At 47.3% G+C, this 121,896-nt stretch overlaps 2 protein-coding genes and 1 pseudogene across 6 annotated transcripts; 1 reads left to right on the top strand and 2 right to left on the bottom strand.

Moving 5' to 3' along the window:
* The first annotated feature begins 593 nt into the window (after positions 1-593).
* Positions 594-49,889, top strand: LOC128399923 (transcription initiation factor TFIID subunit 1). 4 transcript variants are annotated; one of them, XM_053361799.1, is made up of 40 exons: positions 594-809; positions 2,656-2,773; positions 3,756-3,872; positions 4,858-4,977; positions 6,380-6,621; positions 8,485-8,703; positions 9,440-9,652; positions 10,437-10,632; positions 12,110-12,226; positions 14,234-14,401; positions 15,931-16,058; positions 16,152-16,259; positions 17,511-17,684; positions 17,845-18,018; positions 18,109-18,213; positions 19,672-19,872; positions 20,730-20,871; positions 21,189-21,319; positions 23,150-23,230; positions 23,382-23,531; positions 24,417-24,536; positions 24,616-24,791; positions 25,984-26,225; positions 27,711-27,924; positions 28,525-28,690; positions 29,558-29,769; positions 31,543-31,651; positions 31,897-31,995; positions 32,635-32,812; positions 34,904-34,971; positions 35,215-35,337; positions 37,687-37,779; positions 38,800-38,884; positions 40,630-40,697; positions 40,792-40,908; positions 42,993-43,118; positions 44,297-44,395; positions 44,663-44,810; positions 47,090-47,267; positions 49,486-49,889. In XM_053361799.1, the coding sequence occupies exons 1-40, from the start codon at positions 681-683 to the stop codon at positions 49,703-49,705; spliced, it is 5,874 nt and encodes a 1,957-aa protein (XP_053217774.1). In that variant the 5' UTR covers positions 594-680; the 3' UTR covers positions 49,706-49,889. The 4 variants fall into 4 exon arrangements, with proteins under 4 accessions (XP_053217774.1, XP_053217776.1, XP_053217775.1 ...); XM_053361798.1 differs by having other exon boundaries at positions 595-809; positions 24,414-24,536; XM_053361801.1 differs by lacking the exon at positions 44,297-44,395.
* LOC128399941 (regulatory factor X-associated protein-like) lies at positions 34,261-36,378 on the bottom strand (annotated as a pseudogene).
* A 1,764-nt stretch (positions 49,890-51,653) lies between the features above and the next one.
* Positions 51,654-77,702, bottom strand: LOC128399931 (zinc finger matrin-type protein 1-like). 2 transcript variants are annotated; one of them, XM_053361815.1, is made up of 7 exons: positions 77,500-77,702; positions 63,578-63,684; positions 59,598-59,702; positions 58,388-58,556; positions 56,605-56,871; positions 56,184-56,283; positions 51,654-53,510 (listed from the first exon to the last, which is right to left on the bottom strand). In XM_053361815.1, the coding sequence occupies exons 1-7, from the start codon at positions 77,612-77,614 to the stop codon at positions 52,691-52,693; spliced, it is 1,683 nt and encodes a 560-aa protein (XP_053217790.1). In that variant the 5' UTR covers positions 77,615-77,702; the 3' UTR covers positions 51,654-52,690. The 2 variants fall into 2 exon arrangements, with proteins under 2 accessions (XP_053217790.1, XP_053217791.1); XM_053361816.1 differs by lacking the exon at positions 77,500-77,702 and adding an exon at positions 76,142-76,373.
* Positions 77,703-121,896: the final 44,194 nt, after the last annotated feature.

Here is a 121,896-nt window from a genome sequence, read left to right as displayed (position 1 = left end):
GCGGAGCAAGGACAATTGCCAGAAACTGCATTGGCCCTTGAACTCTTGTTTTGCTATACATATTTCATATGCTATACATATGAAATATGCTGTACATACTTCATACTTCAGCCTAGATTGTTCGTTTATATCCAGTGCATTTTTTTCTAAAAAAAATGTTTAGGGGGTACTCTCATTTTGATTCAAGAAAACCACCATTTTATAGTTCAAATCGGGGAAAATAAATATAATAATTGTACAAAAGTACAAAGATTCACAAAATGTTAGAGGTAAAAAGAACACAGTTTATATTCATGCTGCGTTTGCAAAATGGTTAATTTTTGCCGGGTTGTGTGTTGTTGTTGTTTTGGAACTTCATCTTCTGCATGTTGATATATTTCCAACGTATTCCAATGTTTTCGGGGCCGTAAGCCGCTGTGGCACAGCCGATCGCGGGGAAAGCGGCGGATAAGTCAAGCGACCCATCGACAGAGAAGCCGACTCATGGAATCCTAGAGGCGCCGCTGTAGCGGATGATGCGGAACTCGCCCAGGGGGCCTCCTAGCGCCGCTCTACCCTTCCGGCATGCTTTTTATGGTCGCGGCGGCTTCCGCTTCCGGCGTAAACACTTAAAGGCAGGCGGCTGAGGCGGCGGAGCTCTCAGGAACGGAGTCGGCTGCTGCTGCTGCTGCGTCGTGGAGATGTCGGACTCGGACAGTGAGGAGGACGAGGGCGGCGAGAGCCGGGCGGCGCCCTTCTCCCTGGCCGGCTTCCTCTTCGGCAACATCAACGAGCAGGGCCAGCTCGAGGGCGAGGGGCTCCTCGACCAGGTGGGCGCTTCTCCGGGGTGGGGGCTTACTGGTGGGGGGGGCAGGGACGAAGGGGGGGGGGCTGGCTAGCTAGCCGTGTCAAGGTAACGGGGGAGTGGGGCGGGGCACAGTGGGAGGGGCCGAGTTGAAAGGGGGAGGGGGACACCTGTCAAGCTGGGTCGAATTGGAATGGGGACGGGACAAGGGGGGCACTGGGGAAAGGTAGGGGCGGGGTACTGGCTAGTCGGGCTGAACGGGGGAGGGGGGCTGGGAACGGTGGGGGCTGCCCAGCCGGGTGGAGGTGGGGGGGGTGCAGGACAGCACTCGGGAGGAGAGGCGGGGGGGCTGCCAAGCCATGGGGACGGGGGGGGGGCGAAGGGCTGCCCAGACGGGGGAGCAGGGGGCTGCCAAGCCATGGGGGGGGGCTAGGGCTGTGCAGACGGGGGGGGCAGGGGTTGCCCAGCCATGGTGAGGGGGGAGGGCTGTGTAGAGAGGGGGCGGGGGGCTGTTGCCCAGCCATGGGGAGGGTGGTGAGGGCTGTACAGACGGGGAGTGAGGGGCTGCCCAGCCATGGGGACGGGGGCCCGGGGGCTGCCAAGCCATGGGGGGGGGCGCTAGGGTTGTGCAGGCGGGGGGCGGCTTGCCCAGCCATGGGGAGGGGTGTGAGGGCTGTCCAGACGGGGAGCGAGGGGCTGCCCAGCCATGGGGAGAGGGGTGAGAGCTTTACAGACGGGGAGTGAGGGGCTGCCCAGACGGTGGAGCAGGGGGCTGCCAAGCCATTGAGGGCAGGGCTAGGGCTGTGCAGGTGGGGGGGGGGGCGGGGGGTTGCCCAGCCATGGGGAGGGGGGCGAGGGCTGTACAGACGGGGAGTGAGGGGCTTCCCAGCCATGGGGATGGGGGCCCGAGGGCTGTGCAGATGGGGGGGGCGGGGGGTTGCCCAGCCATGGGGAGGGGTGCGAGGGCTGCCCAGACGGGGTGGGGGCTGCCCAGCCATGGGGACGGGGGGGGGGCATGGGCTGCCCAGATAGGGGAGCAGGAGGCTGCCAAGCCATGGCGGGGGCTAGGGCTGTGCAGATGGGGGGGGGCGGGGGTTGCCCAGCCATGGGGAGGGGGGGGGCGAGGGCTGCCCAGACAGGGGAGCAGGGGGCTGCCAAACCATGGGGGAGGGCTAGGGCTGTGCAGACGGGTGTGTGTGTGGGGGGGGGTTGCCTAGCCATGGGGAAGGGGGGTGAGGGCTGCCCAGACGGGGAGCGAGGGGCTGCCCAGCAGCCACTGGGGTTGGGGCGAGGGCTGCCCAGCTGGGTTGGGGGCTGCCCAGCCATGGGGATGGGGGAGGCAGGGCTGCCCAGCTGTCGGGACGGAGGAGGGTTCTGGGTCAAGCTGGAGCAGGGAAGAGAAGATGGAGGGAGGGAGGAGGAGAAGGGAGGCATCCAGCAGGGAAGGGATGGGGGAGTCAGCACACGTGGGGCAGGGTGACCTTTAGATAAACTGGCCTCAAACTATTCAGGGCTTTATATGCCAACACTTTGAACCTGTTGGGATGCTTCCAAGGGAACGGGGGCAACTTGCAAGCCCCCAGCTGGCTCCAGCCCACCGGCCAGTAGCCAGGTGATCTCCTGTCCTTGGCTCAGCATGAAACAGGGATCCACAGCTTCAGAAGCCTTCAGAAGTTGGAGCACGCTCTAATCAGCAGTATCATAACAGAACCTGGCCTGGTAGCAAATGGGCAACTAGTGCAGATCTCTGAGCAAGGCACAGTGGTTTGAGTTAGGGCATCTACTTTGTATGAGGAAGATCACAGTATGGTCTTAAGGTCCTTTCCCTCCGCTTCCAGCCAAATCCTGTTTTCATTCTGTCCCCTCCCCAGGAGTCAAAAAAACATTTGGCTGGACTTGGGGCATTGGGTCTGGGGAGCCTCATAACAGAAATCACAGCCAGCGAAGATGATGCTTCTGAGTCAGATGGAGCCCAGTTGGATGAGGAAGGTAGGAGAACGTTTATGTCTTACGACTGGGACAGAATAGCTTTCTCCAGGCTGGTGCCTTTCATATGTTGTTGGGAGCCTGATCAGCTCCAGCTGATGGCCAGTGGTCAAGGATGATGGTACTTGTGGTGCAACAACTTACTGAGGGCACTAGGTTGGGAAAGGCTAGGATAAAAGGGCTTTGCTCTCTCAGGGATCAAGGCTGACTCCTGTTTCTGCATTTAAAAAGAGGTGCAGCTGGTTAATTCAGTGTTCTGGCATTGCTTACTCAGGGTTTGCAAGTAATGGCTGAACTTAGTAGCAAAGCAGTAGCCTCTACAAGCCGCCTGTAAAGTCCAGCACCACCATGATAGCACAATATTTTATTTTAATTTGGATTAAAATAGATCTCAGGGGGTTTAAACATAAAAATACAAAATAAAAACACAAAATACATAATAAAACAAGAACAAAAAACCACAATCCAATACCCTCTCCCACAACCCTGTGTAAAAGTTGTATAAGATGTTAATCTGCCAAAGGCCTGGTTGAAGAAGAACGCTTTCACGTGGTGCATAATGAAGGCACCAGGTAAGTCTCCCTGGGGAGAGCATTCTACAGGCAGAGACCCACTGCAGAAAAAAGGCTTGTTCTTGTGTTGCTACCCTCCTGACCTCGTGTGGAGGAGGCATACCTAGAAGGGCCTCCCACAGTTGTCTCAAGATCTGGGTAGGTTCATATGGATAGAGGTGGTCCTTGAGGTATTGTGGTCCTGAGCCATTTAAGGCTTTATAGATCAAAACCAGCACTTTGAATTGGGCCCAGAAACTAACTGGCAGTCAGTGCAGTGGGGCCAGAATTGGCATTATATGCTGAAACCCATATTGCCCTGGTGAGCAATATTATTCTTGAACGTGGGTGCGGAAGCTGGGATAGAAAAATGGTGTGGCCTGTTGGGTCTGTAATTTTTCTGTGTTCTTCCCTGTTCCTCTCCCTGCCGCCAGGCTGGGTTAAGAGCACCGAGGATGCTGTCGATTATTCTGACATCACCGAAGTGGCCGAAGATGAGAGCCGCAGGTACCGGCAGGCAATGGGCAACCTTCAGCCAGTTCAGAGGGCAGGTAGGTGGTGGCAACAGCTGCTTTCCTTTGTCACAACTGATCTTTCACCTCTTCAACTGGTCCTTGCTAACCTGACACTCGCCCTGGCTTCCCGTTGCTCTTCTTGTTTAGCATCCTGTGTATGGGGCGTTAGAGGAAGGGTAACTTCACCTCTCTACAGCATGTGCAGAAACTATTGGGCCCATATTGTTCTTGTCCTCTCAATCCGCCGGAGCCTGTTTTCGCATGCATGGGAAGTCCCTAACTAACCAGGGGTTTGAGACCTGTCGACTACCCTCGCCTGGTTTAGCTGGCCAGTTGAAGCCAATTCTGGGGTGTGGCTGCTGTCACGTGCTGTCACATTCCCTTTGTTTTAAAATTTACTGTACACCCATTTGGGCGTTTTATATTAAAAGAACATAGGAAGCCGCCTTATATTGATTCAGATCCTTGGTACATCTGGTTCAAATGGGACGCGGGTGGCACTGTGATCTAAACCACCAAGCCTCTTGGGCTTGCTGATCTTAAGGTCAGCAGTTCGAATCCACATGTCGGGGTGAGCGCCTGTCACTTTGTCCCAGCTCCTGCCAGCCTAGCAGTTCGAAAGCATACCAGTGCAAGTATATAAATAGGTACCTGCTGCGGTGGGAAGGTAAATGGCATTTCCATGCACTTGTCACGGTGTCCCGTTGCACCACAAGCGGTTTAGTCATGCTGGCCACATGATCCAGAAAAACTGCGGACAAATGCTGGCTCCCTTGGCTTGAAAGCAGAGATGAGTACTGCACCCCATAGTTGAATTTGACTGGACTTAACCATCCAGGGTAAACCTTTACCTTTTTTACCATCTAGTTCAGATGGTGGGAATAGAATATCTGTTTTGGATGATGGAGGGTGCCTGGATTTTCTTGGAATGTTTAATCCTGGTGGTTTTTAACAGGGACGATAAACCGAAGTTGTGATGTGATGGAAGGGCTGCCCACCACTCTGTTCTTCTCTTCCTTAGATGATGACGATGACGATTATGATGCTGACTGCGAAGATATTGACTCCAAGCTGATGCCTCCCCCGCCGCCACCTCCAGGGCCGATGAGAAAAGAGGACGAAAAGGATGCGACTGCTTCTGGTGAGAATGTACTCCTGGGAAGTGCCTGTGAGCCCTGCGGGGCCGAGGGGTGAGCAGTATCATAGGCTTGTAGAGTTGGAAGGGAACCGAGGGTCATCTAGTCCAAACCCCTGCAATGCAGAAATCTTTGGCCCAACTTAGGCTCGAACCCACAACCCCAAGATTAAGACCCTCATGCTCTACCCACTGACCTATCCCAGGTCTGAAACAAACACAATGAAAAATTATTATTATTATTATTATTATTATTATTATTATTATTATTTATTTATTTATACCCCGCCCTCCCCAGCCAAGGCCAGGCTCAGGGCGGCTAACAAGCAATAATAAAAACAAGTTGAATTAATGCAACTTAAAAACAAGATTAAAATACAACATTAAAATATTGAAACATTAAAATATTAAAATGCAGCCTCATCACAGGAGGAGAAAGGAAAAAGAAAAAAGAAAGAGGGGGAGGGAATCCAATTGAATCCAAGCCAAAGGCCAGGCGGAACAACTCTGTCTTACAGGCCCTGCAGAAAGAAATCAGATCCCGCAGGGCCCTGGTCTCATGAGGCAGAGTGTTCCACCAGTGTTGAAAAGGCCCTGGCTCTGGTTGAAGCTAATCTAACTTCCTTAGGGCCCGGGACCACTAGGGTGTTGCTATTTATGGACCTTGAGGCTCTCTGTGGGGCATACCAGGAGAGGCAATCCCGTAGGTACAAGGGTCCTAGGCTGACCTAGTGGGTGGAATCCAGTGTAGCAGTACCTCTTGTTCTATTAGCATAAGGATGTTAGCCATGTAACTCCCCCCATGTGCACCCCACACACCCAGTCTGTTCCAGAGGGGCTACATCAGAGGAGGAGAGGGGTAGGATCTTCCGTTGCACAAGCAGAAATCCTTGCGCTGGCAGAACATTCACACAGCGCCACTTTGGATACAACCCTAATCTGGGATTTCCCTTTTACGTTGCTGCCTCAGCTGAAACATGGTTTTATTTTGATGTACTTTTTCTGGCTTGCAGTTTTTCACTTTAAAGTGCTTTCAGCTTTGTGATAAGGCAGTATGCAAATTTGCTTCATTTATTCAATAACCGTAGAATCTACCGGAAGCAGGAGAGTTGGATCTGAGAATTTAAAACTCCCTGAGTGCGGAGTCCATGCAGTTTTTGATGTGTCCAGGAGGATTCTCTTGGCGTCTCTTCCCCTCCCACTCACTTGACCCTTTTTAAAATGCAAGTTGAAAATTTCAAGAAATACTGCACTTTTGTCTTTGATGCCTGGAATAAGGCATGTGACCCAGGGTTAGCTTTCTGTCATGTTGAGGTTAGGAAGTAGAGTCTTTCTTTCTTTCTTTCTCTTTCTTTCTTTCTTTCTTTCTTTCTTTCTTTCTTTCTTTCTGAGAGGTACTCTCTTCCAGGGTCTGAAGACAACGATGGTATCATCCTTCCATCCATCATTGCACCTTCATCCGCTGCCTTGGAGAAGAATGACTTCAGCAGCTCTTCGGATTCTGAATCGGAGTCGGGGTCCCAGGACTCACGGAAGGCAGAGTCCAGCGACAGCAGACTTACGCTGCCACTTGCAGGGATAATGCAGCAGGATACCACCAAGCAGCTGCCAAGTGTCACGGATCTGTTCCCCGAGTTCAGACCAGGCAAGGTAGGGCTTGAAGGTTGACACTCTGCAGAAAGGGGGGCGGGAAGGACTGAGTGAAAGGCCATGCTTTGTGCTAAAAGGATGGAGGGCTCCCCCTGTGCTTGATTTCCTTTATGTCATATAAGTTAGCAGTACAGATGGGCTACCTTCTCAGGTTGCTGAGCCCCATGTAGGAGAAAGAAAAGTCTGATCCTAAACCTCCACTGCCCTACACAAATCTGGGGTGGATTTGCTAACATGGTTGGATGGAACGTTGTACGCCTCCTTCCAGCAACTGCTGCAGCCAAACTGGTGCCAAATGTATTGCTCTGCATTCCTTTGGCCCACATCAGCGAGGCTTGTTGTCTGGGCAAAAAGGTAAAACAACCAAATTGAGGGGAAAAATCACAGCCATACTTAAAAGCATAAAAGGTAAAGGGACCCCTGACCATTAGGTCCAGTTGTGACCGACTCTGGGGTTGCGGCACTCATCTTGCTTTATTGGCCGAGGTTGCCAGCATGACTAAGCCGCTTTTGGCGAACCAGAGCAGCGCAGGGAAACGCCGTTTACCTTCCTGCCAGAGCAGTACCTATTTATCTACTTGCACTTTGATGTGCTTTCGAACTGCTAGGTTGGCAGGAGCAGGGACCGAGCAACAGGAGCTCACCCTGTCGCGGGGATTCGAACCGCCGACCTTCTCATCGGCAAGTCCGAGGCTCTGTGGTTTAACCCACCGCGCCACTTGCGTCCCTACTTAAAAACATACAGAGGATAAAATGCTAAAACAAATGAATTGTGATGTTTCATACAGCTTCACTAGGTGAGGACAACATTGGTTGCTGGGAACCCACAAAAGCGGAGTTCACAGGCATATGTTACCCAGGCTTCTGTCGAGGCATAGCCGTGTCTGAGATTTTCACATGTGTAGGAATCAAGTCTTATAGTAAGCAGGATTGCAATCTGGAAACCAAGCAATGGCCTTATCAGAAGAGCAAATGTAACATCATAGGAACAGGCTTGAATAGCAAATTCAAATATTTATCTGTCTGTTTCAGCAGATTCCTTCACACCTCATTACAGACATTTCTGCTCTTTTACAACACCCTTTCACTCAATATTCTCTTCGTGCTTGCTTTTACTGCCAGTAAGCTATCTTTCAGAAGGTGCATCAATGTATTTATCCACCACAGGGGCACTTTTTTGTTGAGGGGATTGCAGCTCTTCCCACCCCACCAAAAAACTGCCCTTCCCTGCTACTGAAAATGCTGCCCCACTGCAGTTAGGCTTGGAAAAAGCCTCCTATTTTATAGCGGTTTTTCATGCCTGGTTGTGACAGGGGCAAAGGTTACATTGACAGAATGGATGTTTGTGTCCGTGAGTGTAGTTATCTGAATAAATAACTCTGCGTGTGTCCCCCAAGCTGAGGAGGCTCCCCCACTCGTCCTCCTGGTCCAGCACCTCCATCTGCAGAGGGCTGCCTCTCCAGTGAGCCAGAGATGTGAACTTGCCTTTGACACAGCTGAGTGACCAGAGGCCAGTCGCTTGCGCCTCCCAACCTTTCCTCCACTCTCTGCCAGTGTGGTGTAGTGGTTAAGAGCGGTAGACTCGTAATCTGGTGAACCGGGTTCGCGTCTCCGCTCCTCCACATGCAGCTGCTGGGTGACCTTGGGCTAGTCACACTTCTTTGAAGTCTCTCAGCTCCACTCACCTCACAGAGTGTTTGTTGTGGGGGAGGAAGGAAAAGGAGAATGTTAGCCGCTTTGAGACTCCTTTGGGTAGTGATAAAGCGGGATAGCAAATCCAAACTCCTCCTCCTCCTCCTCCTCCTCCTCCTCCTCCTCCTCCTCTTCTTCTTCTTCTTCTTCTTCTTCTTCGTCTCCCCTTAGGTGCTGCGCTTCCTGCGCCTCTTTGGCCCTGGGAAAAACATCCCATCGGTCTGGCGCAGCGCCCGCAGGAAGCGCAAGAAGAAGCACCGGGAAGTCACTCCGGAAGTGCAGATCCTGGATGGAGAAGCTGCGGTAGAGACAATTGTGGAAGAGAAATCTCCCTGGGAGTACGAATATGCCCCGCCTCCTCCTCCGGAGCAGTGCCTTTCAGACGACGAGGTTAGTCTTCAGGAGCAGAGAGGATGATAGAAGTGGGGTGGGGTGTCACGTCACATGGCTTTGTTCCTACTCCAAGAGAGAGGGCGGGGCTTCCGCTCTGCCTTGCAGTAGGACTGTCCCCCTGCCGACAACAGCTGGATATAGTAACAAGGCAGGGTAGTGGTGGTGGGAAGACAGTGAGTGGTCAGAGGGAGCAGATTGGTAGGAGGAGATGTTGGCAGCTGAAGCGGCAACAGGGTTTAGTGAGCAGGAAGAGTCTGTGGCAGAGAGCAGCCCAGAATCGGAGGCAGAGGTGGAGGCTGGAGAGGATAAGGCTAAGAGGCAGAGATGAGGCAGGCTGCTGAAGAAGCTATGGGGGGGGGAGTCTTCCCCTCCTGGTGTGACCAGCCCCCTCCCCTGGTCTCCCAGAACCCAGAGAACTATGAATAAGGTGAAGCAGAGATAAGCTGGAGAAGTATCAGGTTGCTTGGAAAGGACCCGGGGTAGGAGGGGCCTTAGAGAGCAGTGGGAAGGCTGGAACCTTCAGTCTTCACAACTGCCTCATGGGGGCGAGACCTACTGGGAAGAGTTGCTGTGCTCACTGGGTCTGAGCTGCTTAGTTTCTTTGAATAAAGAGCTAACTTCACGGGCACCTTCTTAGTTATTTCTGACCTGCACCTGACACCTGCCTTGACATCATCTCAGGATGATCCCAGTTCCGTCTCCCTTGACCCTCCAACACCCTCTTGTCCTCCAGATCACCATGATGGCACCGGTGGAGTCCAAGTTCTCCCAGTCTACAGGAGATGCGGACAAGGTGGCCGACACCAGGCCCAAGGTGGCTGAATGGCGCTATGGGCCTGCCCAGCTCTGGTATGACATGTTGGGCGTTCCTGAGGATGGCAGCGGCTTCGACTATGGCTTCAAGATGAAAGAGCGCAAAGAGGAGGAGGAGGAGGAGGAGGAGGTAGTGAGTTGGGGGAAAGGCTTGAATTTGTCTCTCCTGAGGCAGGAGGACGGTGCCTTCCTGCCAGTGCATTGGCAGTTTTTTAAATTTCTTTCTGTAAAGTTTTATTATCATCATTTAATGTTATAACGCATATAAAACAGAGAACAATTATAACCATGAAAAATATTTAAAAGATGGAAAAACAGAACTACAAAACAAACTTACAATGACCACATGAGTTAAAACAACAAAGTTCAAGTAAAGACTTATCAGCGTTCTCAGATAATGAAGTAAAGTTTTGTCAGGCTTATGATAAGGGTCGGCTTGAAAATGACAGTTCCGCTCAATGCTATTTTTCTGTAAAAAGAGGTGCTGGAACTCTTCATTTATACCTCCCTCGTTCTCTTAGAATGGCGATGGCACCCACCTGAGAGGTGCTGGAATTGAGTTGAAAAAAAGGTCTGGTTCTGCTCTGTATGTCATAAAAGAACGCCAAATATATTAAAAGTGCCTGGAGGTTCTAGTCCTTGTGGAAATCTCAAATTATGCACAGTTTTCTCCACTACTGCTGTATTCCAGAGTGAGTGGTACCAGATGTCCAGTGCAAGGTTTGGGGCTGTTTCCCATTGAGTTGCAATTTGTGCTGCCAGGATCGTATACAAGATCAATTCTTTTGCCAATAAATCTGCATTGGCGTCGTCTAAAATACTCAGCGACATTCATTTTGGGCAGCAGGTGGTAGTTTCCATAGTAGTAATCATCGTTTCTGTCGAACCCTTGACGCTTTTCTGTTCTGCCCTTGCAGAGCGCTGTGGTGGAGAAGGATGCGCTGCTGGCAGACGAGCACTTCCTCATGGTGACCCAGCTGCAGTGGGAGGACGACGTGATCTGGAATGGGGAGGACATCAAGCACAAGGGGACCAAGACGCAGCGGGCCAGTCTGGCTGGCTGGCTGCCCTCCAGCATGACCAGGAATGCTACTGCTTACAACGCCCAACAAGGTGAGCTCAGCAGGCAGCTGGGCCAACACGGGCCATGGTTCAGTGTCAGAGCACTTGCCTTGCATGCAAAAGGTCCCAGGTTCTGTCCCTGGGCAGGTGTGAAGGACTCCCTGGTCCTGAATGGGGCAACTGTGCCCCTGAAGAACCAGGTGCGCAGCCTGGGAGTCATTCCAGACTCAGCTGTCCATGGAAGTGCAGGTCAGTTCTGTGTCCAGGGCAGCTGTCTACCAGCTCCACCTGGTACGCAGGCTGAGACCCTACCTGCCCGCAGACTGGCCAGAGTGGTGCATGCTCTGCTTATCTCCTGCCTGGACTACTGCAAGGTGCTCTACGTGGGGCAACCTTTGAAGGTGACCCAGAAACTACAACTAATCCAGAATGTGGCAGCTTGACTGGTGGCTGGGAGTGGCCGCCGAGACCATATAACACTGGTCCTGAAAGACCTACCATTGGTTCCCAGTACTCCATCCCCATCGTTCAGCCCGGACACTGAGGTCCAGGTTTGAGGACCTACTGGCAGTTCCCTCACTGCAAGGTGAAGTTACAGGGAACCAGGAAGAGGGCCTTCTCGGTAGTGGCACCCTCCCTTTGGAATGCCCTCCCATCAGAAATAAACAGCTATCTGATTTTTAGAAGACATCTGAAGGCAACACTGTTTAGGAAAGTTTTAAATGTTTGATGTTAAATTGTGTTTTTAATATTATGTTGCGAGCCGCCCAGAGTGGCTGGGGAAACCCGGCCAGGTGGGTGGGGTATAAATATTTTTTATTATCCCTGGCATCTTCAGGTATGGTCAGGAAATGCTGCCGGAAAGCCCAGAAGCTGCTTCCAGTCAGTGTACTCCATACTGAGCTTGATGGACCAATGGTCAGACTCAAGGATATGGCAGCTTCCAGATAATTATGTCTCTTCAAAGCTGCTGACTTTCTTTGTTACCCTCTTGAAAATGGAATTTTTATTATTACCGTTACTCCTTTTACATACGCCTCAAGGTGATGTGCAGGCATACAATAAGAATGGCTAAAAATGGTTTTAAAAATTCTACAGCTTTAAAACCAATGCTAAATGAATACAGCAGAGACCCTTCATCTCAGTGTGGTGTAGTGGTTAAGAGCGGTAGACTCGTAATCTGGTGAACTGGGTTCGATTTCCTGCTCCTCCACATGCAGCTGGTGCTAGTCACACTTCTCTCTGAAGTCTCTCAGCCCCACTCACCTCGCAGAGTGTTTGTTGTGGGGGAGGAAGGGAAACGAGAATGTTAGCCGCTTTGAGACTCCTTAGGGTAGTGATAAAGTGGGATATCAAATCCAAACTCCTCTTCTTGCTGCAAAAGTTTATTGAAACAAAAATGTCAACCCTTTGTTTTTAATGCCTGGTTTTATTGGTATATCGCCCTGGAACCTTTCTTAGCCAGCTGGCACTTGGTTTCAGCAGAGGCTCCCTGACATTTCCAACGCCCTCTTGCTTCTGTCTCCAGGGCTGAACCGCAGTGGGTCCCTGCTCAATTTGCCTGTCCCTATGATGCAGAAGCCCAGCATGTCCGGAGTCATGGGCCTTGCCAAGTGCAAAGAGAAGCAGCTCCCTGAGCAGCAAGGTAAGGCTTGTGGCTCACAGTGAGGAGATGGTATGTGTTGGTCAGCGAAAAGGAAACTGGTGATAATTACCTGGCAGGCTCTGGGTCTGATGTATCGGCTGCAGCCCTGCCCAAACGTTAAACTTAAGGTTTCTTCAGAGGGGAAGCAGCACCCCACCACAGATCTCTACACCACCCGTGACCCTGAAGAGTTGTTGAATCTTGGCATCCCTGCCCCAGGACCAGAGATCCCCACACCTGGGTTCCTAGCTGGCTTTCTGGTTCCATCCCCGCCCATCTCTTCCAGCAGTATGGGAGAGTAGTGAACCAGGCAGGAGCTTCAGAGCACACAAGACTACTCAGATGGCTTTAAAAAGGGATGATGATGATGATGAATTTTGTATACTGCCCTTCATATGTCTCAGGGTGGTTCACAATTTAAAACATAAACACAAAGGGTGCGAAACATTCTCCGGCCAAATTCAGGAACTTGCTTCTGCTTTCGCTCAGAGCGTGCAAGTCTTTCTTAAGTAGCCCCAGAGAAGGCGGGGATGTGACGACCCCGATTCTTAAGAGAGATCAGTGAAATCCCAAATAATACTGGGAGCCAAGGAACATGCGTTGCAGCAGCATAATCCTATGTATGTCTAATTAGCAGCATGTTCTGTTAAATTCTGTGGGACTTAACTCCAAGGTAAGAATGTACAGAATCGTAACCTCAATCTCTCTAGTTACTGTGTTCACCCACTAGTGGCTGCATGACCCACTTTCATCAATTAGTTGGTTAAGTATAATAATTTTATTGACCATTAAGGTCAATGTGCACAGGATTCGACAAATCTATGAAGGGTTAGATTGTCAAAGGCTCCTAACCCGGATGGCTATGTTCACCATTGGAGGCTGTATTCTTCTGAATATCCGTTGCTGGAAACAGCAGCAGAGGGGCTTGCCGCTGTGCTCATGTCCTGCTTGTGGACTTCTGGTTGGCCACTGTGAGAATACATTGTAGGACTAAATGTGGCGTTGGCCTGGTCTAGAAGGGCTTTTCTTATGAGGCCTTCCTTGAGAGAGCAGCACCTTGGCATTGAGTGGCTTAAAGTCCAGCGTGCCTTAAGTTAGCAGGTATCACAGTTGGTGTAAATGGGAGCACTTGAGCCCTATGGTTTTCCAGGAACAAGACGGCAAGGATGTGCTGTGGTGAGGAACAAGCAGAAGTAGGGAATTCTACTCATATATGGAATTCTATTCATATATTGATCCAGAGTTGAATCCCAATGTATAGTTAGCAGAGTAAAAACTTTAACACGTTGCAGGATTCCCCAAAAATAGACCAGAGGCAATTGTATTTCATCCAGCAGAGCTTTACTGCTACTGAATGGGGAGGCGTATACAAGGGTTAAGGAGGGACGCGGGTGGCGCTGTGGGTTAAACCACAGAGCCTAGGACTTGCCGATCAGAAGGTTGGCGGTTCGAATCCCTGCAACAGGGTGAGCTCCTGTTGCTTGGTCCCTGCTCCTGCCAACCTAGCAGTTCGAAAGCACGTCAAAGTGCAAGTAGATAAATAGGTACTGCTCTGGCAGGAAGGTAAGCAGCGTTTCCGTGCGCTGCTCTGGTTCGCCAGAAGTGGCTTAGTCATGCTGGCCACGTGACCCGGAAGCTGTACGCTGGCTCCCTCGGCCAGTAAAGCGAGATGAGTGCCGCAACCCCAGAATCGTCCGCGACTGGACCTAACGGTCAGGGGTCCCTTTACCTTTACTTATATCTTGTTGACGGTGCAAAAACCTTGTGTTCAACGAGCAGCATTGATTCCACACAATATCTCCACCTGGAGCCATTCTCCATTGACAATGTTCTCTTCCTCCTTGTCTCATAATGGCAGAGTCTGGAGTTGGTCTCTTCTGGTGGTACTCTGTGGGGTAGGGTCTGCCTTTTGCAGAGGGTGGCAGGCCTCGTTTGGGGGAAGAGGAACTTGACGGTATCCTAGTACTCCAGAAATAGAGAGATGTGTCGTATGTTGTGTTGTTGCAGCATCTCTGGATGAAGACAAGCCGTGGTATTCTATTTTCCCCATTGACAACGAAGAGCTGGTTTATGGCCGCTGGGAGGACAACATCATCTGGGATGACGAGGCGATGGAGAAAGTCTTGACCCCACCCGTTCTGACCCTTGACCCAAATGATGAAAATATAATCTTGGGTATGTCCACAGAACCACTGTGCTTTCCCTTTGGACCTACTAGTGGTTGACGAGAAAAGATCTCTGGCTTTCTGAAGCATGGTGATTTTGTAACTGGGCTTCAAGGTGAAAAATTTAGGTGGGCTAAGGGAAATTTTTTTCTCAGCAACCACCTGTCCAGGGGCGGTGAAGCTCATGCTTTTTCTATCTCCCAGGAAACTACCTCTCCTAATGAATTCTGGGAATTCTAGTTAATATGAGGAGCCTGAGGATCTCTTACAGAACTTTCAGTAAACTGTAATTGCCAAGGTTCTTTTGCAGCAACCATGACAGTTAACTGCCTCCCGCCCCCCCTTATTTAAATTTGCACTGTAGCTATTTCTATACTGTAATGAGCAGTGGGGCTTAAATTGCAGAAGTAGGGAGTTAGGTAACCTGTTATATAAAAGATCCCATAGGGAGGAACCGTTGCCTCAGGCTTAAAAATCCCCATAATCTCTGATAGTTTTAAGTTTAATGGCTATTTTTAAAAAATCAGGCCATTTAAAAAATAATAATTTTGCAAATGTAACAGAATAAAAATACTGTTAAATGGTATTAAAAGAAAGAATATTCCATCAATCCCGGCTTAAAATCATAGGTTACTATAAATAGTTTCATGTCCAAATAGGTACCTAAATGAGATTGATGATTATAAGCCCTGCATTCAAATGGGCTTCTTTTATGTATTCCCCCCCCCCCCCGAAATGGAAATATCCTTTTAAATTACATTTGTGGCTAAAAACTCGTTTGCTTTATAAAAACAGGTGCAATACATTCGTTTGACTGTGTTGACATTTATGTCAAAGTGTTACTTAAGAGAAAAATAAGAGAAAAATTCAAGCCATTGCATGTTGACCATTTGTGTAAGCTTCTAGTCTAGCACTGAGCAGGATATTGACTGCCTAGCACACTCTCAAAGAAGCACAATACTGTCCCCCACTGGTATCAGCTGCCTCCAGAACAGAGGAGCTGACAGACAGCTAAAATGGACAGTACTTATATCTTCCGTTCAGCCCGGACACTGAGATCCAGCGCCAAGGGCCTTCTGGCGGTTCCCTCATTGCGAGAAGTGAGGCTACAGGGAACCAGACAGAGGGCCTTCTCGGTAGTGGCACCTGCCCTGTGGAACGCCCTCCCACCAGATGTCAAAGAGATAAATAATTACCTGACATTCAGAAGACATCTTAAGGCAGCCCTGTTCAGGGAAGTTTTTAATATGTAACGCTGTACTGTTTTTAACACTGATTGGGAGCCGCCCAGAGTGGCTGGGGAAACTCAGCCAGATGGGCGGGGTATAAATAATAAATAATAATAATAATAATAATAATAATAATTATTATTATTATTATTATTATTATTATTATTATTCTAGCAGTGAACACTGTCACAGACGTGGAGATGACAAAGACACCTGACCACCACTGGAGTTCTTTTATGTATTTGAAGTGGTGCTGCGGATATCTGCAGGCAAGCATTCAGAATCCATTCTCTTGTATGTTCCTTCCTAGAAATTCCTGATGAGAAGGAAGAGATGACGTTGAACTCTCCTTCCAAAGAGAGCAAGAAAGAGTCTTCTCTAAAGAAGAGCCGGATTCTCCTGGGCAAGACAGGAGTCATTAAGGAAGAGACTCAGCAGGTTTGTGGGAATGGCTCAGGTCCCCCGTCCCCCCATAAGAATGATGAACAGAAGAAAAATTCTGACTCTTGCTTCCCTGTGTTGCAACTCTAGAATATGTCTCAGCCGGAGGTGAAGGATCCCTGGAACCTCTCAAATGACGAATTTTACTATCCAAAGCAGCAGGGGCTTCGTGGAACCTTTGGAGGCAACATCATCCAGGTTAGAACCAGTAGGGGCAACTCTCTCCAGCTCTGTGTGTGCATTTAAGTATGCAAAATGCAATTCTCCTGTAGAATTCCATCATTCTGAGAACCATGTGCCATTGAATGGTGTTCCCTGCCTTCATCATAGGGCAAGGCGCCCTGTGCAGGTATAACTGGTGACCCAGCTTTCGGTTGGAAGTTTGCAGGGTCTCTTCCCAAAGCTCTGCATGTTATAGAAAGCAGCAGGTCCGTGGTACCTAACACCAAGAAAACTAGCGCTAATACGCCCAGGAACCTCACCAAAATGCTGGAGAGGGTGCACCTCCACAGGCACATACCTCCACATGTGGTGGGAGTGCCCCAAAACCCAACTATTCTGGACAACAACCATACAAGAAATAAGTAAAATAACCAAGCAAGTACTAGAAATCACCCCAGAATTGACCTTACTAAACATCTTCCAAGACAATAATGCCCACTTACACCACAAAGAACTCATAACCCACCTACTTTCAGCAGCCAGAAGCATCATAGCCAGACACTGGACAGACCTGTCAGGAGTAAGCATGGACCAATGGTACCAAATAGTATGGGAAACAGCTTTACTAGAAAAATTAAACAATAAACTGAAACTGACACGGGGAGAAATAGAAGAAGACGACTTCACCCCGGTATGGCTCACTTTTATCACATACACAGCCCAACAAGACAACGACAAAAATCCACCAACAGCATACAAATCAATATGGCTAACCTGATCCAAAACACCCACCCACCCCACTCACACACGAAAACAAAGACCACCACAGCCAACCACAAATGAATAACCACACTATAGGCCAACCCCAACCTCTCTCACCACCAAAGGAACACAAGCGAACAGCAGAGAACCTGCACAATCAACGCTGACACCAAACCCTACATATAGTAAGTAAAATAGAAACATTGCCACCCGACCCCACTCCCCCTCCACCTCTTTCCCCCTTTTCTTCCTAATGTCTCGACAAATGAAACTGATTTGTTAAAATGTTACATGGGAAAAAAATACGAGAGAGAGAGACATTGCAAACACTTTTGTAAATCAAGAAAATCTTTAAGAATAATAATAATAAAAAAGATAGCAGCAGGTCCTTTGGGCGGACACATCCTTCAGCCCCTTCTCTTCCTGTGACCCAGGATTTCTCTGTTCTGGGATGGGGAGGTGTCCCTGTGGCCTGATTTTTGTGCCCCTTGAGTGACGGCGCACATGTGCTTTTTTTTGGTGCAGCACTCCATCCCTGCGGTGGAGCTCCGGCAGCCCTTCTTCCCCACCCACATGGGCCCCATGAAGTTGCGCCAGGCTCACCGGCCTCCCCTGAAGAAATACTCCTTTGGGACCCTTTCCCAGCCCGGCCCTCATCCGGTGCAGCCGCTGCTGAAGCACATAAAGAAGAAAGCCAAGGTGAGGCCCTCCCACTTCCTGGTTCTGCGTTGACAGCTGCCACCTTGGCTGCTCTTCACTTTGAGGGGCTTCCCTTCTCTTCCTGGGATCCGCCGCTTGGCGTGTGGGTTTCCGTTGTCTTTTGCTCTCTTGACAAACCTCCTCCTTGCTCCGTGCCCAGATGAGAGAACAAGAGCGGCAAGCCTCTGGCGGCGGGGAGATGTTCTTCATGCGCACCCCAGCCGACCTCACTGGCAAGGACGGCGACCTCATCCTGGCCGAGTACAGTGAGGAGAACGCCCCCTTGATGATGCAGGTCGGCATGGCAACCAAGATCAAGAACTACTACAAGCGGGTGAGTGCGCTGGGGTTTGGCTGCCGGGGTTTTGAGCTTCTGCAGTCTGAACCTGCCCTTCTGACTTAACCCTGTCTTCCTTCCTGGCAGAAACCGGGCAAGGATCCTGGTGCCCCAGACTGTAAATACGGAGAGACGGTGTACTGCCACACCTCCCCGTTCTTGGGCTCTCTTCATCCGGGCCAGCTGCTCCAGGTGAGAGATTTGACTTTTACAGGGGGCGCGTGGATGGAGTTGGTGTGTGCTTCGAATTACCACCAGCTGCAATTGCTTGAGCAGGTGGCCTTTCTAAGGTCTGCCCATCTCTTTCTCAATGCAGGTATTTCGTGTGCAGCAGCAATATTAATTCATAGAATCATAGGACTGTAGAGTTGGAAGGGACCATGAGGGTTGTCTAGTCCAAACTCCTGCAATGCAGGAATATAATAATAATAATAATAATAATAATAATAATAATAATAATAATAATAATATATTTATACCCCACCTATCTGGCTGGGTTTTCCCAGCCACTCTGGGCAGCTCCCAACAGAATATTAAAAACCCGATAAAACATCAAACATTGAAAACTTCCCTAAACAGGGCTGCCTTCAGATTTCTTCTAAAAGTCAGATAGTTGTTCATTTCCTTGACATCTGATGGGAGGGCATTACACAGGGTGGGTGCCACTGCTGCAAAGGCCCTCTGCCTGGTTTCCTGTAGCTTCACTTCTTGCAGGGAGAGAATCGCCAAAAGGCCCTCGGAGCTGGACCTCGGTTGAACGATGGGGGTGGAGATGCTCCTTCAGGTATACTGGGCCGAGGCCGTTTTGCCCAGTGTGGGGCTTAAACCCACAACCCTGCGATTTAAGAGCCTCATGCGGTACCAACGAAGCTATCCAAAATTCATTTGCTTATTTATTGCAATATTAATAATCCACATTTCCTGAAAGTATAACAAGAGCGGTATGCAAAATAAAATCAGGAAAAGTGTCGGGCAAAAACTTCTTTTTAAACAAACAAAAAAAAAGCAAATACTGTTAGGTTAAAAATAAATAAATGTAAAGTCCTATCTAAACAATGCAGCTTTCGGAAGACCCCTAAAGGAGGCAGGAGTGTTTACTGCCAGATCGCTCAGATGCTTACATGAAGCCTCGGTCCTGGCAAGTAAAGTTGTGATGGACAACTCTGTCACGGCTAGGGAGTTTGTGTCTTGAGCGTGGGTGCTTCTTACCCAAGCTACCAGCAGAGGCCAGAGGCTGGGGGTGGCAAAACAACTTGATTAAGGCATTCCAGTTCATGGCAGACTCTTCCATGGGCTGTATCCAGTACTCCACCTGGTCCGTAGTAGCTTCAGGGAGTATACTTAAAACATATGCAGGCAAGCAACCAGTTCTTTCGCTTTCATTTTTTTTTTTGCACATCAGTCACCTTTGAGGAATGGAAAATGACTTGCTGTGTGTGTTGCAAGCTTCAGACTCTGGCGTATAAATATTTTTGTGGTGCTTGCCCATCTTTGAGCCTGCTGTGTTATCTCGACTGTCTCTTGGGTTTGGTGGATAATCCCAGTGCATCTCAAGGACTAAAACTGGCCTGTAAGGTTATGCCAGATTCCTTTTCTTCCTCTGACTGCTTTTGCAGTTGACCAAAAGGTGGCCCCTTTTTCTTTCGTCAGGCATTTGAAAACAATCTCTTCCGGGCTCCGATCTACCTTCACAAGATGCCTGAAACGGACTTCTTAGTTATCCGGACGCGACAAGCTTATTACATCCGGGAGCTGGTGGATATATTTGTGGTTGGACAAGAATGTCCTCTCTTTGAAGTTCCTGGACCCAACTCTAAACGGGCCAATACTCACATCCGAGACTTTCTACAGGTTTGTTTTTTGTGGTTTGTGTAAATTATCTCTGCGGCAAGCTCAGGGAAGAGGAAAAAATATTTTTAGCAAGTTGCTTAGCACATACAACTGGTGTTGTCTCAGCTGTGACACACGGGCCTGTGCAAGAGGGCACCTTAAAAAAAGGTCTTCATATTTGAGATCAGAAAGGGATCAGCTCAGGTTGGCTAGTAACCTCAGAGTTCTTGTCCTCTCTTGCAGTTCGGCTCACTTGTTAGAGACTACTGTTGTTGTCTTAAAAAAGTCATTAGGTAAAGGTAAAGGGACCCCGATCATTAGGTCCAGTTGTGACCGACTCTGGGGTTGTGGTGCTCATCTCGTTTTACTGGCAGAGGGAGCCGGCATACAGCTTCTGGGTCATGTGGTCAGCATGACTAAGCTACTTCTGGCGAACCAGAGCAGCGCACGGAAACGCCGTTTACCTTCCCGCCAGAGCGGTACCTATTTATCTACTTGCACTTTGACGTGCTTTCGAACTGCGAGGTTGGCAGGAGCAGGGACTGAGCAATGGGAGCTCACCCCGTCACGGGGATTCAAACCGCCAACCTTCTGATCGGCAAGTCCTAGGCTCTGTGGTTTAACCCACAGCGCCACCCGGGTCTCTAAAAAAGAAGAGGGAAAAAAAGTTAGTACTTTCCAAAAAAGGAAAACAATAAAATTGAGCAAATCAAATCAAAAGGTCATGCACAACATAGAGAAACCCCAGCTGCCAGTGTAGCTCTTGGTGGGCAGAGAGGAGCAGTGGGCTGGGCTGCCTGGTCCACGCCCCCTACTGGCACCCCCTCACACTACGCCCCTGCTTGTAACTCATACTGTTCCTTGGGCTTCCTTGCTAGGTCTTCATCTATCGCCTGTTCTGGAAGAGCAGAGACCGGCCCCGAAGGATCCGCATGGAGGATATTAAGAAGGCCTTTCCTTCCCACTCGGAGAGCAGCATCCGCAAGCGGCTGAAGCTCTGCGCCGACTTCAAGCGCACAGGTAGGCTTTGCTCACTTCGCGGCGTCATGCAGGTGCCCGGTTCTGCCGAGGTGGCCAGTCGCTGAGTGTAGCATCATTTTTCTGAGAAGGGGCCACAGCTTGGCGTTAGAGCACCTTCGTTGCCAGCAGAGGGTCCTGTGTTTTGTCTCTGCCATCTCCAGTTAAAAGGATCGGGCCATGAGTGCTGTAACTGCAATGCCTTCCGACACTTCCCACGTCTGAAATGTTGTCTGCTTGTTGGTCCTGCTCTTGGGACTATGAGAGGAGGGAGGGAATATTTCCTAGCCTGGCTTATTGGGGACCCCTGCTTGTTTCAGGGATGGACTCGAACTGGTGGGTTCTAAAGCCAGATTTCCGACTCCCCACCGAAGAGGAGATCAGAGCCATGGTGTCTCCGGAGCAGTGCTGTGCCTATTACAGCATGATCTCTGCTGAGCAGCGCTTGAAGGTGAGCCTATGCCTTTTGTGAATTTCCCCAGTCCTTGTTGGTTGGTTGCTTTTGCGCTTTGCAAGGTATTTTGAGAACTGCAAGGCCATCTTCCTCCTGGAAATCTCCACCAGTGGGAGAATCATAAAGGCAAAGAACCATACTTTTCTGTGTATAAGACTAGGTTTTTTCCCTTTTAAAAACTGCTTAAAAGTGGGGGTCGTCTTATACATGGATAGCGCATAGGGTTGATGTTTGGTTGCTGCGTCAAGGGCTGGTGTTGATTGGGTGACGCTGTGGCAATTGGGTGATTGACAGCTTCTGTTGGCAAGGGGACAGATGAGAGGCGGATTTTGCGCCACATGCGAGTGAGCGATTTTTGGCAATCCCCCCTAAAAAAAGCTCAACAACTCAGAGCCATCTCCTCCCATTTTCTTAAATTTGATTCCCTCAAAATAGGGATGTCTTATTCATGGGGGTGTCTTATACACAGAAAAGTACAGTATATGTTGCAGAACCAGTATATGTTGCAGTGGTGGTGCATTGGTCAGAATGTCAGACTAGGACCTGGGAGACGGGGGTTCAAATCCCCATCTCAGCCATGCAGCTCGCTAAGGTGACCTTGGGCCGGTCACTGCCTCTCAGCCTAACCTACCTCACAGGGCTGTTGTGAGCTCTTTGGAGAAAAAAAGTGGGATATAATTGCAGTAAACAAATAAACCTTAAATGCATCCTAAATAAACAATACCGTATTGGCCTGAATATAAGCTGCACCCGTAAATAAACCACACCTTTAAAATTTAGAGGCTTGGGAGTGGCGGGTGGGTGGGCTGGGCGCCGTTGCCTTATGCTCCTGGGCTGCTTCCTGAGGGGTGGGAGTCGCGCCGCTTTGCCGGTGGCTTAAGGTCGCAAATATAAGTTGCAATTTTAACTTTTCATGATTGGAATTTGGGAAAAAAAAGTGTGGCTTATATTCAGGCCAATACGGTAAATAATTTTTTTTGTTAGCAAGTAGACTAGCCTAAGGGAATAGATGATCCTGTGTCCTCAACTGTCCGCCCTGGAGTGTCGTGGACTGACTGGATGCAAGGGGGGGGGTGGCACTAGTTTGTGAGCCCCCAAGGGTAAAGAAGGGTCAGAACCAGGGGAATGGTGGTGGGGCGACAGGGAGTGGTCAGGGAGGGGGAGGTGTTGGAAACTTGAAGAGGCAAGCGAGTTTAGTGAGGAGGAAGGTGGGGCAGAGAGCAGGTCAGAGACAGTTTGTTGAGGAGCGGGACGAGAAGCATTGTAGAGGCAGGCTGCTGAAGAAGCCAGGGCGTCTCCCCCTCCTCCTGCAACCAGCTCCTCTTCCCCCAGTCTCCAAAACATGCAGAGAAATGAAAAGAACAGAGCAGAAATTGGTTGTACGCAGAGGCAGTTTGGGAAAGATGCTGGAGAGGTGGAGCCTTATAGAGTGGTGGGAAGGCGGGGACTTTTAAGTCCTTGCGACTGCCTCATTGGTTAAGACCTGGGATTCAGCTAGACTGGCAAAGAAAAAGTGTTTTATATGCATTGTATATGCGATATAACACTGTGACACCAGATGGTGTTGTGGAGTCCCGTCTTTCCCTCCCAGATTTCCCTGTATGAGTCTACAATGCATTTAACCGAATAGCTTCTTTGATGTGCCTAGATCCAGTCTTACTGGGACCACGAGGCCTGTGCTGTTTTGGTTTCTTTGAAGAGTTAACTGCACAGACAGAGTGGTGTTTTTTTTAAATTGCTGACCTACACTTGACTCCAACTCCTGACATTCATCTGGTATGTCCCACGTGACTCAGAAAATTGCTTCCTAACCCTCTCTTTCCTCAGGACGCAGGTTATGGAGAGAAATCCTTCTTTGCCCCAGAAGAGGAAAACGAGGAGGACTTCCAGATGAAGATAGATGATGAGGTACAACTGGCGGTATCCAGGGTGCAATAGGGGCCTGCGGGTGCTAGGCCACTGGGGAAGTCGTAAATGTTCTCAGGTGGAGATAATATCTTCTCACGGCCTCGGCTGCCCAGGCCTGGAGTGACATGGCTTCCCCCCCTCTTCCTCTCAGGTCCGCACAGCTCCCTGGAACACCACACGGGCCTTCATTGCAGCCATGAAGGGGAAGTGTCTCTTGGAAGTGACGGGAGTGGCAGACCCTACGGGATGCGGAGAAGGCTTCTCCTATGTGAAGATCCCAAACAAGCCGACGCAGCAGAAAGTAAGTGGAAGGGCCAGGTTAGAAAAGTGTGGAGCAAGGCCCCATGGTTGTGAGGCAGGTGCTTAGGAGCCGCCTCTTTCTGTTGCTTCCTCCTCTTACTTGCTGACGAGGAAGGGAGAAGAAGATGAGCTTTCCTATTCTGCCCCCTGAGGTAGTTAGGGGTTAGATAAGGTTATAAGGTGGCGCTGTGGCGCTGTGGGTTAAACCACAGAGCCTAGGACTTGCCGATCAGAAGGTTGGCGGTTCGAATCCCCACGACGGGGTGAGCTCCCGTTGCTCGGTCCCTCCTCCTGCCAACCTAGCAGTTCGAAAGCATGTCAAAGTGCAAATAGATAAATAGGTACCGCTCCGGCAGGAAGGTAAATGGCGTTTCCGTGCGCTGCTCTGGTTCGCCAGAAGCGGCTTAGTCCTGCTGGCCACATGACCCGGAAGCTGTACGCCGGCTCCCTCAGCCAATAAAGCGAGATGAGCGCCGCAACCCCAGAGTCGGCCACGACTGGACTAATGGTCAGGGGTCCCTTTACCTTTAAGGTTAAGGAGGTGGCTAGTTTCCATTGAAGGTGGCTGAGTTTCCATTGAAATGAGGCTGCATTTTAATTTTAATGTTTTAATGTTGTATTTTAATCTTGTTTTTAAGTTGTATTTCAATCAATTCGTTTTTATATGGGTTGTTAGCCACCCTGAGCCCAGTCTTGGCTGGGTATAAATAAAATTTATTATTATTATTATTATTATTATTATTATTATTATTATTATTATTATTATTTATTATTAGGCCTGAAGCACGTTTCCTTCCCCAAGCTCTTTGCCCAGGCCTGGGAAGTGGGAGGGTAACTGGATGGGACTCTGACAGGAAGAATCCTGCTCTCCTTCTTCTTCAAGCAGGACGACAAGGAGCCCCAGCCGGTGAAGAAGACGGTGACCGGGACGGACGCGGACCTGCGGCGCCTGTCGCTCAAAAACGCCAAGCAGCTTCTGCGCAAGTTTGGCGTTCCCGAGGAGGAGGTGAGTAGGCGCTGTCTCAGGCTTGTGCCCGGAGCCTCCGCTCGGCGTCCTCTTGCACTCAGCCAATCTCTCCTTGCAGATCAAGAAGCTCTCCCGCTGGGAGGTGATTGACGTCGTGCGCACCATGTCCACGGAGCAGGCTCGCTCGGGTGAAACCCCCATGAGCAAATTTGCCCGCGGGTCTCGCTTCTCCGTGGCGGAGCACCAGGAGAGGTACAAGGAGGAGTGCCAGCGCATCTTTGACCTGCAGAACAAGTGAGTTTCTTTGGCCTGTACCACCGGCATGTGACCTTTTCTGCCATGCTTCCCCCGCCCATCCTTCTACCAGTCAGTGTTGTTAGTTCTGAGATAGATGGACCAGTGTCCTGACTATGAACCAGAAAAAGTTTTATTTGCACCAGCCACTTCCCACAGCAATAAAATGAAATGTACTGAAGACAGAGGTAAAAACTTAACTATCCACAATACATTTGGGAGGTTTACATCAATAATCCAATAATAGATCTTATTTCAATTGCCGCCACTAAAAACCTTGCCGTTTTTGCTGACACCTGATCATCGTCATCATTTTTATTTTATTTGTATGCCGCCTCTCCACAGTTAAAAACAACGCTCAAGGCGGCTTACAACATGACAAGATTTACTTAATTACAAAAGTCATAATAAATAAACCACATTAAAAAAAAATACACAACCAAATGGAAAACAATTTCCACACAAATAAAAATCTAAAACTAAGAATACAGCATTAATAATGACATAGGTAAAAAATAACAGCAATTTAAAACCAAAAAACCAAAAGTATCACAGTTTAAAATGACATAGGTAAAAAATAACAGCAATTTAAAACCAAAAAACCAAAAACGGAGCCCTCCCTGTCCAGCAGCAGTGGCAGCAGTCCTTTATGGAGCCCGTCAGGCCCCGCCCTAGGCCAGGTGGTGAGTGGCAGGACTGGGGCCCCGCTGAGCAGGGTCTTGGTCTTTTAAAAGAAAGGACGCAGTAGCAATGGTTGAATGACCCGGCATGGACAATAATAGAGGGGTGATAACCTCACTCCTCAAATCTTTACAAAGAGTGCCGACCAGAAGCAGGTGAGCCACTGACTCAGTCAGTGTCCACATGGACATAACTGTTTTTCCAGTGGAAGTTTTTGAAATCGACCCTCAAGTACAGCTGAAGGCAGTATATTCATTCTTGCAAAAGTGAAGGCACATCTGTATTTTGGAATTGTCAAATTTTGCAAATAGGGTGCCAAGGTGCCTGTCCTGGCTATGCTTTAAGCAGCTTTCCGTGTCCTAGTGTGTGTAGGAGAGTCACCAGGGCCCTGTGGTTGTGACTCCTTGAAAGCCGCTGCGATGTTTGTGTTTCCGCCCCCCTGTTTGCGGCCCAGCGCCTTACATGCTACAAACCCAAAGAGGTTGACCCCGGTGGTGGTTTTCTGCTTCAGGGTCCTAGAGTCTACGGAGATCTTATCCACGGACACCGACAGCAGCTCTGCGGAGGACAGCGACTTTGAGGAGATGGGGAAGAACATTGAGAACATGCTCCAGAACAAGAAGACCAGCTCCCAGCTGTCGCGGGAGAGGGAGGAGCAGGAGCGGAAGGAACTGCAGAGGATGCTGATGGGGGAGGACAGCATCAACGAGAAGGAGAGGGGCAAGAAAGACAGGAAGGACAAGAAAGGGCTCTGTGAGTGCCTGGCAGGGGCAGGAAGGTCCCCAGATAGGGGGCAGCTCTGGGATCCAGCTATAGTCTTAATGCAGCAGCAGCTGTGGCATTCCTGGTGTTCTTGGACTCCAGCTCCCAGCATCCTTTGCCAGTATGGCCCAATGCTCAGGGATGATGGGAGTTGTGGTCCAGATATAAAGTAAAGGTAAAGGACCCCTGACAGTTAAGTCCAGCCGCGGACGACTCTGGGCTTGCGGTGCTCATCTCGCTTTATTGGCTGAGGAAGCCGACGTTTGTCCGCAGACAGTTTTTCTAGGTCATGTGGCCAGCATGACAAAGCTGCTTCTGCCGAAATGGAGATGCCATTTACCTTCCCGTCGCAATGGCACCTATTTATCTACTTGCACTAGTGTGCTTTTGAACTGCTGGGTTGGCAGGAGCTGGGACCGAGCAACAGGAGCCCACCCCGTTGCGGGGATTCGAACCACCAACCTTCTGATCGGCAACCCCTAGGTTCAGTGGTTTAGACCACAGGGCCACCAACGTCCAGATATAGCTATAGCTATATATAGCGGTACCTCGGGTTAAGTACTTAATTTGTTCCGGAGGTCCGTTCTTAACCTGAAACTGTTCTTAACCTGAAGCACCACTTTAGCTAATGGGGCCTCCTGCTGCCGCTGCGCTGCCGGAGCACGATTTGTGTTCTCATCCTGAAGCAAAGTTCTTAACCCGAGGTACTATTTCTGGGTTAGCGGAGTCTGTAACCTGAAGTGTATGTAACCTGAAGCGTATGTAACCCGAGGTAAAGGTAAAGGGACCCCTGACCATTAGGTCCAGTCGTGACCGACCGACCTGAAGTGTATGTACTGTATTTTTCGCCATATAGGACGCACTTTTCCCCCTCCAGAAATGAAGGGGAAATGTGTGTGCGTCCTACGGGGCAAATGCAGGCTTTCGCTGAAGCCTGGAGATTGAGAGGGGTCGGTGCGCACCGACCCCTCTCGCTCTTCAGGCTTCAGGAAGCTATCCGCAAGCCTTGCAAGCCAGGCGGGAGTTCCCGCGGGCTCGCAAGGCTTGCGGGCAGCAGCCTGCAGCCCGAAGCACGGGGCACCCTCCGTGCTTCGCGCAGGTGTCCGCAAGCCTTGCGAGCCCGGTGGGAGTTCCCGAGTTCCTGCGGGCTCGCAAGGCTTGCGGGCAGCAGCCTGCAGCCCACAAGCTCGGGGGACAGCGGGGAGGCTCAGCGCGCCTTCCCGCTGTCCTCCAACCTGGTTTGGAGGCTGGCGCTGGGGAGAAGGTGCTCTCCTAGGGTGCACATTGCTTAAAAGGTGCATGGTTTAATGGGGGGGTGGCAGTTGCTATGTGCTCTCTCCTAAACGTCTAGTCCCGAGACGTGCCTTTGCCCCTTCCCGTTGGATATTGGAGACACTAGGCATTTCGGTTTCCGCATGGAGAGCTCACCGCCTTGGCTTGTCCCCTCGGCAACGCAGCCCGTTTTTTTCCTTGCAGCCTCCACCCCTGGCAGCCTGGGAGGGTCTCACAAAGATGACGACACGGCTTCTGTGACCAGCCTGAACTCCTCCGCCACGGGCCGCCGCTTGAAAATCTACCGCACTTTCCGCGACGAGGACGGGAAAGAGTACGTGAGGTGCGAGACGGTCCGCAAGCCCGCAGTCATTGATGCCTACTGCAGGATACGGACAACCAAGGACGACGAGTTCATGTAAGGGCATTCCAGAGACGCTGCTTTCTTCTTGGGAGTGACATGTTGGTAGGGTGGGAATCTCCTTGCCAAAGGAGAGCGGTGAGAGGCCAGAAAACGTGCAGTGTGTCAATATTTGTTCCTTAAAAAAAAAAGTTGCATCCTGCCTTTGTGCCTTTTTCTACGCGGAAAAAAATATTTTAAAATACACATGGGCGGGATATGGCAAATAAGAAAATATGGAACCAGCACAAGGAGTCAGGCAGAGTGAATCAAATCGGGCAGCAGCCAACGTTGTATTCCAGAGGCGAGGAACCTGTGGCCCCCATCAGATGTTGTTGGACTCCAAATCCCATCAGCCCTAGCTGGCATAGCCAGTGGTCAAGGATGATGGGAGCTGTAGTCCAGCAACATCTGAAAAGCCCATGTGCCTAGTTTTTGTTTATCTGTGTGCTTTAATGCTTAGTGGCCGGCCCTACCGTTAGGCCAGGGAAACCTTCGGTCATCTGGAAGCTGCTGGCTATACACAGCTCCCATCAGGGCTTGCCAGCAGAGTCAATTGTCTGGATGATGGGAGTTTGAGTCCTGCAACATCAAAGTCCCTTGCCTTTGTGTTTCCAGCCGGAAGTTTGCCCTCTTTGACGAGCAGCACCGGGAGGAGATGCGGAAAGAGAGGCGCCGGATCCAGGAGCAGCTGCGGCGGCTCAAACGAAACCAAGAGAAGGAGAAGCTGAAGGGTCCTCCTGAGAAGAAGCCCAAGAAGATGAAGGAGCGGACGGACCTTAAGGTAAGCTGTCTCTCTTGAAAACTTTGGCTGCCTCTGGCTCCTTTTCTTGTGGTCTTTAAATTTTAAAGTAATAGTCCAGCTGTTGTGTTTGTGGAGGAAAAATAAGCAAGCATCACAGAAACCAGATTGCGGACCTTAGCAGGTGGTGCTATCCTGTTCTTGTCCCCTCCTCCAAGTCTGGTAGAAGCAGCATAAATTCTGCAAGGAAGGAAATGTGTAACCCAGTTTTATTCAGCCATTGTTGAGAGACTTTGCTGAATTTAGATTGCATAGCTGCAGAATCAATTTTTTTTAATAAAAAATAATCCCAGAGTGGTAGCCATGCAACTAAAAAAAATTAGAGGCCTGTAGCACCTTAAAGACTAACACATTTTATTAAGGCATAAAATTTTGTGGGCACAAACCCCCTTTGTCAAAAGCATTAGGTGAAAGTTGGCAGTAAGAAAGCAGAAATTTTAATAAGTTTCAACTCTAGTTTATCACAGACTAGTTTTTTTTGCATCTCCTTGCCATTCGGCTCCCACCTTAAAAGTCTCTCCTTTATCTACCTCCCAGCTAAGAACTCCATGCCACTGACAGGGTGATCTTGAATCCACAAAAGATGACAGCATAATAAATTTGTTAGTCTTTAAGTGTGCCGCAGGACTCTTTAATTTTTTTAGCTACATGGCTACCTATCTGGGATTTCCTCCCCCTAAATCTGGATTCTGCAGCTATGCAACTTAGTATGTACACAATTTAGCTTTAAGCTGCTTCTGTGTTGCTGGTGGTGCAGTTGATGAAAGCCTTGCCTGTGTCCCTTGAGAAATCCCCCCCCTTTTTTTTGCTTCTGGAGCCAAGCCTTCACCCCTTTGCTTTTGCTTGCAGTTAAAGTGTGGCGCTTGCGGGGCCATTGGCCACATGCGGACCAACAAATTCTGCCCCCTCTACTACCAAACCAACGCTCCGCCCTCCAACCCCGTTGCCATGACGGAGGAGCAGGAGGAGGAGCTGGAGAAGACCGTCATCCCCAACGATAACGAGGAGCTGATCAAAGTGGAGGGGACGAAGATCGTCTTGGGGAAGCAGCTCATCGAGAGGTGAGAGGCGCTCAGCATCATCTCACAGATAGGGGAGTCTGCCGGATCAGGGTCATGGCCCATCTAGTCCAGCATCCTAATCTCACAGTGGGGACCCAAAAGTCTGTGGGAAGCCCCCGAGCGCAAGAGCACTTCTCTCCTCCTCTGATCTTTAGCAACTAGCATTCAGAAGCATAGGGGACGCGGGTGGTGCTGTGGGTTAAACCACAGAGCCTAGGACTTGCCGATCAGAAGGTTGGCGGTTCGAATCCCCGCGACGGGGTGAGCTGCTGTTGCTCGGTCCCCGCTCCTGCCAACCTAGCAGTTCGAAAGCACATCAAAGTACAAGTAGATAAATAGGTACTGCTCTGGTGGGAAGGTAAACGGCGTTTCCGTGTGCCACTCTGGTTCGCCAGAAGCGGCTTAGTCATGCTGGCCACATGACTCGGAAGCTGTACACCGGCTCCCTTGGCCAATAAAGCGAGATGAGCCCCAGAGTCGGCCACGACTGGACCTAATGGTCAGGGATCCCTTTACCTTACCTTTTATTCAGAAGCATTACTGGTCATATCCATTGTGGTTTGTAGCCATTGACAGAGCACCACTGTCATACGGTCTCCTGTGGGAGCAAGTTCCATACTTTAACTATGCGTTGCAGGAATAAATGCCAAATCTTCCACCATTCAGCTTCATTGAATGGCCACAATTTCTACTGTTACCAGAGAGGAGCTAAAAAACTTTCTCCTATGCCAGTGGTTTTTAACCTTTTTGAGTCCACATCTCCCTTGACCAATCATTCTTTCTGCGGCTCCCCTGCGGAAGCCACTTACCCTGGGGTTCCTTTGCAGTAAGTGGGGATTTCTCGTTCTGCTTCTGCCCTGCTCCTTTCTGACACCCTTTTGGGCACGCAGGTAACTGCCCTAAGTAGAATAACAGGGTTGTATCCTGTGTTCATCATAATCCAGAGCAGACCCAAAGAATGAATATGCCTAATTTAGGCTTGTTAATTTTAGTGGATCTGCTCCAAGTAGTACTTAGTCGGAAGAGGTCTTTTAGATCATCTAGCTCAGGCACAGGCAAACTCTGCCCTCCAGATGTTTTGGGACTACAGTTCCCATCATCCCTGACCACGGGTCCTGTTAGATAGGGATCATGGGAGTTGTAGGCCAAAAACACCTGGAGGGTCGAGTTTGTCTATGCCTGATCGAGCTCAAATGTTTTGCTCAGCAATGAATCTGTAAACGGTAAAACCATGAAATGCTGCAACCCGCCAGTCAGGAGCGTTGCAGAAAAGAAATGCCAGTGCCCAAAGATCAGCGAAGACGCCTCATGGGTGTGTTTGGCAAGGCTTTTCCCAAAAAGAGAAGGCCATTGGATAATTGAAGAGATGGTTCACATACCACCCATTGCACAGGGTGCAAGGCAGTTAACCAGCAAGGTCAAGTAAAAAGAATCCAAAACACCCATAAAATAACATAATCCTTTAAAAATAACCATGCAGCAGCTCATAGCAAGTCACTAAGAGCAGCAGGAGCAGCAACTGACTGATGCACAAGGTAGAATTGGTAGCACCTTAAGGATACAGCAGGCTGCTTTGTGAGCTGACCCGTGGTGGGGATACAGGTCTTCAACTTACAGCTCCTTTGACCCCAGACTAGACCCACTGAAAGAGTAAATGGGCTTCTTGCTGTGCTCTTTGTGGTCGACTCAGTCCCTCCCAGAGTGGCGGCTAGACGCACCAAAGGAAGAGGGGCTGCAAGCTACAGCTCCCGTCTTTCTCCTCTCTCCCTGCAGCGCGGATGAAGTTCGCAGGAAGTCTTTAGTGCTGAAGTTCCCGAAACAGCAGCTTCCACCGAAGAAGAAACGGCGCGTCGGGACCACAGTTCATTGCGACTACTTGAACGTGAGCCCTTCCCTGACTCTTGTGCTCCTTCCTCCTGCCCACGATCCATCTGGGAGACGGTTGCGGGAACAAGGACTTACTTCAAGCCTCGGTCAGAGGGCCAGTTGTCTGCAAGCTGGCCACAGCTAGAGGGCAGTCCCTCCCCTAAAGAGCAGAGACCAGCTGCATGCTTGGCGATGCTCTTTGTCAAGATCTTTGTGCAAACCTTGGAATGGTCTTTAACACGTCACTTCTGTCTCTTTCAGCGGCCTCACAAATCCATCCACCGGCGTCGCACCGACCCCATGGTGACTCTGTCCTCTATCCTGGAAAGCATTATCAATGAGATGCGAGATCTTCCCAATGTAAGACCTTTTTCCCTGCGGGGTTTGATTTTGGCCTCTTCTGGTTGTACGTTGCGTGCAGAGGCAAGGCGGCTCTTTGCTTCCCAGCTATCGGGAGGACCAGCTCCTTGGTTGGATGGGAACAACAGAAAACCTGATTTATGAGATTTTTTGTACAGGGTTTTGTAGGAGATTTTCTACAGGGTGTCCTTTTCCGAACTCGCTTCGTCCAAAGATTGCAGGGTGGTTCACAATGTAAAAGTAGAAAATGAGAACACAAAATACGTAAGAAAAACAAGGTGAAGAAAAACAAGGTGAAAATTTTCACCTCGAAGGTGAAATGTGTAAAACAAAGCTGTCAACGTTTCCCTTTTTTTAAGGGAAATTCCCTTATTCCAAATAGGATTCCTCACAAGAAAAGGGAAAAGTTGACAGCTATGGTGTAAAACGTTTCTCATAGGGAGGATGCTTGCTTGGAAAGGCTCTGGTAGCCTTTTGGGGGCATGCAGGCTGTTTTCTGCCCTCTGCCTTGGAGAGCAGTGCTTTTAATGGGTTTTTAATGCTTTTATGTTGCTGGACCCAGCCCTTAAGGGAAAGTGATGTGCAAAGATGCAAAAGGGAAGCTCACCTTTCTTTCGGGTTTTCCTCTCCTTCTCCCAGACATATCCCTTCCACCAGCCTGTTAACGGGAAGGTCGTCAAAGATTATTACAAGATCATCACGAAGCCAATGGACCTGCAGACCCTGCGAGAAAACGTCCGCAAACGCCTTTACCCATCCCGCGAAGAATTCCGGGAGCAGGTGGAGCTGATTGTGAAGAACAGTGCCACATACAATGGTGATGGTTAATTAGTTTTATTTTCTTTTTTAAAAAAATGAAATAAACACTTCTCTCCTCTCCTCTCTTCACACTTGGAGAGCTAGTGTGGTGTAGTGGTTAAGAGCGGTAGTCTCATAATCTGGGGAACTGGGTTCGCGTCTCCGCTCTTCCACATGCAGCTGCTGGGTGACCTTGGGCCAGTCACACCTCTCTGAAGTCTCTCAACCCCACTCACCTCACACAGTGTTTGTTGTGGGGGAGGAAGGGAAAGGAGAATGTTAGCCGCTTTGAGACTCCTTCGGGTAGTGATAAAGCGGGATATCAAATCCAAACTCCTCCTCTTCTTTTTCTTCTCCTCCTGAGCTGCTTGCATGAAGTGTCCCAGCCTTAAAATACTAGTCATGGCAACTGGGGCAGTGACCTGATGCGCTTCCTGAGGAGGCGAAGGTGGCTTTTAAGTATTCATTTGTAAGGCTGAAATTCCTTCTGATGCTCCCCTGCTTTACGTCATAACCCATTTTATGCTCTAAAGTGCTTGTCCTATCTTCATTAGTTGTCCAGCTGTTTCCTTGACTGACAGCCTTACATATTTGTAGCTTGCCAGCCTATTTCCTTCCTGCAGTTTCCTCGTTTTCCTCTTCTCTCATTGTGGCTGATTCCCTTTCCTCTCCTTGTCTGATTTATCAGCAGGACCGGCACCTACCTTGCCTCGGGTGATTTTCAGTTAGAACTGAACTAGTCCTTCTGGGCTGCTTAGGAAGAGCTGTGATACCTGCTCCTTTTCTCTGGTGCTGTGATCTCCCAGCAGCTTGCTTTGCCTGTTGCTTCTCAGTCTCCCTCCCACCAAAGGGCAGTCTTTGCCAATCTGATGCCCTCCCAGATCTTTTGGACTACAACTCCCATCAGTCCCAGACCTTACTGGCTTGGGCTGATGGGAGCTGCAGTTCCAAAACACGTGGGGGATACCAGCTGATTGCAAAAGGGGAGAGTCTGCTCCCTGAGTTAGCTCTCTATGCCACTGGGAGATGCGACTAACCTAGCCATATGGAATCTTAAACTTCTGATTCTCCTTTCAACCTAGCAAGGCTCTCAAGGCAGCTCACAACAGCGGCACCCCACAATAATTGTTTTTGTTGTGTGTGTAATAAACAAAAATCTGCCCTGGTTCCCTTATGGGGGACACAAGAGCCCTTATAGAGTCCTTTGTAGGTACTCCATCGGTCGGAGAAAATAACAGAGGCCAACCAGAGAATATTGAGAAGCAAAGCAGCTTGTAAGCCTGATCTTTATTGAACTGTTGCAACAGGGTGCTCCCCTCACTCGCAGGAAAGGAGGAGGACCCAGAAAAATGGTGTGCCTGCCCTTATATAGACATTTTAAATTCCCTGCCCTGGAGCTCAAGACCACCCCTCCATACAACATACATACATCACGGAAGGGGTGTAACCCAAGACCACCCCCCCACAAACATTATACCTACATCACAAAAAAGGTGGTCTACAACAGAAATTTGAATGATGTTGTTGTTTCCTGCCAGGTTATCTGATAATGCCTTATCTGATGGCCTTTCCTGGTAGTCTGCCCATTCCTTTGAGATGGTGATTTCCCAATTCCTGAGACAATGGGAAGGCTCCCCCACCCCCTCCCTCCTTGCAGAGAAAACATTTGGTCAGTTGGGGAGTCAAAATGGTTTCAGGGCGGTCTTCCTGTGCTGCTCCAGACATGTGGTCCACACATCTATGTATGTGCTTGGTTGGTACATTTATGAACATTTATTTTATATATACAGTGGGTACCTCTAGATAGGAACGGGATCCGTTCCAGAGCCCCATTCGCATCTAGAGGTAAAGACGATGGCACGTCTGTGCACGCGCGTGTTGCTTTTCGCCGCTTCTGCGCATGCGCGTGACGTCATTTTGAGCGTCTGTGCATGCGCAAGCAGCGAAACCCGGAAGTGACACACTCTGTTACTTCCGGGTTGCCGCGGAGCGCAACTCGAATGCGCTCAACTTGAAGCAAATTTAACCCGAGGTGTGACTGTGTGTGTGTGTGTGTGTGTGTGTGTGTGTGTGTCCGTGTCCTTAAATTTTTTATTCCATGTGTTTGCAGGCCCAAAGCACTCTTTGACCCAGATCTCTCAGTCGATGCTGGACCTCTGTGACCAAAAATTAAAAGAGGCAAGTCAGGGTGTGGAGGGAGGGAGGGATTGCTTGTGGCTTTGTAACCAACTCGGGACTGCTCACAGTGAAAGCCACTCTCCAGGGGGAGACATTTCCGGTTCTACCTGGAAATGCCAAGGATTGAACTCTGCCAGCAAGCTATGGTCCTTTCTAGTGTACAGCCAAATTTTTTGGGGTGTGTGTGTTATAAAGGAGTTGCTGTGAATCTGTGCGCATTTCTGTACTTTTGTGCCTTTTCAGAAGGAAGATAAACTGGCTCGTTTGGAAAAGGCAATTAACCCCCTACTGGATGATGACGACCAAGTGGCCTTCTCCTTCATTCTGGACAACATTGTCACCCAGAAGATGATGGCTGTTCCTGATGTAGGTCTGCCCCTGGCATATTGGGGTGGTCCCCTTCTGTGGTTTCCAGCCAGTGGCATTCAGAAGCACTGGTGCCTCCAGCTCTAGAAGGCAGAGCATAGCCATCCTGGCTAGCAGCCATATATAGCCCTCTCCCGTCTGAATTTGTCTAATTCTCTTTAAAGGCCTGGTGGCCATCTCTGCCTCCCGTGGGAGCAAGTTTCAGTTTAACTACATGCTTCCTGTAGAAGTACTTTCATCCAATGGTGTTTCCATGCACTTTGTTTTCTGCCACGGTGTCCTGTTGCACCAGGTTTAGTCCTGCTGGCCACATGACCCGGAAAGCTATCTGTGGACAAACTCCGGCTCCCTCGGCCTGAAAGCGAGATGAGCTCCACAACCCCATAGTTGCCTTTGACTGGACTTAACCATCCAGGGGTCCTTTACCGTTTGCCTTTTTTTCTACCATTCATCTTCATTCAACACCCTAGAGCAGGGGTGTCAAACTCAAATTCATCGGGGGCCGCATCAGCAGTTTGGTCACCCTCAAAGGGCCGGTTGTATCTGTAGGACTATGTGTCCACTCTTTATTATCACTTTCCCATCTCTCCTGAAATTGCCTTCCCTCTGCATCAGCTCCGCCTCCGCCACTTCCACCGCCCCCCAATGCCTGGTCGCTCTTCTTGCACTTGTACTTGTCCTTGCACATCTTGTTGCGGTGCCTCTTGCACATCCAGGGCTTGCGCTGCTTGGCCACTTGCATGGTGGTCTCGCTGCAGCCTTTGTAGGTGCAGCTCTTGCAGCCGCCGCCGCCTCCTCCTCCCCCAACTGGGCACCACCCTCCTCCTCGTCGTCCAGATCCTCCAGGCCTCCGCCGGGGCTGCCGGCACTGTCGCCTCCGTCGCCGTCCGCGTCGCCCCCCGCCGCCGGGCCCAGCTCGTAGAAGACCATGAGGCCTGAGGGTGCCTCCGAGGCCACCCGCGATGGTGGCTGCAGCTGCCGCACCACCTGGGGCTGCAGCAAGGCACCCACCGCCTCCCCGTCCCCGCCGCAGGGCTGCATCACCAGCCGCGTGAGCGGCTGCGGCAGGGAGGGGGAAGGCAACGATGAGGAGAAAGGGGCCGAGCTGCTGCTCGTGTTCCTGGAAGGCTCCATCCCTTCGGCAGACCTCGCAGCCAGGGCCTCCCGCAGGGCCCCTCGGCTGCCACAGCAACGGCAAACGGGCGCCACAGGCTGGGCGCTGACAGGTTGCCAGCTATTACGCACGCGCGGGGAAGGCGACGTGCACGCGACCTCCGCCTCCTTTCCCTGGAAGCTCACTTAAGCGCGCAAGCGCAGAGGCGGCGACGGCGGGGCTTTCCCCCCAATCCTTCCCTGCCTGCGCATGCGCGTTGCACGCCCGACATCGCCCATGTTCAAAAAAGGCCGCTAGGGTAAGCGATCTCCTTTATGATATTGGAGTTAGCGGGAGGATTCGTCGCGCGCATGCGCCGTCGCGTTGGCAGCCTGTTCAATGGGCGGGTGGGAAGCGACTGGGCTTCTAATAGCGGGCTGGGGCTACACGGCTACATGGGCCACATGACGAGGTCTGGCGGGCCGGATTCGGCCCGCGGGCCTTGTGTTTGACACCCGTGCCCTAGAGCTATGAGAGAGGGAGAAAGCCCTTTTTCTATACACATTTCTACACGCTGTGCAAAATTTTATTTCAGGCTTCCTCAGCCTCAGCCCTCCAGATGTTTTGAGACTACAGTTCCCATCATCCCTGACCACTGGTCCTGCTAGCTAGGGATCATGGGAGTTGTAGGCCAAAAACAGCTGGAAGGCCGAGGCTGAGGAAGCCTGTTTTATTTCCTTTTTTATATATAAAATTTTTTATCATGCCACCTCTTACTTGCCTTTTCTCTAGGCCAAAAAGTCTGGAGTATTCTTATCCCTGTATTTACTTGGGTTTGGCTAAAATGGTGTAGCAGACTGCAAGCAAACCACCACAGGATTTGGGATTTGCTGGCAGGTGCAGGAAATGGATCGTTTCCTTTAGGTTCAGCTAGGTGTTCTGCAAAAGCCTTTCGGTGTCTCTTGAAGATGCATGAAGCCCACAGCTTGTGCCCATTTAACTTCTGTGCATTCGGCTGTATGCGCTTGGCAATTTAAAAAACCCACATAAAATAAAAGGGGATGGGCATTCAGGAAAAAGGGCTTGGGTAGTCCTACCCACCATTGCATCCAATGTGTTCTGACTATATGTGATTTTGGCTTCGGGCGTGATTCCTGTAACACAGATCCTGCGTAAATTGTGGGCTTCCTGAACTGGATGCAGTTCACTCTGCAAGAGCGGCTTGCTCATCTCTCTTGCCCTCTTGTCGCTTGCAGTCTTGGCCTTTCCACCATCCTGTAAACAAGAAATTCGTGCCAGATTATTACAAAGTCATTGTCAGCCCGATGGACCTAGAGACAATCCGGAAGGTGCGTACTGTGCTGGCACGTTTTACTGCCTTTTGTAAACCACTTAAGAGGTTCTCTTACGACTGAGCATCAGGTAAGTTTTGTCGAATAAGATAAACCCTTAGCCGCGAAGCAAAGGCCCCGGCTGGCTGGCTGTATTTTAAATCTTAGATAAAGTACTGAAAATAGAAACTCAGTATGGAAATATATGGGCTGAGGGTGAAATACAGTGGTACCTTGGTTCTCAAACTTAATCCATTCCGGAAGTCCGTTCCAAAACCAAAGCGTTCCAAAACCAAGGTGCGCTTTCCCATAGAAAGTAATGCAAAATGGATTAATCCATTCCAGACCTTTAAAAACAACCCGTAAAACAGCAATTTAACATGGATTTTACTATCTAATGAGACCATTGATCCATAAAATGAAAGCAATGAACAATGTACTGCAGTCACATAATCAATCAGTAGCTGAACTGGGTTCCACACAGCCACAAAAACAAAAAAAAAGCCACAAAAACTCAAAAAATGAATAGGAAAAACAGACAGACCCCAGTGTAACACTCAAAACGGAAGTGTGGCACTCAAATTGGAAGCGTAACACTCAAAACGGAGCACATTCTGCTTCCAAAAAATTTCGCAAACTGGAACACTTACTTCTGGGTTTGCAGTGTTTGGGTTCCAGGTTGTTTGAGTACCAAGGCGTTTGAGAACCAAGGTACCACTGTAATTCTGTTTCCTTAGCCTCAGCCACCAGCTGCTGATTTGGGGGCCAAAAAATCATGAGGAGAAATAAATAACCCAGAGACGTGCTGCTTTTGGCTTGGGGCCTGTTGAGCGGGGGTGGGGGCGTGATGGGGAGCAGCAGCTTCACATTTGAAAGGACCCCCAGAATGCTGAGATCCGACAATGGGGCGTGAGGAAAGAAGTGGCCCCTAGTTGGCCCGGAGGGGTAAAGGACATTTTGCAGGCCAGAATCAAAAGACTTCACACGGACTCCTTAAAGTTCTACACTCCCGCCTTGCCTCCTCTCTGTTCATTCTAGAATATTTCCAAACACAAATACCAGAACCGAGAAGTCTTTCTGGATGACGTGAACCTGATCCTTGCCAACAGCATCAGATACAACGGTGAGCGATCCGTTTGGCTCTGTGCCACATCTGTAGCCCCTTGACGCATGTTTGTGGAGAGTTTTCAGGGCGAGAGCTGAGCCTGACTCCACGTCTGCTCGTGAAGACATGAATAAGTGTCTTTTCCTAAAATGTGGCTGGGTCCCTTGATGAAAGTTGCTTAGGGAAGTTTTTAATGTGTGACATTTTAATGCGTTTTTAATCTTTGTTGGAAGCCACCCAGAGTGGCTGGGGAAACCCAGCCAGATGGGCGGGGTACAAATAATAAATTCTTCTCCTTCTCCTTCCTTCTGGGCGCTCTCTTGTTACACTTCTTTAGCTCATGGGGCCCAATCCTGTGAGTAGGCACAAACAGAACAGAGGGATAACTTATTCCAAAGCCTCCAGTTGAGCGGGAGTTGGGGGGGCGTGATGGGGAGCAGCAGCTTCACATTTGAAAGGACCCCCAGAATGCTGAGATGTCTCTGGGTTATTTCCAGAGCTCTAATCTGTCTTCCCCCAAAGCAATGTATTTTTCTGTTCTCCCACCAATTTTGGTGACAGTAGCAAAAGCTGGGGAGGTAGAAAGATCTAACTCCCTTCACTCAGCCCAGTGCCCTGATTGATAATTTGATGTATGGGATTGGGGGTGTGTGTTAACCCCTTCCAGCCAGCTGCTGGCAGCAGCTGCATGTCTGGTGTGTGTGCAAGAGTGTGCAAAAGACCACATCCACTACAGGCACACCATCCCTGGAGGATTAGCAAGAAAGCCAAGAAACATTAGCTGCCCCTGGAAGAGGGGACTGGTTTTACTTAAATCCCAAGGGCTATTTAAGTGTGCTGTGGGACAGGGCAGATTCAGGAGTCCTACAGGGCCAGAGCTCAAGGAGATCTTGTAAATTTTGGCTGGCTGGCTGAGACAAGCAGCTTCCCAGGAAAAGAGTCCTTGAAAGATATCACTCTCAGTTGCCACAGTTGCACACTGGCAAAGCTTTGGAAAGATCTGGGTGTGTACAGTGGTACCTATGGATGCGAACGGGATCCATTCCGGAGCCCCGTTCACATCCTGAAGTGAATGCAACCTGCGCCTGCACGGGTCGCGATTTGCTGTGTCTGCGCATGCGCGTGATGTCATTTTGAGCGCTTGCGCATGCGTGATCAGCGAAACCCGGAAGCAACGTGTTCCGTTACTTCCAGTTGCTGCAGAGCACAACCCAAAAACTCTCAACCTGAAGCTACTTTAACCCGAGGTATGACTGTATTGCGGGACGCAGGTAGCGCTGTGGGTTAAACCACAGAGCCTAGGACTTGCCGATCAGAAGGTTGGCGGTTCGAATCCCTGCAACGGGGTGAGCTCCCGTTGCTCGGTCCCAGCTCCTGCCAACCTAGCAGTTCGAAAGCATGTGCAAGTAGATAAATAGGTACCGCTCCGGCGGGAAGGTAAACGGCGTTTCTGTGCGCTGCTCTGGTTCGCCAGAAGTGGCTTAGTCATGCTGGCCACATGACCCGGAAGCTGTACGCCTGCTCCCTCGGCCAATAAAGCGAGATGAGCGCCGCAACCCCAGAGTCGGTCACGACTGGACCTAATGGTCAGGGGCCCCTATACCTTTACCTATGACTGTATGGCAAAAGCAGTACTTACCTGGATCTCTGCTTCCTTGAAATGAAGAGGGCCACGTGGAACTAGTGGCTTTCTCCTGGGCTCAGGTATCAGCGGGCTAGCACTAAGGAGATGTGGTTTGTTCCTTTGTTTTTCCCCATTTCAGGGCCTGACAGCCAATACACAAAAACAGCTCAGGAGATTGTGAACATCTGCTACCAGACGCTGGCAGAGGTAAGTGGCCCAGCAAGCTGAGCCTGCCAAGGACCGTTTTGAATTCTCGACAGCCTCCGCAAACGCTTCTCTCTCTCTCTGTTCGCTCCTTCAGTATGACGAGCACCTGACCCAGCTGGAGAGGGATATCTGCACTGCCAAAGAAGCGGCCTTGGAGGAGGCAGATCTGGAAAGCCTTGACCCAATGACCCCTGGGCCTTACACTCCCCAGGTGAGGCACCCCACCTAAGCTTTTTCCCAGGACCCCCTTCTGCTCTCAAATGCTGTGGCCCTAGCATGGGGTGAGGCTACAGCAGAAGATCATGCACGCTTGTGGAAAGGGTTTGTTGTATTAGATTTCTGAGCCACAGGCTTGTCCTAGTAGCACCGGGAGAAGTCTGGTTGGGAAGGAGCCTTTGGGAGAGACTGTTGTTCAGCTAGACCAGTTCAGCTTAGGCAGGGAGGAGATTCTCCTATCACCAGCTCCTTTTTTAAACTGGAGATGCCAGAGATTGAATCTGGAACTGGTGGCATGCAAAGCATGCTAAAGGTAAAGGGACCCCTGACCATTAGGTCCAGTCGTGGCCGACTCTGGAGTTGGGGCGCTCATCTCGCTTTATTGGCCAAGGGAGCCGGCGTACAGCTTCCAGGTCATGTGGCCAGCGCCACTTCTGGTGAACCAGAGCAGCGCACGGAAACGCCGTTTACCTTCCCGCCAGAGCGGTACCTATTTATCTACTTGCACTTTGACATGCTTTCGAACTGCTAGGTTGGCAGGAGCAGGGACTGAGCAACGGGAGCTCACCCCATCGTGGGGATTCGAACTGCCGACCTTCTGATCGGCAAGTCCTAGGCTCTGTGGTTTAACCCACAGCGCCACCCGCGTCCCGCAAAGCATGCTAGTGAGCTGCTATCCCTTTCACATTGCTCAATCCCTTTCATATTGTTCAATCTCTGGCATCCCCATGTTTTTTAAAAGATGGGGGTGGGGCTCAGATAGCAGCTGATGGGAAATATCTTGGCAGTAGGCCTGGGCGATATATTGATATATCACATATACAGTGGTACCTCGGTTTACGAACTTAATCCGTTCCTGAAGTCCGTTCTTAAACCAAAACCTTTCGTAAACCGAGGTGCGCTTTCCCTAATGAGGCCTCCCGCCGCCAGTGCCCTTCCACCGTTCAGATTCCGTTCTTAGACCGAGGTAAAGTTCTCAAACCGGGACACTATTTCTAGTTTTGCGGAGTTTGTAAACCGAATCGTTCTTAAACAGGACTGTTCTTAAACTGAGGTACCACTGTATTGCCCAGGACCGGTATGAGGGCCTAACTGCGATGGTGGTTTCACTCAGCGGTATATCGCTAGTGAAACCGCCGCCATTCCTGAGTCCCTTCAGTGCTCAGCGTGCCGAGGGAGAAACAAACTGCAGCCGGGTGCTGGAGGCAGAGGGACTCGGGAGCCACGGCGGTTTCACCAGCGATATGCCACTGAGTGAAACTGCCACTGTCGGTCCCTCATGCCAGCGGAGAGGGAGAAACAGGGTGCCAATACAGCTTGTTTCTCCCTCCTTGTCTTTATAAACTGTTTGGCTGAGGAGAGTGCAGCTGCCCTAGCCTCAGCCAAGCAGTTTTACGGAGCCGTCACCAGTTCGCACGAGCCATCGGCTGGGGGGACGGGCACCACTAAACTGTTTCCGCTCCCTCAGCTGTGCAAGCAGGAGAAGAATTTGGGCTCCCTCAGCTTGGGTGACATCTTAGTGTATTTTTGGTCTTTGTGGAAGCCGCCCAGAATGGCTGGGGAAACCCAGCCAAATGGGCGGGGTATAAATAATAAATTATTATTATATTATTATTATAATTTGCAATGGCCTAGCAATCCTCCTGCTTCCTTGCAGCATGGCCAAATTGGGTGTTGGGTTGACCAACAGACAGTGCATTGCAGGTTGAGTCAATTGCCCCATCCTCCTTTTGTCTTCTCTATTCTGCCCTCTTTTCCTCCTGACAAGGGTTGCTGCTGTCTGCTTCCTTCTACTGAACTCCATATAAACTTTTTGTATCTGAAACCAGATAGCATACAATCTCACAATACCTGCTTCCATAGCAGTAGGCTGCCTGACCTTTGGACACTTCCCCTGTGCGTGTTGCATATTGGAATCTGTTACCCGTTTCCCTATTGCTTCTGGGTTTTTTCCCCGTGAGAAAGGGGATGAAATCTCCAGTCATTTACTATAGAGAGAACCACAGTCAGGAAAGGAGGGCAGGAGCCATTACCAAACGGCTAAGACATTCTGATTTCTTCTTTTCAAACGTACTCCAGCCGCCAGATCTGTATGACACCAACACTTCTCTCAGCATGTCCCACGATGCCTCGGTCTACCAAGATGAGAGCATTCTGTCTGCTTTGGATATTCCCACAACCACCCCTGAGAAGCAGGGAATACAGGTCAGAAAAGTCTGGAAGCAAAGAGGGCAAAAATATCTATTGGGAAAGGCAGGGGAGAGAGGGGTTATAGCTTTCCCTGTGGCAGAAGCTGCACGAAAAGTACGTAACAGGGGATGCGGTATCAAGATGGATATAATTTGGCATCATCGTTAATTGCTGGTCAAAGAAATGGGGACAGAGCTGTGGGAGGAGGCTTTGTTAAGATTTTCAATAAAACCAGAATAGCTGGGACTTGTGGAGGAGGAAGACCATTAGCTCCAAGATGCCTTGGGCAAGGGCTTGGTATTCTTTCTTTTATGAATAGACACAGAGAGTGGATATAATAAAAGCCAATGGTTCACATGGTGTAGAAGGGCCACGGTTTAGCCCTTATCCCTTTCAAGCAGAAACTATGTCAAAGCAGTTTATAAAGCCAACAGCCCTTCTGGGCTGAGCACCAATATGCGACAGCGATACCAGGTAGCCAGTCCTCCTCTGGTTTTAGTGGAGCATGAGAACTCGGCGTGCCACAAATCTGGAGGAGGATTTATATTGTGGAGGTTCCGATTGCACGATGCCTGTATTGTAGGCAAATAGGGGAAGAGGCATTTATTGGAGATAATGGATGGGACGTATGCTCTGGGCCATTTAACTGGGGATAAATACATTTTGTGCAGGTTCTTTATGTGATGGGCCTAAATGTGGCGTGGTTTGTAGCAGGAGGGGAAAGAAAAGGGCAAGGGGCTGTGTAAACACAAAGCGTACGTTGCAGAAAAGTACAGGGCTGTGACAGAACTGTCTTCACCCGTTTACCAGAGGATGCGCCGGCATGGCAGAAGCGGGCTATCAAGTTTGCAGCTGTGGGTTTTGAACCCGGGTTGCCCTGCGAAATGGGTTTCTGCCATTGCAGGAAGGCGGCTCTCTGCTCTTGGGGAGAGAGAGGGCAGTAGAGGAAAGGACATGCTGTCCGCCAGCATCTTAAGAGGCCCTTTGCGCTTGTAGGCTTTTGTGACTTGGCTTGATACCCTGAGCAAGTCCTGGAGGTGCGAAGCCGTGGGGGAAGCATAGGAAGGCATTTCATTTCAGGCAAGAGCTTAGGAAAGTGCCGCAAGTCTCGGGTGGGTCTTTCCCCTCGGCTGTGGCCCGTTTCCGAGTGCCTGTTCCCTTCCTCAACCGTGTTGTCTCTGTTCCCCACTCAGATGCGGCAGGGCCGAGGTAGGCTGGGCGAGGAAGACTCTGACGTAGATATTGAAGGGTTTGATGAGGATGAGGATGGGAAACCTAAGACTCCAGCCCCAGTGAGTATCTTTGATCCCATCCCTAGTTTGTGGGTTGAACTTCTGCCCTCGCGGCAGAAGCTGCGGCAGCTCAGGGCCCCTTCTGAGGGACGTTGGTAGCAGTGGCTGGAGACGCAAGCCAGGGCCCGTCGGTGTTTTTTAGAAAGAGACGGCCTTGCCGGTGAGGGACGTCCGCGGGTAGAGAGATGCCACACTCGGCAGGCGCCGGCAGCTGCCCTCTCGTCTCTCTCTCTCTCTTTTTAACCACCGGCTGTTCTGCCCTGACAGGAAGTGGAAGATGGGGATGGAGACCTGGCTGACGAGGAAGAAGGCTCGGCGCAGCAGCCTCAGGCCAGCGTTCTTTACGAGGACTTGCTCATGTCAGATGGAGAGGACGATGACGGCAGCGACGAGGAAGGCGACAACCCTTTCATGTGTAAGTTGTCCCTCTTTACACAGCAGGGCCAAGTCAGGTGATGGGCCCATCTCTCTCTATAAAGGTAAAGGGACCCTTGACCATTAGACCCAGTCGTGACCGACTCTGGGGTTGCGGCGCTCATCTCGCTTTATTGGCCGAGGGAGCCGGCGTACAGCTTCCGGGTCATGTGGCCAGCATGACTAAGCCACTTCTGGCGAACCAGAGCAGTGCACGGAAACGCCGTTTACCTTCCCGCCGGAGCAGTACCTATTTATCTACTTGCACTTTGACGTGCTTTGAAACTGCTAGGTTGGCAGGGGCAGGGACCGAGCGACGGGAGCTCACCCCATCGCGGGGATTCGAACCGCCAACCTTCTGATCGGCAAGCCCAAGAGGCTCTGTGGTTTAACCCACAGTGCCCCCCACATCCCTTGCTGTGCTGGTGGGGGGCTTCTTTTTGGGGGGGAGCAGAAAGGAGGGGAGCGATAATGCTCCCTGAAAATTGTCCTCGCTATATGACAACTAGGTTTAGGGGGGAAGTAGAAAAGGGGGCCAACAGTTATGCAGTGGGGCTGGGGAAGAGCTCAGAGAAAAGGTGACTGAAATGACTTGTGGAGGGATGGAAACACCCCCCCCCAAAAAAAACCTTTCAGCTTTGGCTCTGCCTGTTGCCAATACAGTGGTATCTCGGTTTACGAACTTGATCTGTTCTGGAAGTCTGTTCTTGAACTGAAACTGTTCTTAAACCGAGGCTCGCTTTCCCTAATGAGGCCTCCCGCCGCCAGTGCCCTTCCACCATTTGGCTTCTGTTCCTAAACCGAGGTAAAGTTTGCAAACCCGGACACTGCTTCCGGTTTTGCGGAGTTTGTAAACCGAATAGTTCGCAAACAGGGCTGTTCTTAAACCGAGGTACCACTGTATCTGCCTCCCCACCACTTTCGTTCATGGGAATATAGCCTTTGTCTTCTTCATATTATTATTAAATTTGTATACCACCCTATACCCACATGTCTTGGGGCAACTCACAATATAAAAACGCAAAATACACAATAAAAACAAAACCCACCCCAATAACCCTCCCCTCCCTGACACATTTTAAAAGGGCTTTGGATTTCAATCTGCCAAAGGCCTGGCTAAAGAGGAACGTTTTTGCCAGGCAGCTAAAGGTGTATAATAAAGCTGTTTCCTTCCCCTGCCGAGGAGCCTGAATTTTGGGGAAGCCTTAGGATATATCACCAGCTAAATATTGCAATATATCATGATATCTGAAATAAGGATGGAACTATGTAGAGGCGGATGAGGTCCTGTCCCTGCTATTGCTTCTACTTAATGTATTGTTACAGCTGTTACTTTATAGTACAGATATTTTTTTAATTTGCACATTTCCCCTAAAATATGGAGGGAAGCTGTTTTGGGGAAGACAACAATGTAAACACCGGAAAGTAAAAATGGAAACACTGACAGTGGTACCTTGGTTTACAAAACAAAAAATTTTTTCCCTTCCAGTAGCACCTTAAAGACCAACTAAGTTAGTTCTTGGTATGAGCTTTCATGTGCATGCACACTTCTTCAGATACACACGAAAGCTCATACCAAGAACTAACTTAGTTGGTCTTTAAGGTGCTACTGGAAGGAAAAAATTTTTTTGTTTTGACTATGGCAGACCAACACGGCTACCTATCTGTAACTTGGTTTACAAACTTAATCCGTTCCGGAAGTCCGTTCTTAAACCAAAGTGTTCTTAAACCAAGGCGTGCTTTCCCATAGCAGCGAGGGACTCAATTTACAAATGGAACACACTCAACAGGAAGCGGAACACGTTTTGCTTCCAAGGCAAAGTTCACAAACCAAAACACCTACTTGTAGCGTTCTTAATCCAAGTTGTTCATACACTAAGCTGTTATTAAACCAAGGCACCACTGTATTTTCTTCTGCCAGTGAGCTGGGTGGCAGGGAAGAAAAAGGAAGACGACACAGACACTCGCATGCACACACACAGAAGGGGAGACGGGAGGAAGGAAGCTTCACGCTCCCCCCCCCAGTGTCATTCTTTTACATAGCGTGAACACACATTGAGATTTGCGATACGTTGCCATGTCAAATCTTAGGAAACCAGTACCACGATGTGGACTTTGAACCAGTTTGGGGTGATATATTGATGCACCACTGCCCAGCCCTAGTTGACTTGTTGAGCTGCAGTGTTTTTGAACTGCAGCTTAGCCAGAATGCTAAACTACTGAGAAAATCAGGAAATCAGGCTCGGGTAACTGCAATGTGGCTACCCTTTCTCTGCCCAGCTATTCAGCTCAGTGAAAGCGGGAGCGATTCCGACGTGGAGTCCAGTGCCGTGAGACCCAAGCAGCCTCACGTTCTTCAGGAGAACACGCGAATGGGCATGGACAACGAAGAGAGCATGATGTCCTACGAGGGAGCTGGAGGAGAGACATCGCATGCCCTGGAAGACAGCAATGCCAGGTAACCATAGACAAGCGTGCTGTTGGAAGCAGTGAGCAAGTGCTTGGCTCTCACGGATGCAGGGTGGCAGTGCCCAGTTCAAACGATTCTCGTGCAAATGCTTACGAAGCCTGGGTGTCTCTGCTCTTTACTGCTCCTCTGTTGACTAACTCATTGCACTTCCGTGCCCTCCATCCAACTAAGTTCTCTGGGCCGGCTGCTCAAACAAGAAAATGCTGACTGCATTTAAAACTCTAAAATCCAGGCAGGGGTTGGGGAGGGAAATCGCATAGCGGGAGAAAGCCCAGCAAAAACCCCAACCAAAACCATCAGAAAGCACAGCAGCTAAAACAATGAGAACAATTCTTTTTTTTCAATTGCTGTGATGCCAGAAGCAGGTAAGTAACATCACCAAATGCTATCAGAACAATCCTTTTAGTAGTAACTCCGGGGTGCCATTCCATGGCTTCTTTTGTACATGTGATTCATAGGCGTAGTTATGGGCAGGATCGCAGCCTTGCCTTTCCTTTTAAAGTGTATTTGGAATAGTTATTAAATGTACATAAAATTACGAAGCGTGGAGCTATGCATTGCTGTTTCAGCTGCCTCTGAAAAGCTTGTTCTGTCTCTAAAAGGCTTTTTAAAAAGATGAGCAGAGTCTCTGGGCTTCTGCCTGGAACACATACATAACCACATCTAGCACAGCAACCCAAATGTTGCTGTCTCAAGTGCTAGAGTTATGGCGGTATTGCTTGCACCAGAGCAGTGTTTCCCAAACTCAGGTCTCCAGCTGTTTTTGGACTACAGTTCCCATCATCCCTGCTAGCTAGGGACGATGGGAGTTGTAGTCCAACAGCAGCTGGAGACCAAAGTTTGGGAAACCCTGCACCAGAGGAGATAGCCATCAGCTTAGATGCTTTACAAAAAACAGAAAAAGTCTATGTTCTCCTGCCAAAGGTGGTCAGTTTCTGGATATCTGTTCAGAATTGCAGGTGGGGAGGGGGCTATTGTCCTCAAGCCCCACTTGCGGGCTTCTCATGGGCATCTGAGAGGCCACTGAAAACGGGATTCTGCACTAGACGGCCTGATCCTCTGGCACTCCTGACGCTAAAAACATGCAGAAAAGCACCAAGTAAACGCTAATCTGGGAGCCGGTTGAAGCTAAATCCTTCGAAGACAGAGGTCCTGTGGCTGGGATGGGGCGATATGGGATTGGGGGGGGCAATTCCCATCTCTTGCGGGGGCGCAATTAGTGCCAGCACCGTCTGTTAAGAGTTTGGGTGTAATCTTCGACACCTCCCTTTCCATGGAGGCGCAGATTGCAGCTATAACAAAGGCGGCATTTTTCCATCTCCGCCAAGCTAAGCAGTTGGCTCCTTACCTCTCTCGCCCTGACCTAGCCACTGTGATCCACGCGACGGTCACCTCCAGACTGGATTATTGTAACTCGCTCTACGTGGGGCTGCCCTCGAGACTGACCCAGAAACTCCAGTGGGTGCAGAATGCTGCAGCGAGACTCCTTACGAGGTCTTCGCTGCGAGATCACATTCACCCGGTGCTATACCAGCTGCACTGGCTCCCGGTGGAGTACAGGATCAGGTTTAAGGTGCTGGTTTTAACCTTTAAAGCCCTATACGGCCTAGGACCCTCGTACCTACGGGACCGCCTCTCCTGGTATGCCCCACAGAGAAACTTACGGTCTTCAAATAAAAACATCTTGAAGGTCCCAGGCCACAGAGAAGTTAGGCTGGCCTCAACTAGAGCCAGGGCTTTTTCGGCTGTGGCTCCGATCTGGTGGAACACACTGTCACAAGAGACCAGGGCCCTGCGGGACTTGACATCTTTCCGCAGGGCCTGCAAGACAGAGCTGTTCCGCCAGGCCTTTGGCCAGGGCACAGCCTGACTCCCTCCCTCGGCAATCTTCGCGGAGCTCTGGCCCAATGGTTGCCAGTGGCTTGAATTAATTAATTTTATAATGAATGATTTTAGAGTGTTGTTTATGCTGTACTTTTGTACTGTTTTACTGTTGTTAGCCGCCCTGAGCCCGGCTTTGGCTGGGGAGGGCGGGATATAAATAAAATTTATTATTATTATTATTATTATTATTATTATTATTATTATTATTATTATCTGCCACACTTTCGTGTTTCCCTTCACCGCATGGTTTCTCTTCTGTAAAGCGCTCGGCATGCACAATCAATAACAAAAGCATCACCATCAAATTTCTATCTTTCTCCAGTTACGGTAGCTACGAGGAACCAGACCCCAAATCCAACACCCGAGATACTAGCTTCAGCAGCATTGGGGGTTATGAGGTCTCGGAAGAGGAAGAGGAAGAAGAGGAGGACCAGAGGCGTGGCCCTAGTGTGTTAAGTCAGGTTCATCTGTCGGAGGATGAGGAAGATAGTGAAGACTTCCATTCCATCGCAGGAGACAGTGACCTGGATTCAGATGAATGAGCCCCTTTCCTGGGGGATTGATAATTTGCACCCTGGACTCAAATGTAAAGATTTTTTTGTTTGCATCCAAATGTGTCTCCTGCTAAACTGGAGACACCTGTTTTGGTCCTTTTTTTATATAATTTGTTATTGTGTATAAAGGGGTGTGTGTACATATATAATAAAAAAATTACTAGCAACTGAATGAGGGCTGTTCTTTGTTCACACAAGCACTCATGACAAAAGTCTCATTTTCCCAGCAAATGCTGTATGTTTGCCGATAGTGGTTTTTCCCCAGCCAGAACTCAGTTCTGACACCTCTCAGGAGGGTGCCATTGCCATTCTAAGAGAACAAGGGGAAGAGTTCATGTTCAGTTCAGACACCATTTCCCCCCTAGAAAAATAGCACTGGAGAGAGTTTGTATTAATTTGTCCATTCCTGGCATTTTTGAAGAAAAATGTTGTAAGCTTTGGAGTTTAAAATGGCTGACTTGCACAACCCTTTTGTCACGCATAAAAAGGTAAAGGTAAAGGGACCCCTGACCATTAGGTCCAGTCATGGCCAACTCTGGGGTTGCAGCGCTCATCTCGCTTTATTGGCCGAGGGAGCCGGCATACAGCTTCTAGGTCATGTGGCCAGCATGACTAAGCCGCTTCTGGCGAACCAGAGCAGCGCACGGAAACGCCGTTTACCTTCCCGCCGGAGCGGTACCTATTTATCTACTTGTACTTTGACGTGCTTTCGAACTGCTAGGTTGGCAGGAGCAGGGACTGAGCAACAGGAGCTCACCCCGTCGCGGGGATTTGAACCGCCGACCTTCTGATCAGCAAGTCCTAGGCTCTGTGGTTTAACCCACAGCGCCACCCACGCCCCACATTTGTCACACATGCTTTACCCCAAAATACCTTTTTGCTTCCAATCAAGGATGTTATGGCTCACAGGCTTTGTTGATACCTTAGCATATATAGCTGAATAACCTCATTTCGGGAAAGGGTGGTCTGGGGGGGGTCACCCCTCCTCTTCCCCTGCTCCAACCTTCCAAGTGCTCATCTGGTTGGAATGTGCCCGTGAAATGTTAAAACAGTGCCTGCTTGGACGATGGGGAGAGGGGCTGTGCATATACCGTATTTTTCGTTCCATAAGACGCACCTAGTTTTTAGAGGAGAAAAACAAGAAAAAAAATTTCTGAACGAAACAGTGGATGTATGATTTTTGTGGTTCATGCTGTGACCACAGACATGCTATGTGATCTGATGGTGAATTTGGGGTGACTCAATGCAAAAATCCTGAGGATACATGGGCTTTTACCTCCCCCCCGGCAGCCTCCTTTATCTCTAGAGTCCCTTATCTCCCCTCCCGATCCCTTGCCGATCAGCTGCTCAGCGGCTTTGTTTCAACGCCCACTTCCCTCTTTCTAAAAACAAAACAAAAACACGACCTGCTTTTTGCCCCTGGGTAATTCGGCTCCAGGGACCACGCATTCGCTCCATAAGACGCACAGACATTTCCCCTTACTTTTTAGAAGGAAAAAAGTGTGTCTTATGGAGCGAAAAATACGGTATGTGGTTGGGACATAGCTGCACAAACAAAGGTTAAGCGTTCATAAAAATTGCACCCTCTGCTGCTGCCCTCTTGATTTAAGGAAGCAGAGTTAATTCAGGGTGAAAAAAAGGACACACGACTAGTTAATGAGGAATAGGTCGTCTCTAAGATGACAGGATTTTAAAAGATGGAATGAAAATATCCATCCATGTTGCTTTGGAGGGTACTAGAGATGTGCTGTTTGGGAGTTTTCTTCTCCATTCAGCAGAAATCCAACATCATTAATTTCAACTCGTAGCTGAATATTAAACATTTCTATTGCAGTGACCCCCGGGTAAGCGCTTGGCCTGACCTGCAAAGCAGGTGAAACATCAGGTGGAATAGTGGGAACAGGCACCTAACATTCATGGGAGCAAAACAGGAGAGCGCTTTTCAGAAATCATCTTTACTGTCTACATGACATACAAGTAAAGGCAAACATTGCTTCAACCATTTCCATGCCTTTAAAAGCAGGCATGAATTTCTGGGCATCTTAATTCTCATTTTAAACTGACTGCCTTAATCCCCGATCCTTGAACACTCTTAAATAGTGTTTCGTTTTCAGAAAAATCATCCTTGAACTTTACAAGCACCTCTTACCTGTTGGTGACAATCACCATTTGAAGCCAGAGATGGGGAAATTTTTTGGCTCCATGGTCCAGATCCCTATCAGGATCTGGCTCGTGGGCCAAATTTAAAAGGTGGGCAATCACTTGAGTTTACAAATGGCGTCAGGGGATGTGGTGCTTTGAAGTCCTGAAATTGGGGCTTCAAAGCACCGGTGGGCAGTGAGGCACTGCAGAAAGCAAGGTCTTCACCCCAGTTTCAACAGTGAAGCCTGTTGTAGTCAAATAAACCTTTATGAGAGATTTTGATGAGGTGGTGTTGGGTCTAGGATTAAGAACGATACCTAAATAAAATGAACCTGAGATGTAAAGGGTGTGTGTGTGGATACATTCAACTGGTTTTCTCTTCTTGGTTTAATGTGTTATTTTATACTTTCAGAACTGGAAGGGGAAAACAATTATGAAGAAATGGAATAAACCCTCTCCCTGTCCCCATACTTTCATATTAAAGCTTTCAACAACACAGATATCGCTGCAACCGTAGACAATGCATAGCTTTTTGGGGTTTTTTAAACCTGCATTTAAATGCTACCGGAAAGAATATTACACACTAAATTCATAGTGCATTAAATGCCGCTTCAGGATAAGTACTGAAAATTGCTAATTATGTTTCGTACAGTACAACAAAATTTCAGTTCCACTTCTTCCCTAGTGCTTTGCTAAGAGATCTTGTGCCCATCATTCATTATTCCTGAACAAGCAATTAAAAGGGGGGGGGCAGGGAAAGTAACCAGTAATGGAAACATAAAAGTGCACAACGGTTCAAATGAACGCAAAAATTCATTAATTAGGAGAAGCTCAGAATCCCAGGATGGATTCATCCCACAACATCTCCTCCTCTGTTGGTCCTCCAGCTTCAGCCTTCTTTTTCTCCTTCTTGTGCTTCCTGCTCTCCTTCTCAGAAGATCCCTCTGTATTTCCTCTGCCTTTACCCTGCTTCGATTTCGACTCGGCACTTGAGTCGACGTCCTCTTTCTTTCTCTTCCTCTTCTCTCCGCCCTTTCCAAAGTTTGCGTCTCCTTCGCAGCGCTGTTTTCTCCTGAACTTAGCAAGGGGTGGGCGAGGGTCGCCGTCTTCCTCTCCTGAACATTCTTCCTCCTTTCTGAATGTCTTTGGCGACTTCTGGCTCCTTCTATGAAAGGCAGAGCTACTATCGGAAGGTAGATGTTTGTAGCCATCAATGGATTCGGATGATGGGTTGCAATTGTCACTTTTATAGGTGGCCAATGGAGATGCCTGTTTTTCTAGGGAACTACCTGTGCTGTGCTGAGAAACGGGTGCATTTTCTAGTTTCGGCAGGTCTCTGTACCCTGGCGGCCAGTGGGACAATCTGCTTCTAACAGAATACAAAGGTGGACATGTTTCTGAGAAAATGCCAGAATACTGCTCTGGTGTGTTAGCGTCGCCGGAAAACTGATCCTGATCAAATCCAAAGCCCCGTTCATGGCCATTCATGGCACCATACTCTTCCATTTGAAACTCTTCTTCTGGCTTTCTGAAGTGGGTCTTTGGTTCCAGCCCCCTTGCTTTTTGCACTTTAATATAATCTTCCAATTCATCTTGGAAGGAGCTGTATGTTTTCCTGGAGTTCGTTATTAGATTGGAAATCATGGTTTCTCTACAAGAATAAAAGGGAGAAGAGATATAATTGTGGCGGGAATGAGCAAAAATGACAACAACATGATTTTTAACCAAACAAATTGGCTGAAGTCAGAAAGAAAAAAGTGCCTGTGGACCAAAATGTCAGCTGAATGATTTATAGTTCCACTTTAGCACCACCTAGATTCATGCAGTATTAGTCTACCCACATTTCACTAGGAAGCAAGTCTGGATTTAAAGGGGCTTTTACATAATATGTGTGATAGATCAGCTTTTGCCCGTTTCACGCTGCTGAGAAACAAATCCTTTGTCGTCCCAGTACATGCATATGTATTCAGGAGCTGAATTAAGAGAGGGTGTACTTGATCCTGCTCTCCTGTGATATAATTTGATGGAAGATGTAGGCCTCACACTGAGAGCCAGTGTGGTGTAGTGGTTAAGAGCGGTAGTCTCGTAATCTGGGGAACCGGGTTCGCGTCTCCGCTCCTCCACATGCAGCTGCTGGGTGACCTTGGGCCAGTCACACTTCTCTGAAGTCTCTCAGCCCCACTCACCTCACAGAGTGTTTGTTGTGGGGGAGGAAGGGAAAGGAGAATGTTAGCCGCTTTGAGACTCCTTAAAGGGAGTGAAAGGCGGGATATCAAATCCAAACTCCTCCTCTTCTTCTTCTTCTTCCTCAAGGCTTTTCTGCAAAGACTCCCCAACATATTTTGATCAAAGCTCTTCCTCAGGGGCAAAGGGTCTTCCTATATCTCATTTGGGTACACTAATTAAAAGCCACTCACTCAGAAGCACATCTAAGAGCTGCTCTTCCACTTTTCTTGCTGCTGCCACCCCTGTCCTGCCATTTGAACAGAGGTAGGATGCACTGAGATAAAGGACCTTTTCAGTTATTAGCCACTTCTCTTTACAACAAGTGAGCTCACAAGTGACTTGCAATACAATACAAATGTTCAACCAATACAAACTAAAACAATATGAAAGCTAAAAACATTCCTATACATAAAAAGTAGTCTCCTCCATCCCACCCACTAAAGGAGACCACAATTATCCGAAACTCTCCAAATTAAAGCCAAAAGCATGACTGAAAAAAACATTTTTGCCTGGTGCATAAAAGTGATGGAACATGCTCTCCAGTGAGGCTCACTTGTCTACATTAATATGCTTTTTTTAAGGTGTCAGGTACCTTATCTATCTATCCATCCATCCATCCCTGCTGTGGTTATTTTTAGCATTGCCTTTTGCTGCTGTTTCACTGATTACCATTTTATGTGCTGCTGTAAAACTGGCCTGGATGAAGGGCAGTATAGAAATCCTTTAAAGCAAGAAAATCCATAAAACAGTGGTGGACGAAATAGGCCTGTTCCTGCACAGCTCTTCTTAGAAGCCTTGACAAATTATTCCACTGCGCTTACCTGGTGAACTTTGGGTAGACACAAATCAAGTAGAACTTACACTAATGAGAGGTGGTTATGTTCCCCCCACAAACCCTGTGCTTCCTTGAAGACACCTGCTGCACCGTAAGCATGAAGAAAGGTCACAATATCCACCATATTAAAAAGGTAAACGACCCCTGACAGTTAAGTCCAGTCGTGAACGACTCTGGGATTGCGGCGCTCATCTCGCTTTACTGGCTGAGGGAGCTGGCGTTTGTGCGCAGTTTTTCCGGGTCATGTGGCCAGCATGACAAAGCCGCTTCTGGCAAACCAGAGCAGTGCACGGAGACGCTGTTTACCTTCCTGCCGGAGCAGTACCTATTTATCTACTTGCACTTTGATTAGCTTTCCTGCTAGGTTGGCAGGAGCAGGGACTGAACAACGGCAGCTTAGCCCATCACGGGGATTCAAACTGCCGACCTTCCGATTGGCAAGCCCAAGGCTCAGTGGTTTAGACCACAGCGCCACCTGCGTCCCCTATCCACCATATTAAATGCTACTTAACTAAAACCACAAAAGAACTTCAGAGCATGGGAAGTCACCCAAAAGATATATAATTTGGCATTGAATATTTGGCTTTTTTGATTGCATTGTAATTTAGAATGTTTTAATGTGGTTTTTTTATTGGATTGTTAAAATGGAAACTTTAATAAATATTAAAAAGAGAGTTGGGGAAGTAAATAAAGCGGACAATGAAATCTTCCGCAGGAATTTTAAAAAACCTGAAAGAGTAAACTGAGGAGACATCTCCTCAGAGAGGATGTCCTAAAGTTGATGCTACTCAGTGCTTCTTTTCTTAAAAAATGTTTAGGGGTACTCTCATTTTCCTACTCATATTGAAAATACTGCCCACTCAACGAGGCCAAACTTAGATTCAGAAAATGTTTAGGAGTATGCGTACCCCTGCGTCCCTGAAAAAAAGGACTGCTATTAGAGAACTGAGCAGCAAGGCGCTTGCAAGAGAAGAAAAATCTCTTCTCCTCTGCCTTCTAAGAGAAAGCTGTGCAGGTACAGAACCATAGCTGTCAATGTTTTCCTTTTTTTAAGGGAGATTCCCTTATTCCGAATAGGATTCCTCTCAAGAAAAGGGAAAAGTTGACAGCTGAACCCAGATGAAGGACTGCACAGAGATCACCACCTAGTCTTTGTGAGGCTCCACTGCAAACATTAGCACACACTTCCCACACTGAACTGTCAGTCTTGTTTGTGGGGGAGTTGGGGAGAAGAGAAAAATGCACACCTGGGAAAACACTTACTTTATCTGATGCTTATTTCCTTGCATGTGCGACTGGTACATTTCTATGGACGTGAGACTGATGCTGCATATGGGGCATATATACTTGCCCACTCCAACTGCTAAAAGAACAGAGGGCTGCAGGTTAAACAGATTGCAATGAAAATGGCCCCAGGGCACATCCAAAACGTGTCCGAATTCCTTGTGCCATATCTCTCTGCCCGCCAATTCCTGGAAAAAGTCTTCCACTAACTGACAGCTGGATACGGTGTTGTGTGTTCAGAGAATATTTTTAAATACAGGGAAGCATTCCAAGAAAACATGGAATCCCCTCTGCCTCAAATGCTGCAGCAACAGCCACAAAGTCCCACGAGTCTGCTGACCATGCAGCTTGGTTCTGAGCCACGCTCAATGGACAGCGTCTCCCTGTGTCGCCTGCTTACCATTGGCCTGCGACTCCGCGGGAACGGCCTCAGATCCCATCTCGCTCATCAGCTTCTTGCGCGCTTCGTTCCTTTTGTGCTTCTTGCCCACGTAGTGTTGGTGGGCCATAAGTGGGTTGTTGAAGGGCGCCGAGCAAAGCTTGCAGAATTTATCCGGATCGTCTAGATCCAACGTGGCTTTACAGGATGGCGACGGGTCTTTCACATCCGTGTCCTGCGAGGCGTTTTCAACAGATGGCTCCGGCAGAGATGGAACCGCAGAGGGACCTGGGAAATAAGTGCAAGGAAGGAAGGTCAGCTCTCCCACCAAAGCAGCCAGAGAAGACACGGTAATGGCCCTGTGAGTCTTTCGGTTACACTGATAGAATATATTCCGTGCAGCTCTTATGTATCAAGAAGGAACGCCCGACATACAAATACCATATTTTTCGCTCCATAAGACGCACCTGACCATAAGACGCACCTAGTTTTTAGAGGGGGAAAGCAAGAAAAAAAATATTCTGCGCAGAGAATGTAAGCGGCTCTCGCTTTTCTTGCTTTAAACCCTTCCGTCCCTCCTCCCGCTTCGCTGAGTAGCCAGCAGAGCAAGAGCGATAGCTGCGCAGGGCCTTTTCTGCTGGCTTCCCAGCAAAGCGGGATGAGGGACGAAAGGGAGCCCTTACAAGGGAGCGCTGAGCAGAGCCTGGCAGCGGCTCTTGCTGGCTTTTGCGGGAGGTGGGGGAAGGGACAGAGGGCAGCCCGTCAGTCCCTTCTCCCACCTTGTGGAAAAGCCAGCAAGAGCCGCACAAACACTAGGCATGGCTCTTTAAAGAGCGTGCGGCTCCAGCAAGAGCCTCCCGCCTGCATTCGCTCTATAAGATGCACACACATTTCCCCTTACTTTTTAGGAGGAAAAAAGTGCATCTTATGGAGCGAAAAATACAGTATGCCGTGTCCCATGTGCATCTATCTCTCTGGATGACAAATACACTTGGTGGTGAGTTGCTATAGGTGTAGCCTCCTGCAAGCGGCTGGTTGGCAGGCCTAAGTCAATACTTTCTCCCTTCCCTTTCCTGCACTATGCGGAAAGACCAGGGGACAGGCAGACGTGAACAAGGGAGCAAAGTAGAAGGGAAATTTTGCTTTCCTTCTTCCTGTCAGGGACTGGACTGAGGAGGAATGGAGGAGACCCCCCCACCCCTTCCCTGCTGCACTTCCCAGAGAAGAGGGAGACAGTATAGATTTAGAACAGTGGTTTGCAGAAGGTCACAGTTCAGAAGCTGCAGAGGGGAGAAGCTGGGAAGGGGAGAAGAGGGAGAAGGTGGGAGAGGAGTAGGAGGGAGAAGCAGCACCAGGGGAGAGGCAGCTGACAGACTCTGTCTTTGGAAAGCATGCCAGATCCTACCCACCCCTCTCCCAGGTCCCGGCGAGCATTGAGAGTAGGAGAGCAGAAAGCTCAGAAAGCTCAGATCAGCTGGTGCGGGGATGACATATGATAGGAGAGATGGAGGGCGTAGGACTTTACTTGGAGCAACACCATTACTGGAATGGAGAGGCACTTCTCAAAGCCTCTATCTGGGAATACTGAATAATGGACTTGGTAAGAACTCTTCTTGTTATCTACTTCTTGGCTGCCCACCGTGGGAGGGACTGGATTCTCTGAAGCCTGACAGCTCCTTGGATTCAGCTAAAATGTTGCACCACTTTGGCCTGACAGAGGACAAGAGTGGCCAGGGCAACCCAGTCAGATGGTTGGGATATAACTAATCAAATTATTATTATAAAAAAACCACTGGGTCTTCACCAGGTTCTGGCTGAGCGTTCTGCACAGGCTGTTGTGCCTGATCTTCCGACAGCCGTTTCAGCTTCTTGGTGTGAATCTTTCCCAGGTAGTGTGCTTGAGCAACTATTGGGGACGTGAAGACCATGTTGCAAAGCCTGCAGTAGGTGTTTTTGTCCACATTTGGGTCCATCTGAAATCAAAGTGCGAAGACATTTAATCCACCAGTGCCAAACCAATGGGAAATTTCTGAGAGGAGAATGAGTGGGACAGAGAAAGGGAAAGGGAAAAGGAGAAAAACCGGCGTATATGGTGCAAACAACAACAACAACAGGGTTTATGATGCAGTTTGGGATTAAAAACATATTCCAGGTCTGAAAAGGTTTTGGTCTTAATCAGCAACTAGCCATATAGAGCAGGGTAGAAAAGAAGATCTAACTCTAGGCTGGATCCTGAGCTCCCCCACCCGGCTGGGCCATTCTGATAGGTGGCTAGGGACAACCACTTGCCAATCACCTGATTCCACCATGACGTCAGGTGAGCAACAAACTCCCTTTGGGCGGCAGATGCCACTGTGGGCAAGGATTATTTGCACTGCAAAGCTCCCTGCAATTCAAGCTTTTGATTCAAAGGAATAATCGGGAATGCACTCTCTAGGTATGCTCTTGATTCTTTGCACCAAAAACACTGGCACTTCCTGAATTTGGTGTAAAGGTAAAGGGACCCCTGACCATTAGGTCCAGTCGAGACCGACTCTGGGGTTGCGGTGCTCATCTCGCTTTATTGGCTGAGGGAGTCAGCGTACAGCTTCCGGGGCATGTGGCCAGCAGGACTAAGCTGCTTCTGGCGAACCAGAGCAGCGCATGGAAACGCCGTTTACCTTCCCGCCAGAGTGGTACCTATTTATCTACTTGCACTCTGACATGCTTTCAAACTGCTAGGTTGGCAGGAGCAGGGACCGAGCAATAGGAGCTCACCCTGTTGCAGGGATTCGAACCGCCAACCTTCTGATCTAGGCTCTGTGGTTTAACCCACAGCGCTACCCATGTCCCTCTTGAATTTGGTACCTTTGCCATTTTGCCATGCGCGGCATGCTCCTGACTCTTCTTCACTTTAGCCTCAGCTTGAAATTTCCCATTTCTGATGGCATCAGGCACAGGAAAGGTGCCCAAACTGGCTGCTGGCCCAATCTCTGATGCCTGCCAGGCTTATGCTGAGGATGAGATAACATTACCTGGAAATTCACATACTGTAACTTCTGTTTGCTGGGCTCCTGGCCATCCTTCTGTTCACTATGCATCTGTAAATAAAGCCGGATTTTTTGAGCGTGCCTTTTGCCCTGGAAAACAGAAGGGTTGGTTTTATATCAGGATGCACCTCGGGGTTCTCTTTTGAGATAAAATGAGTAAGGCCTGGAATATACGGTACCTTTGAAAAAAACTTGGAGAACTGCAATGTTTAGAGAATTCCTTAGCTATAAGAATAACAAGGAGAATAAAACCCTCTTGCATGCCAACATAATATGGACTTGTTAAGTATGATGGAAAAGTCCCATACCAGCGACTGTGATGATAAGAAGGGGTTAAGATCAGAACTATGATATTGGGAGAAAACGCAGGAACAAAAGCAAAAGATTTTCTCTGGAGCGGCCAGAACATGGGAAGTCCCATTAAATTATTTAATTCAGAATATATACAGTGGTACCTCGGGTTACATACGTTTCAGGTTACATACGCCGCTAACCCAGAAATATTACCTCAGGTTAAGAACTTTGCTTCAGGATGAGAACAGAAATCATGTAGCAGCAGCGCGGCGGGAGTGGGAGGCCCTATTAGCTAAAGTGGTGCTTCAAGTTAAGAACAGTTTCAGGTTAAGAACAGACCTCCAGAACGAATTAAGTTCTTAACCCAAGGTACCACTGTAATTGGCCTTTTTATTTGTTATGTGATGTAGCATGATTTGATATGTTATTAATTGCAATGTTATTAATGAAAAATTAATGAACACTATTTTTTTTAAAAGAGAGAATTCCTTAGCTGTGAGACAATATTGTCCCCATTTCACAACAGCAGCAATTGCTTGCCAGCTTAACGTGCTTGCGGTTACCTCTAAAGCATTAAATGGCTTGACCCCAGATACTTACGAGACTGTCTCCTCCTCTGCCAGCCTTACCACTACCTAAGCTCTGCTAGAGAGTTTCTTCTTTGCATCCCAACAGTGGCCAAGGCATGGCTGGCTGCGATGCAGGACGGCTCGCGACTCTCTTTACAGAAGCTATTCTGTATGAGCCCCATCAGAATGAATGGGAGCCACGGAAGAGCTCTTTGGTGGCCTAGCACAGCTCCCACCCCTTTCTTGTCTTGTTTGGTGCAGGGCTTCCTCAGGCAATGTGTCTGCAGAGGCTCAAGTGTCCAGGCAGGACAAGGAGAAGGGAGAGAATGGAGAGTGACAACACAGACAGTTCAGAGGCTACTTAACGTCTCAGAACGTCCACAGCAGCCAATGCTAAAATGCTCAGGGGAAAACTTTAACAAGCTGGCTTAGAGAAGGGATTAAATCAAAGTGGCGCGGGATAAAGAAAAATGGATCCCATGCCTTTAATATGTTGGTTTCACTGGCCAAAGCAATGTTATTAGCAATGAAACAAGACAAATATTTTACAGTGGTACCTCGGGTTACAGATACTTCAGGTTACAGACTCCGCTAACCCAGAAATAGTACCTCGGGTTAATAACTTTGCTTCAGGATGAGAACAGAAATTGTGCTCTGGTGGCGTGGCAGGAGCAGCAGGCCCCATTAGCTAAAGTGGTGCTTCAGGTTAAGAACAGTTTCAGGTTAAGAATGGACCTCCGGAACGAATTAAGTACTTAACCCGAGGTACCACTGTACTTGGGTTGGGGTGTGCGTCTTAGGAAAATTAATAGCTGTGGCCTTATATTAACATGTGTTCAGGACTAGGAGAAGCGACTGTATTGCACGACAGCATGAATACGCATCTTACATGGGATAATATTGTTACGGCTGTCAGTCAACGATGTAACCTGTTACTGCATCTTTTACCAATGGGTCGAGATATTTCTTCAAAGGGCAGAGATGGCTAGAACAGGTTTCTTCAATGAACAATTTTGGCTGGTGATTACAAGCTCATGGGGAGTCTTAAGACTTACCAGCCAAGGGTGAAGTAGGGTGTTTGTGAGCATGACTTGGATTGCAACCTTTAGAGACAGGTCTGAGTTTTTGCAGATGGATTTGAGGAGACAGCCCCCCCACCGTATGCTGCCTATTTTTGAAGAAAACCCCTTGGTTTTACTCTATCTATCTATCTATCTATCTACAGTGGTGCCTCGCAAGACGAAATTAATTCGTTCCGCGAGTTTTGTCGTCTTGCAATTTTTTTCGTCTTGCGAAGCACGGTGTCGGAAAAGTTTTGGAAAAGCTTCAAAAATCACCACTTTAAAAACCTCAAAAAAGGCTACCACACCGCGTGCTATGAGTTGCTCCTCGAAGTCAAGTCGCAACTGTATTAACGGTGTTAAGAAAAAGGAAACAAACTTGCAAGACGTTTCCGTCTTGCGAAGCAAGCCCATAGGGAAAATCGTCTTGCGAAGCAGCTCAAAAAACAAAAAAACCTTTCGTCTTGTGCAGGCAGGGGTGTCAAACTCAAATTCATCAGGGGCCGCATCAGCAGTTTGGTCACCCTCAAAGGGCCGGTTGTATCTGTAGGACTATGTGTCCACTCTATTATCACTTTCCCATCTCTCCTGAAATTGCCTTCCCTCTGCATCAGCTCCGCCTCCGCCACTTCCACCGCCCCCCAAGGCCTGGTCGCTCTTCTTGTGCTTGTCCTTGTCCTTGCACATCTTGTTGCAGTGCCTCTTGCACATCCAGGGCTTGCGCTGCTTGGCCACTTGCGTGGTGGTCTTGCTGCAGCCTTTGTAGGTGCAGCTCTTGCAGCCGCCGCCTCCTCCTCCTCCCCCAACTGGGCGCCGCCCTCCTCCTCGTCGTCCAGATCCTCCAGGCCTCCGCCGGGGCTGCCGGCACTGTCGCCTCCGTCGCCGTCCGCGTCGCCGTCCGCCGCCGGGCCCAGCTCGTAGAAGACCATGAGGCCTGAGGGTGCCTCCGAGGCCCCCCGCGATGGTGGCTGCAGCTGCCGCACCACCTGGGGCTGCAGCAAGGCGCCCACCGCCTCCCCGTCCCCGCCGCAGGGCTGCATCACCAGCAGCGTGAGCGGCTGCGGCGGGGAGGGGGAAGGCGACGATGAGGAGAAAGGGGCCGAGCTGCCGCTCGTGTTCCTGGAAGGCTTCGGCAGACCTCGCAGCCAGGGCCTCCCGCAGGGCCCCTCGGCTGCCACAGCAACGGCAAACGGGCGCCACGGGCCGGGCGCTGACAGGTTGCCAGCTATTACGCACGCGCGGGGAAGGCGGCGCGCACGCGACCTCCGCCTCCTTTCCCCGGAAGCTCACTTAAGCGCGCAAGCGCAGAGGCGGCGACGGTGGGGCTTTCCCCCCAATCCTTCCCTGCCTGCGCATGCGCGTTGCACGCCCGACGTCGCCCATGTTCAAAAAAGGCCACTAGGGTAAGCGATCTCCTTTATGATATTGGAGTTAGCGGGAGGATTCGTCGCGCGCATGCGCCGTCGCGTTGGCAGCCTGTTCGATGGGCGGGTGGGAAGCGACTGGGCTTCTAATAGCGGGCTGGGGCTACACGGCTACACGGGCCACATGACGAGGTCTGGCGGGCCGGATTCGGCCCGCGGGCCTTGTGTTTGACACCCGTGGTCTTGCGGGTTTTTTGTCTTGCGAGGCATTCGTCTTGTGAGGTACCACTCTATCTATCTATCCATCTATCCATCTATCTATCTATCTATCATCTATCTATCTATCTATCTATCTATCTATCATTATCTTTCTTTGTTGTTTATTTGTAAGTTGCTTTGGGCTGCCCTGGGCAAGATAAAAGCAACCAACAAATTTAATAAACAAATAAAATAAATGAACTGTTTCAAAGTGCAACACTCTATGTCTGGGTGTCTGCCTATTCAGTTTGAATATTTATAAACGAACAGATATTCTAAAAATGCTACAATTCTCTAGTGGACTCTCCTCCCAAGGAAATTGAGTCTGTACTGGGAAACACTGAAATGTCCTTTGCTAGGAGTTAAGGGGTGTGTGTGTGCAGGAAACACAACTGACATATTCCGCTCCAAAAGCTTACCTCATAGTGTGCAGCCCTTTGCGATTCAAACTGCAGTACAGCTCCACAAACTTTGCAGAAAGTGTCTGTGCACAGTTCTTTCCTTGTCACTTCATCCAAAGTATCATCTAAATGAATGATTAAGGATATAGCAGTCAATAAGCAGAGCAGTGATCTGATTACCTTTAGCGTTTAGCAGAGACTTATTCAGCCCACAATTTTGATCTTGGAACTGAGGGACCTATTTACCGAACGCTTATCCTGATTTGTTTGCAGAGAAGTTAAGTCTTATCAAGGAATTGTTATCCCTCACTTTTCTTCCTACAAAAAGTCTGGGTTGTTCTTCTGAGGGTGTGTGTGCACAAGTGACAAATCCACTTTAACCAAATCTGTTGGTCTGCATGTTAATCCAACTGGCAAAATAGTCTCCATCTCAAAGCAGCCCTAGCCCTATAACATCAGGGCTGTAACGTCCAGCCTATTTTCTTCTTCTATTTTTCTACTTAACCCTTCAACCTGTGTTCTGCATAGCATCTAGCTCAATTAAGAGACACACAGAACTCAAAAGTTTGGACACTGTTTTGAGAGTTTGGTGTGTCTTATTAAAGGTATTGCCTGGTTGTGGGTTTTGTAGATTCTACTTTCCTTAAAGGCCAGCACAGCCTCAGGGGTTAATAAAGGCAGGCAGCTGCAGAGAGGACAGACCTTATGCTACAAAACCCATCACTTTTGGCATTTAGGAAATTGTAATGAATTTTAAGTGGCCCTTGGGCATTGTGGACAAAGTTCAAGCACAGTAAGGATTCCTGCTTCTTGAGGACCATCTGAACTGGACCTTGGAGATTTGTGCCAGATTTTGCAATACAGTACAGGCAGGTCCATATAGTAAAAGCTATGGTTTTCCTAGTAGTGATGTATGGAAGTGAAAGCTGGACCATAAAGAAGGTTGATCGCCAAAGAATGGATGCTTTTGAATTATGGTGCTGGAGGAGACTCTTGAGAGTCCCATGGACTGCAAGAAGATCAAACCTCTCCATTCTGAAGGAAATCAGCCCTGAGTGCTCACTGGAAGGACAGATCCTGAAGCTGAGGCTCCAAGACTTTGGCCACCTCATGAGAAGAGAAGACTCCCTGGAAAAGACCCTGATGTTGGGAAAGATGGAGGGCACAAAGAGAAGGGGACAACAGAGGACGAGATGGTTGGATGGTGTTCTCGAAGCTACCAGCATGAATTTGACCAAACTGCGGGAGGCGGTGGAAGACAGGAGTGCCTTGCGTGCTCTGGTCCAGGGGGTCACAAAGAGTCGGACACGACTAAACAACAACAAGATGATAATTTACTGCATCTTGTTCATGAGTAACCCCATAACGTAGAAAAAAAGAAAAAAGAATTGGCCTCAACCCTGGTTCTTTGCCTTCTTTGCCTGCTCATGCCCGGATGCATGGTATCTTTAAAGAGTTTTAAGAAAACGAAACTGCAGATAGAAAACCTTTTGTAACATATTCCGAAACCGAGTTGAAGGGAAGTCAATTATTGTTGTGTGATTTAGTTATTTAGTTACTGTAAGTTTAATTTGTTGGTGTTTTATGTTATGTAATGTTTTCTTTTTGTTGTTTTTGTGTGTGTTTTGTTTGTCTTTTTGGTTGCTTTAATGTTTGGTGTTGTATAATGAATTGAAACTAATAAAAATTAAATGAAGGAATAAAAAAGAAAAGACCCTGATGTTGGGAAAGATGGAGGGCACAAGGAGAAGGGGACGACAGAGGACGAGATGGTTGGACAGTGTTGGCGAAGCTACCAGCATGAGTTTGACTAAACTGCGGGAGGCAGTGGAAGATAGGAGTGCCTGGCGTTCTCTGGTCCATGGGGTCACGAAGAGTCGGACATGACTAAACGACTAAACAACAACAACAGGCAACTCTTGTCCCAATGGAGGAGATTGAATTAAACCAGTTTCACTCATTACAGCTGCTAGGGGTGGGGAACAGGTGTTTCTTAAGATATGTGAAAAGTGATGTAAAGAAGCATGTACACTTATCTGCAATGTCTACATGTTAGGTGTTTGCTGTGGAAAACACTGGTGTGCTACTTGTATTTCCCAAAGCAATCATAAGGGATTGCATACAACTAAGAGTAGACCCAGTGAAATTAATGGGTGGAGGTTTAGTCATAATGCGGGTGGTGACCATTTTGTGCAGGGGTTCTGTTCCTGGTCCTCGGACCCCATGCATGTTGGCAGAGTGCATATAAGCATGCATGCCTGTTTTGCCTTCTTCTGGGTCCAAAAGGACCCATGCGTTGGCAACCGTGTGTTAATTGGGCATGCCTAAAATGGTCCCCGCTTGTAATGCAGACTGTGGTGGCGCAAGGGGAAAAGATTTGTTATCTGACAGTGGACTCCCTTCCACCTCATACTATGAGAAGATCAGGCTATGATGTGTACAAAGCGGTCCATTTTCAAAGCACTGGGGAAAGGATGAAAAATTAACACACATGGGAAGACAGAATTAGTGGGGAATGTGGAGGAATGTTGGAAGAAAACTTGATTTCATGTTTGGACACTTAACCGCAGACACTAAGAGCTCAGCAGCCAGAATGAAGTCAAGATCGTGTGAAAATGGGGCATTGTCAAGGCAATCTATTCGTGTTTTTGGTGGGGTTTTCTGTCTAACCATTCAGCAAATCCTAAGTCAGAAGATGCTGCTGATTAACAGAATGGCCGCTTCTGGCAGCCATCTCTGTGTTGCCTGCCCCAACTCCTCTCCTGCATGCTGTACCACGCAGAACACTTTTATATATAAAAAAGAAAAACCCACAGCAAGTGGAGGAAGAGAATGAACATGGGAACCGGTGGGGGGAGCAGTGTGTTTATGTGGGTTTCTTTCTTCTTTAAAAAACAAATAAATTTTATTAGTATTTTCCACACAACAAGAACAACAACATGAAAGATATCGAAAAATAACAATACACAACACACAAAAATGAACATTCTAAAACGAAAGCAGCAAAAAAATAAAATCTATATCTTACAAGTTAATATTATAAACACTAAAACAACAAGACATTGACTTCCACCAATCCCACAGCACCTCCTTTATCTCTCATTGTGTCTTCCTGTTTTCTTTATCATCTCTATCCTAACATCTAGATATAAATCCCTCTTTCATATCCTTTCCCTTCACAAGGTTATTCCAGACTCAGCCAGATTTCTGGCCTCGAACCTTGACTTTTGAGGTATTCATTTAAGCACTCCCATTCTTTTTTTACTTCACTTTTTGGTTTTTGTCTTATTATGTCTGTCAATTTGGCTAATTCTAAGTATCTAAGTTTCTGTGGGTTTCTGTGCACGTGCTTCGAGGCAACATGTGACGATATCCAGCTGAAGCCCAAAATCCATTTACATGGATAAAGATTCAATGGGAGTCAATGGCTTTCTGTAAACGAACATAAATCAAAATTTAAGTTTCAAATTTAAAATAAAGTACCTGAATGTGAGGACTTGCTTGTAAAAACACGTTCTAAATCATTATCCAGAATATAGTTTTCCCCCCCAAGATCGGCCAGGTATGAACGCTAGTAGCTGATCAAATCTACTTCTGCAAAGTCTATTCAGAAGTAAGCCCCACTAAATTTAAAATTATAGAACTGCAGTGTCGTCAGGGACCCTGAGGATCATCTAGTCCAACCCCCTGCAATGCAGGAATCTTTTGTCCAGCATAGGGCTTGAACCCCCAACCCTGAGATTGTCATGCTCTGTCAACCAAGCCATCTCAGTCCAACCAGCCGGGCTCACTCCCAAGTAGGTATTTATTCTGCAAGGTTACGTATGAACAACCAAATACAGGGCAGAGTTGGAGAGTGGAACATTCAGGTGCCAATCTACAAACGCACATTCACATCAGATTAATTAAAAGCTTTTTGATCAGTTGACAAGCTGGCCCTAACTAATTGGGCACTTAGGAAGCAAAAACATTTCAATGAATTAAACAGGGATCATCATTCCACTCCCCTTCTCACACAAGAGGCACATGTGGTGACATGTGGTATGCCGCATTTTAAAACAAGAATGCTTTGAGATTACTGTATTATTTGTATGCAAATTTATGCAGATTTTGTAAATACTCATGCCATGCTCCTGAGGCAATTGCCATGTTTAATTCTTTTAATTATTAAAACTTTAATTCAGCTTCACATATTCTTCTTCACATCCACATTGGTCTGGTTTGAATACCATGGCAAACCATGCTTTAGCATTATGAACAAGGTATGGGGATGCAGGTGGTGCTGTGGGTTAAACCACAGAGCCTAGGACTTGCCGATCAGAAGGTCGGCGGTTTGAATCCCCGCGACGGGGTGAGCTGCTGTTGCTCGGTCCCTGCTCCTGCCAACCTAGCAGTTCGAAAGCACGTCAAAGTGCAAGTAGATAAATAGGTACCGCTCTGGCGGGAAGGTAAACTGTATTTCCGTGCGCTGCTCTGGTTCACAGAAGCGGCTTAGTCATGCTGGCCACATGACCTGGAAGCTGTATGCCGGCTCCCTCGGCCAATAAAGCGAGATGAGCGCCGCAACCCCAGAGTCGGCCACAACTGGACCTAATGGTCAGGGTTCCCTTTACCTTTACCTATGGGGAGCTTTGGTCTCATGCGGCCCTGTTCCCCTTCCAAAGCAACAAGATCAGAAACTTTTGCTTCCATTGATGATTAGCCACATTTTTAACATTACGTCCGAACCCTAAATGTTGCTTATAAACGTGCACTTACGGATAATCTGCTTCACCAAGCAGTTTTGATATTTAATGCATTCAAACTGGAGGTGGATGCGCAGGCCCAAGCTTGCCTCTGATTAATTTCGAAAATACTGTATCCGAGATCTTTTTGCCAACCAGTCCCCGCACCCCTTGTGTTACATGCAGAAGTGGAACCAAGATGGAAGGGTTGGGGGTTCTGAATACCAGCTACAGGGAGGACTACTGCCCTCAGACTTCTAGGCTTCTTGTAGGCAGGATGCTGAACTTGAAGGGTCTTTGGTCTGATTCAGCAGGGCTCTCATTCTACAATGCCCTGTTGCTTTGAGTTAGCAGAGGATCACAAGACATTACTGCAATTGCAGGAGTCCTCACAAAAACTACGTCTCCCCAAATCCCCTAAACTTTGCACCCTAATGCTGTGTTACCCAGATTATGAAGACAATCTCAGGAAGCTCTCCCCCCACAATCCTTCTTATGGCATGGCTGTTGCTTCTCCTGCTGTTTGAAGAGCAAAAGGTAGGAGGAAAGTGTGTTTTGGGGGTCTGGGGAACAGCAGGTGCCAGGAAAACGAGCCCCCAATTCTTCCGCAGCTCAGATTCTCATATGGGATGGAGAATACACCCTGCAGCTCCAAAAACTCATCTCGCATTTGTGGTGCCCTTTAAAGAGCCTCCGAATTTAGTTTTCGAGCTTGGTTTGGAAAATCTTTGTCAACAACTCTAAAGTTAGCTCAAAAATGCTTTCAGGAGTGGATCCTGCTTTCGGCCATGTTGTTTCCCTTTTACAGTGGTACCTCGGGTTAAGTACTTCATTCGTTCCGGAGGTCCGTACTTAACCTGAAACTGTTCTTAACCTGAGGTACCACTTTAGCTAATGGGGCCTCCTGCTGCTGCCGCGCCGCCGGAGCACAATTTCTGTTCTCATCCTGAAGCAAAGTTCTTAACCTGAAGCACTATTTCTGGGTTAGCGGCGTCTGTAACCTGAAGCGTATATAACCTGAGGTACCACTGTATCTGGGTTGCAATCCATTTCATTTTGCTGAGCTCCCGGTAGCTTTCGTCTCAGCAATTTCATGTGGTGTATATTTCTTATGAATGTACCCCATGCGGTGAGAGCAGTTATTTACCACATCAGGGGGCCTTGCATATTATTTTCCATACATGGGAAATGCCAGCTGTAAAAACACCGATGAAAAAGATTCACTGTGTGAAATTGGTGCAAGAAAATAGTATTGGAGTGATTTTGCCATGACATAAGGCCTCTAATTCTTTCTCGCCCTGCTTCCATATACTCATGTCCCACTATCACCAGTTCACAAAAAATTCCAGTCCAACGTGTTAGCCAGCCATTTATTGTTGGTCCTGAGTAGAGGCGGCAGGGTCTGCCTCCCACCTTTTGCCGCGCTTTACGCAAGTTCAGCAGCACACTAGCACTACTGCTGCAAGTTTCCTGGTGTCTAATGCGGAGTGAGAGAGTTATTTCACATTAGGCATTCCTGCATTCCATCTCATAATTTGATCTTATGTTTATCGCCTGTCAAAGTGGCACAGTGGCATTTTGCTCAGGGCTTTGAGCCTATGAGTTGTCTCATATATTGCTGCATATATAATTTGTGCACTGCAAGCATTCAACTTGTTTTGAGCGGAGAATTGGTGGAGAGAGGAACTTGCGCAAGCAAGATAATGACTTCTCAACTCACTGTACAGGAAAATACATTTTCCTACTTGAGGAAGAAGGGGCTTAAACCCGGTGGAAGAGCACATATTTTCCATGAATAAGTTCCTGGGCTCAATCCATGTCACTCCCAGCTGAACAATCTGAGTTAGAAGGTCTGGGAGCCCCATTTGATGGCGACCCTTGGAAAGTCACTGCAGATCAGTGGGGCGACAATTTGTGGCGTGTATGAACCTGGAAGAACAGCACACGACTCAGCTCTTAAATCACAATCGTTCCCCTAGTTTGCTGCTTTGTGCAGTTTAAACACAGTTTAAACACAGTCTCTTAAGGATTAGAGAAAGAGAGAAATTGCCTGCTTACTAACCCTAAACAGAAGATTGTTCTGTTGGGACATAATACATGGTTGGAACGAAACTTCAGGAAAGAACAGGTCTCCTGCCTCCATTTAACCTTACAACCACCTACAAGAAGGAATAACAGAGTTGTAGAGTAGGAAGGGACTCTGAGGGTCATCTAGTTCAACCCTCTGCAATGCAGGAATGTTGTTCTTGTTTAGTCGTGTCCGACTCTTCGTGACCCCATGGACCAGAGCAGGCCAGGCACTCCTGTCTTCCACTGCCTCCCACAGTTTGGTCAAACTCATGTTTGTAGCTTTGAGAACACTGTCCAACCATCTTGTCCTCTGTCGTCCCCTTCTCCTTGTGCCCTCCATCTTTCCCAACATCAGGGTCTTTTCCAGGGAGTCTTCTCTTCTCATGAGGTGGCCAAAGTATTGGAGCCTCAGCTTCAGGATCTGTCCTTCCAGTGAGCACTCAGGGCTGATTTCCTTCAGAATGGAGAGGTTTGATCTTCTTGCAGTCCATGGGACTCTCAAGAGTCTCCTCCAGCACCATAATTCAAAAGCATCAATTCTTCGGCGATCAGCCTTCTTGATGGTCCAGCTCTCACTTCCATACATCACTACTGGGAAAACCATGGCTTTAACTATACGGACCTTTGTTGGTAAGGTGATGCAGGAATACTCAGAATGATACTCAGAACGAAAGACTACAAATCAGAGTTACAGCCTATATCAGAGTGGTCTGACATGCAGCCAGGGGGATGTAAGCAGCCCTCGAGGTGGTTTTTGGTGGCCCTCCGCAACATTCAGGACTTCTTAAAGTGGCTTGAATCCAGCTTTTGCTGTTGCTGCTGTGAGGAACACACAAAAACAAGCAGTAGAAGTGCTTGTTGTGTCTCCCTCAACCTCTGCAATGTCACGTGGCCAACGCCCTCCCCCCCCAAACCTCGCCCTGGTCCGCACCGTGCAACAAAGTACAGTGGTACCTCAGATGAAGTACTTAATTCGTTCCGGAGGTACTTAACCTGAAACTGTTCTTAACCTGAAGCACCACTTTAGCTAATGGGGCCTCCTGCTGCCTCCGCTGTGCAATTTCTGTTCTCATCCTGAAGAAAAGTTCTTAATCTGAGGTACTATTTCTGGGTTAGAGGAGTCTGTAACCTGAAGCGTATGTAACCCGATGTACCACTGTAATCATAACAATAATAATGCATTTAATGCGAGAGAGGTATTTCCGCTACACTGGTATTGGGCAACTGGATAACTCTACATATATATTTAAGGCTGCAGGCCTGTACATTATGCATTTACCTGGGAGTAAATCTCAGTGAACTTAAAGGCATTTGCTTTTGAGTAGGAACGCATGAGGTTTGCCCTGCATTTTGACGTGAGCAGGGCTTAATCCCAGGTCAGTGCACAGAGATGCAGCCCTGTTCTATGGATTGTGGAGCAGCAACCTGATTCAGCGCATACTTACTCAGGAGTAGGTCTCATTATGCTTGGGAGTCCTTACCCTTAAATATATTAATTGCCTGTATTAAATAGTATTAATTACAGTGGCACCTCGGGTTACAGATGCTTCAGGTTACAGATGCTTCGGGATACAGACTTCGCTAACCCAGAAATAGTACCTCGGGTTAAGAACTTTGATTCAGGATGAGAACAGAAATCGTGTGGTGGCGGCATGAGGCCCTATTAGCTAAAGTGGTACCTCAGGTTAAGAACAGTTTCAGGCGAAGAACGGACCTCCAGAACGAATTAAGTTCTTAACCCGAGGTACCACTGTGTATTGTGAACACTTTAATTTACGACATGGAAATTTCATTCAGGGCACAGCCCCTGGATTCTATGTCAAAGTACTCTTGGTCTGAGAGGTTGGACCACCCTGGCCTATATGAAATATTTCAAGAGTGGTCATGTCACACCTCCACGCACCTTAGGCCAAATTACATTACAGTGTGTAGTTGGGTGAATCTTTTCAAAACATTAAATTGCAGGTGTGGGAAGGGGCTACCAGGATTGGCTCACTGCCTCCAAAGCCTATTTGCCACACATAAATCTGACCGGCACCAATGCAAACTTCCCTCCCATGCCAAACAGGATGAGGAAAGAGACTTTCATCTGGACTGCAGTGTACATCTTTGATGCATGAATGGGAGTCTATAGAAATTTTATTCATTGGTTCATAAAAAAACGCATGAAGGATCCACACTGTACTCATCTTCAAGACATTTTACTCACAAATAGAGCCAGTAATGTTCAGCCTCAGTGTACCTGCCTAAATACTGATGCATGTCCCCCCCCCATTTGTACAGTGAACGTATTTTCAGACGCAGATAACACCCTCATTATCTGTTTGAGATGAGTTATGAAAACTAATCTACAAAGACCAGTACGGGAGCGCAGATATTTCAAGAATCTCCTGCTTCGAATGGAAGTGTATACAGTGGTACCTCGGGTTACATACGCTTCAGGTTACAAACTCCGCTAACCCAGAAATAGTACCTCGGGTGAAGAACTTTGCTTCAGGATGAGCACAGAAATGGTGCTCCGGCGGCGCGGGGCAGAAGCAGGCCCCATTAGTTAAAGTGGTGCTGCAGGCTAAGAACAGTTTCAGGTTAAGAATGGAACTCCGGAACGAATTAAGTTCTTAACCCGAGGTACCACTGTACTCGGATTAGCTGTTAAGGCAAAACACAGAGGCTCAAGCACACTGGATCCTGATGATATGTAAGCAGGAAGACTTGTTCAAGGAAAGCCAGCTTTGTGTTCGCTAGATGTCATGGACTCCAGCAGCCTCAGCTCAGGAATAACATTCACAACATCTCACTACACTGGCTATCCCAGGACTAGCTCCATGTGCTCAAGGAAACATTAAGAATTTCTTTCCTACACAGCCAACAACTTTCACTGCATGGCAAACCCGTGAAAACCGCAGGGAGTCTCCAAACCAGTTTGTAATACAGTGTGTATGTGAGATGGTTTAAAGGGGGAAAGCCAAAAATCCCTTGGTGCATGCAAACTCCTGGGGTTGTTTAAAATTGCTCTCTGGAGCAAGTTACTTCATGAGAGAATTGTATTTGTTTAAAGATGAATCTACTTGCAGCTTAATCCTATGCATGCCGACTCAAAACCCCCAGAATTCAATGGGGCGTGCCTGTTGCTAAGTGTGAATAGCATAAGCCTTGCTCATCACTTCTCATTCCTCTTTAGGTATGATGAGCTCAACTTAAGAAAGAGAAGAGATGGAAAGGAACAAGTGGCAAATTTAATTATAGTGACAAAATTCTACTGCCCTCGTCTCTGTATTTTCATTGTTTTAAATAATGAGAACGGAAGTTAGAAATCAAAAAGAAAAAATTAAAAATCCATACCTAAAGGCCGTAGTGAAATCTGCTGGGATATGAAAAAGGATTTATGACCTCACAAGCTGTGACAATCTGAGTGAGTGAGATTTTAAATGTCTCACTGAAGCACACAAAGCCCAATCACTCAAAAGGAGAGGTACAAACTCTGACAATTATTTGGAATCTACACTAAACCTCTCTTGCCGTAAGTGGCGTACATGTTTTCTGTAAGGCATCACACGTGTGATACAAACTAAGGTCCATCCATCTTCAAAGACCACATGAATAATGTAATGCCATAGATCAGCTGTTAAGGTGGCAGAGACATGCCTCAGTGGTAAAGCACATGCCCTGCATGAAAAAAAATTCCGAAGTTAATTCCATGGCATCTCCAGTTAAGAGGAACTTGGATAGCAGGACTGGATTGCAGAACCACTCCAAGCCAAAGCAGATACCACAAGGCTTTGATGAACCAAGTGTCTGATGTAGTATGAAGCAACATTATATGAAGACATTGAGGGAGGCTAATCAAATCTGCAGATGACACCAAACTGGGAGGGGTAGCCAATGCCACTGAAGACAGAATTGGGATTCAAAATGACCTGAACAGATTGGAGAACTGGGCCCAAACTAACAGAATTTCAGTAGGGACAAATGTCAGGCTTTACACATAGGCAGGAAGAACCAGCTGAACAAATGTAAGATTGGGGACACCTGGTCTGCCGGTAGTACATGAGAAAAGGATCTAGGGGTCTTAGTAGAACAAAAGCTTAATATGAGTCAACAGTGTAATGCAATAGCAAAAAAAAAAAAAGGCTAATGCTATTCTAGGCTGCATCGACAGAAGTCTGATGTCCAAATCAAGGGAATTAATAGTACCACTCTATTCTGCCTTGGTCAGACCGCACCTGGAATACTATGCCCAGTTCTGGGTGCCATAATTTAAGAAGGATATTGACAAGCTGGAATGAGTGCAGAAGAGGGAGACCAAGATGATCAAGAGTCCAGAAACCAAGCCTCATGAGGAAGCCTGGATAAGAGGAGACTGAGAGGAGATATGATAGCCATCTTCTAATACAGTGGTGCCCCACAAGACGAATGCCTCGCAAGACGAAAAACTCGCTAGATGAAAGGGTTTTCCGTTTTTTGAGTCGTTCCGCAAGACGAATTTCCCTATGGGCTTGCTTCGTAAGACGAAACGTCTTGCGAGTTCTTGCGAGTTTGTTTCCTTTTTCTTAAAGCCGCTAATAGCCGCTAAGCCGTTAACAGCCGCTAATAGCCGTGCTTTGCAACACGAAAAAACCACAAGACGAAGAGACTCGCGGAACGGATTAATTTCGTCTTGCGAGGCACCACTGTATCTAAAAGGCAGATGGAGCAAGCTTGTTTTCTCCTGCATGGGAGGGCACGACCCGAACCGATTTATTCAAGTTACAAGAAAGGAGATTCTGATTAAATATCAAGAAGAACTTTCAGGTGGTAAGGGTTGCTCAACACTCAAAAGAGAGGTGGTGGACTCTCCTAGCAACCTCTAAGCAGAGGTTGGATGGCCATTTGCCATGGATGCTTTAGTTGAGATTCCTGCATTGCAGGGGGTTGGACTAGATGACCCTCAGGATCCCTTCCAACTCTACAATTTTATGATTGTATATAGGCCAAAAAAATTATCTAACTCAAAGTGATGTGTTTCAGATATTTTTCAAATGTTTGCTTTCTGAAGAGTTGGGTTTTTTTTAGCGGGTGTATTGGATGAGATTTAAGATTTCGCTCACTGTTGCTGCATATTTTTCAGAGCCAGTAAAATATTGTAGGGAGGAAATCTCTTGCCACGCATTCCTGGGGTGTTGAAAGTCTGATTCTTTATGAGGTGGTCTCCAAGTCTGGTTGTTAATGGATTCTTGGATAGTTTGCCTGCAATGTGCTTTGATTACTGTAGCTACCCTGTGGTACGAAGCAAGCAAGTTTTGGCTGCACAAAGGATTCTTAAAACATGGTGGTCTGTGTGGTCAATACTTATGGGGGAAAAGTTATATTTCCCCATCTTTTCCATGTGTGTTGTCCATGAAGCCCACTGTGCCATTAGACCCCTGCCACACCACTGCATTCCTACAACATTGCTTGTTTTCAAACTGATGACTGCTGTTTGTCATTTATTATGGTGGGTTTTTTTTTGCCATAGAAGCCGCTGTCGAGTGCTTACCAGAACTGTGTGATACAAAGTCGAAACCAATAAATCCAACACAACGCCGCAGAAACTCTATATGCAAGAATGACACTAGAGCTGGCGCAGACCTTATTTCTTCCAAGTTCACCTAAGCAACTTACTACTTATCTGAGCAGATGATGTGCATGTTCAGCATAATATGACAGAAGTACACCTGAGCAGGACACACCCAACCCTTATTTTGCTTGTGTTCTCCCTTTAGTTTTGTTTTGTTTGTAACATTACACCACTCACAAAGAGGCGGCTCACCTATTGGGTTGGTTCCCTGTCGACGTACCCAACCTGCCGCCCTTTCAGCACCTGGCGCTGTGCTGGTTTTTCCTCTAATTCAGCATGAATCTCGGGGGTCATGGGCTCGAGCCCCACAATGGACAAAAGATTCCTGCATTTAAGGTGACTGGACTAAGATGCCTCTTGCCATCCCAACACTTCGTTTCTATGCATGTAATAGAAGCTGCACAGAAACTCTACCAAAGTTTACGTGTGTGTGTGTGTGTGTGTGTGTGTGTGTGTGTGTGTTTTAAGGATTCTCCCCCATTTTTAGTTTTTCTTATTTTTTTTATAAGCCGCCTTGAGTCCCTGTCAGAGGAAAAGGCAGGGTATAAATAAATAAATAATAATAGTAGTATTTTTTCTAAATAATAATAGTAGTTTTCTTAAAATAATAAGGTTCCTCTTCTAGCTGCTTCCTCTTTCCCAGAGACTCACCACACCATTATCAGCCACTTTTGCTCTACCCCGTGATAGGAATTTTATGGTCTTAGATATATGGTAATGTTCATAAGTGTACCAACCAAGCACATACATAGATCAGCACAGGAAGGCCAACCTGGAACCATTTTGCTTCCTAAACTGACCAAATGTTTTCTCTGCAAGGTCAAAGTGGGAAACCTCCCCATTGTCTCTTTCCTCGCGAATCCTGTCTTAAGGACATATTTAAGATATGAATAGGGTGTGAACCTGTGACATGGCCCAGGAACTAAGTATTTATCATTACAAAGGACTGGCCAGGCTACCCAGGCAATCTAAGCAAGTAACCTGCCAGATAAACAAGGACAGGAGAAAAACAACATTCAAATTTCTGTTTTAAGACCGCCTTTCTGTGATGTAGGTATGATGTATCTGGGGGGTGGTCTTAGATTTCACCCCTTCTGTGATGTATGTATGATTTTTCTGGGGGTGGTCTTGATCTACAGGGTGGCAATTTCAAAAGTCTGTATGAAGCCTTGCAAGCCATTGTTCTGGGTTCCTCCTCTCTCCTGCGTGTGAGGGGAGCACCCTGTTGCAACAGATCCATAAAGATCAAGCTTACTAGCTGCTTTGCTTCTCAATATTCTCTGGTTGGCCTCTGTTATCTTCTCCTACCAGTAGGGAACCTATGTAAGGACCCTATATGGGCTCTTGGATACCCCATAAGGGAAAAGGGCAAACTTTGTTTACAACACTCCCCACTAAATCCTAGAAAGCCCCCAATTTACCTGAAACAACCCCCCCAGTCCCTGCCAGCTTCCTGTGCGTCACTTCCTCCTCCTCCCGCGCCCCTTCCTCTACCTAAGAGTTGGGGTGGGCAGGGCCTTTCCCTGCCGGCCACTCAGCTCACCACTCACCTGCTCTCTGGCCGCAGGGGGGTGGCGGCAGCGGGGGGGAGGGGGCGCCCCCTCCCCCCTCTGCCCTCTCCCGCCCCACAGCAGTAGCAGCAGCAGGTGCCGCCGCCGCCGCCATGGCTGGGGAAGCGGGCCCCGCCCACCCTCGGCGGCAAAGCCCTCGCGGGGGGAAGCGGTGAAGAGATGGCAGCCGCGACCCGGAAGCAGAAAGAGGTAGCGTCGGAAGCCGGAACTTCACGTCCGCAGCAGGCGTCGCCTCTCGAACGGCTTTTTTAAAAAAATAGCTTAGCTCCGCCCCGCCAGCCCCGCACCTTCCTGGTTGGTCTCCGAGCCCCTGTCAATCACTGCTCCGCCCCAATCAGGTGCTCTCTGTTCAATAGGATGTAAAAGCGGTCGGGATTGATTTGCAGTTGCGCTGAGGGGAGAGGGCGGCGGGAGCGCTTATGTAGTTATTTATTATTATTTATAAAAATATATTTATAGTCCGCTGTATATTATAAAGATTTATCACAGCCAGCTTACAACAATATATATATATATATATAATATACAAACATACAATGAAATCATTAAGAAGTTAAAAAAAAGTTAAAAGCGAGAAATAATTTTAAAATATTTGAATTCCACCCAGTGTCTGTGCGCTATTGTACTAAAAGGTGGGCTTCTTTATAAAAATATAAAAATCACCTGATTGGGTGAATGAAATGCAAGACCTCTGTGGTGGTGTTATTTGTTAGTCGATTTATGTTGCCCAAAGAGTTACAACTGTTATAGGAATTCTAAGGTCTCAAACAGAGAAGAAATGTTGATAATTGCACGAGGTAAACACACATAAGAATATAAACCACATGTCTAAAAGAGTAAATAAGGTAAAGGACCCCTGACAGTTAAGTCCAGTCGCAAACGACTCTGGGGTTGCGGCGCTCATCTCGCTTTATTGGCCGAGGGAGCCGGCGTACAGCTTCCTGGTCATGTGGCCAGCAGGACTAAGCCGCTTCTGGAGAGCCAGAGCAGCACACGGAAACGCCGTATACCTTCCCGCTGGAGAGGTACCTATTTATCTACTTGCACTTTGAGGTGCTTTCGAACTGCTAGGTTGGCAGGAGCTGGGACGGAGCAACAGGAGCTCACCCTGTCGCGGGGATTCGAACCGCCGACCTACTGATCGGCAAGCCCTAGGCTCTGTGGTTTAGACCACAAAGAGTACAGGAGAGCAATCCAAAAACCATCTTGCTCTCCTAAAGACACTCGATATTTCCTCTGCCTCCTTAACCCACCTTGCCTGATAGTAATCAGGGGACGTTCCTAAAGGGATTCCTCTCCTATATCAATGAGCCTCCTTGGTATTAATTGTCTTTTTCCCCCCAGATGCTCGGCATTGAGGGATCCTGATTGTCTTATCAAATGCGAATGTTTTGTGTAAACTGTGTCTGGAACTCTGCAAAACTAAATCCTCAGGAACTTCACACCTTAACCTGCCTGAGCCACACTGACCCCACCTTATGTGTGAAGTAATTTCTGGCTTTTTGTAGCACAGATGTCCTTCTCCACGCCAAAATAAAAACCCTTTAAAAATAGGTTTTCTTTTGGGTTCGGGGTCTCTCTTGCCTCCTTTCCAGGAGGGGAGGGAACTCTGTTGCAACAGAAAAATAAAGATCTGCCTTGCTTTCTCTGCATCCTGCCTCCATCCATTCATTTCTGACCCATCATGGACTTAGGGTACTCTTAGGGTGCTCTTCTGTCCCAACTGGACAGATGAAAGATCTCGGTTTTTAACTCCTCTCATGAACAAGCTTCATCTCCCAATCCAGCCCTGGATAGTGTCCCTTTTTTTGCAGGATTCTGATTGTTGGATTACCGAGATGACAGCTAACTTCCTGCTCAGTGTGATGAAGAGGAAAGCGGCACTAACTTCTTTTTAACACCACAGCTGCAGTCGATACGCTGCACAATCGAACGAAGTTCCAAGTAGCTTTATTGTACAAGGTCAATGGGGCTAGGACAAATCCGAGGAGCTGAAGGACCCCTTTAACGATCCTCCTCCACCCTCAGCAGTTTTTTTAAAAAATTTTTGGTTTTTTTTTGTCTTTTTGTTTTTGTATTATCGGTCACTCGATGTTTTAAATCCCTTGTCGCTTCTGTTATCTCTCTCTCTCTTTTTTTTTTCCCCTGTAAGTATTTGCACAGGACGATATCCACCTTTACCTCCCCACCCCCATTTTATGTTGTTATTTCTATGTATATCGTGCTATGGCCACACTACTAATGCAATAAAATCTATTGACTTAGGGTACTCAGTCCCTTGGGGAGCTGGGCAGCAAAAGCCAACCACCCCTATTTTTCTGTATCACAACCAACTAACCAAAACCTCATAGATAGAGCCACATAGCTCAAGCTGGAGTGGAAAATATCCCACCCAGGTGGAAAGGTTCAAGTGGCAATTTAAGTGGGGTGTACCTTTGCTGCAACCCCCCCCCCCGGTTGGATTTTTGGGAGGGGGCTGCAAAAGCAATTCTAAAATACCAACTTTCTGGACAACGTGCATGCACACAAACTTTGATTTAAAATGCCACCAATGCATTCTTTAAGTGGCATTTTAAAAATCTCGATCGTCGTATGTGGAAACGATCCTGTGATATATTTCAGGTGAAGAGGACCATTTGCCCACCCCCCAGGTTGCTGAACTACACTTCCTATAATCTCTGGAAACTGGCTGTTGGAAGTTTGCTGGAGCTGGCGAGAGCAATGCTGTTTGGCAATGTATGGACGATGACCAAAGGTTCCTCCACATTTGGTCTGCTGCTGCTAAGCATAACATTGCAGGGGTGTTGCAAATTGTTCCACCTTGTCCCAGTTCCAACATGCAGTGTTAACAGCGGACCACATTCCAGAGGTATCCTAAGGACACAAGCCATTAATTTATCAGCTCCCTTGCCTGCACCTACAATAAATGGACTATATAGGAGGACTCTCCTAAGCAGGCATAGGCAAACTTGGCCCTCCAGATGTTTTGGGACTACAACTCCCACCATCCCTAGCTAACAGGACCAGTGGTCAGGGATGATGGGAGTTGTAGTCCCAAACATCTGGAGGGCCGAGTTTTGCTTATGCCTGCTCCTAAGTCTCTGTTTTGGTCACAGCCACCTTAATGTACCAGTAAGAACTGTCTTTGCATTTGTGCTTTATTGGGGACCTGGGTGGCACTGTGGTCTAAACCATTGAACCTCTAATCAGAAAACCGGTGGTTCGAATCCCCGTGACAGGGTGAGCTCCTGTTGCTCTGTCCCAGCTCCTGCCAACTGAGCAGTTCAAAAGCATACCAGTGCAAGTAGATAAGTAGGTACCGCTGCGGCGGGAAGGTAAACGGCATTTCTGTGCACTCTGGTTTCTGTCACGGTGTTCCGTTGCGCCAGAAGTGGTTTAATCATGCTGGCCACATGACCGGGAAAGCTGTTTGTGGACAAATGCTGGCTCCCCCGGTCTGAAAGCGATATGAGTGCTGCAACCCCATAGCCACCTTTGACTGGACTTACCACCCAGGGGTCTTTTACCTTTAAAAAAAACAAAAAACTTTTGTGGTTCATTAAAAAATATATATATTTAGAGACTAATGTTCTTAATTAGAGTTAGAAAGAGCATATTTTCTTCTCCCCTACATTTTTTGGGTGGAGTGGAGGTTTATCCAATGTTTCATATGAACGCCTGGTATTTTTACCTTGCAGGGAAGAAAAGGTGAGATTATATTGATTGCCAGATACTCTGCTCAACCAGGATACCACTGATCTTTAGTAAGCTTGCATTGGGTGTTTCCCAAATGTTCTGTATATGGCCCCTCCAGCACTTGAACTTCCCAATGCAGGGTGCCATTGACACTTCATACCATTACAGTGGTACCTCGGGTTACATATGCTTCAGGTTACATACGCTTCAGGTTACAGACTCTGCTAACCCAGAAATATTACCTCGGGTTAAGAACTTTGGATGAGAACAGAAATCGTGCTCTGGTGGCGCCGCGGCAGCAGCAGGAGGCCCCATTAGCTAAAGTGGTGCTTCAGGTTAAGAACAGTTTCAGGTTAAGAACGGACTTCCGGAACAAATTAAATACTTAACACGAGGTACCACTGTATTTGATGGCACATTGCACACTTTTCAATTCATTTCCCCGTCACAAAACTGCAAAAGATCCATTTCTAAAAGATTGTGGATTTGTTCTGCTAGGGCAACAGAGCGTTTTAATGTAACCTACAGTTACAGTATGCTCTTGAATCCCTCCTATAAAGTAGTGATAGTCTGAGGCACCCTGGATTTACGGGAAAAGAAATTTGAATCTGGCATTTTACCTCAAGATGGCACTACACCCTAATGGATGAATTGATTATCCTAGTTGCCATCATGATGTTACTTTAAAACTTGTTTGATTCCGAAATCCGTAGTAGAACAAGGGCAACCAACATGTTACAAAATAGCTTGCAAGATGTTTAACATACACCTTCATGAAGAGTTCTGGATAACTTGAAAAAGCTCGCCAGCTATTTTATGACATTTTGGTTCGCCTAGTAAAAGCACTGCCCTTTTTATTGGCCAACATGTACCTTTTGCTTTTTCTAAGTACAGTGGTGCCTCGCAAGACGAAATTAATCTGTTCCGCGAGTCTCTTCGTCTTGCAGTTTTTCCGTCTTGCGAAGCACGGCTATTAGCGGCTTAGCAGCTTAGCGGCTATTAACAGCTTAGCGGCTATTAACGGCTTAGCGGCTTTAAGAAAAAGGAAACAAACTCGCAAGAACTCGCAAGACCATAGGGAAATTCGTCTTGCGGAACAACTCAAAAAACGGAAAACCCTTTCGTCTAGCGAGTTTTTTGTCTTGCGAGGCATTCGTCTTGCGGGGCACCACTGTAATGCTATAGAGTAGACTGACAGTGCAATCATGTGCATCTTTACTTAGAAGCAAGGTTCATTATTGGAGAGGACTTGTGGGATTTCTGTTACCACCTCACATTTTGGAACCTAATATGTAATTTCCCCCCACATACACACCAGTTTCCCCAAAATAGCCACTACAGGAATAGCAATAAGAAGGGGAAAATTGGCAGCACAACTCATTTGGCAGGTTAAGAACACTGTGAATGTGAAACCTTTTAAATAAGTGTTTTTAAAACAACAACAACGCCAAAGTCAGTAACAACAAAGAGCATAGCAGATGTAGAGGTAATTTGGGTGCTTCACCTGTGCACACAATTGCCCATTTCCCAAATATGAAAATAAGATTGCAACTGGCAGACTTGGTTGTTCTAGAGGAATTTGCACATCAATTTGTGCTCGAGTCTACGGGAAATCCACGGCCCTTTAATCTTCCAGACTGATTTTATCAGAGCTCTCCTTACCTAATGTGCACCTGGATGACTCAGAAGGTCAGGGGCTGAGGATCTGACGTGAGGAGGCTTCACTGCAGAACATCCTATGCTTCAGAGACTTGCAACATCCTCCCCACTCCCCCTTTTCAATGCACAGACATGCTCTAAGGTATCAGGCATCTGGGCATGAGCAGGCAAAGAAGGCAAAGAACCAGGGCTGAGGCCAATTCTTTTTCTTTTTTTCTGCATCATGGGGTTACTCATGAACAAGATGCAGTAAATTATCATCTTCTTGTTGTTGTTTAGTCGTTTAGTTGTGACCGACTCTTCGTGACCCCGTGGACCAGAGCACACCAGGCATTCCTGTCTTCCACTGCCTCCCGCAGTTTGGTCAAACTCATGCTGGTAGCTTCGAGAACACTGCCCAACCATCTTGTCCTCTGGAGTCCCCTTCTTTCTCCTTGTGCCCTCCATCTTTCCCAACATCAGGGTCTTTTCCATGGAGTCTTCTCTTCTCATGAGGTGGCCAAAGTATTGAAGCCTCAGCTTCACAATCTGTCCTTTCAGTGAGCACTCAGGGCTGATTTCCTTCAGAATGGATAGGTTTGATCTTGCAGTCCATGGGACTCTCAAGAGTCTCTTCCAGCACCATAATTCAAAAGCATCCATTCATCGGCGATCAGCCTTCTTTATGGTCCAGCTCTCACTTCAGTACATCACTACTGGGAAAACCATAGCTTTAACAATACAGACCTTAACTATCCTCTTAGCAGAGGCATTTCTGTCTGAAATTTCAGAAGCAGGTAAGGAAGCCAATCTATGAGGATACCGCGGTCAATGATATCGAAAGCTGAAGAGGGATCAAGAAGCAAGAACATGGATGCTCTCTGCCTGTCTCACACACTGCAAACGTCATCCATCAGGGCGACCAAGTTCAACTCAGTACCATGGCCAGCCCTGAACCCGGATCGAAATGGATGTAAATAATCTGTCTCATCCGGGAATGCTTGTAGCTGTCCCAGCACCACAATCTCCACCACCCTCTCCACAAAGCAGGCACTGTATTTTTCGCTCTATAAGACGCAGCAGACCATAAGACGCACCTAGTTTTTTGGAGGGGGAAAACAAGAAAAAAAATATTCTGAATACCAGAAGCCAGAACAGCAAGAGGGATCTGGCTTCTGGGATAGCCTCTTGCTGTTCTGGCTTATGGGATAGCCACGCGCAGCCTCTCCCGGCCAGCGGGAGGAAGGCTCCCCCAAGAGCCGCGCTCCATTTAAAGAGCGCACGGAGCGTGTGTGCGGCTCTTGGGGGCACTTCCCCTGGCAGCGGCTCTTGCTCGCTTTTCCAGGAGGTGGGGGAAGGGACAGAGGGCAGCCCATCAGTCCCTTCTCCCACCTCGCAAGAGCCGCACACATGCTCCACGCGGCTCTTTAAAGGGAGTGCTGAGCAGAGCCTTCCACCTGCGTTCACGCCATAACACACACACACACATTTCCCTTTACTTTTGAGGAGGGCAAAAGTGCATCTTATAGAGCGAAAAATACGGTATCTGTAACTGGTTGATAATTTTTCCAGTCTAAACAGCAGCAAGAATACTCCTTGCCAAGTATTGGAAGACACAAGATCTACCCACCGTGGAGGAATGGCAGATGCAAGTGATTGACTACATGGAGATGGCTGAAATGACTGGCAGAATCCGTGACCAGGGAGAAGAACTGATGGAACAGGACTGGAAAAAGTTTAAGGACTATTTACAAAAACACTGCAAGATGTTTGAGTGTTAATATGATGTGGGAAGTGAAGGTAACAGGGTTTGTGGGATCTGGTTAAATGTGAATGAAAAGAAGAATGTTAAAAAGGAGAAGGGGTTATGAACAGAATAATATTATGTCACAGTATATAAGATGAGGATTGGGCTAAAACAATGAAAAATTGGGACATAATAATTAGAAGAATATAAATTTAAGCATGGTTTAAATAAGGGTTTGAATTTGCTGAATTTGATTGGAATGAAGAGGAACACAAAAAAGGGGGATGTGAGGAGGTCAAGACAGAGGGGTATGGAATTTTGTAAATGTAAGAAAGCGGATTTTTCTTTTTTCTTTTTTCCTGGTTTTTTTTTTTGCTATATATCTTTGTTTTTCTGGTGTTTCTGTTCTTTATGTGAGCTTTATTCATGGTAATGTTCTATCTGAAATGATGAAATTTTTGATTTGTAAAACCTCAATAAACATTTATTAAAAAAAAAAAAGATAATTTTTCCAGTCTAAGGGGTCCGGAACCAGTTTCTTTAGGGGGGACCACACCACTGCTTCTTTTAAGGCAACTGGGACAAGACCCTCTTGCAATGAAACATTAAGCATACTCTGGATGCAACCGTCAAGACCCCCCTCTGCTAGATTTAATAAGCCACACGGGACAGGGGTCAAGAGGACACACGGTTAAATGTCCTGCTGCCTGCACCTTGTCCATATCCAGTCGTCACAGAAGAACCCTCATTTACCCCTTGAGAGAAGCAGATGCCTCTCTTTGGTATAATCCTTCTTCCTCTGCTTGCATCGCTTGCGGGAATCTTTTCACAATATACAGGAAGCGGGCTCAGCTCTCCTCTCCACACACAAGCCCACACAAACAAACTTACACTGAGAGCAACCTGATATCCATTCACCAAATCACACACTGTCAGCTAAAGGATTGGAAGAAAACCATGGTCACCCGTTCAAGTGTTGCGTCATTGTTGGACTTGGAAATCTCAGATTCTCGCGGGGGCGGGTGTGTGTGTGTGTGGAAGCCTGCGTGTTAAGACCTTCAGTGCCTTCTGAGCTAGGCTACATTTTTAGGAGATACTTTGGGACACCTGTTTGCTATTTTATTCTTCTCTGTTGTTTAGCCATTTAGTCGTGTCCAACTCTTTGTGACCCCGTGGACCAGAGCACGCCAGGCACTTCTGTCTTCCACTTCCTCCCGCAGTTTGGTCAAACTCATGTTTGTAGCTTAGAGAACACTGTCCAACCATCTCGTCCTCTGTCGTCCCCTTCTCCTTGTGCCCTCCATCTTTCCCAACATCAGGGTCTTTTCCAGGGAGTCTTCTCTTTTCATGAGGTGGCCAAAGTATTGGAGCCTCAGCTTCAGGATCTGTCCTTCCAGTGAGCACTCAGGGCTGATTTCCTTAAGAATGGAGAGGTTTGATCTTCTTGCAGTCCATGGGACTCCCAAGAGTCTCCTCCAGCACCATAATTCAAAAGCATCCATTCTTCGGCAATCAGCCTTCTTTATGGTCCAGCTCTCACTTCCATACATCACTACTGGGAAAACCATAGCTTTAACTTACAGGCCTTTGTTGGCAAGGTGATGTCTCTGCTTTTTAAGATGCTGTCTAGGTTTGTCATTATTTTTCTCTAAGCCTACCCAAAACTCAGGGCAAGTACCAGAATTGGGGAGGCACTGGACAAAATATCTGCATGGAGGGATCGTGGGTCTGTCAATCATGGTTTTCCATTTTCCACTCTTAACTTTTTTTTTTTAATCAGAAAGGTCATCATGAAAATTCATCAGTATTTAAGTGCTAATTTCTCCTAAAATACACACATTTTAATGCAATTTTCTCCCCAAATTTAGGCCATTTCACCTAATATAATGCAGTTCTGTTGGTTCCTTTTCACCAATATATATGCATTTTAATGCATATCCCCACCCCACCCTAGTACATGCATTTTTGAACACATTACATGGCTGGAGAACTGCATTGCAAAATTTGGAGAAGTGTGGTTTTGGAAGGATAGCCGCATTTCAGTTTGCACGTGAGGTGGAAATTCTGCTAAACCCATTATCAGTAAGGTCAGCTTCACATACATAAGGGTACGACCTGGTCACAAAACTGACAAGAACCAATTTAGGGGGAATCAGGGGAGAACGGTTCCAGTGGTGCAGCGATAAAGCTGCTAACATATTTGCAGTGCTAAGCAGGGGTCAGTATGGTTTCAAATTGGATGGGGGACTGTTGAGATTCCTGCATTGTGAGATGTTGGACTAAATAATGCGAAGTGAAGGACATGAGACAGGAGCTGATAACGTAGGTGAGCTGTGCATAAGCAAGCTGCCAGCTAGCTTTGCAGAGGCTCTTTTTATTAGCACAATATGCAAAACCAGTCAGAAACATTTTGGACTGTGCCCTTTACATATCTTCCAATCACGCGATTGTGGGAAGGTACAAAGTTATTTTGGCACCTGTTTCCACCGCGTCATTTTCCCCCTGAACAATGTTTAAACGAAGGAGACAAAGGTCACAGACAGGGCATGGCAGACCACTAAGAGAGCAAAAGGTTAGATAGAGGGCATGATGTTCAGTCAGCTGTGGCTTGTCTGCGGGCGGAAGTGTGCTTCACACCCAGCGGTCATTCCTTCAATCATGCATAGGCAAACTCGGCCCTCCAGATGTTTCGGGACTACAACTCCCATGATCCCTAGCTAATAGGACCAGTGGTCAGGGATGATGGGAATTGTAGTCCCAAAACATCTGGAGGGCCAAGTTTGCCTATGCCTGGGCTAGATGAACCTCAGAGTCCCTTCCAACTCTCTGATTCTATGATTCTAGATCAGATGCAAGAAGGCCACTGCACATACAAGAAAAAACGAAGTGTTTTCAAGTACTGTGCTTGCATGAGGAGATGATGAGGTGCCAGGGTGGCTGGAGGTGGTTGGCTAAGAGGTTGAAACAGCCAAGAAATCTTATTTTTCCTAGACAGGGAGTGTTTTACTGGACTGCTCTCACAGACTCTTTTAGACTGCCATGTATTACCAAATAAAAGTCTGAGTAACTGGGAATCTGGTTTGAGTCTCTGTATTGAACCCCCCAAAAGGAGTTTTCTCCCACACACGTAATTTCAGGAAGTATGAATTAAGTAAGTTCACATTCAAATGAGAACCAAAGCAAATTTCTCCTCCATCTCTATCCACAGGGCCTGTCCAATGTGAGCATATGAGGGGGTGGCACATTACTGATCTGTGCATGTCCATGCCTGCTCTCCTTCGCTCTCAAGTGAGATGTCTGCAGGACTGTTTCCTTGCATTTGAACTCTCCCTACCTCATGCCAGAGTCGCTGCCCAAATCAGTTGCAGCAGCGCTGACAATGTAGTCGTTTCAAAGTTAGGCACTAAATTTTAGTATTTTGTTCCACATCTAATTTTGTTGTAGAAAAGGGTTGACGTGTTCAAGGGAGAGTGGCCATCCTTACTTCATTCTTTGCGTAAAATGAATTTATTCCTTTCACAACCTGTTCGTGCCATGATTCTCTCTCTTTTTAATATATATATAAATTTATTTGGTTTTTCAGATTAAAATTTTACAGTCATATATCAAACATAGATAATAAAAAACAAGTTTCCAAGGAATCTCCTGGCCTTCCACCCTCCTATTATTAACCATTTCCTCCTGCATCTTTTATGATGCTCTAAATCTTTTACATCTCCATTGTATCTAGAATTCACCATTAAACTACAAGTGATATTCCAATCCTGCTAATGATTTTAACTGTTTACAATGGTCTTTAAGATAAGTTCCAAATTTTCCCCATTCCTTATTAAAATTTTGGTCTTCCTGATTTCTGATTCTTCCGGTCATTTTAGCTATTTTGGCATAGTCCATCAACTTGATCTGCCATTCTTCTCTGGTAGGGACTTTATCTTCTTTCCATCTCTGGGCCAATAACATCCACAAAGCTGTGGTCGCATATATAAATAGTATTTTCTCCTCCATTGGGATTTCGGCTCCTAGAATTCCTAAAGGAAGGCTTCAGGTGTTTTTTTAAGCAAATGTTATTTTAAACATTTTTTAAACTCATTCTATATCATTTCCCAAAATCCTTTTACTACCTGACATTTCCACCACATATGATAAAAGGTGCCTTCTTTTTCTTTACATTTCCAGCATACATTTGAGCCTGTTTTATACATTTTTGCTAATTTGCTAGGAGTTAAATACCATTGGTACATCACTTTCATATAATTTTCTTTCAACGTATAACATCCTGCTGCTGCCACACCGCCAGAGCACGATTTCTGTTCTCATCCTGAAGCAAAGTTCTTAACCTGAGGCACTATTTCTGGGTTAGTGGAGTCTGTAACCTGAAGCATATGTAACCTGAAGCGTATGTAACCCGAGGTAAAGGTAAAGGGACCCCTGACCATTAGGTCCAGTCGTGGCCGACTCTGGGGTTGCGGCGCTCATCTCACTTTATTGGCTGAGGGAGCCGGCGTACAGCTTCCGGGTCATGTGGCCAGCATGACTAAGCCGCTTCTGGCGAACCAGAGCAGCGCACGGAAACGCCGTTTACCTTCCCACCGGAGCGGTTCCTATTTATCTACTTGCACTTTGACATGTTTTTGAACTGCTAGGTTGGCAGGAGCAAGGACCAAGCAACGGGAGCTCACCCCGTCGCGGGGATTCGAACTGCCGACCTTCTGATCGGCAAGCTCTAGGCTCTGTGGATTAACCCACAGCGCCACCCGCATTCCGAGGTACCACTGTACAATTTAACACATCAACTTAGGTGCAAAAACGGTAGGGAGACCAGCCGTCAAATGACACTTTTGTTTCTCTCCCCCAATAGCACGAAGCACGTGTCATCTCTTTTACAAAATCAGCATTATTGTTAAATATCCTGCAGCAACGACGACATGGCCGCCTTCCAAAGCAAACCACAAGCTCTGAGACAGGTACATATTTAAACACTCGACAATGAGGAAGGAACCTCCTTGCATCACAACTTGGAGGCTGCCGAGGTCTGATTCATTTTTACCTTAATTTCCTAGGAAATGACTTCTTGACACCACACCTGCCTGTGCCTATTCAGATACGCAGCTCGGGGGCAGGGGGCAACATTCCCAGTTTTGAAAAAGTGTTTACTCATTCCTTTTTGTCTCTTCAGAGTCACTTGGCCTGTGCTGGACTGTGCCAGTGAATCTTAACTTTGGGTCTGTGCCAGTGCTTGTTGTTGTTGTTGTTTAGTCGTTTAGTCGTGTCCGACTCTTCGTGACCCCATTGACCAGAGCACGCCAGGCACTCCTGTCTTCCACTGCCTCCTGAAGTTTGGTCAAACTCATGCTGGTAGCTTCAAGAACACTGTCCAACCATCTCGTCCTCTGTCGCCCCCTTCTCCTTGTGCCCTCCATCTTTCCCAACCTCAGGGTCTTTTCCAGGGAGTCTTCTCTTCTCATGAGGTGGCCAAAATATTGGAGCCTCAGCTTCAGGATCTGTCCTTCCAGCGAGCACTCAGGGCTGATTTCCTTCAGAATGGATAGGTTGGATCTTCTTGCAGTCCATGGGACTCTCAAGAGTCTCCTCCAGCACCATAGTTCAAAAGCATCAATTCTTCGGCGATCAGCCAGTGCTATTTTTCTAGAAAAATATTTTTCTAGAAAAAAGGGGACCAGAACTCACCACAAACGCCTCCCTTGTTCCCTTATCATGGCAATGGCTTCATTACTATCAGATAATGGAGGTATATAATTTGGATAAGAAAATTGGCTTCCAGGTGGAAAAGTCAAAATTAGAAACAGAACTGTAAGAACCTAAAACTAAGAATCTGTCAAGAATGTACAACTTGCTGTTGAAATGGAATACTCAGGATGAAACGGTGAAATCTGTTATGATTAAATGGGCACAAGATGTTGGACATAATATTATGTTTGCTGACTGGGAACAGTTATGGACCACAGGTATGAAGTTTACGGCATGTAATGCCTTAAGAGAGAATATTTTGAAAATGATATACAGGTGGTACATGACCCCAGTCAAGCTTGCAAAAATCTATCATTTGCCCGACAATAAATGTTGGAAATGCAAGGAAACTGAAGGTACATTCTTTCACCTTTGGTGGACGTGCCCTAGGATTAAGGCTTTCTGGGAAATGATATATAATGAATTGAAAAAGGTATTTAAATATACCTTTCTGAAGAAACCAGAGGCCTTTCTTCTGGGCATAGTTGGCCAATTGGTGCCAAAGAAGGATAGAACTTTTTTCATGTATGCTACAACAGCAGCAAGAATACTCATTGCAAAATATTGGAAGACACAAGATTTACCCACTCTGGAAGAATGGCAGATGAAGGTGATTGACTACATGGAATTGGCGGAAATGACTGGCAGAATCCGAGACCAGGGAGAAGAGTCGGTGAAAGAAGATTGGAAGAAATTTAAAGACTATTTACAGAAATATTGTAAAATTAATGAATGTTAGAAGGATGTTGGATAGAAAATAAGTGGTTTCCAGCTGTAATGCTTTAAGAGATATGAAAAAAAGGTTTACAAATGGGTAAAAGTTTAATGGTAAGGATTTGCTGAACTAACAAACTGAACTGGAATATCAAAAAAAGGGAGGTATGAGGAGGTCTGGGGAAATAAGCGTAAGGAAGATATGTTATGAAAATTAATGTGTTTTTAATTGTTTTTATTTTGTATGTTTCTTTTTATTTTTCATTTTTTTGTTATACCTTAAAAACTTTAATAAATATCTTAAAAAAATATATATATCATGGCAATGATCCCGGAAGTATGGAAGGACGCTGTTATCGTTCCAATCCACAAAAAGGGCTCACCAGATGACCCGGGGAATTACAGAAATATCAGTCTGCTCTCAATAGTGGGGAAACTGTATGCCCACTTCCTGTTGAACAGACTTATTCAATGGGCCGAAGAGAAAAAATTAATTGGGCCCGAACAAGCTGGATTCCGCCCAAAACAGTCAACAATAAATCATATTCTAATTTTACAGCATCTTGCCTGGAAATATTCCACCCCAAAGGGTGGCCAACTCTGTGTGGCATTCATTGACCTAAAGGCAGCATTCGATAGTATCTCTAGGAGCATCCTCTGGGAAAAACTCACCCACTGGGGCATCGACAGAAGGCTTCTCTGGCTAATAATCAAACTCCATGAGAACTCAGCGGCTAGAGTGAGACTCACCCCGGAGGGCGATCTCACCAATTCAATTCCCATTAACAGAGGTGTCCGACAGGGTTGTATATTGGCTCCATTCCTGTTTAATTTGTTCATAAGCGACATGAGGACTCCCCTAATAGAGGCTCAAGAAAGGATTCATGCACCCCGCCTAGCACTTTATCGCTGCCCTTTGTTACTATATGCGGATGACGCAGTCATCCTTTCTTTTTCTAGAGTAGGTCTTATGAGGGCCTTAAAATTTTTTGGATCATATTGTAACGCAAATTCCCTTACAATTAATTATGATAAATCTGATGGCAATGGCGCCAACCTGAGAGGTGCTGTAACTATGTTCCGGTGAGTTCTGACTGGAAAAAAAAAGTCCTGGGTCTCTCCCTCCCAATGGGCAGAGTGAGGTGTTTGCCTCAGGTAGCTGATGCTTTGGAGCAAAGAGCAACAGTGAGGTGTTTGGAGGCCATCTTGCCGTGTGCCCTCTTATGCAAGTTGTGTTGTCCCATTGCCAGTGTTCAAACTGAGATTCGGCTGGCCAGCTTTTGTAAGTGGGGGACCGGCTTCTGGCTAGCTTTTAAACACAGGGCAGAAAAACATCTTGTGTTGGCCCTGCCTTAAGGATGGGCAAATCTGTCACTTTTGGTTCCTCTCAATTTCTATTTTCCCCCCTAGTCTTAAGTTCTCCACGTCAATTTGTGGTTTTCCTATAAAATCCCCATGAAAATTCACCTCTGTGCAATTTTCTCAAAAAATCCTAAAGTACATCTTTTTAGCGGTCTTGACTACTAGACGCGGTTTTGCACAGGATATTTATACAGTGGTACCTCGGGTTACATACACTTCAGGTTACAGACTCCGCTAACCCAGAAATAGTACCTTGGGTTAAGAACTTTGCTTCAGGATGAGAACAGAAATCGTGCTCCGGCGGTGTGGCAGCAGCAGGAGGCCCCATTAGCTAAAGTGGTGCTTCAGGTTAAGAACAGTTTCAGGTTAAGAATGGACCTCCAGAATGAATTAAGGACTTAACCCGAGGTACTGCTGTACTTCTCTTAAGGTAATGAACTTCTGTATGCCATTTTTCAATGATATATGCATTTTAATGCACACTTTACCCTAATATCTGCAATTTTGTACACAGCACTTGTCCGGAGAATGGCATTGCAAATTTCAGAGAATCGTGACTTTAGAAGGGCAACCGTGTTTCAGTTTACACATTGTTTCAGAAAGTTCAAATTCGGTTGCTTTGCCTTTAAATGTGAACTGAGCCTAATTCATCATCATCAACCTTTATTACGGTCCAGAGACCCAACAAATTGTTACAAAGCAATACACAATTCATACAGCCTAGGAGCCTAATTTTCTCCCCGCCATCTTAGGACCCTTCCAGAGCCCTCACGCCTCCTTCCCAAAGCTGGGCGTGAGAGCTGGGCTGGAGGAACGCCAAATTTTGGCCTCACACGGGGCGCCATGGTACCCAAGAGTGCCACGGATGTGATGCTAGGTCAGTGGTGTCTAAGCTTCTTTCAAAGAGGGCCAGATTTGATGAAGTGAAGGGCCGTGAGGGCCGGCCAAAGGGCCTTTTTTTAGGATTGAAGTTGTTGAGCTTTTTGATTAAACTGACTGGCAGGCCGGATTAGGCCCCCGAGATGGACTTTGGACATGCCTGTGCTAGGTCAACAGCGCTGTGGATAATCTTAAATGGCTCCAGGACCCAGCTAACAAGAACATTGAGGTGGGCAGGGCAAGGATCAGTACTGGTGGGGCAGGCATACCACGGCTTTGAGATCCTGGCACTGCCTGAAGATTGCCAGGATAGCTTTTGTGCGTTGCCAGGTGTGGACTGCCTATAAACAGGGTGGCAGTGAGAGGAATGTTTGTGGGTGTTATGCGGCAAAGCAAACAGGTACGGCTGCCAATTTTTGCTAACAAAGGCTCCCCGTGACACCTGGGAATCTGGCTTCCTTATCTGGCTGTCTATATATTGCGGCAGTTTAATTATTTGCTCAAGGAAACTATTCCTTTGTAGTCCTCGTTAGTTCCTTCGCGGGGCCAGTGTCACGGCCAAGTCATAAAGGTCTCTGGGTAAACATGCAAGGAGGATTAACTTATTAAAACAGAATGGAAAAAGGAAGTATTCTGTGTGTATTCAGCATGCTAAGAATGTCTCAGCATGATCAGTGTAGGCTTTCCAGAGGCACCTGGTTAGCCACTGGGTGTCGTCAGGAGATTGTGGACTCTCCTTCCTTGGAGGTTTTTAAGCAGAGGTTGGATGTCACGGCTGCTTTAGCTGAGATTCCTGCATTGCAGGGGGTTGGTCTAGATGACCCTCAGGTCCCTTCCAACGCTAGAATTCTATGATTCTGTGATTCTATGACCTTTGACTGGATCCAACAGTAGTCCGAGCGGGAGATAACCAGTGCATATACCACTCTGGAGAGACGCAGGCATGTAGGGTCTCAGCCGGTGCTCTGCCCCGGACACAGAATTGACCTGTGCCCCCATGTATGTTAAAGGTAAAGGTAAAGGTACCCCTGCCCGTATGGGCCAGTCGTGTCCGACTCTGAGGTTGCGCGCCCATCTCGCTTAAGAGGCCGGGGGCCAGCGCTGTCCGAAGACACTTCCGGGTCACGTGGCCAGCGTGACGAAGCTGCATCTGGCGAACCAGAGCAGCGCACGGAAACGCCGTTTACCTTCCCACCGGAGTGGTACCTATTTATCTACTTGCACTTTGACATGCTTTCAAACTGCTAGGTTGGCAGGCGCTGGGACCGAGCAGCGGGAGCGCACCCCACCGCGGGGATTCGAACCGCCGACCATGCGATCGGCAAGTCCTAGGCACTGAGGTTTTACCCACAGCGCCACCCGTACGCCCAGAAATGGAAGGAAGGAGTAATACCGACAAAAGAGGAATGACAGATGAAACTGTGGGAATATGCTGAACTGGAAGAGTTACGAAGCAGACTTCGAGACGAAGAGAAGGAGATTTTTAAGGAAGAATGGGGGAAATGTGTGGAGCACATGAAGAATCATTGTAAACGCCTTAAAATGCGAGCAGGACTGGCATAATCAGAGTAGAGGAAGTTTAATAAAACGAAATATGACTGTAGGTGAAAATAGAAGGGTAAGGGAGTATTTTGGATATGCAGTCAAATAAGGGAAATTTTAATGAACCACGGAAGGCGGGGATAACGGGATGATTTCAAAAATTATGTATTTGTCATAAAATCGAAAACTAAAACGAAAATGTTTTTAAAAAGACTTGTGCCTCCATGGACAGCTGTGAGTCCAAAACGACTCCCAGGCTGCATACCTGATCCTTTATGGGCACAGTTACCCCATTGGCTTCACTGCACTGGCTCCCGGTGGAGTACAGGATCAGGTTTAAGGTGCTGGTTTTGACCTTTAAAGCCCTATGCAGCCCAGGACCCTCGTATCTATGGGACTGCCTCTCCTGGTATGCCCCACGGAGGACCTTAAGGTCCACAAATGAAAACACCTTGGAGGTACCAAGTCGCAAGGTGGTTAGATTGGTCTCAGCTAGGGCCAGGGCCTTTTCAATACTGGCCCCGACTTGGTGGAACGCTCTGTCACAAGAGACTAGGGCCCTGCGGGACTTGACATCTTTCTGCAGGGCCTGCAAGACAGAGCTGTTCCGCCTGGCCTTTGGTTTGGACTTATGTCTTCCCTCCCCTTACGGTTTTGATCTATGTTGGCTACTTTTAAAATGAGGCTGCATTTTAAATTGCAATTAAACCTGTATTTTAAATTGGTTTCTCTCTCCCCCCCTTATGTTTCTATTGTAATTTTACTGATGTTAGTTGCCCTGAGCCCAGCTCTGGCTGGGGAGGGCGGGGTATAAATAAAAATTATTATTATTATTATTATTATTATTATTATTATTATTATTATTATTATGGACCAGGGAGTCCCCCCAAAGCTGCCTGTCCCCTGTTCCCCATGAAACAGTGCTTCTGTCTTGTCAGGATTGAACCCAACCGTGCAGGACTGTTTTAGAGGTTTGGGATCAGCCTCATAAACATCTGCCATTGGGGCTAGCCAACTCAGCGTAGTCGGCAGGCAAGAAACGATCAGCTGTGTAGCTGCAGCAACAATCAGAGCACCCAGGAAGCAGGTGTGGTACAATAACCCTGTGAGCCAAGCCCATGCTTCTTGCATCACTGCCGCTCAACTTTGTATCACCGCCATGCTTACAAATGCATTGGTCACACGCCTCCCCAAAGCGCCTTCCCTAGCATACAGAGAGGGCTGGTCTCAGCAAGTCCCATCCCTGTAATAAAACTGGGAGTCATGAGGCCAGGAATTCTGCAAATGACTAAGCTCACCTGAATGTGCTTGTAAGGCAAGAGTATTGACAGATGAGAGGGAGAGAGAGTCATTTCCTTAGGCAAACTGCACTTTTCACACCATTTCTTTGAAATCGGTCATCAAAAGCCGTTTATTACACATATCTTATGTCAACGTTGGCTGGAGAAAGCTTTCTGTTTGAAAAGAGTGCCGCAGCATCTGCAAGAATCAGGCTTCAGCGAGGTGCTGTGGCATACAAATTTATTTGAAACAAAATTAAAAAATTCCTTCCAGTAGCACCTTAGAGACCAATGAAGTCTGTTATTGGTATGAGCTTTCGTATGCATGCACACTTCTTCAGATACATGAGCACATAGAAGCTCATACCAATAACAAACTTAGTTGGTCTCTAACGCGGGTGGCGCTGTGGGTTAAACCACAGTGCCTAGGAGTTGCTGCTCAGAAGGTCGGCGGTTCTAATCCCTGCAACGGGGTAAGCTCCCATTGCTCGGTCCCTGCTCCTGCCAACCTAGCAGTTCGAAAGCACGTCAAAGTGCAAGTAGATAAATAGGTACCACTCCAGCGGGAAGGTAAACGGTGTTTCCGTGCGCTGCTCTGGTTTGCCAGAAGCGGCTTAGTCATGCTGGCCACATGACCCGGAAGCTGTACGCTGGCTCCCTTGGCCAATAAAACGAGATGAGCGCCCCAACCCCAGAGTTGGTCACGACTGGACCTAATGGTCAGGGGTCCCTTTACCTTTAAGGTGCTACTGGAAGGATTTTTTTAAATTTTGTTTCAACTACAGCAGACCAACATGGCTACCTACCTGTAATACAAGTTGTTGTTGTTATTGTTATTGTTATTATTAGTGTTTCCCCCCTAAAAACAATGTTTAGGGATACTCTCATTTTGACAGGAAAATCACCGGGAAAGGGAAGGAAGCTGCCACTGGAGTTGGTAACAACGAAACTGACCAATTACCATGCTAGATTCCAACTCCTACTTCACACATTAAATGCTCGCTTCCGTCTGAGACTCAGGGAACACCGTGATAGGAAATGAGGCCGCCATCAGGGGTAGCAACGGAAGTGACAATTCACCATGCTAGAGAAAGTACTGTATTTTTCTGTGTATAAGATGCCCCCATGTATAAGATGACCCCTATTTTCTTTTTACCCAAAATTAAGAAATAAAGTTATTTAGCTTTTTTGGGGTGGGGGTGGGAGATATCACTTCCGCCAATCGCTCACCCGCCTGCCCGCCACTGCCGATCTCTTGCCACAGCCACTGCTGATTGCACACCTTGCCACAGCCACCAATCGCCTACCCAATTGCTACAGCCATAGCCAATCGCCAGCAGGCCTTGCCGCAGCCACCAATCACCCGCCCAATCGCTGCTGCCAATCTCCTGCTTGCTGCTGCCATTAATCGCACACACCCCTGTCTGGATTCATTATCTGTGTATAAGACGACACCCAATTTTTGCCTATTTTTTTTAGCAAAAAGCATCATCTTATACATGGAAAAATATGTTGTTGTTGTTTTAAAAAATAGTTTCTTCTCCCATTAGATTCACAAAACATTTAGGGGTATGTGTACCCCTGAGCCCCCCCCCAGAAAAAAGCACTGATTATTATTATTAATGCAGTTTTAATTCTATCAAGGATGCGGGTGGCGCTGTGGGTTAAACCACAGAGCCTAGGGCTTGCCGATCAGAAGGTCGGCGGTTTGAATCCCTGTGACAGGGTGAGCTCCTGTTTCTCGGTCCCAGCTCCTGCCAACCTAGCAGTTCGAAAGCACGTCAAAGTGCAAGTAGATAAATAAGTATCACTCCAGCGGGAAGGTAAACGGCGTTTCCGTGCGCTGCTCTGGTTCGCCAGAAGCGGCTTAGTCATGCTGGCCACATGACCCGGAAGCTGTACGCCGGCTCCCTCGGCCAGTAAAGCGAGATGAGTGCCGCAACCCCAGAGTCGGCCACAACTGGACCTTATGGTCAGGGGTCCCTTTACCTTTACCTTTAATTCTATCAATGTTTTTTTTTTAAGATTGTTTTTTTCTGTGTTTTTAGCGGTTCTTGGTTTATCTGTAAGCTGCCTTGGGTCCCATTAGGGGGAAATCAGGATACACACTCAGTCACTCACTCAGCAGGGGTCATGAAAGTGTCAGTGTCAGCAGAATCCTCATCCTTGGGATTAGTTGCTCTTTGTGGGCCCTCAAGCAAGATCAGCCATTGGGGCCGTTTGACGACACTCAGGCCAGCAGATGGAGCCCTTGAACCACATAGTTGAGCCCACCAGACTTGCTGAATGCAGTTGGATCAGGAAGTCCCATTCTGGAACCTAGCTACTGGGAGACTGGGTCTGAGACTCCCAAGCTCTCAACAACAAGATTTTCCCCTCCATACCCTATACTGACTAAATTTACTTCAGTTACACTGTTGGTTGCAAAACATGTTTTAACTTTCTTATGAGTGTTTTGTTTTGGAAGGTTATTTATTTATTTATTCAAGTTAAACGCCGCCCTTTAGCCGAAAATCCCAGGGCGGTGCACAACATTAACAACATAATTTACATAGCATCGTAATAAAGGACAATAAACGATCATGGAAAATATCGCAATGACAGCCCCACCTCCACATTTAAAAAGCCATAGGTTGTTTAATGGCCAAAGGCCTAGGTAAAGAGAATTGTTTTCACCTGGTACCTGAAGACAGGTAGCAATGTGATGATGGGAGCGGCCGGGACAGAGAAGGGCCTCAGAGAACAAGTGCAGGGTACAGGCTGGTTTATATGGGGAGAGAAATTCATTCATTCAGCCTTTACTGGCATAATTTAGACAATAAAATCATCAACAAAAAAGGGGGGGAACCCCATCCGTAAAAAATGTAATCCACACATTTACTCTACAGCAAGACGATGGAGGAGAATGAGCCCTGAAACCCTGGTGGGTGGGAGCAATCTCTTGAGAGACAGTCCTTAAGGTTTTAAGCCATGTAAGGCTTTATGGATCAGCACCAATACAGTGGTACCTCGGGTTTAGTACTTAATTCGTTCCGGAGGTCCCTTCTTAACCTGAAACTGTTCTTAACCTGAAGCACCACTTTAGCTAATGGGGCCTCCTGCTGCTGCCGTGCCGCCAGAGCACAATTTCTGTTCTCATCCTGAAGCAAAGTTCTTAACCTGAAGCACTATTTCTGGGTTAGTGGAGTCTGTAACCTGAAGCGTATGTAACCAGAAGTGTATGTAACCTGAGGTACCACTGTACTTTGAATTTGGCCCGGAAACTAATTGCCAGCCACTGCAGTCAGGCCAGGATTGGTGTTATATGCTCAACTTGTCTTGCCCTGGTGAACAACCTGGCCACTGAATTCTGCACAAGCTGAGTTTCTGAACCATCTTGAAAGTCGGCCTCACATATAACGCCTTGCAGTAATCTAACCTAAAAGGTAAAGGTAAAGGGACCCCTGACCGTTAGGTCCAGTCGGCGCAGCAGCCTCAGGCCAGCGTCCTTTACGAGGACTTGCTCATGTCAGACAGAGAGGACGATGACGGCAGCGACGAGGAAGGTGACAACCCTTTCATGTGTAAGTTGTCCCTCTTTACACAGCAGGGCCAAGTCAACTGATGGGTCCATCTCTCTGTATAAAGGTAAAGGGATCCCTGACCGTTAGGTCCAGTCGTGACCGACTCTGGGGTTGTGGCGCTCATCTCGCTTTATTGGCCAAGGGAGCCAGCGTACAGCTTCTGGGTCATGTGGCCAGCATGACTAAGCTGCTTATGGCGAACCAGAATCTAACCTAGAGGTTACCAGAACATAGACAACAGGCTATCCCTGTCCAAATAAGAGCTCAGCTGAAGCAGATGGAAGGCACTCTGCACCATCAAGAGCACTGGAGCCTCAGGTCACAGCAAAGGATCTGGGAGTATCCCTAAGCTACGTACCTGCTCCTTTAGAAGGAGCGTAACTCCATCAAGAGCAGGCAACCTCCCATCCTTCTGGTCTAGGGAACCACCCACTAACAGTGCTTCTGTCTTACCTGGATTGAGCATCAGTTTGTTGGCTCTCATCCAGTCCATTACCGAGGCAAGACACCGGTCCAGCACTTCCGCTGCCACACCTGTAGATGTAAATGAGAAGCAGAGCTGTTTGTCATCAGCATCCTGCTGACAGCACACTCCAAAACTCCAGTTGACCCCACTCAGCGCTTTCACATAGATATTAAACAACACAAGGGATAGAATTGAACCCTGAGGAACCCCACATTGAAGGCCTCATGGTGCCAAAGAACACTTCCCAAGCATCACCCATTGAAGATGACCATCCAATTTGGACTGGAACCACTTCAAAGCAGTGCCACTCACCTCCATCTTGGATAACCGCTTCAGGAGGATACAGCTGTCGACGGTATCAAAAGCCGCTAAGAGATCATGGATACATTGCCTGCCCCGCCTGCCTCCTGACAGAGATCATTATGTAAGGTGACCCAGGGGCGTAGGAAGGGCGGTGTGGGGCTTGTGGTCCGCCCCAGGTGTCATACCTGAGGAGGTGACAAAATGGCACACCGCGGGGGCAGCACTTACCGCAGGGCCTGGCCTGCAGCACATCCAAGCCACATGTCTCTCCTGAAGGAGCGTCTCCACCTCCATCATTCTGCGGTCCAGCGCCGAGGGCCTTCTGGTGGTTCCCTCGCTACGAGAAGCAAAGCTACAGGGAACCAGGCAGAGGGCCTTCTTGGTAGTGGCGCCCGCCCTGTGGAACGCCCTCCCATCAGATGTCAAAGAGAAAAATAACTACCAAACTTTTAGAAGACATCTAAAAGGCAGCCCTGTTTAGGGAAGCTTTTAATGTTTAATAGGTTATTGTATTTTAGTGTTCTGTTGGAAGCCGCCCAGCCCAGAGTGGCTGGGTATAAATAATAATAATAATAATAATAATAATAATAATAATAATAATAATAATGCTGCAGTGGCTCGGGGTCCCACGCTGACTGAAACGGCAGCACGAGGCTTGTGTCCGCCAGGCGGACTCCGTGGGCAGCTCACAGCGCCAGCCCCCTGGGTGGAACGTCACGGCTCGCCCTGCCCACGCTGCTCCAGGTGCCGGAGCAGTTAGCTACTCCCCTGAGGCCACCAGGGCAGTTTCTGTGCCAACACTAGACCAAAACCCCAGTTGAAATAGATTTAGAAAAAATTAATGAATGTTAGAAGGATGCTGGAAAGAAGTTACATGGCTTTAGCAGAAATGTTATAAAGAATTAAGTAAGAATAGATTGATAATGGGTAAAGGTGTAAAATTCAAGGCTAAATTGCGTTAAGACAAATTATGGAACTAAATTTGAGAAAGAGGGAAAGGACTTGCTGAAACAACTAATTGAACTAGAATACAAAAAAGGGAGGTGTGAGGAAGTCAAGGAAATAAGTAAATGAAAGATAAGGATATGAAAATACCGATTTTTTTTCTTTTCTTTTTAAAATGTTTTTCTTTTTTCTTTTTTAATGTTTTGATGTACTGTTGTTGTTTTTTCTTATTGTATTTTTTATTTTTACTTTTGAAGTCTTGTAACTTCATTGTTCGTTTTTCTTTTTCCTGTAATTGTTAAACTCTAATAAATATCTTTTAAAAAAAAGAAAGAAAAAGAAATAGATTTAGAAAAACAGTCTCCTCCAAGGGTGCCAGGATCTGGTCAGTGAATACCCGCTCAAGAAGCTTGCCCCCCCAAAGGAGGGTTGGCAACTGGCTGGTGGTTGCTTAGGCTCTCAGAATCTAGGGATGGTTTCTTAAAGAGTGGTCTTATCAGCACTATAGCACTTAAATAGTAATGGCTGCCCTGGAAGCTGTAGTACATAAAGGGTCCTGAGAGTTGTTATGAGGCGCTCTTTCCCTCACAGAGCTAAAAATCTCAGAGTTCAACGGGAAGAGGAATTGATTGTTAAACCACTCTGGGAACTGTACCTCTGTGAGGGGAATAGGGTTTCCCTAACAACTCCCAGCACCCTTAAGAAGCTAAAGTTCCCAGGATTCTTTTGGGGGGAACCATGACTGTTAAAAGTGGCATCATAGTGTTTTAAATGTATGGTGCAAATTCCTCTTTTCAGGACTGCTTCGAGGACAAAGGGAGTCTAAGTTTCACTTCAGCACTGAAGCTACATTGGTACCTTGGTTCTTGAACGGCTTAGTTGTTGAACAAATTGGTTCCCGAACGCCGCAAACCCGAAAGTAAGTGTTCTGGTTTGTGAACATTTTTCAGAAGCCGAACATCAGACACAGCTTCTGCTTCAGTAACAGACACCCGTAACGGATTAAGTTCGAGAACCAAGGTACCACTGTATTGTGGGAGTGGGTTGGGATGAGGTGAAAAGAAAGGATTAGAATTCAGGGCTCCCTCTGGTTCTCGGAATCCAAATTTGTTCCCTCAAAGCTTTGGAGGCTCTCCCTGCCAATAAATGCTCACAATACATCAGAGAAATGTTTGGTTTTGGAATAATCTCCGGGAGGTTGCCTTAATTTCTTTAAGGCGATATTGGTTGGATTTAGACACATCAAAGAAGCGTTTCAGTTAAACGTGTTGTAAACTTCATAAATGGAAATCATGTTGATGAAAGACAGGACTCCACAGTGTCATCTGGTGTCACAGTGTTATAACGCATATAAAACGTATTTTTCCTTACTAATGTAGCTGAGTCCACAGTTAGCGTTTTTTAAAGATATTTATTTCATAAAATGGATACACTGCTTGATTGTAAAAAAGAAAAGAAAAACCCTCAAAGCAGTTTACAAAAAGATAAAACAAATCAAGAAAAAATTACGACCGTACTTTAAAACGTATGAAAGTTAAAATACTAAAAGAGATTAAAATTCCCTCAACGCCCTAAGCATCTGGGTAGACTTGTCTAAGCAAGAATGTTATGTGCCGAAAAGAGTACATTGAAGGCACCTGCTTGGTCTCAATAGGTAGGGAGTTCCAACACTAAACGATCAAGTATTTACAATTGCAGAATGGCTATTTCTATGGAACTTCTATTAGTGTCATTTCCGCCGATTGAAATGGTTAAGTGTGGTAAGGTGATCGCGTAGGTAAACCAGTCCCAAGTTATTAAAAGCTCCATGAAAACAGCATTTTAAAAAGTTAACAGTGTTTGGGCAATTTCTTCTCTGTGCTTAATTGGTGGCCTTGTAACCTAAATAAGTTTCCCTTGCACCAATGCACAGCCATGTCTGAGGCACTGATGGTGATGAAATTATATGACTAAGTCATCTCTGACATAATGCCGCATGCTGCCCATAGTTAGCGGGCATTTTTTCCCCTTCTTCTTGACTCAATCGACTGCTTTGTGCAATTATAACAGCCCCACCAGTTTCAGTCTTTGGTCAAAACTAGGCATGGCAAATAAATACCCTTCGGTGTCCTGCGTTGCATCATTAGAAATCCGATAGCCATGTGATGCAATGTCATGTGATCCTAGTAGTAATTTTCCAGCTCCACTTGTTGTTTTGGAACTGGGGATGAGGCTGGGGTGACCTAGCATGCTGTGCCTTAATGAGAGCAACGCAGTCAGAGGTCAGTGCATTGCATTAGCATTTTATGGGACAATTGCAGATAAGTAATGCGAATCTGCCGGTAGCTAATTTTAATCACGAGATGAAACTAATGCACATCCGCAACCCACCTAAATTGAGGTTCTTCACTGCAATGGGCACGCCCACAAGATTGTTGTGTGATGCCACATAGGTACAGGAAGGCAGGAGAGTATTTGACTACTGTTGTGGCAACTGCCGTGGTTATGTGACAACTGGTGTAATTTCCATGCTCAAAAGCAGCACATCTCAGATGGTGAGGTTAATAACAGGGAAAAGCCAGCAGCCTCATGACTTGCTTGAAAGCTTCTAGAAGTGTCTAAATGGGCACAAGATGTAGATCATAACATTATAATGGAAGATTGGGAAAAATTATGGAAAACTGATTTAAAATTTACAGATTTTTCCCTATTGAAGGAGAGTTACATGAAGATGATGTACAGATTGACTTATGGTGCTGGAGGAGACTCTTGAGAGTCCCATGGAGTGCAAGAAGATCAAACCTCTCCATTCTGAAGGAAATCAGCCCTGAGTGCTCACTGGAAGGACAGATCCTGAAGCTGAGGCTCCAATACTTTGGCCACCTCATGAGAAGAGAAGACTCCCTGGAAAAGACCCTGATGCTGGGAAAGATGGAGGGCACAAGGAGAAGGGGACGACAGAGGACGAGATGGTTGGACAGTGTTCTCGAAGCTACCAGCATGAGTTTGACCAAACTGCGGGACGCAGTGGAAGACAGGAGTGCCTGGCGTGCTCTGGTCTATGGGGTCACGAAGAGTCGGACACAACTAAACGACTAAACAACAACAAAAAATTAGGCTCTGGGGAAAGTTCCATCCTTTCTTCATCCCATCCTGGCATTTCCCCTGTGGTTAGAGAGTGATAGTTTTTCTCCAATAAAGCATAGTATTTCTGCAGCTTTCAAAAAATATCCGAATGCCACCAAGTGCTGTGAGTGGTCTATGGACAGACTCCCACTTTTCCATAAAATTGTTGTCATGCAATCTATCTTGCCTCACCCTCATTATATTTGCCACTTTGACCATTTGTGCAATGCCCCAGTTTTCGATGAGCCAATCAGTCTTCAAGCTTAGCTGTCTGTGACTTTTCCCAAACTTGTGCCTATAGTCAAATGAGCTGCTGTTCGTAGGTGGATAACCATTTCTTTGTCTTCTCGGACCACACCTTTTTTCACACACCCAAATAGCACTGTTAGTTTGTAGTTCACATCCCATGATTTTATTAATGTCTCTCCTAACCTTTGTTCCCAGTATGCCTTCATTCTAGGACCAAAATATCTGATCGACACACCTGCATTTATTTCCAAATTGTAATAATTTGAATCAACCGCATCGTTAGTTGATGCTGGAATGTGACAGAATCTTGGGCATCCCACCAAACAGAAAAGGACTTTAGGATGCCCAAAGGAACTTCCCCTTGTTCTCTTCCTGCACCCACCATTCTGTTCTGGGTTCCCCCCAACGCTTTCAATGAGATTTGGGGAGGGTGTGGGCTGTGTGGAGAGAGAGGAGCAGGAGGCAAACATCCACTGCACAAGCATATATCCTTGCACTAGAGGATTTATAGAACTGGATTCCGCCTAGAATGTTCGGAACTGACTCTTGTATACATTGACTATTAGGTTATTTGTTTTGAATGTGACTCTCCTATGTCTCTGTAAAGAGAGTAATCCCTAGACTATTTAGACTTCTCCTACCTGGGCAGTTAAGGGATGCGGGTGGCGCTGTGGGTTAAACCACAGAGCCTAGGGCTTGCTGATCAGAAGGTTGGCGGTTCGAATCCCCGCAACAGGGTGAGCTCCCGTTGCTCGGTCCCTGCTCCTGCCAACCTAGCAGTTCGAAAGCACGTCAAAGTGCAAGTAGATAAATAGGTACCGCTCCAGCGGGAAGGTAAACGGCGTTTCCGTGCACTGCTCTGGTTCGCCAGAAGTGGCTTAGTCATGCTGGCCTCATGACCCGGAAGCTGTACGCCGGCTCCCTCGGCCAATAAAGCGAGATGAGTGCTGCAACCCCAGAGTCGGTTACGACTGGACCTAATGGTCAGGGGTCCCTTTACTTTTACCTTTACCTTTACCTCCTATGTCTCTGTAAAGAGAGTAACCCCTAGACTATTTAGACTTCTCCTACCTGGGCAGTTTTCTTTCCACAAGGATCGACATAGATGCCGAAATCCAGCATCGCCTGAGCTCTGTGAGTACGGCTTTCTCCCGATTGAAGTGCAGAGTGTTTGAGGACCAGGACATTCGCAGGGAAACCAAAATGCTTGTTTACAAAGCTATTGTACTACCAACCTTACTGGATGCTAGTGAAATATGGACCACTTATAAATGCCATCTCCAACTCCTCAAAAGATTCCATCAACGGTGTCTCCGGAAATTTTTACGTATCACTTGGGAAGACAGGTGAATTAATACCAGTGTACTGGAAGAAGCAAAGATCACCTGTGTTGAAGCGATGATTCTTCAAAATCTGCTTCGTTGGATTGGTCATGTTGTGTGGATGCCTGATGATCGTCTTCCAAAGCAACTGCTCTATTCCGAACTTAAAAATGGAAATGCTGGTGGTCAACAAAAGAGGTTTAAAGACTGTCTCAAGGCAAATCTTAAAAAATGTAGTATAAACACCAATAATTGGGAAACACTTGCCTGCAAGCGCTCCAATTGGAGAATAGCCTTTACCAAAGGTGTCATGGTCTTTGAAGACACTCGAACTCAGGATGCAAGGGAGAAACGTGCTAAGAGGAAGGCACGCTTGACAAATCCACACCGTGATCAACTCCCGCCCGGAAACCAATGTCCCCACTGCGGAAGGACGTGTGGATCCAGAATTGGCCTCCACAATGACTTACAATCACTTACAGAATCATTCTTAAAACTGTGTTTATGGAAGGCGATCTTACTCGGCTATGCGTGATCGCCAAACAGAAGAAAGAGAGACTATTTATGTTTCATCTTCAGTGAATGGCACAGTGTGGGCTGCTAATGGCTTGGCTGCGTTAAATAAAATAGGAAACGGAACATGACAGAGTAGCAGTCGTGGAGCATTCCTGAGTGTCAACCCACTCGCAGTGAAGTAATGCAATGGGTGCTTAGTCACTGTGGAACAGTTATCCCCACTTGCCTTTTGCTCTGTGGGATGCAGGTGGCGCTGTGGGTTAAACCACAGAGCCTAGGGCTTGCCAATCAGAAGGTCAGCTGTTCGAATCCCCGCGACGGGGTGAGCTCCCGTTGCTCGGTCCCTGCTCCTGCCAACCTAGCAGTTTGAAAGCATGTCAAAGTGCAAGTAGATAAATAGGTACCGCTCCGACGGAAAGGTAAACGACGTTTCCGTGCGCTGCTCTGGTTCGCCAGAAGCGGCTTAGTCATGCTGGCCAATAAAGCGAGATGAGCGCCGCAACCCCAGAGTCGGCCACAACTGGACCTAATGGTCAGGGGTCCCTTTACCTTTTGCTCTGCTCTTTCCAGGCAGAGAGCAGTGCTTTAAGGTTCTTTGTCTGTGTGGGATTGTGTGTGTGTGTGTTTCGCCCCAAGCTTCACTTCACTTCGCCAAACCTTTATTAGGCATTGCAAGTATGCGCCATCATAAAAGATCCATATAGAGAATTTTACAATATATACAAATAAACATATAGAATAAGAGAACAAGAAGAACATGCGTTTAAAGAAGATTGGAAAACGTTTATTGAATATATGGGGAATAACTGTGTACAGCTGAAAACGCTGGCAACATTGAGATAAATTCAACAGTGTAAACAAGTTTTGATGGATGCAATAATGGAATCCTGAATGGTATAGATTGCTTACCCCTGTAATGTGTTCTTAACCTGTGACCTGATTCCTCTACTTATTGCAACTGGTTGCTATATTTATTTTAGAGGCGTGGGCCAGTCGCTACAGAGCTCAGCGGATCACATGCAGACATTTAATATCCACCAGGGGAAAAAAAGAGAGAACTTTCCTTACTTCTTCAAACAAGAAGGGACACAATGTTTGCCAACACCTAGCGAGAAATGAAACTCCTTGTGGCCTTGGAATGTGCCTGATTTCAACACGACAACCTGAGCTTGTAGGAACTTGCCCCCCCCCCCGCCGCCATGCCCAGAAATCTGGAAATGTTTATGTCTAAGAGTAGCATCTTCCACCTGTTGACTCAGAAGTCAGTTCCACTGGGTTCAGTGGGCTTAGTCCCAGGAAAACCTTCCCCCTCAAAAGCCTTGGGAACCACTGGGGAAAATGTGATGAAGATGATAATTCCACTTGGGAGCCATGTGGGGAAAGTTGGTAATAATGATGCCTCACCACTGGGCTGCTCTCCAACAAATTTAGAACAACCTCTAAATGTGGTGTGACAGAAGAAACAAGAAAGGGTTGCTATATTCTTCTATCATCATCATCATCATCATCATCATCATCATCATCATCAGGTAAAGGTAAAGGGACACCTGACCATTAGGTCCAGTCGTGACCGACTCTGGGGTTGTGGTGCTCATCTCGCTTTATTGGCTGAGGGAGCCGGCGTACAGCTTCCAGGTCATGTGGCCAGCATGACTAAGCCGCTTCTGGCGAACCAGAGCAGCGCACGGAAACGCTGTTTACCTTCCCGCTGGAGCGGTACCTATTTAGCTACTTGCACTTTAATGTGCTTTCGAACTACTAGGTTGGCAGGAGCAGGGACCGAGTAACGGGAGCTCACCACGTCGCGGGGATTCGAACCGCCGACCTTCTGATCAGCAAGTCCTAGGCTCTGTGGTTTAACCCACAGCGCCACCCGCGTCCCTATCATCATCATAATTTTTTATTATTTGTACCCCTCCCATCTGGCTGGGTTTCCCCAGCCACTCTGGGCAGCTCACAACAGAATATTAAAAACACGACAAAACAACAAACATTAAAAACTTCCCTAAACAGGGCTGCCTTCAGATGCCTTCTAAAAGTCAGATAGTTGTTTATTTCCTTGACATCTGATGGGAGGGCGTTCCACAGGGAGGGCGCCACTATCGAGAAGGCCCTCTGCCTGGTTCCCTGTCACCTCACTTCTTGCAGTGAGGGATCCGCCAGAAGGCCCTCGGAGCTGGACCTTGGTGAACGATGGGGGTGGAGACGCTCCTTTATACTGGGCCGAGGCCGTTTTGCCCACTGTGGGGGTTAGATGGACAGGGTACAAATATTATCAATCCCAGATGCTGCAATCAGCATGCAATCAACACAACCCACCCTAATAATAATAATAATAATAATAATAATAATAATAATAATAACAATAAATTTATTACTTATACCCCACCCATCTGGCCAGGCCTCCCTAGCCACACTGAGCAGCTTCCAAGAGAATATTAAAAACACAGTAAAACATCACACATTAAAAACTTCCCTAGACAGGGCTGCCTTCAGATGTCTTCTAAAAGTCAGGTACTTGTTTATTTCCTTGACATCTGATGGAAGGGCGCCACCACCGAGAAGGCCCTCTGTAACTTCACTTCTTGCAGTGAGGGAACCGCCAGAAGGCCCTCGGAGCTGGACCTCAGTGTCCGGGTGAGTGATGGGGGTGGAGATGCTCCTTCAGGTATACTGGGCCAAGGCCGTTTAGGGCTTTAAAGGTCAGCACCAACACTTTGAATTGTGCTTGGAAATGTACTGGGAGCCAATGGAGGTCTTTCAAGACTGGTGTTATGTGGTATATATAGGCTCCTCTCGAATAGCTGCTCCAACTACCAGCAGACCACAGCCAGTGGAGGTAGCAGAGCTTCAAAAACCAGAAGAAGAAGAAGAGTTTGGATTTGATATCCTGCTTTATCACTACCCTAAGGAGTCTTAAAGCGGCTAACAATCTCCTTTCCCTTCCTCCCCCACAACAAACACTCTGTGAGGTGAGTGAGGCTGAGAGACTTCAGAGAAGTGTGACTAGTCCAAGGTCACCCAGCAGCTGCATGTGGAGGAGCAGGGAATCAAACCCGGTTCACCAGATTACGAGACTACCGCTTTTAACCACTACACCACACTGGCTCTCCTCACCAGCAGCTCCTCAGCAGTGTTCCTTAATGAGAATGGCCTTATCATACCCTCCAAGTGTCCTGATTTTCCAGGAGACAGTCCTGGAATTAAGAAAGCCATCCTGGCTTCCTTCTGATTTGATCCTGGAATGACCCTAGCCCCCCTTCCAGCGCCGCCACAATCTATGGGAGGAGGACGAGTCGGTACTTGTCCCGAGAGGCGGCAGCAGCGGCAGCTGCAAGGGAGCACCCCGTTGCCTCGCCATGGCCATTGCTTCTCGCTTCCACCCTTGGGCAGGTGAGGATGAGGAGGGGAGGGGAGGCTGCTGCCGAGACCCAGCCCCACATGATGCACTGGCTCTGAGAGGCAGGCAAAGGGCAGGGGCACCCTGGGTGGGAAGAAAGAGGGAGTGGAGCTCAAGGAGTCTTGATTCTTAAAAAAATAAATAAATAGTGACTCAGGGCAAGAGATGTCGGACACAATATAATGTTGGAAGATTGGGAAAGGCTGTGGAAGAAAGGGGTTAAGTTTACTGCATGTACTGTATTAAAAGAAAATATTATGAAAATGATGTATAGATGGTACTTAACCCCGGTGAAATTAGCAAAGATCTATCATACTAACGATAATCTATGTTGGAAATGTAAAGAAAAAGAAGGTACTTCTTTTCATATGTGGTGGACATCTAGTCCAGCATCCTCTTTGCATAGCTGTCAACTTACACATTTGAAAATAAGGGACCAGCAGCCTCGAAAATAAGGGATCAGCAGCCAAAATAAGGGATTTTGCTTAGCTTATACAGAAATCCACCACTGATGGAGCCATGCTGCTTTGGCTGCCACTGACTGTGTTTTGCAGGGAATTGGGTTCCGACCAAAGAAGAGTGGCAGACAAAACTGATGAACGATGTCAAGGTGCAAAGCTTACAGGCAGAATTAGAAACCAAGTTTATAATTTATTTGAAAAGCTATTGTCAAGAGTTACATACCTTGGTAGGATTGACAGAAAACTTGTAGTAAAAATGTGAACTATGGATGGACAAATGATTTATAAAAATAGAGTTATGAAAGGGATGCAGAGGGGGAAATCACTACATTAAGATGCTGCACTGGTTGGAGGGGATGCTAAGCAGCACGTCGGGGCTGCCGTCGTCCTGGCGCGAGGAGTTCCATCAGCCCTTCCCCGCCCAAGAGAGAGAGAGGGAGGGAGGGAGAGAGACTCTCACCCATGCCGCCCGCGAGCCCAGCATGAGGCGGTTGCGGCACCGCCATGGCAGCTGAAGCACTGCCCTTCTGCGTCCCTCCCCATCCCCTCCTCTTCCTCCTCCCTCAGGCCGCCTCCTCAGCTGCCACCACCACCTCCGGCTTCCCTGGCAGCACGGCGGAAGTTCACAAGAGAGGGGCTGCCTGCCTGCCTGCCGCCACCCATCTCCTCACGACGCACCTCTGAGGAGGAAAAGGAAGAGACGGAGACGCGGCAGCTCGTGTGCGTGCTCTCTCTCACGGCAGAGGACCCCGAGTCGCTGCTTCCCTCCAGAGCCGGGCGAGCATGAAACCCGGGAAATTTAAGGGACATCATCAATAAGGGACAGCAGTGGGACACGGCGCTGGGATAAGGGAGTTTCCCGCCAAATAGGGGACGGTTGACAGCTATGCCTCTTTGCGGGCTCCCTGTAAGTATCTGATTGGCCACTGTGAGAGTCGGTTCCTGATGAGACTTGGGCCTGATGCAGCCGGGCTTGTCTTGTGTTTATATGGGGAAAAAGATGGCTGCCTATCACAACAGAGGCATATACTGTATATATATATAATTATATTAACTTTTGCTGCCTTCCAGATGTTTTGGACTACAACTCTGATCAGGCCCTGCCAGTAATGCACCTAAAACATGTGGAGGGCACCAGTCTGGCGAAGGTTGCACTGCATGTAGTCACAGTAACACTTGGAAGTCAGATTGTTTGGCCAACCCCAAGAGTTTCCCAGAAGCAATTCCCGAAAGAAAGGGAAAAACCCTCCCACAGCCTCAAGACAATCTCAGTTTTTGGAGTGGCATCCCATTGTTTAATTTCCGGTTATGCAGATTTGAGAGGCTACCCTGGCAACACCTTCTCGGCTGCAATAAAAAAGGGTGTGAGAATTAAGCTCATAGAAAACACATGACTGACCCTTTTCCCATGCCAAATATCTTCCAAACAATTTGAGGGTGGTGTAGGTCTATAGATAGATATATACATGCCCAAATAAGCTCTCGAAGCAGAATAAGCCGGAATGCCTCCTCTGACTTTGCCACTCCTTTTCATGATGTGGGGATGGAGGCTGCGAACAGGGACAAAGCGTACGACAAAATTAGTGTGGACACAAATTGGGAGGAGGGTGGTTTATCCACCATCAGGTTCGGTTGTTTGTTGAGCATGCAGCTCAACCCAATGTGCAATATAAGCACGATGCAATAGAAACCACAACAAAGAAATGATTGTGCAGTATATTGGGGACGTCAAGCAACTTTGGGATATATCTTCTTCTTCTTCTTCTTCTTCTTCTTCTTCTTCTTCTTCTTCTTCTTCTTCTTCTTCTTCCTCCTCCTCCTCCTCCTCCTCCTCCTCCTCCTCTTCCTCTTCCTCTTCCTCTTCTAATGTGTGTACAGTGGTACCTCAAGTTACGTATGCTTCAGGTTACAGACTCCGCTAACCCAGAAATAGTGCTTCAGGTTAAGAACTTTGCTTCAGGATGAGAACAGAAATCGTGCTTTGTCGGCGTGGCAGCAGCAGGAGGCCCCATTAGCTAAAGTGGTGCTTCAGGTTAAGAACAGTTTCAGGTTAAGAATGGACCTCCGGAACGAATTAAGTACTTAACCAGAGGTACCACTGTTTTGTCCATCATCCGAATATCCCAGGGCGGTTCACCGTGGAAAAATACAAAATGAGAACATAAAATATGTAATAAAACAAAAACAAACCAATAACCCCTCCTCCAACAAACACATTTTAAAATCCACAGAAAAGTCGACAGACCCGATGGTTACCCCGTGATAGGAATGTGCCATTTTAGACTTGAAGGGCTTGCGGCAGCTTCTAGAATCAGTTGGGGAGGCACCATGGGATTTCCACACATCTGGGGGAAGGTTTAAACCTTCTCTTCCTCATGTAATGAGGTGGTGGGTGGTGCCAATGTCACATGTGCCCCCCAGGGGATCCCCTGTTCTAAAGCTGGGGTGGGGGAAGAGTTATAGTCAAGGTGTCAGCATCAGCAGCTAAGAGTGGTGGCCTCGTAATCTGGGGAACTGGGTTCGCGTCTCCGCTCCTCCACATGCAGCTGCTGGGTGACCTTGGGCTGGTCACACTTCTCTGAAGTCTCTCAGCCTCACTCACCTCATAGAGCGTTTGTTGTGGGGGAGGAAGGGAAAGGAGATTGTTAGCCACTTTGAGACTCCTTAGGGTAGTGATAAAGCGGGATATCAAATCCAAATGCCCCCCTTCTTCTTCTTCTTCTTCTTCTTCTTCTTCTTCTTCTTCTTCTTCGTCTTCGTCTTCAAAGAAAAAGGACAACTTGCAGATTTGTTTCGATCCCAGTACTGTTAATAATAACATACATTGTCTAATTAAGGGGACACAGATGGCACTGTGGTCTAAACCACTGAGCCTCTTGGGCTTGCTGATCAGAAGGCTGGCGGTTTGAATCCCTGTGACGGGGTGAGCTCCCGTTGTTCTGTGCCAGCTCCTGCCAACCTGGCAGTTCGAAAGCATGCCAGTGCAAGTAGATAAATAGGTGCCGCTTCGGCGGGAAGGTAAACAGCGCTTCCATCATGGTATTCCATTGCGCCAGAAGCGGTTTAGTCATGCTGGCCACATCACCTGGAAAGCTGTCTGCGGACAAATGCCAGCTCCCTCAGCCTGAAAGCTAGATGAGTGCCGCAACCTCATAGTCGCCTTTGACTGGACTTAACAGTCCAGGGGTCCTTTACCTTTTTTTTTTTTACATTGTCTAATTCTATTCCAAAACACGTCGATGAATGCTATTAATCATGTTTGATACAGCGCATAAACCGTTGCTCCTGGCAGGTGTAGATTGCCCATGATTCACTTCCATAAAGCAGTGTGCTTGTGGCGATCACACACAGGGCCCCCAGATGTTTGACGGTCTATTGACCCTGTGCCGCCACTGCAATTGCTTTTTCCGCTGCCACCACCCCGTATCTCACGGGGACACACGGAGTCCAGTCAGTTGTTAACATAAACAAATAATCAAGTTTATTTTTAAATGCAGAAACAAGCTTATGGTTTCAGCTAGTTTTTCTTGACAGTTTCTTAATCTTAGTTCCTAACAAGTTCAAACTGATTACAGTGGTACCTCGCAGGACGAACGCCTCGCAAGACAAAAAACTCGCTAGACGAAAGGGTTTTTTGTTTTTTGAGCTGCTTCGCAAGACGATTTTCCCTATGGGCTTGCTTCGCAAGACGGAAACGTCTTGCAAGTTTGTTTCCTTTTTCTTAACACCGTTAATACAGTTGCGACTTGACTTTGAGGAGCAACTCATAGAACGCGGTGTGGTAGCCTTTTTTGAGGTTTTTAAAGACTTTGGTGATTTTTGAAGCTTTTCCAAAACTTTCCCGACACCGTGCTTCGCAAGACGAAAAAAATCGCAAGATGACAAAACTCGCGGAACGAATTAATTTCGTCTTGCGAGGCACCACTGTATTCCCAACTTTCTATCTAACTCCACCTAACAATTCCTCTTATTCTCTCACAATACAACTCTACCAACCCACTGTTCATTCCTCCCTCTTCCTTCTTCACCTCCCAAACTTCAACTCCCAACTCCCAAACCTCAACTAATTTTCAAAACCTCCCACTCTAACCTTTATTCCCCCCTTGCATTCTCATTGGCCAATCACATCACACCTATTTTAACCCTTTCCTTATGACCCATCCTAGGAGGCAAACGCACGCAAGCCTGGCAGACCTTCTTGTTGTTGTTGTTTAGTCGTTTAGTTGTGTCCGACTCTTCGTGACCCCATGGACCAGAGCACGCCAGGCACTCCTGTCTTCCACTGCCTCCCGCAGTTTGGTCAAACTCATGCTGGTAGCTTCGAGAACACTGTCCAACCATCTCGTCCTCTGTCGTCCCCTTCTCCTTGTGCCCTCCATCTTTCCCAACATCAGGGTCTTTTCCAGAGAGTCTTCTCTTCTCATGAAGTGGCCAAAGTATTGGAGCCTCAGCTTCATGGCAGGCAGACCTTCTTAGGGTTGCCATATTTTGTAGAGCGGAAAAGAGGACACATTTGCCAACTACTGCTTTTAACACTTTGACGACTCTCATCTTAAATACCCCCCCCCCCCCCGTTATATGTAGGCTATAGAAGCTGTGATATGTTGCTAGTAGCAATGTTCTTAACTTTCAACAAAATAATAATAATAATAATAATAATAATAATAATAATAATACATGCATGCATGCATGCATGCATGCATGCATACATACATATTGCTCCCTCACTTGCCACATGAAAGTATTTGGGCTCATGTTCACATCTTTGTGAACATAGGTGTGCACAGAACAATTTATTATACTGTTTAACATGTACATATGAACTCTCCTTAAAGGCAGGGGGATATTAACTCCTCCCCTCCCAGACTCCTTCTCCAAGATCTTTTAGCTGAGCCAGCGTCCTTTGAGTTCAGCAACAAGAGAAGGGATTTATACAGTAAGTAGCTAGCTTAAGATGCTGCTCTGTTGTGATTCTCTGATACAGACTAGCTTAGCCGGGTGCCTTAGATCTGAGTCTAACGCACAAGAAAAAATTTCTTGGGTTACTGTAAACCAGAAAACCAAACAAAAAACCCCCCAACATTTTGCCAGTTTAAAAAAATCCACCTTGATAGAAATTTTAATCCTGAAAAAAGGACATGTTTGGGGAAAAAGAGGACATATGGCAATCCTACTCCTGGTTTAGGACTTTAGCATCACATTCTCCCATAATGCAATCTGGAAAATGTACAACATAGCAAAAGATGCCATGAAACTCAGAATCTGGCTCTTTCCCCTTTTCTCAGGTGTTTTACTCCATTGGCTATCTCCCTCTGGACTCCAGAACTTGAGGACTGAAAAGCAAGCACTACAGAATTCATTTGGCAACAACACCTGATATTAAGGAGAGCTTAACGGTCCAAGCTCTCAAATCCTGCAGTCTCCTGTCTACTTTCTTGTTATGCTTACAGGTGGCCATAAGATGGCAGCATTCCAAAATGGCACTGAGATAAGAAAACAAGGAAGGTGGTGTCTTAATTTGACTCTCAGCGTCTTACGTTTTTGTTTTAATGTGATTTCGGCAGTGTTAAGTCGTTATCAAGAGGAATGACTCAAAAAGAAAAGAAAGAGAAGATGCTCGCTTCCCTTCATTCACTTGTAGAATTTGCTCACCGTTCCTCTAAATCAGGGGTGAGAAACATTATTCAGCCGTGGGCTGGTCCACTGTCCCTCAGACCACGTGGGGGGTCGGACTGTATTTTGAAATAAATAATAATGAACAAATTCCTATGCCCCACAAATAACCCAGAGATGCATTTTAAATAAAAGCACACATTCTACTCATGTAAAAACACCAAGCAGGCCCCACAAATAACCCAGAGATGCATTTTATATAAAAGGACACATTCTACTCATGTAAAAACACGCTGATTCCCGGACCATCCGTGGACCAGATTGAGAAGGCGATTGGGCCGCATCTGGTCCCCGGGCCTTAGGTTGCCTACCCCTGCTCTAAATTATGAAATTGCTGGTGCCTCTCGTATTTGGGGAACTGTGGCTTCGGTTATTATAATGCAGAAAAGGTAAAGGTAAAGAGACCCCTGATCATTAGGTCCAGTCGTGGCCGACTCTGGGGTTGCGGCGCTCATCTCGCTTATGAGCCTCTTGGGCTTGCCAATCGAAAGGTCGGCGGTTCGAATCCCCGTGACGGGGTAAGCTCCTGTTGCTCTGTCCCAGCTCCTGCCAACCTAGCAGCTCGAAAGCATGCCAGTGCAAGTAGATAAATAGGTACCACTGTGGCAAGAAGGTAAACGCCGTTTCCGTGCACTCTTGTTCCCTTGCGCCAGAAGTGGTTTAGTCATGCTGGCCGCACAACCTGGAAAGCTGTCTGTGGACAAACGATGGCTGCTTCGGCCTTAAAGCAAGATGAGCACCACAACCCCAGAGTCGCCTTGGCTGGACTTAACCGTCCAGAGGTCCTTTACCTTTACCCCCTTTTTTACACAACGAAGTACAAAATGGCAGGACTCCCGTTCACTTTCTTGAATCAGGCTGGGCTAGACTGCTATAACATCTGCCTGCTGGGAACTGGTTGGGCTGACTCAGGATATTAGTGAGCAAGAGGGGACACGGGGTCAGCCAGGTCATCTCAGGAGACTCAGCTACATTAGTAAAAAAAAAAAAGAGTATTAAATGCGTATAACACCAGAGGATCCAAGATGGCGTCGTCGTTAGTAGTAGCGTCGACTTGAGCTCCGCATCAGTTGATGCTGTTTTTATTATTTTTATCAGTTTTTATTAGCTTTTATCAGTTTTTATTAGCTTTTATCACGGGTTCAACATGGCGCCGAGGTAAGACGCGCTTACCGGTGCTCTTCGGATTTCTTTTAATCTTCTTTTAATTCTTTATATTTTATCTTAACTGACCCAGTCAGTCTTTGAAGCATTTTATAATTGCTGCAGCTACATGCTATGGCAACTTTCTGAGAGATTTGGCCCTGCTCCAGATTGTAGCAGACTGCTCCTTGTTTCTCTCTTATCTGCGGGCCGGCCTCGGCTGCTAAAAGAGAAGAGAACGCCATTATCCTAATTGGAGAGAGGGTTATTATGTTATTTTAAGAATCGTAAAATCCTTGGCCTGAGGAAAGCATGGGTCAGAACAAACGCTTGAGAGACTTTGACGAGCCCCTATCATCCCCTAAACCAAAACTATCAAGGTTGGTGCCACACCGGAATAGAAGAGGGAGTGACAATGCTGAGCATTGCTTTGCGGTGGAAACCCAAAATCGCTTCCTACCTCTAATTGATTTAGAAGCCACTCCAACTCGGACAACTCAAAATTTTTCAAAAGTAAAGCCTGTAAAGGAGAATACGAAAGAAAAACTCTCAACACAGGATGATGGTTTAACATCTGATATGGGGGAGTTCCCCAGTTGTGAGCAGTTACACTTAGTAATTAAGACCCTTCACTGTATCTTTAAAAGGCTGGATGAGGTATCTTCACAATTATCCAATATCCTACTGAAAGTCGAAAAACTTGAATCAACAACTCAATCTTCAGTTTGTGAGGTCAAAAACTTATTGCCTCACCCCAATTCAGATAAAAGAAAGGAGACTAAAATTAAATATATCTTAAATTCCCAATTGAATAATCAGATATTAACTCTGCAACCCAAGAAAAGTTGCCTTTCTGTCAGGTCGGAAATAGGAAGATGGTCATCGCTAGAAGGGGCTAAAGACTGTTTAAGCAAACTTTTAAAAATTAAGAAACACCAGATTGACCTATATGCGGTGATGCCCCTGTTCCGACAGACAAACTTCTTGAAGGTGATACTTGCGTTCCACTCTGAAAAGATACCATCTATTATTGTTAGGCGGAAAACGCTTTTGTCCATGGCCGATATCGTAGCAACGAGGGTTTTTGCAGATAGCAAGATCAAACCCCTTCTAAAAAGGTGCCCTGGCGGTGAGGACATTAGGACAAGAGACTCTGCCTTACTTCAAAATACTGTTAGGCCCCACTGCGATGATTCTGCAGCGTGCCATTCTCGACCAATCTCGATACCCTCTCAAACAGACATATATGAGGACGGAAACCTGCAGACTGCCCTTGATGAAAGGGAACTTATTGATTCATTCAGAGCCCTCCCTCCGAAAGAACAGTCGATGATGATGCAAAGATTTGACACGCTTAAATCGCAGCTTTTGCAAGTCCAACACAGAGGGGAAGATACTAACGATGCTTCAAACAACCCCACTTGGGTTCACCGGACAGAAGTGGTCGACCTTCTTCAGCTCAGCCCCACTTTGAAAACAAAAACCATCCTGCAAGACTCAAATCTTCAAGTTGTTTCTGCCCCCAGTGCTATTCCACGAGACGACCAGGCTCTGCCATCCTCACTTAACCTTCATCTACATCCATCGACCAACACACCTAAGGACGAAACTCTGATTTCCCTGCCTGACTCAAATCCCTCTTTAACTCACTCATCTATGCCAGAGCTAGAATCTTCTCCAGTTTCGACCAGATATAGAAGTAGTCCACAAGTGATGCCCCTGAGAGAGTCTTCCGCAATTACCGCCCCCGTGATGTCCCCTCAACTACCCTCTTTAAAGGAAAATGTGAATGTTACACTTCGGGACCCGTCGTCGGAAACGATTGAAGACCCGATGGGACGCATCAATAAAATCATCCTAATGCCTGATGATAAATCTGCTAGAGGGTTTTCTCCGACGGACTTAATTTCTCCCTCTCTGGGTATTTCTCTGTCAAGTTGTACAAAGAATTTCGAAATGAAGAAACCTCCTGTTCAGGGATCTACTTCTAGTAGATCATCCTCGGTGTTCCAACAGTCGAACCAAATTGTTAAAAATTTTAATTTGGAGGGCTCCTCACAGTTACCATCTTCCCAATGTAAAATAACTGATTTTTTTGTTACATCTTCTGTCTCTTCCAGAGAGCCTGCCCCTCCTTCGCTTTGACTGTTAAAAGAACAACACAGAAGTCCCCAGCTAGCAGTCCTAAGTTGGAATATTGCTGGCTGGAAAAGGAAAAGATTAGATCCCGAATTTTTGTCCTATATAAACTCTTTTCAGATAATCCTTTTGCAAGAAACATGGGAAGAAGAGAAAATAGACATAAATGGCTTTGAACTGATATCACTTCCAGCTAGTCCCTCCCAAAAAGGTGGCCGGTCCAGAGGTGGTCTTGCAATCGCCATATCGCTTAAAATGAGCGCTAAACTCTCGCTAGTTCAGACTTTTCCTCCTTTTGCTTTTACAGGTCTGATTTCAAGCGAAAAATTCTCCCTATTAATCACCAATGTCTATCTTCCTCCAGGTGGTCTTATATCGGACCTCCATTATAGATGGGATTCTCTGGAAGAGCATTTATTGGCATGCTATGTTATGTACCCTAATATTCCATCGATAATGGGTGGTGACTTTAATGCACGTACAGGCGCCAATTGGGATGGGATAATCAAGGCCAAGTGGTGGGTTCCTCCCCACTACCCAAAATCTGATTTAATCTCTTTTACATCAAGAAGATCTAAGGACATCAGAGCGAATGAGGCGGGAGTCCTTCTTTATCAATTGGCCATTCGTATGAATTTGAACATTTTGAATGGCAATTGCCCTCCGGACGTGCCAGGTGAATTCACTCATTTGGGCACAACATCAAATAGTGTCCTAGACTACCTTCTAGTTTCAGAAGACCTATTCTCAAACTTCTTTTATTTTAAGGTAGACAATGTACAATCTAGTGACCACCTACCTCTAGCGGCCAAGCTAACGCTTGACTGGCACCCGGTTAGCGGTTCACACCCAATTCATGTAGGTTTAAATGCCGCAGCTCAAGTAAGAAGCATTAAATGGTCTATGAAACAGGCCCAAAAATACGCAGAATTCTTCCAGAGGAATATCTCCGAACCCCCTATTGTTTCAGTGGCGGAGTTGTCTGAACCAAATAGGATATTGGAGTGGTTCTCCCACCTCTCTGTAGATTTAACTAGCTTCTTTACGATGCCGACTCACCTGGTTAACCGAGATCAACCCAGGTTCGGTGCACCTTGGTTTGATCCCAAATGTAAGCAAGCTAGACTCTCTCTCTGTTGTATCTACAACAGATATAAATCTTCTGGAGCTGAAACTCTTCCCCCAGAGTACTTCCAGGCCAAAATTGCTTACAAACAGGCACAGAAGTCAGCCAAGCATGAATGGCAGCTAAGACGTTGGCAAGCGCTGATTGCTGCCTCTAAGCTTCGCAGCTCTCGTGGTTTTTGGAATTTAATCAACAAAAGATCGAGGAAATACCCATTGACGGTTATACCAGCCCCGATATGGGAACAATTTCTAAGAAAATATTTCTCCCAGACAGTGATCTCTAACATTCATTCTGATACTCTTTCATGCCACTTGCCCATATGGCCAGATACTGACCCGGAGGAAATAGCTGATTTAATTGCTAAACTGAAAACTGATAAAGCCCCAGGGCCCGATCTGATCCCGGCGGAAGCTATTAAACAACACCCAGCATGGTGGGCCAAAATTCTTGCAAAAATCTTTGATGCAATTAATGCCACGGGCCAGATACCTAGATCATGGAAGGAGTCCATCATAATTCCTATATACAAAAAAGGACCACCAGAGGACCCAGGAAACTATCGTAATATCAGTTTATTATCAATCATCGGAAAAATCTATACTCGCTTCCTGCTAACCAGACTAACCCAATGGGCCGAAGATTCCAATCTGATAGGCCATGAACAGGCCGGGTTTAGACCTAATCGTGCTTCTATTGACCATGCAATAATTCTACATCATTTGGCGCGGAAGTATTCTTCCCCCACTCATGGTCTTTTATGTGCCGCTTTTATAGACCTGAAGGCGGCTTTCGACAGTATCTCTAGAGAGCTGCTATGGGAAAAATTGGCAAAGTGGGGTATAGATAAAAGGCTGTTGTGGCTAATGATTAAATTACATGAAGGGACAGCCGCTAGGGTGAGGTTAACACCTGAGGGCGATCTCACAAACTCTGTTCCAATAAATAAGGGGGTCCGACAAGGGTGCATCCTTGCCCCCTATCTCTTTAACCTCTATATTAGTGACATGAGAACTCCCCTAGTTGAGGCCCAAACCACCATTCATGCACCCAGGCTTGCAGACTATCGCTGCCCCTTACTATTGTACGCTGACGATGCGGTGATCCTCTCATATTCAAGAATCGGTTTGAGGAGGGCCTTTAAGATCTTCACGTTATACTGCCAAACAAATTTACTTACTATTAACCATTCCAAATCTAAAGTCCTAATTTTTTCCAGGAGTCGTAAATTGTATAGGTGGGAACTCGAGGGGAAGCCAATTGAACAAGTCTACAAATTTCAATATCTAGGAATTTACTTTCAGTATAATATGGGATGGAAAGCGCATATCACATACTTACAAAATAAGGGCAAAGCCC

Source organism: Podarcis raffonei, chromosome 13 (assembly GCF_027172205.1).
Source record: "Podarcis raffonei isolate rPodRaf1 chromosome 13, rPodRaf1.pri, whole genome shotgun sequence".
NCBI classification, from domain to species: Eukaryota; Metazoa; Chordata; class Lepidosauria; order Squamata; family Lacertidae; genus Podarcis; species Podarcis raffonei.
This window is presented reverse-complemented; position numbering and strand designations above follow the sequence as displayed.

Bases quoted from the DNA above. Each gene is read 5' to 3' on its own strand.
- LOC128399923 (XM_053361798.1), top strand. From the start codon at position 681: ATGTCGGACTCGGACAGTGAGGAGGACGAGGGCGGCGAGAGCCGGGCG. The intron at 3,873-4,857 runs GTAGGTGGTGGC...TCTCTTCCTTAG, and splicing joins TCAGCCAGTTCAGAGGGCAG to ATGATGACGATGACGATTAT. The intron at 40,909-42,992 runs GTGAGGCACCCC...AACGTACTCCAG, and splicing joins CTGGGCCTTACACTCCCCAG to CCGCCAGATCTGTATGACAC.
- LOC128399931 (XM_053361815.1), bottom strand. From the start codon at position 77,614: ATGGCGGCGGCGGCGGCACCTGCTGCTGCTACTGCTGTGGGGCGGGAG. The intron at 63,685-77,499 runs GTGAGTGGTGAG...TCATTCATTTAG, and splicing joins CCCCTGCGGCCAGAGAGCAG to ATGATACTTTGGATGAAGTG. The intron at 56,284-56,604 runs GTAAGCAGGCGA...CTGTTCTTTTAG, and splicing joins CGCGGAGTCGCAGGCCAATG to CAGTTGGAGTGGGCAAGTAT.